The 135,654-nt window shown below is 53.1% G+C and overlaps 11 protein-coding genes, 2 non-coding genes and 1 pseudogene across 20 annotated transcripts; 7 read left to right on the plus strand and 7 right to left on the minus strand.

Moving 5' to 3' along the window:
• Positions 1-11,815: 11,815 nt before the first annotated feature.
• On the plus strand, positions 11,816-24,258 carry ZNF598 (zinc finger protein 598, E3 ubiquitin ligase). Of its 4 annotated transcripts, none has more exons than XM_045571442.1 (12): positions 11,817-12,561; positions 17,933-18,045; positions 18,792-18,921; positions 19,279-19,490; positions 19,597-19,814; positions 20,301-20,418; positions 20,988-21,163; positions 21,313-21,397; positions 21,506-22,281; positions 22,796-22,967; positions 23,073-23,223; positions 23,318-24,258. In XM_045571442.1, the coding sequence occupies exons 1-12, from the start codon at positions 12,343-12,345 to the stop codon at positions 23,669-23,671; spliced, it is 2,724 nt and encodes a 907-aa protein (XP_045427398.1). In that variant the 5' UTR covers positions 11,817-12,342; the 3' UTR covers positions 23,672-24,258. The 4 variants fall into 4 exon arrangements, with proteins under 4 accessions (XP_036265035.1, XP_045427398.1, XP_036265032.1 ...); XM_036409139.2 differs by having other exon boundaries at positions 11,819-12,561; positions 20,301-20,409; positions 20,988-21,175; XM_036409138.2 differs by having other exon boundaries at positions 11,823-12,561; positions 20,988-21,175.
• Positions 24,259-28,040: 3,782 nt separating this feature from the next.
• On the minus strand, positions 28,041-32,385 carry SYNGR3 (synaptogyrin 3). The gene is made up of 4 exons (XM_036409159.2): positions 32,020-32,385; positions 29,953-30,190; positions 29,563-29,705; positions 28,041-29,442 (listed from the first exon to the last, which is right to left on the minus strand). The coding sequence occupies exons 1-4, from the start codon at positions 32,116-32,118 to the stop codon at positions 29,233-29,235; spliced, it is 690 nt and encodes a 229-aa protein (XP_036265052.1). The 5' UTR covers positions 32,119-32,385; the 3' UTR covers positions 28,041-29,232.
• Positions 32,386-35,885: 3,500 nt separating this feature from the next.
• On the minus strand, positions 35,886-38,842 carry GFER (growth factor, augmenter of liver regeneration). The gene is made up of 3 exons (XM_036409161.2): positions 38,101-38,842; positions 37,522-37,718; positions 35,886-36,873 (listed from the first exon to the last, which is right to left on the minus strand). Exons 1-3 carry the CDS (start codon positions 38,362-38,364, stop codon positions 36,711-36,713), a joined length of 624 nt encoding a protein of 207 aa, XP_036265054.1. The 5' UTR covers positions 38,365-38,842; the 3' UTR covers positions 35,886-36,710.
• Positions 38,843-39,801: 959 nt separating this feature from the next.
• On the plus strand, positions 39,802-43,474 carry NOXO1 (NADPH oxidase organizer 1). Its single transcript, XM_036409147.2, has 8 exons — positions 39,802-41,178; positions 41,306-41,386; positions 41,550-41,622; positions 41,732-41,912; positions 42,051-42,232; positions 42,325-42,438; positions 42,702-42,819; positions 42,901-43,474. Exons 1-8 carry the CDS (start codon positions 41,113-41,115, stop codon positions 43,166-43,168), a joined length of 1,083 nt encoding a protein of 360 aa, XP_036265040.1. The 5' UTR covers positions 39,802-41,112; the 3' UTR covers positions 43,169-43,474.
• TBL3 (transducin beta like 3) lies at positions 43,417-49,811 on the minus strand. 2 transcript variants are annotated; one of them, XM_036409143.2, is made up of 22 exons: positions 49,680-49,811; positions 48,134-48,185; positions 47,954-48,049; positions 47,820-47,867; positions 47,570-47,711; positions 47,400-47,484; positions 47,150-47,317; positions 46,993-47,068; positions 46,814-46,907; positions 46,553-46,734; positions 46,325-46,466; positions 46,187-46,245; positions 45,998-46,101; positions 45,312-45,459; positions 45,002-45,232; positions 44,841-44,911; positions 44,600-44,756; positions 44,463-44,521; positions 44,098-44,201; positions 43,926-43,997; positions 43,682-43,840; positions 43,417-43,602 (listed from the first exon to the last, which is right to left on the minus strand). In XM_036409143.2, the coding sequence occupies exons 1-22, from the start codon at positions 49,718-49,720 to the stop codon at positions 43,493-43,495; spliced, it is 2,400 nt and encodes a 799-aa protein (XP_036265036.1). In that variant the 5' UTR covers positions 49,721-49,811; the 3' UTR covers positions 43,417-43,492. The 2 variants fall into 2 exon arrangements, with proteins under 2 accessions (XP_036265036.1, XP_036265038.1); XM_036409145.2 differs by lacking the exons at positions 43,417-43,602; positions 43,682-43,840; positions 44,463-44,521 and having other exon boundaries at positions 43,956-43,997.
• On the minus strand, positions 49,055-49,156 carry LOC118704055 (annotated as a pseudogene).
• Positions 49,812-50,483: 672 nt separating the features above from the next.
• Positions 50,484-53,356, minus strand: RNF151 (ring finger protein 151). Its single transcript, XM_036409158.2, has 3 exons — positions 52,906-53,356; positions 52,510-52,606; positions 50,484-51,159 (listed from the first exon to the last, which is right to left on the minus strand). Exons 1-3 carry the CDS (start codon positions 53,070-53,072, stop codon positions 50,677-50,679), a joined length of 747 nt encoding a protein of 248 aa, XP_036265051.2. The 5' UTR covers positions 53,073-53,356; the 3' UTR covers positions 50,484-50,676.
• A 1,392-nt stretch (positions 53,357-54,748) lies between these two features.
• On the minus strand, positions 54,749-54,872 carry LOC118704037. The gene has a single exon (XR_004983266.1). It is a non-coding gene; the product is annotated as a small nucleolar RNA ACA64 (small nucleolar RNA).
• A 439-nt stretch (positions 54,873-55,311) lies between these two features.
• Positions 55,312-57,206, plus strand: RPS2 (ribosomal protein S2). The gene is made up of 7 exons (XM_036409626.2): positions 55,312-55,519; positions 55,603-55,692; positions 55,942-56,049; positions 56,304-56,477; positions 56,554-56,713; positions 56,905-56,996; positions 57,085-57,206. The coding sequence occupies exons 1-7, from the start codon at positions 55,343-55,345 to the stop codon at positions 57,163-57,165; spliced, it is 882 nt and encodes a 293-aa protein (XP_036265519.1). The 5' UTR covers positions 55,312-55,342; the 3' UTR covers positions 57,166-57,206.
• Positions 56,105-56,237, plus strand: LOC118703994. The gene has a single exon (XR_004983232.1). It is a non-coding gene; the product is annotated as a small nucleolar RNA SNORA64/SNORA10 family (small nucleolar RNA).
• On the minus strand, positions 57,193-59,652 carry NDUFB10 (NADH:ubiquinone oxidoreductase subunit B10). The gene is made up of 4 exons (XM_036409627.2): positions 59,397-59,652; positions 57,952-58,090; positions 57,648-57,787; positions 57,193-57,399 (listed from the first exon to the last, which is right to left on the minus strand). Exons 1-4 carry the CDS (start codon positions 59,542-59,544, stop codon positions 57,296-57,298), a joined length of 531 nt encoding a protein of 176 aa, XP_036265520.1. The 5' UTR covers positions 59,545-59,652; the 3' UTR covers positions 57,193-57,295.
• Positions 59,653-62,068: 2,416 nt separating this feature from the next.
• On the plus strand, positions 62,069-70,683 carry RPL3L (ribosomal protein L3 like). 2 transcript variants are annotated; one of them, XM_036409624.2, is made up of 10 exons: positions 62,069-62,202; positions 62,692-62,884; positions 64,962-65,130; positions 66,297-66,432; positions 68,623-68,809; positions 68,901-69,061; positions 69,235-69,336; positions 69,792-69,887; positions 70,123-70,242; positions 70,543-70,683. In XM_036409624.2, exons 1-10 carry the CDS (start codon positions 62,200-62,202, stop codon positions 70,597-70,599), a joined length of 1,224 nt encoding a protein of 407 aa, XP_036265517.1. In that variant the 5' UTR covers positions 62,069-62,199; the 3' UTR covers positions 70,600-70,683. The 2 variants fall into 2 exon arrangements, with proteins under 2 accessions (XP_036265517.1, XP_045427402.1); XM_045571446.1 differs by lacking the exon at positions 69,792-69,887.
• Positions 70,684-71,005: 322 nt separating this feature from the next.
• On the plus strand, positions 71,006-76,092 carry MSRB1 (methionine sulfoxide reductase B1). Its single transcript, XM_036409628.2, has 4 exons — positions 71,006-71,160; positions 73,511-73,659; positions 74,000-74,114; positions 75,251-76,092. The coding sequence occupies exons 1-4, from the start codon at positions 71,106-71,108 to the stop codon at positions 75,280-75,282; spliced, it is 351 nt and encodes a 116-aa protein (XP_036265521.1). The 5' UTR covers positions 71,006-71,105; the 3' UTR covers positions 75,283-76,092.
• A 12,675-nt stretch (positions 76,093-88,767) lies between these two features.
• Positions 88,768-95,087, plus strand: HS3ST6 (heparan sulfate-glucosamine 3-sulfotransferase 6). 3 transcript variants are annotated; one of them, XM_036409625.2, is made up of 2 exons: positions 88,768-89,284; positions 94,340-95,087. In XM_036409625.2, exons 1-2 carry the CDS (start codon positions 88,884-88,886, stop codon positions 94,953-94,955), a joined length of 1,017 nt encoding a protein of 338 aa, XP_036265518.1. In that variant the 5' UTR covers positions 88,768-88,883; the 3' UTR covers positions 94,956-95,087. The 3 variants fall into 3 exon arrangements, with proteins under 3 accessions (XP_036265518.1, XP_045427403.1, XP_045427404.1); XM_045571447.1 differs by having other exon boundaries at positions 88,768-89,257; XM_045571448.1 differs by having other exon boundaries at positions 88,768-89,254.
• Positions 95,088-135,654: the final 40,567 nt, after the last annotated feature.

A 135,654-nucleotide genomic window follows, 5' to 3' on the forward strand; every position in this document is an offset into this window, starting at 1 on the left:
GAGCGTCGTCTGCGGACTGAAGGGTCCCAGGTTCGACTCTGGTTAAGGCCATGTACATTGGTTGTGGGCACATCCCCGGTGGGGGGTGTGCAGGAGGCAACTGGTCGGTGTTTCTCTCTCATCGGTGTTTCTAGCTCTCTATCTCTCTCCCTTCCTCTCTGTAAAAAATCAATAAAATATATTAATAATAAAACAAAAAAGATACTGGTCCAGTCCTACAGGTGTGGTTCAGTGGTTAGAGCATCGGCCCACTCACTGAAGTCTCAGTCAAGGGCACCTACCTGGGTTGTATGTTTGATCCCTGGCCCCAGTCGGGGTGCATGCAGGAGGCAACCAATCAGTATGTCTCTCACATCAATGTTTCTTTCTCTCTTCCTCCACCTCTCTAAAAATCAATGGAAAAAAATATCCCCAGGTGAGGATTAACAACAAAAAGATACTGGTCCAGCCCTAACCAGTTTGGCTCAGTGAACAGAGCGTAAGCCTGCGGACTGAAAGGTCCCAGGTTCGATTCCGGTCAAAGGCATGTACCTTGGTTGCGGGCACATCCCCAGTGGGGGGAGGAGGGGTGTGCAAGAGGCAGCTGATCAATCTTTCTAACTCTCTATCCTTCTCCCTTCCTCTCTGTAAAAAAATCAATAAAATAAATATATATTTTAAAAATAAATAAAACGTTGGATTTACATTATTGTATAACCCAATTATTCATCCCTTTGTCCTATGCTATTATTGCTCCTTCTCTCCATTTGTTGTTTCTATTACCCAGACTTTTCCATCCTTTGAAGATAGCAGGCAGCCACACTAGCTTAGCCAGTGCCTCCCCCGAGGCACTCTCACCCAGACAGGCCGAGGTCACCTGTGCAGAACTCCTGGGCTGCCCGAACCGCTATGCAACACATCAGCACCCACTCAGCCCCAGCGCTGCCTGATGGGGTGGAGGCACAACCTAACCCATCAAGCCCTTAGGAATTCTGACATAAAGGGTTTACCAGTAGTTACAGTTTCTTGCTTAATAATCCTCCCTGCTTCCAGCACCCGAAGTTGTACCCCTGGTCCTGGGACCACTGCCAGGTAGGGGAAAAAGCGGCAGTAATGTGGGCAAGAGCCTTAGTCACGCCAGCACCCCCATCCCTTTCCCAGCACATTCAGCCCCCCTCAGATTGTGAGCACACATTGCAGAAGCCACGTAAGCCAGCCCCTCATGTCTTTATTCCTGCCGTTTCCGATAACCAATGTTTGAACTGCCCACTTAAATTCTCTGTCAAACTCGTACTCTGCCGATTGTGGGACATTGCTGGCGGTAAAGTGTGTTCCTTGGTTCCAGGAAATGTAACCTGGTGGTACAAACAAGGACAGTACTTTCCGTTCCCATTTTTGAACAGTATTTTGTGCATTTGTATCTGCCATTGGGTAGGCAAAACCCAGTCTGGAGTTAAATGTCTACTCCTGTAAGGACCCAGTTATAGCCCCAAAGTGCTACTGGCATCGGTCCAAGGTCCCACTTCCCTGGGAACTCTTTCCCAGAGCCACTTCTTGCAGCCTGTCTCTTGTTGACAAAGTTCTTGTGCCTTGCAAGGTGCAAGAGAACTACGTCTAGATTCGGTCCCTCTCTGTATTGCTGCAGCCACCCCCATCCCCCCTCACCATCATGGGCCCAGGCACTACACCGGAGCACACCAGGGTCTACTTGGCGCCAATCACCTTCTGAACTTGGAAGATGGGCATCAACTTGTCCTATTGTAATGTACCCCTCAAGTTCCCACAGGGACTTCGGCATCCATTGCCCACACATCCATTGCCCTAACACCTGACCATCGGCCACTGCCCATGACTGAGTGAAAACCCAAAGGAAGGAGCTTTATATATATATATATATATATATATATATATATATATATATATATATATATATATATATATATAAAATTGATTTTTCACAGAGAGGAAGAGAGAGGAATAGAGAGTTAGAAACATCGATGAGGGAAAAACACACACACAAAAAAACACAAAAAAAATACACATTGATGAGAGAGAATCATCGATCAGCTGCCTCTTGCACACCCCCAACTGGGGATATGCCCGCAACCAAGGTACATGCCCTTGACCAGAATCGAACCTGGGACCTTTCAGTCCGCAGGCCGACGCTCTATCCCCTGAGCCAAACCGGTCCCAGCAGGAAGGAGCTTTTACTACTGTTCGATTCTTCTGTCACTCCTGGAAAAACAGCAAGCGATTCAGCCCATTGAACTGACCTGCTGTTACCTTCTTTGATCCGCGTTGTGCCTTCCAAACAGGATGCTGTCCGTTTACCTTGGAACTGGAGCCCACAGGCCAAGCAGCTCTTTGTTGGTCAGCCAGGTGCTATTTATAGGGCACCGTGCGGTGACAGCAGAGCGAGCAGCTCCTCACAGCTCCTGTCTGACGCTTCCTCCTCCCATCTCCTTGCTATCGCCAGGCAGCATGGTCTTGTATACATCACTTCCACTGTATTATCTTACTCTTCTGGGCCCTGCAATACCTATGAGAGCATTTTTCTGTCATCATCCAAGTCATGGTGGGAATTTCAGGTTTCAAGATCACATTATGTCCTTCTGGCATGAGTAGCTTCCGTTTATGTCTGATAGCAAGGTAGGGAGTGCTCCACAGATGAAAATTCTCTTGTCCAATGTCCCCGTAGTCATCGGTAGGAAGTGCTCATGAAGTGCTGCCAAGCCCCAGCCCACACCCACATGGGCTACCGCACAGGGCAGTGGGCCACCGTCTCTCCCCCCGTGTGGGCTCAGGCTCCCAGTCAGCATGCCCAAGTAATACAAGCCTGTTTTACAAGACGAGGCAGGGAAATGTTCCCCAGTCATATACCATGTCCATCCCCGTAACACAATCAGGTGAGGGACGCAGCTTCACGTAAAGCCTGCTCAACTGAACTGATCTGTTTTCACCTTCTTTGATCATAGTGGCCAGTTCTCCTACTAACTTTTATCTGAATTCCATCAATTCTCACATTTCTACCTGTAGGCCCTATTGGGACTTACTAACGGGTCTTGGTTTTACATTAGTAGGTAGGGGAAGTGTGCCCCAGCAGGACATAATATCCACTCCCATGAAACATTAAAGGAGAAACAACTTTAATATATTTAATATATATTTTTTATTTCAGAGAGGGCGAGAGAGAAACATCAGTTATGAGAGAGAATCACTGATCGGCTGCCTCAATGGGGATCGAGCCCACAACCTGGGCGTATGGCCTGATTGGGGAATTGAACCATGACCTCCTTGTTCATAGGTTGATGTACAACTTCTTTACATAAAGTCTATTTAAATATTTCAACTTTCAAAATCTACCAGTCATTAGATTTCCATGTTCTCTCAATCTCTTGTAGTCAGATTATTCACCAAAGGCTTTGGTGCCACAGTTCACGGGAATGCCATTACCAAGGAATACATACCCAGAAACTTCTCTTTTCCATTCCGACCATTTTACCCACTTTTGTGTAAAAGGCTTTCAGTCCCAGAGTTAGAGGCAAGGGGCCTGGGCCCTTTGGCCAATCCTTGACTTGCTTAACTGGCCTAACCACTGTCCTGGGCCAGCTGTTCGCACAAGCCTCTTAGCCTTCCAGGTTCTGCAGAGCCTTCCTTCCTGGGTGGAAGCTACAGGTGTGCTGGGACACCTAGCCACTCAGGAGTTACATCATCTACTCAAGACTGGCTGGCAGGGCAGGCTCTGGCAAAGCTGGGAGGCGCCCTCTGAGTAAGCCCATAGTTCCCCGACTGCCCACACCCCACATCCCTCCCAGACCCAGTCCATCTCTGCCCACCCATCACAGACTGACAGCATCCCCAAGTGGCTTTTTCTGATAGGGCACAAAGTAGGTGCCCACAGAGTACTCATGAGTCACAGAACCCACTTGGCTCCTTTGACATCAATGACTACTTTAAAAAATAGAAAATAGAAAATAAGCCGAAGCCAGTTTGGCTCAGTGGTAGAGCGTCGGTCTGTGGACTGAAGGGTCCCAGGTTCGATTCCGGTCAAGGGCATGTACCTGGGTTGCGGGCACATCCTCAGTAGGGGGTGTGCAAGAGGCAACTGGTCGATGTTTCTCTCTCATCGACGTTTCTAGCTCTCTATCTCTCTCCCTTCCTCTCTGTAAAAAATCAATAAAATATATTTTTTAAAAAAGAAAAAGTAGAAAAAAGAAGAATCCTATTCCCCAACAGCGCCGTTTCAGTCTCACTTCCAGGAAGGGAAAGTCAGAGTCCCTGGCAGATGTCACCAGCCCAAGCTTTCCATGAACAAACCAGGCAAATTTCACAACGCTGGAAGCAAACAGATCTCAAAGGGCAGCGAACCATGGGAGCCACGGCCAGCAGCTGGCATAGCGGGGAAGGAGGGGGAGCTCCCTGACGCCCTCTGACTCTTCCAGAGCTTCCCAATCAGGAGAGACTCAGAAACTCCCCCATTCATGCCAAACCAGTTTGGCTCAGCGGATAGAGCGTCGATCTGCAGACTGAAGGGTCCCAGGTTCGATTCCGGTCAAGGGCATGTACGTTGGTTGCGGGCACATCCCTGGTGTGGGGTGTGCAGGAGGCAGCTAGTCGATGATTCTCTCTCATTGATGTTTCTAGCTCTCTATCCCTCTCCCTTCCTCTCTGTAAAAAATCAATGAAATATAGTAAAAAAAACCAAAAACATAAAAACCTCCCCCCTTCACTAGAGAGCTGAATGAGCCCCCAGTGGGAACTGGCAAGAACTTCACCGAGTTCTCCATCTACCCAAGCACCCCGAGGAGACTTCAATGGGCCTGTCTTCCCCTCTGGTGGGCACCAACAGATGAAAAAAGCCAGTCTCAGTACAGCGCTGGGGTGAGGGTGGTGGCAGAAATACAGCTAGCCAGGTTTGCTTCTAAAACAGACTGCTCTTGCCTCTGGAGGTGCCCATTTGCCCTGTGCCCCCACTAGAACTGTAGCCGAAGAGGCAGTAGCTTGTCGAGAAGAGAAAGCTTCGCTTTGGTGAGGAAACACACTGATCATGACTAAAACATGAGAGATGGGAAGCTGAATGTGCCAAACCTGGAACGGTCCAGTAGGCAATTTCAGATGTCCAGGAGCAGAGTGAACAGGCTTTCCGGGTCCTACTGTGGACGGGTGGGAAAAGGCAGATGCTTTCCACAGCCTTATTAATATTTCCCCACCAATACTGATTCATAAATGCTACCACTTTGTCAACGGACCAATGGTTTAATGCATGGCAGTGGAAATTTTAGTCTCCATTAGAACCGAGTCCAAACGAGAGCTTTCTCCTTTTATTTTAAAAATATATTTTATTGATTTTTTTTTACAGAGAGTAAGAGAGAGGGATAGAGTTAGAAACATCAATGAAAAAGAAACATCGATCAGCTGCCTCTCCTACTGGGGATGTGCCCGCAACCAAGGTACATGCCCTTGACCGGAATCGAACCTGGGACCTTTCAGCCTGCAGGCCGCCGCTCTATCCACTGAGCCAAACCGGTTTCGGCATCCTTTTATCACACCAACAATTATTGGATTTCCAGTTTTGTTTTTCTTTTGCTAGAGCCACGTGTTGGGTGTCTCTAGCCCGTTTTCCTACGTCTCAGCTGTGGAAACAGCCCTTGGGACCATGACAGAAGTCTGACTAGTGCTGGTTCCCTTCAGGGCAACCTCCCTCCTGGGAGTGTCAGGAGGGGATGCACTTTGGCTTACAGAGGATCCAGTTCAGAGTGCCCTGGGCTCTTAAGAGGTAAAGCAGCAGGCTCAAGTACAACATCCCATGATTCCCAAACACAGGGCCACTTCTAGTTTTATTTGCACTGGCATCCAGCCTGCTGTGAAGTAGCCTGGGTTAAAATGTTGCCTTCCTGATTTCAAAAGAGGTTTGGCTTACCCAGTACAGGACTTACAAGTTTCTTTCTTTAAATATAAGCTGTCTGTAACCCATGAGCAATCAGCATCACCCAGAGGAGCCTGGAGGAGATCCTCGCCAGACTCAGGAGCTGATCCATCAGCGCCCGCGGTGGCACTGGAGGGAAGAGCGGCTGGATGGAAGTTCCTACGTGTAAGTTACGTAAGGTGGCTCAGTGAAAGATGCTGAGTGCAGTGAGAATCCAGGAGAGCCTCTACAGCGTGGGGTACAAAGATGGTTAAAGGGGATCCCACACTTTCCTCGGTGGTCTTAACCAGAAGGGTAGTAATGGTTCTAAGAGGGGTACTGTCCCTGAGCCACAGGGCCAATGGCTGACCAGTGTCCTAGGTGTCTATGGAAACTCCATGTGTCCGGATGAGTGCTGCAAGAGCGTTTCCTTCCTTAACATGCACAAAAAGTAAAAAGGGAACCTGATAATCTGGGTGCCCAAGAGCTGGTGGGTTCATTAAACTCTCCTTCAAAGATTTAAAGGCCATGTTGTCTTGTGCTTCCCATAAAATTGGGTCAGGACTGTCATTCTTTTTTTTCTTTTTTTAAAAAAAAAATATATATTTTATTGATTTTTTTACAGAGAGGAAGGGAAAGAGATAGAGTGTTAGAAACATCGATGAGAGAGAAACATCCATCAGCTGCCTCCTGCACACCTCCTACTGGGGAAGTGCCCACAGCCCAGGTACATGCCCTTGACCGGAATCGAACCTGGGACCTTGCAGTCCGCAGGCCGACGCTCTCTCCACTGAGCCAAACAGGTTAGGGCAGGACTGTCATTCTTTAGTAAAACATACAGAGGTTTTGTCCTAAGAGATTTGGGATCCAGGTTCAACTATAGCTGAGTAGCCCCAGAAAACCTTGCAACTGATGCTTAGTTTTGGGCGTTGGGAAACCTAGGACATCATGAAGCCTGTCTGGACTCAGGGTAGTCCTTGTTCTGATATCAGATGCCCCAAAATCTGAGTTTGGACAAACTGTAATTTTTACTTAGAGATGTTGTATCCCTCTAAGGCACATGTGTCAAACACAAGGCCCGCGGGCCAAATCCGTCCCGCCAGGCCTTGCAATGTGGCCCGCACCGCGCTGTCATCACTGCACTCCGCTGCGTTTCCATCACAATGACAGTTTATGACTGTTCAGTAAACCATTCGGCCCGCGATTTAGGCTGGATTTTAGATTTTGGCCCCTTCTCTGATTGAGTTCGACACCCCTACTCTAAGGCCAAAGTTCTAACAGGTGTATGCTGTCTTCCTGCGAGGCCTGGGAAGAAGAGCAAAGTAAATCATCCACTTCCTGCAATAAAGTAGAATCTTCAGGGAAAGTTACGTCATCCAAGGCAGCCTTCAGGATTTGTGAGAAATAGAGGGCTTTCGGTAAAACCGGAGGCATTACTGCCCAGGTAAATTGTTTTCCTTTCCAAGTGAAAGCAGAAAGGTATTGGCTAGCTTCATCAAGGGAATTTTTAAAATGTCTGCATAAATAAATTGCCATCAAGAATTGACGTCCACCCTAATTGGTTTGGCTCCGTGGGAGTGTCGGCCTGCAGACTGAGAGGTCCCAGGTTCGATTCCGGTCAAGGGCATATACCTTATTGCGGGCACATCCCCAGTAGGAGGTGTGCAGGAAGCAGCTGATAAATGTTTCTAACTCTCACTTTCTCTCTGTAAAAAATCAATAATATATATATATTTTTTAAAAGAATTGATGTCCACCCTAGCTGGTTTGGTTAACTGGTTAGAGCCGTGGTCGGCAAACTGCAGCTCTTGAGCCACATGTGGCTCTTCCACAAAATACCAAGGCCTGGACGGGTCTATTTTGAAGAAGTGGCATTAGAAGTTTAAGTTTAAAAAATTTGACTCTCAAAAGAAATTTCAATCGTCGTACTGTTGATGATATTTGGCTCTGCTGACTAATGAGTTTGCCGACACTGGGTTAGAGTGTCAGACTGAGGACTGAAGGGTGCTGGGGTTGCAAGCTCGGTCACCAGTTGAGGGGTGTGCAGGAAGCAGCTGATCAATGATTCTCTCACCACTGACATTTTGATCTCTCACCCTGAAATCAATAAAAATATATTAAAAAGAAAAGAGATGTTTCTATCTCTCTATCCCTCTTTCTTCCTCTCCCTAAAAAAAAAAAAAAAAAAAAAAAAAAAAATTTAAATAAGCAATAGGACGCTGAGGGATAACAATGTTATTTGCCCCTCAGAGGTCGTGAACAAAACACCAGCCTTGCCAAAACCGGTTTGGCTCATTGGTAGAGCGTCAGTCTGTGGACTGAAAGGTCCCCGGTTCGATTCTGGTCAAGGGCACACACCCTGGTGGGGGTGTGCAGAAGGCAGTTGGTTGATGTTTCTCTCTCATCAATGTTTCTAACTCTCTATCCCTCTCCCTTCCTCTCTCTAAAAAACAACAACAACAAAAAACACCAGTCTTGGATTTTTACAGGTAAAATGGGAGTGTTGATGGGATTAGTGTAAGGAAAAATGAGGCATAAGTGCTTTTTTAAAAAAACGTATTTTTATTAATTTCAGAGAGGAACTTTGGGGATTGAGCCCACAACCTGAGCATGTGCCCTGACCAGGAATTGAACCGTGACCTCCTAATTCATAGGTTGATGCTCAACCACTGAGCCACGCCTGCTGGGCAGAGGCCCTGAGTTTCATAACCTACCAGAGGACCAGTGCACAAATGTGTGCCCGGGTAGGGTGCCTAGGCCTGGCCGGAGAACAGGGCAGACAGGGGCTTTCCGGCTGCTGGCCAGGGCTTCCTTTGTCCTGCACCACCCAATGGTTGTCAGCACATCATAGCGAGCAACAGAACTCCCTCCAGTCTCCCGGTCAAACTCTCGAGGGAACACTTTGCATATTAGCTATATATATATATGTATGTATATATGTATGTGTATATATATGTGTGTGTGTATATATATGTGTGTGTGTGTGTGTGTATATATATGCACACACACACACACACACACACACACGCACACGAGGCTCGATATATGAAATTTGTGCAAGGGATTTGGCCTTAACAGCTCCGGCTTGATCCGGAAGGTCACCAGGCTGTCCAGTCTAATTAGCATATTATGCTTCTATCATAAATAGATTATAAATATTATAGATAATGGGCTTTATGCCTTGAGGGCTTCAATACTTAAGGGGTATTAATTTAGGAAGGGGGTTTGAGCAATCTATTTGAATCTTAATAGGTATGGATTCTGCCAATATCAATTGAAAATTTTACCCATAAAGAGGAGGGCAGCTAGTCCAACAGAGACAAATCATTAGGGTTCCTAGATTCAGGTACAGTATGGTCAGAACAAATAAAAGATGCTGAAGAGTCAATTAATTCATTTGATTAACTATTTTGAAGTCAAATTCTAGAATTATTTTCCCCTTTCAGGAGAAAGAAATTCTGGCAGGACACTTCCCTAGGCTAATAAATGAACAGAGACCTGGCCAGGTATCTCGGTTGGTTGGAGCATTGTCCTGATGCACTACCAGGTTGTGGTTTCAGTCCTGGGGAAGGGCACATGATCAAACAATGAATGTATAAATGGGAACAATAAGTTGATGTTTATCTCTTGGGGGGAGGTGGGGGGGAAACCCAAAGAAAAAACTACTTTAAAACACACAGAGGTACAAAGAAGGATTGTTAGTTTGATTCCTAGTCAGGCACATGCCAGGGCTGTGGGCTCAATCCCCAGAGAGAGAGTGTGTGTGTGTGTGTGTGTGCGTGTGTGCAGGGAGAGGCTGATCAATGTTTCCCTCTTGCATAAAAGTTTCTCTGTCTCTCTAAAAAGCAATTTTAAAAATCTTTAAAATAAAAAAGCGTGTGTATCTCTTAAAAGGCAGAAACAAAAGGAATAGATTCAGAAACCTATTGAAGTTAAAAATCCCACAATTAGAACTGTTTTATTACTCTGAAGCTGCTTTATAGCAGTGGGTTGGGCTTAGGACAACGATTCATGGCCAGTCTGGAGAGAAGTTTCTCCAGCCGACGGCCAGGGAGGACTGGGAAGAGACCCAGTAGTTCTCGGAGCCACATTACTGATGATAGGACTCTGGGAAGGCTGGAGGCACCCGAAGCGCCAAAATTTGCAACAATCTCTTTACAATGTCCCGGTCTGCTGGGACAGAAGAATCTAGCAGGCTTTTGTTTTAGTACAGGGGCCTTCATTTGCCGAAGCTGAGAATAAAAATTCTTAGCAGTCTTGCTCTGGCTGGTGTGGCTCGATTGGTTGGACATCATCCCCTGCACCCAAAAGGTTTCAGATTTGACTCCGGGTCAGGGCACACGCCTGGGTTTCGGGCCAATCTCACCCAATGCTGAGACTGGTCCTCATCGAGTAGCAAATGAACTAGCTGATTATAAACTGGAAACCCAGGCTGGTAGGTTTGATAACTGTCAAACTCTTCACCAGATGTTTGAGGGTCCTCAGTTGCTTTAGGAAATTCTCTCACTAAAGCTCATAATTCAGCTTTAGTCCAAGGAACATATGAAGCTTGAGGTCTATTAGGATCCTCAGAGGGCTGAACTTGAAATTCAGAGAAGAAAGGCACCAGAGGAACCCATCAGCTCTTGGACACCCCAATTCAGAGAAAAAAAGCAAAGAAGCTGATAGTGGAAGGCCAGGTGGCTTCCGAGGAGGAGATGGAGAAGAGCCTGAGGCAAAGGAGCTGGGGTGGGAATGGGGGTGGAGGGGGAAAGGACAAGAAAATGCTGGAGGTGAGGAAGCCATGTTCTCTCTCTTTGGAAGGTCAGTATCCTCGGTTAATTCTCAAACTTTATTGCACAATGAGGCAATTTCAAATTCTTGGTAACATTTGAAGTTTCAAAAAAACATTTCATTTACCTTTGCCAATGTTAGCGCTTGGATTGTCCAAACTTTTTTAAAAAAAGAAAAGTTTGAGAATCTCAAAGATTCCCCAAAATGGCCACTGATACTCTTATTTTAAAAACAAAACAACAACAACAACGTGTCTATTGATCTTTATTCTTTTGAAGAGAAAAACATAGAAGGGCTGCCTCTTGCACGCCCCCTACTGGCGACAAGCCCGCAATCCGGGCATATTCCCGGACCCGGAATCCAACCTCTGACCTCTGGGTGCACGGGTGATGCACAACCACAGAACCACAACAGCTGGGCGCCACTGATACTCTTCATTACTTTTGTACTTCGGTCAGACAAGCCCATGTAGTTAAATATGCACATAAAGAGTGACTGAGGGGGCAATGTTGAAAAATGTACACAGATAATAATTTAATTTTAAAAAAAAGTGACTGAAACTTTTAAACATAATAATTTCAGGCGGAGTGCCTTTAGGAAGGGCAGTCCAAAAATATTTAGATAACTGACACCCCATTTTCAGAGTTTTTTTTCTTTAGAGCAAGGGCTTAAAATTGTCTAAAACAGCTCAAGCAACTTGCAGCCAATCACAGCTCGATCACAGAGTCCGGGCCAAAGGCTTTTTAAAAAGCAAATTCTTTAGTGGAGACAGCCTGTTTCAGGAAGAAACAATCCAAGGCTGAATAACAAACAGCCCCTTATCAGCAGTCTGATTCCCCTTAGGGAGTTTGGCTAGAGTACCAAACTGAGCTCACGAACAAACGAGACCTTTAAGCAAAACAAAACACTCAAAACAGCTCCAGAGTAAAGCTCGAAAAGCTCCAGAACAAGAAGCAGAAGCACAGTTCCGAGAGAAGACTTACCCTTCCCGGCTCCTGAATGGAAAGGAGAATGAACTCAAGACAGCTCTATGGGCGCCAGCACCTGCTTGCCCCTCAGGCCGAGGCAATGGGGTCTCTTCTCTGGATTCCGAGAGCCCCCCCAAAAAAAGTCAACCAGGGATTTCATCGCCAAAAAGGGTTTATTCAGGAAAAAAGATGGCTTGCAACTCAAGAACTTACAGACTTGGTGAGCCACGTGCATTATTCGGCCAAAAGAGGATGGAGAAAGTGCTTTAGAAAAGGGCACCGGAAGTTAAGGGGCGGGGCTGACACGACCATAGAGCTCCGTTGTAACTAGAGAAACTCCCGTAGGCCGCCCCTGATATAGGGTGCGAGAGCGCCCTCTGCACGCCGCTTAATTCTGTCTAGGTTGAGGTCTCTATCACAAACTTTGACACTGGCAACCTTGTTGAATGGAGCCCCTGGTGGAGCCCCTGGAGAGGGCGGCGGAAAAAAGGGGTCCGGGGAGAGACGTGCGGGGACCTCCGAAAGGCTCGCTGGGGCCAGAGCAGCCGACGTCGGAAGTGCTACTCCAACCGGTGCTTCCCTGGGGCGGAAGTCGCTCCTGCACTTCCGCCGGACTGGGCCGTTGTTGGGCGGGGTGGTGACGTAGATCCGGAAGGGGCGGGCCCGCCAGGAGACTGGCGGCGCCGCGCCGGCCGGGAGGGGGCCGGAGCCCTTACCATGGCGGCGGGGGCAGACGCCGACAGTCGGCGCGCGGCCCTGGAGACGGCGACGGGGGCGCCCGAACGGGGCGGCGGGAGCTGCGTGCTGTGCTGCGGGGATCTGGAGGCCACGGCGCTGGGCCGCTGCGACCACCCGGTGTGCTACCGCTGCTCCACCAAGATGCGGGTGCTGTGCGAACAGCGATACTGTGCCGTGTGCCGCGAGGAGCTGCGCCAGGTGCGTCGCGGCCGCCGGACCGCGAGTTCGGGGCGCCGGGGCGGTCACGGGGCGCGGCCGGGCGGGGCGGCACAGGGCGGCGGGCATACGGCATCCGGAAGGAGACTTTCCTTCCTGGTGTCCACCCGCCGGCCTGATGGCGCCTGTTTCCAAAAGGGAGGCCTGACGGGCCACCCCGGGGCAGTGTCCTGACCGTGCGGCCTACTGTGGGTCGTCTGGGGCCGGGCGCCGATGCTGGCACAGATGGGTTGAAGAGGGAGTGGTCCCGTAACCCTCTATCCCCCGGGAATTCTTGTCGGGCCATAGAAATGAGTATGGTCAGAGTAAGAACTCCACCGGCTTGTCTTTTGAAGTTTATTTCTCAGGAGTCTCCATGCTGGTGGAGGAGACAGGGCAAGTGGGCACCTCCAGAGGCAATCTGTTTTGGAAACACAGGGTCAAACGTGGCTTTTCCAGCCCGGCTATGTTCCTGGCCCACCCCACCCCACCGTACTGAGACTTATTTTTCATCTATTGGTGCCCACCAGAGGGGAAGACAGAACTATTGAAGTCTCCTCAGAGTGCTTGGGTGGATGGAGAATTCTATGAAGTTTTCCTTCTTGCCAGTTCCCACTGGGGGCTCATTCAGCTCTCTAGTGAAGGGGGGGTTTCTGAGTCTGTCCTGATTGGGAAGCCCTGGAAGGGTCAGAGGGCGTCAGGGAGCTCTCCCTCCTTCCCCGCTATGCCAGCTGCTGGCTGGGAGCACCAAGCTGTGGCTCCCATGGTTCGCTGCCCTTTGAGATCTGTTTGCTTCCAGCGTTGTGAAATTTGCCTGGTTTGTTCATGGAAAGCTTGGGCTGGTGACATCTGCCAGGGACTCTGACTTTCCCTTCCTGGAAGTGAGACTGAAACGGGGGATAGGATTCTTCTTTTTTATTTTCTATTTTTTAAAGTAGTCATTGATGTCAAAGGAGCCAAGTGGGTTCTGTGACTCATGAGTACTCTGTGGGCACCTACTTTGTGCCCTATCAGAAAAAGCCACTTGGGGATGCTGTCAGTCTGTGATGGGTGGGCAGAGATGGACTGGGTCTGGGAGGGATGTGGGGTGTGGGCAGTCGGGGAACTATGGGCTTACTCAGAGGGCGCCTCCCAGCTTTGCCAGAGCCTGCCCTGCCAGCCAGTCTTGAGTAGATGATGTAACTCTTGAATGGCTAGGTGTCCCAGCACACCTGTAGCTTCCACCCAGCCAAGATGGTGCTGAGGAGACCGTGGTCATGAGCACTGCTGGTCTCATCAGAAGTGAGCTGATACCTATTCTACTGTACCCAACATCTGGTCTCTCACTCCTGTGGGACCCATGCCCTCCCCAAGCTCTTTGTGGCAAGGGCGTGGTGACATGAGCTGTCAGTAGGATCCAGCTGTGTGGTTTGGCATCAGATGACCCTGGCCGACCCTAGCCTTCTCAGGCCTGCTCCAAATTGCCCAGCAGCAGGAGGGTGTCCCAGGAAGTTTGGGGAGATGATGCTCCTCTCGATCCTGCTTCACTCCCTCTCTTTTCTTAAAATACTTTAAAAGTTGATTTTTTAAAATATTTTATTGATTTTCTTACAGAGAGGAAGGGAGAGAGATAGAGAGCTAGAAACATCGATGAGAGAGAAACATCGACCAGCCGCCTCTTGCACATCCCCCACCGGGGACGTGCCCGCAACCAATGTACATGCCCTTGACCGGAATCGAACCTGGGACCTTTCAGTCCACAGACCGATGCTCTACAGCTGAGCCAAACTGGTTTCGGCTAAAAGTTGATTTTTAGAGAGAGAGTAAAGGGGAGGGAGAGAAAGAGAAACATGGATCGGTTGACTCCTGTACGCACCCTGACCCGGGATTTAATGGTGACCCCTCGGTGCACCAAATGATGCTCAACCAACTGGCCACACTGGCCAAGGCACTCCCACTCTTGAATTTGCAACTTTGCCCTAACCCTTTCTGTTCCCGTGTTGAGCTCTACAGTGTTCTCTCAGTTCCTGTGTCCCATACCAATTTGGGAATCCCAGGGCCCCCTCCAGCCCAGGACCTGCCTCACCTCTGCCCTCCCTATGGGACTAAGTCTTTGAAAAACACCTGGGAGGAAAGTGTGCCAAGATGCTATGTGAAACAGGCCAGCTCTATGTGCTGGTGAATTCCTGCCCCTCCACAGAGTGCTTCCCTGTGCCGGCGGTGGGGGCAGGCGTGGGAAGGTCAGTGCAGCATAGTCCTGCAGCTGCTGGGCAGGCGAGGAGCCAGATCAGTCTAGATTGCTGGCAGGTGCCCAGGGTGAAGGCCGAGTGCATACAGGTTGTAACTGATGTCAAATCCCCCTGATGGCATCTTTCTCAAGGTAACTTCTTCCAAAAGATGATTCTTGCATTGCTCTCCGCCTTGCCCTGATCCCCGTGATGTCAAAGGGACTTGATGGGACTACTCTCAAAGTGGGATGGGTCTGAGCTAGGATAGACCACCTAATACAGCCCCACCCCCATTTCACAGGCAGGAAGGGGGTGGCCAAAGGCAGGTTCTGCCGACTCAGGTCATACTTCTCTGTTTTTGGTGCCTCGTCTGCACCACCTTGATCCTGGGCCTCGTTTAAGATTGTCTGTCATCATCTGGGCTCCTCTGGTGCCTGAACTCTAGGTGGGACAATTGCCAGGAGCCCATACTATATTGTCTCCCTTGCTCAAGGCCATCGTCACTGCCCACCCCTCTCCATCTGGCTTACTCCTGCTAGTGGTCACTGCTGGCAGCACCTCCCTCTCGTGCCTCACTCTTACTAAGTGCTTACTGCAGACTGGGAGTGGGAAGCAGCAAGGCCCAGTCTTACCCCTGTGGAGCGCTCCAGTGTGAGTTCTGTCACCCCCATCTCCCCCTTCCTCTCAGGGACCAGCCTGGCCATCCTGGGCCTAGCCAGGAGTGCAATTTCCTCCTTGGTCAATCACTTCGCCTAGCCAGGGGCTGCCCAAGATGGCCCATCCTCAGGTGTCCAGTCTGGTCTGGCCTTTGTCCTTGGACCCATGATCTCCTTCCATCAGGTGAACACCAGAGTGGATAGGTCTTGGGCCACATTTGTTGGACCCTGGTGAATTCCTGCCCAACCCTGGCCAGGCCACCCTGCCCTTGTCCTTGTCCAGCCATTCAGTCTCACCACTTGCCTCATCCTCTGCTGGGGACCAGGGATGTTAGCCATACCAGGCACACTGCCATCCTCTCGTCTGCGCATTGCTGGGCTCGGTCCCTGGTGCAGGCCTTGGGGGTGGGGAAGAGTCCAGTCTTACAGTTTGTCTGGGAGGGGTAATTAGCATTTCCCCGCTCCAAACCTGCCACCTTCGTCCTCATAAAACCCTAGCCATGCCCACAGTCACTTTCCTTTCCCAAGCCTTTTCCTGTGGTTCCAGTCTCTTCCTGAGCCAACCTAGCTAGTATCTCCCTTCTGGCCTGGCTCAAATGTTCCCAGCCTGGGCTGTCCCACCAGACTACTCAGGAGCCTGTTGGTTGGTCTTGAGACCTGCACCTCGCCTCTGACCATGGCAAAGGTGCCTGCAGCCCAAGGAGGCACCACCCACAGTAGATGGGAGCTGGCCGCTGAAATGAGGATGCTGGAGCAGGGAGGTGGTGTGATGGGGCGTCCCAACACTGGTTTTTCTGGGGAACGACGTCTTTCCTCTGCTAGCTCTGTTATGCTTGGGTATTCCTTGGCAGCCTCAAGGATTCTCTTGCAGGTTGCTTGCCTGGCCACCTTGCAGGCAGATGCTAGGGCTCCTAACTCGGCAGCCTGTGTTGCCTCAGCCTAGCTACGGCACCTCGTTTGGCGGATAGCTCCTCCAGCAGCATCCTGCCTGGCTCTCAGCCCTGGGCCTTCAGACACTGCGTCTGGGCTGGCAAGGTACCCTTAGGAGGACTCAGAAGGCAGGGCTGGGCATGGGCTTGCCATAGGAGAGCAAATCCCATGAGAAGACTCCAGCTTGAGGTCCAGGCCTGAGGATAAGCTGGGGAGAGGTGGAGGGTAGTGGTGGAGCCACAACTCCCCCCTGAGGACATGGAACTGAGATGAGGCTCCACTCCAGCTCAGCCAGTGGCAGAGGGCAGTGCCTGGCCTTGCCACACATGAGGGCCAGGGGAAGAAAGTCTGTGGGGCCCTGCTCAGAACCCCCCCCCCCCCAGAATGGGTGTGGCTGGGCCATAACACCTCCTTGAGCTCTTGTAGGGGCAGAGTAGGGGGAAGACTTGGGTGTCAGCCGCCTCCTCACACCCCTATTCTCCAGCGTGTCCTAGGAGGTGGAGGCTGAGCTCCTGGGCGCCTTACCCAAGGAACCAGTTTTAACTACCCTGCTGCTGGAGGACAGAGTGAGCACCCGCTCTCCCTAGCCAGTCCTGTACTTTCCCAGGTTCATGGCCATTCTGGTCCCAGACATCCTGGCTGAGCCTAAACATAGAGGGGTGACCTTGCCATGACCTTTCTTAGTGTGAAGATCGCTCCATCCCCAGTGTGTTGGTGAGGACTCGGAACTGAAGCCAGCAATCAGCTCCGGGCTGGGAGGACAGTGGTGGAGCAGGAAGGGGCATGGGGAGGAGACAGGCTGGCCCAAGGGAGGGAAGTAGGGGCCAGAGAGAAAGGGGGGCTGGAGGATAAAGGAGGCCTGACACTGGGACAGGGGTCTGTGAAGGGCAGAGCAGGCCCGCAGATTTTATCCAGGAGTGAGCATTGGGGGACCCCTGAGGAGCTGCTGAGCTGGCAGGTTCGTCTGAGCTTGTCCCTTTAGCTCACATGCCGTGGGGCAGGGAAGCCTCTGCTGTACAAGCCCCGAGCATTCCAGCTTGTCCCTTTGGCTCCTCCAGACAGCCCAGGTAACAAGTAGGAAGCTGGGCAAGAATAGCCTGGGCCATGGCTGCGTCCCATGGAGGAGCCCCTCCTCTCCTGTGGCATCGTAAAAGCATTGAGTGGACACAGGGTGGCCAGGCCTGACACACAGGCACCTGACCCATCCTGGCCTGGCAGCGTCGTTATTTCCTTACCTGCTTTTGGACTCTGTCTCTCCCCATGAAAACTGTCCTGTGCTCAACCCCTGCATGATTCAATCCTGTCACTACCCTGGGGGTCCCTGCCTGTGGGCAGCCTCTGTCTGTCCAGGTGTAGGCTTGGTCACGGATGAGTGGGGAGCCAGTTGCCTCCTGGTGGTGAGGCTGGGCATTTCGTTTCTGTCCCAGCAACCCCAAGTTCATGAACTGCAGGTGAGGAGAGGGGCCTGCCTCTGGCTTCCCAGGGGAGCCTTGAGTGCCCTTTCTTTCTTCTCAGCCTGATGGCACCCCCCAGTGGCTGTCCTCTGCCTTGCTCACTGGGCTCTCTCACTCTCAATTCCAGGTGGTCTTTGGGAAGAAGCTTCCTGCCTTTGCCACTATCCCCATCCACCAGCTACAGCACGAGAAGAAGTATGACATCTATTTTGCTGATGGGAAAGTGTATGCCTTGTACAGGTGAGAAAGGAAGCATCAATTCGGGCTTCTAGGGTCTGTGGCCAGCCTGCATCTGTGGGGCACTTTATGGCAGGCATGGGCACATGTCTGTCACCTCCTGTGTTCCCCAAAACCCTCAGCGGGGTGGGGGCACTTGGTGCAGCATGGATGTCAAGGGCCAGGTGGCTGGGTTCCTGTCCTCAGTTTCCTCTCTTGTAACTGGAGACACAACACCCCTCCTTAGGTGGATAGCAATGGGGGCGGGAGGTGCAATCAGGGAAAGTGCTCCTGGCATAGCACCCAGCGCCTGCTTTCTGGAGTCTTTCAAGGTGCACAAGAGCTCCTGCCAGTCAGGCTCTTGGCCCCTGACGGGAAAACCCACAAAGGGTTATCGTCACGGCGTAGTCTTAGTCCTGCAGGTGAGGGGCAGCCCCTAGCTTGGCTAGAACCTGGGCTTCTGACCCCAGCCCCTGTATGGGCTTATCTTGTGCCCCTGACACAGGGGTTATTCTGGATCATAGATCTAATCACATCTTGAGGCCTTGCTTGACTTGGGCCCTGGCAGGGAGCAGTTTCTGGCTCCATGCCAAGCACCATTTAACTCAGAGTCAGAGCCATGGAGGGCACCGGTGGGAGCGCCTGTTCTGGCTCCTGCTCCAGGGCATCTGCAGAGGCATGGAGCAAGGGGCTGTACGGAGGTGCCAGTGCTTGCTCCAGATGGCAACGCTAATTGTTCGTTGGGGGCGGTGGCTCTTGGTGTCTCCTAGGCAGCTGCTGCAGCATGAGTGCCCAGGGTGCCCTGAGCTGCCACCTTTCAGCCTCTTCGGGGACCTGGAGCAGCACATGAGGCGGCAGCATGAACTCTTCTGCTGCAAGCTGTGCCTCAAACACCTCAAGGTGCGCCTACCCTCACAGTCCCCTTCTGGGCGCTCGGACACAGGGAGCGCCCAGGCAGAGGTGGATGGTGGCCAGGCTCTGGAGGGGGTGGTATGGCAGGGTTTGCCAAACAGCTGTGAGAGGCTGGTTGCTGTCTCTGACTCTGGACAGGTCAGACCCTGGAGTCCCCAGCATCCTCCCAGTTCTCTTGCCTCACAGAGTGCTTCCTGTGAGCTCAGGCTGCACACAGCCCAGGCAGGGAGGGGCTCCCAGGGACTATGTAGGCCCACCAGTTAACGGGTAGAGCTGGCCCCTCTAATAGTGGGCCTAGGGGAGGGGCTGGGAGCCTGCACCCTGTACCCAGCCCGTTCCTTGCAGATCTTTACATATGAGCGCAAGTGGTACTCGCGCAAGGACCTGGCGCGGCACCGCATGCAGGGAGACCCCGACGACACGTCGCACCGTGGGCACCCGCTCTGCAAGTTCTGCGATGAGCGCTACCTAGACAACGACGAGCTGCTGAAGCACCTGCGTCGAGACCACTACTTCTGCCACTTCTGTGACGCGGATGGAGCCCAAGACTACTACAGGTGGGAGCGGGACAGCGCGGGCGGTCCCTAGGACACCCGGAGCAAGCTGGGCAGAGGCCACTGGTTGGGTGGTGGGCTGACAGGGCTCCTGCTGACACTCTGTCAGCGACTATGCTTATCTGCGTGAGCACTTCCGGGAGAAGCACTTCCTGTGTGAGGAGGGCCGCTGCAGTACTGAGCAGTTCACCCATGCGTTCCGCACCGAGATCGACCTCAAGGCCCACAAGACAGCCTGCCACAGCCGGAGCCGCGCTGAGGCCCGCCAGAACCGCCAGATAGACCTGCAGTTCAGCTACACACCGCGGCATTCTCGCCGCAACGAAGGTGAGCAGGGCTCCCAAGGGCTCCAGCCTGGTGTTCCCAAGGCAGGGTTTACATTTTCCTTCTCTGGAGGCCCCAGACCCAGGCCAGATTCAGCCTTTCATGTGTCAGTGGGGACAAGGGGTTCCTGTTGAGCCTGCTTCTCTGAGCACGCTATGACTGCAGGGAGCTCTTTTCCTGGCCATTTCCCCAGCATTTTGGGTCTGCTATCCTGGGGTCCCTGGGACTCTCCCCAGGTTGAAAGATTGTTGAGCACCTGCTGTGTGTGGGTCCCGTCCTGAGGCTGTGCAGCTGGCAGGCCCGGACCCTTCTGCAAGCCCACTTCTTGCTCTGACATGGTGCCCAGGCCATAGAAGCCTGGGGCTGATGTGGGAACCCTGAGGTGTCTGAGCTTGTCCCTTCAGCTCACATGCTGTGGGGCAGGGAAGCCTCTGCTGTGCAGCCCAGAGCACTAGCATCAGCCCGTGACAAGCTGTGTGCTGGCCACAGGAGCCGTCAGCGGCGAGGACTACGAGGAGGTGGACAGGTACAACCGCCAGGGCCGAGCAGGCCGGGCCAGTGGCCGTGGAGCCCAGCAGAGCCGCCGAGGAAGCTGGAGGTACAAGAGGTGGGAGGATTTGCATGCTGCCGACATTCTTCTGGCACTACTGCTGCGATGGCAGAGGCCCACAGCTGGGCTAGGAACAGGCACAAGAGTCAGAGGACTCTGGCCTTCTGGCACCTGGTGTCCTGGACATGGTAATAGGATCTGCTCATTTTCTTTAGCCAGACACCAGGACCTGCGGGTTGGGTGGGTGAGAGGTGCCTGTGTCACTTGGAGGTTCACTGCAGCTGTGCTGTGAAACACTAGTGCCGCAGGCACATGCTCAGGTGGGGGGCTGCCCTGGATGCCCTACAGGATCCAGGCCTCTGGGGACCCCAAATGCTATCTATCTCAGAGTACTGAGCCCAGGTTCTGCCTGTAGCCACAGCCTAAGGCTGATGGAAAAACTGCTGCTCCACAGCTCCCTCTTGTGGCCAGGGAGGGTGGACCTGCACTGACTGCTGGCCTTAGGCCTACATCCTGGCACCTCCTGGTGACCAGGTTTCCTAAGGACAAGGTCCCTCCCGAGCCCCTTGCCCTGCACATCCCTGTAGTCCAAGGCCTTGCCCAGCCTGAAGGCCTCCCCGTCTCAGGGAAGAAGAGGACCGAGAAGTGGCAGCTGCCATCCGGGCCTCGGTGGCCACGCAGCAGCAGCAGGAGATACACAGGAGCAAGGACCGGGAGGAGGGCAGCAGGCTCAAGGAGGAGGAGGCAGGGATGTGGGGAGCCGAAGAGCCCCGAGGGCCCCGGCGCCTGCTACGGACTCAGGGTGCGAGCCCAGGTGAGCTGGCCCTGCCTGCAGGCAGCTCTGCCTGTGCCTGGGAGCCACCTGGGAAGCTCCTTGGTCACCCCAGAGGGCCTGCTCTTGCCCCCTCAATATTGGTCAGCCCTGACATAGGGGCCTTTGGTGTTTTGTAGGCCCCAAGGAAGCCTCGACAAATGGTCCCGTAAGCCAAGAGGCCTTCGCAGCCAACAGCTCAGCAGCAGGGGCCACACATCTGAGGTACACATGCACATGAACTGGGGCAGTAGTGTGGATCTCATGGAGGGTGGGTACGGGGCAGTCCAGGGCCTGGCAGGCCGCTGACCTCTCTCCCCTTCCTGGGCTCAGCACCCTTCCGCCCTCCACTTCGAAGCTCAAGGATGAAGATTTCCCCAGTCTCTGCACCTCTTCTTCCTCCTGCTCCACGGCAACGGCCCTGGGCCCGGTGGGGCTGCCACTGGTGTACCCTGTTCCTACCAGGGGCAGGAGCACCTTCCAGGAGGACGACTTCCCTGCCCTGGTGTCCTCCACCTCCAAACCCAGCACAGCCCCCACCAGCCTCATCTCTGCCTGGAATAGCAGTGGCAGCAAGAAGGTGGTGCAAACCGCCTCAGGGGCCCAGGCTGCTGGTGGGGGCAGTCAGCCCCCCAGAAAGGCTGGGAAGGGGGGTAAGGGCAACAAAAAGGGTGGGCCGCCCCCCCCAGAGGAGGAGGAAGAGGAGGATAGCCGCACTGGCCTCACCACCCAGGAGCTGCGAAGCGTGCCCACCACAGTTGCCGTGTCCTCCCTGCTAGCACGGGCCTCCACCCAGACCTTCACCAAAGTTGGCAAGAAGAAGAAGGTGGGCTCTGAGAAGCTGGGTGCCACATCACCCCCGTCACTGCCCTCTGAAAAAGATGGGCCCCCTGGGGCTGAGCAAGCCCCCTCGGTCCCCATGGGCAGAGCTGAGGGGCCGGTCGCTGTCATCGTCAATGGACACACAGAGGGGCCAGCCCCCGCTTGGAGTGTCACCAAGGAACCCCCGGGGCTCCCCCGGCCCCTGGCGCCCCTCCCCTCCCCCACGCCCCAGGAAGACTTTCCGGCGCTTGGTGGTCCCTGCCTGCCTAGGAAGCCCCCTCCCCCCGGTAGGTGCACCTGGCTCAGCCCTGCTTCTGAACATCTGGGAGGGGATTGGGTTAGTAGAATTAGACTGGAGCTCCCTGCCCACGCCCCCCCGCAGTCGGAGGTCCCCCCAGTCCGAGGTTATATTGTACAGCCAGACACGGGGCAGAGGTTTTCGGCTGTCTCGGAAACAGGGTAACTGGATGCAGGTGCTCCATCTGTGATGAGCATGATCTTGGACCACCACTTAACCAGTCTGTGTCCCTTTTTTCTGTGTAAAATTGAGCAATCCTAGCATCCTCTCAAGATGGGCAAATGAGCTAACTTAGGCCAGCATTTGCTGCAAGGCAGCGCAGTATGTGTGCTGACTCTGGGTATCATCAGGCTCTGAGCCTGCTCTTCAGGGGAAGTGTGGTCTGTGGATGGGATCCTGGCCTGGGTGAGCTGGGAAGCCTGTGGGATGTGAGGAACAAGGCCTGGCAGTTCCCGGCCAGTGAGGGTCACTCATTACCTGGGTCTTGGTGTGCACCCCCACAGGCTTCAGCACTGTGGTGCTCCTGAAGAGCACTCCACCCCCACCTCCACCAGGTCTGGTGCCCCAAGTCAGCAAGCCACCCCCTGGCTTCTCTGGCCTGCCCAGCCCTCACCCAGCCTGCATGCCCAGCACTACTACCACCACCACCACCACCACTACCACCACCACAAAAGCGTAAGTGTGGCAGGCTGCCTGGCCTCCTGCCCTTAGGGGCCAGGGGAGAGTGCCCTCACTTTGAGTAACCCCAAAGACTGAAGCCTCCCATCTCCTGACCCCCAGACCCAGGCTGACACCAGCACCCCAGGCCTACCTTGTCCCCGAGAACTTCCGGGAGAGGAACCTTCAGCTCATCCAGTCCATCAAGGACTTTCTGCAGAGTGATGAAGCCCGCTTTAGCGAGTTCAAAAGTCACTCAGGAGAATTTAGAAAGGTCAGGCTGGTGGAGGGAGGCAGCGGGGGGTGGGAGTACAGCCTGCCACCTGGGGCCTGGGCCAGGGGTGACTGGGTCTGGCTCTCGGTGGCAGGGCGTGATCTCCGCAGCCCAGTATTATAAGAGCTGCCGGGACCTGCTTGGGGAGAACTTCAAGAAGATCTTCAATGAGTTGCTGGTGCTCCTGCCCGACACAGCCAAGCAGCAGGAGCTGCTGTCTGCACACACGGACTTTCGAGGCCAGGAGAGACTGCCTGGCACCAAGGCCAAGAAGAATAAGAAGAATGCATGGCAAACCAGCACCCAGCAGGCAGACCTGGACTGCTGTGTGTGCCCCACCTGCCAGCAGGTACTCGCAAATGGTGACTTCCGCAGCCACCAGGCTCTGCACACTGCCCGGGATGACGACTTCCCCTCCCTGCAAGCTGTTGCCAGGACCCTCACATAGCTCCCGCTATGTGGGCAGAAGCGGCCACGACCATGAGCCTCCGGTGTCCCTGCTCTTCCTCCTGGCTGACAGATAGCCAGGAAAGGCCCTGTTGAGGCCACTTACTCAGGCCTTAGGTTGGCCGGCCCACCAGGTTCACAAGGACAGCCCACTTTGTATCAGCACAGTTAGGCAGGTTTCCTGCTCGGAACTGGGCAGATACCCCTGCCTCAGTGGTGGGCCAATCTTGGTTTGTATCATGATTTTGGAAGGTGCTAGGGAAAGAAGGGGCCGGGATGCCGGGGCTTGCCATGTTGTCGGAGGCTGTGGCCACAGTGGCCCAATCGAGGACCTGAGCCTGAGGGCTGCAGCACCTTGGCCCCCAAGCCTGAAGCCGTGGGCCCCCTGGTGCAGGAGTAAGATGCTGAGTGTGTTGTGTAAACAGTTGGCTGTTTCATGATTCAAGAGTGTTCAGGATTAAAAGCAGACACGAAATTGTGCTACTTGAAGTTAAATCTTTCTACAAGAAGCTGAATCTGGGATCTCAAATTGCTTCTGATCTTTTATAAAACAGTTTTATCTTTAAATAAATTTATTTTGCAATAATGGACATAGCTGGCATTCTGAGCTTCTCTGCCTTCTGAGGTCACTCAGTAGTGACGGGAACTCTGAGTCTTTATGTGTTACAGCTCAGGTGGTCGGCCAATAGAAGGTCCGTGGGGAGAGTGGGCAGCTGGGCTTTCCTTACAGGAAGCAGAAGCCAACCAAGAGACGGCAATCCTGGAGGCTTAGTGCTGCCCAGGCCTTCCAGGAATAGACAGCTACTGCTTGACAACTACACTTTTTGTACCTAGTAAACCTATACTTCCAGAGAGGCACACAGACAAGGTTTACATGCATGCAAAGATTGGGGGGGGGGGGGTGACAGACAGGGTGAAAGAGCTACTAAAGGTGAACTTTAGGAACAATTTAGAAACGGGGAGGGGCACAACAAATTCTGAGTAATTTGTGAAATTTGGATTTCACATACTGAAAGCTCCCTTTTCTGTCCCAAACACATAGGAAAAAGTTCTAAACATGGCTGCATGACCACTGCCTGCCTGAAGCTGAGGATGGGAGGCACTGCTTGTCCACCCAGGGCTGGGACGGGAAATGTTTCTAGGTGATGGCCATGCATCAGAGGCCACCACTTCCCACCACACACAAGTCTCTCATAGTGCCCTTGTTGCAGACCTGAGTATAACCAACACCACAGAAGAGCAATGTGGAAATTGGAATATGTTAACAATATTGAAAATACCTACTTATTTACTAGTAAAATACATTTTTTAAAATATATTTTTATTGATTTATTTACAGAGAGGAAGGGAGAGGGATAGAGAGCTAGAAATGTCGATGAGAGAGAAACATCGACCAGCTGCCTCTTGCACACCCCCTACTGGGGATGTGCCCGCAACCAATGTACATGCCCTTGACCGGAATCGAACCTGGGACCTTTCAGTCCACAGACCGACACTCTACCACTGAGCCAAACCGGTTTCGGCATAAAATACATTTTTATTAATTTCAGAGAGGTGAGAGAGAGATGAGAGTAACATCAACCAACGGTGGGAGAGAATCATTGATTGGCCGCCTCCTGCAAGCCCCCTACTGAGGATTGAGCCTGCAACCTGGGCATGTGCCCTTGACTGGAATCGAACCCAGGACCCTTCGGTCTGCAGGCTAATGCTCTATCCATTGAGCCAAACCAGCTAGGGCAAAAATACCTATTCTTAAGCAAAACCCATAATGATACTAAGTGACATGTTAATTCTGGCCATGTGAAAAGCACTACTTTGGGCTCTTTACAAGTATTAACATGTACACTGAGTGGCCAGATTATTAGGGCCACCTGACATTTGTAGGCACATTAGCCGCACACTGCATTGTATGGGATATGGAAGCTGAAAGCCTGTTTGAACACCTTTGCTGTCTGCAGTTACCAAGATAAAACATCTCCAATTCACACAGGAACACAAGGATTGGACAGTCGAGCATTGGGAAAAAGTCATGTGGTCCGATGAATCACGTTTCCAGTTGCATCATGCAGATGGCAGAGTGAGAATTTTGCAGAAACAGCATGAAAGCATGTATCCCATATGCATGAGTACAACCCTTCAAGCTGGTGGGGGCAGTGTTATGGTTTGGTGCATGTTTTCCTGGCATGATTTGGGCCCTTTAATTCGTATGGAACAATGTCTGGATAGCACAACATACCTAAGTATCCTTGCTGATCAAGTTCATCCTATCACATTGATGGCGTATCTATCCCAATGGAGATGTCTTCTTCCAACAAGACAATGTGCTCTTATTGTGCAGGAGTGGTTTCAAGAACATGAGGGAGACTTTACCTTGCTTAGGTGGTCCCCACAATCACCAGATCTCAATCCAATTGAGCATTTGTGGGACGAAGTTAAAAACCATCAGGCAGCCGAAACCGGTTTGGATCAGTGGATAGAGCGTCGGCTTGTGGACTGAAGGGTCCCAGGTTCGATTTTGGTCAAGGGCATGTACCTTGGTTGCAGGCATATCCCTCATAGGGGGTGTGCGGGAGGCAGAGGATCAGATGTCTCTCATCGATGTTTCTAACTCTCTATCCCTCTCTCTTCCTCTCTGTAAAAAATCAATAAAATATATTAAAACAAAACAACAACAACAAAAAACCATCAGGCAGCTGGTTCCACAACCATCAAATCTCACAGAACTGGACAGTGCTATTCATCAGGCACGGTGTCAGATTCCTCACATCACCTTTCAACATCTCGTGGAGTCAATGCCAAGAAGAATGGTTGTAGCATTGAAGGCAAAAGGTGGCCCAACGAAGAACTGATGGGGGTGGTCATAATAATCTGGCCACTCAGTGTATCTACACATATAATCATCCCACCCTATGTTATAGGAACTATTACCCTTTTACCGAGGAGAATCCAAGGCACAAATTAGGAGACTAGTCCAAGATGACCAAGCTTGAATGTGGCAAAGCCAGCGTTCCAGCTCCAGAGATGGATCTTAACTGCTTCACTTAACCAGGAGGTTGCTAACCAATAAGAAATCTTAGAAATGAAAAACTGACATAAAAAGAGGTTCAAAAGTGAACAAGACTGCCTAACTAGTGTGGCTTGGTGGTTGAGCAACAACCTATGGACCAGGAGGTCATGATTCAATTCCCAGTCAGGGCACAAGCCCAGGTTGTAGGCTTGATCCCCAGTAGGGGATGTGCAGGAGGCAGCAGATCAATGATTCTCTCTTACTGTGGTGTTTCTATCTCCCTTTCCCTTCCTCTCTGAAATTATATATATATATATATATATATATATATATATATATATATATATATATATATATATATAAAATTTTTTTAAGTAAATAAGACAAAGCTGGGGAAACCTCCAAAGGACAATTGGCCATGCAATGTGGCTCTGGAAGCTGCATGATACACCTGATGGGTCCCAGAGGCAGAAGGTGATGAGAAAGGGCCATTGGAGAATCATGACTTTTTCCCCATGCATTGAAGAAATATAAAAATTACAGACAAGCACTAAGGATAATGTTTTCAAGCTACGTCTTAAAAAATGTTTAAAGACACAACTTAGAAAAAATTTACTAAAGTAACACATAACCTACAAAGGAATGCAAATTGTACTGTTATCACTGCTTTCAGTAGCATAAGATCCTAAAAATTACTAGAGAAATACCTTTACAGTTCTAAGGACAACATTTATATAAAACTATCAAGAACATGGGGCTGGCCAGTATGGCCCAATGGTTGAGCGTTGACTCAAGCACCAAGAGGTCCCCAGTTCGATTCCTGGTCAGGACACATGCCTGAGTTTTGGGCTTGGTCCTTGGAAGGGGGTGTGCAGGAGGCAGACAATGGATGTTTTTCTCATCTGTTTCTATCACTCTCCCTCTTTCTCTAAAAACAATAAAAACATATTGTAAAATAAAACATGAAAGATTTAAAGTTGACATCCATCCACTGATGAAAGATATTCTAAAGATATACTACTACAAGAAATATTTAGTACTACTGCTAGTATCATCACCTAACCTAATAGAGTAATATGCAAATTAGCCATCACTCTGCTACACAAGCCATGCCCACAAGCCTATCAAAGTGAATATGCAAATTAGCCCAACAAAGATTATGGTTAATTTGCATACACAGAGGGAGGAGTGAAGACTGAAGACAGCATAGAAGGAAGAGGGAGGGAAAGTGGAAAGTAAGGCAGCAGCAGCTGCTGGAGGGAAAGCACTGTCAGTGTGTGCAGGGTGGCACGCGGTGGCAGCAGAGCTCAGCCTCTGCTACCAGGAGGGGCAGGGACAGGAATGAGCCCAAGAGTGTCTATGGCACAGTAAACTCATTTAGTTTTTATTGTAAAGAAGTTGCAGTTGGAACATGGGACACTGAAAATACACAATCACGGATTGTTCTTTCAGAGGAGGGAGGGGGAGATCCATATATACAAAAAATTGTAAACATGTTCACTTAAATATCCACACATAATTGATCTATGCTACAATGTACAGGGCTGCCATTCAACTGCAACTCCAGAGGCATCTGTCTGTAAGAATGAAATGTGGCAACCACATGTGGCATAATGTGAAAAGCCAGCTTCGAGCAATGCACGAGTAGTCAGCTATGCAGAGGGACCCCACCCTTAAACGGGGCCTTACAATGGGGTGCAGGGCAGGGAGTGGAAGGACGGGTTCAGGAAGCCAAGGGAAAGGAGTTCGCATGGAATGGCTGTCTCCGGGCACCATGGAGCCTCTGTCCTCGAAAGAGGCTTGTCTTGCCAGGCACACAGGTGTCCCTCGCCGCCCTGACTGAAGGGCTGGGAGGGGGTTGGTGCCCAGCCTATAGCCATCTTGTGCCTTCCCTGGCCAGAATCACCCACATCCGGGCAGAGGCCTGGGCCAAGGCGTGGAGGGGCTGGGTTGAGCAGCAGGGACCACAGAGAGGGGCTGCTTGTGGGAAACTATCAGTTGAAACTTGAAAACTTGACCACAATCACAACATGGAGAGGACCAGGCTACGCTCATGAGCAGGTGAGAGGAGATGGAAGGAGGCTCCAGACAGAGCACATGGCCCCACAGGGTGAACCAACATGACAGGAACAAGGACTGTCACTACCCACGGGGACACAGGACGGGGAGCAGTGGCCATGCTCCCCGGGTCATGGCATGGGGGTGGGGGCAGTGCTCCTGCCCCCAGTCTGGGACAGGCTCTGCACCTGGCAATGGAGGGCAGCCGGCTCCCTGATGCCAGAGTGGACCGGTGAGCCCTGGGCTGGCTGCCTCCTGAGGGGAGTGGCCCCCTGCCCAGGCTGACCCACTGGAGGCTAGAGATTGAAGGTACTGGAGGAACTTGAGGCTACAGCCCAGGCACCCTGGGGGCTACCCTCTCTTGGCCCCAGACAGCCCACAGTGGCCACCCCTCCATCCCCGGAGTTGGGCCAGGAGGACCTGAGGGAGGTCCCAGGAGGCCTTGGGCCTTGCATCGGCGGGGCAGCCTTCCAGCCCTGCTCCGGGCTTGCCAGCCACTAGTAGGCGGGCACCTGGTACCCTTTGGGGCTGGTGTCCAGGGTCTCGGTGAAGGGCGGGCTCTGGTAGGTCTCGGTGCCCTCCACACCGCTGCCCACTGGGTAGCCGGGGTAGTCCTGGCCCGCCCCGGTGCCCAGCTGTTCGGTGGCAAAGAGCGACATGTCCGTGCCCAGGCGGAACCGCTGCAGGGCCTTCACGGTGAGCGCCACCTGAGGAGGAGCCCGAAGTCAGCTGGGGCGGGGCGGACACCGGCCTGACACCGGCCTGGCCCCCGTCTGCCTGGCCGGCCGGACCCTCCCCGCCCGCCCACCCGCCCGCCCGGCACTCACCCAGCTGAGGATGGAGAAGAAGCTGAAGGCGATGGCGGCCCGCGCCGCGTCTCCCGCCTGCGCGGCGGCCGGCCCGGGCGGCGTGCGCTGCCACTGGTTGGTGAGGAAGCAGAAGCCCACGAACCACAAGAAGGACCAGAGCCCTGCGGGCGGCAGGAGGCGGGAGGGTTAGGGGAGCAGCTCTGAGGGACCCCACCGAACCGCTCCGGGAGCGGGCGTCAGGACGCACGGGAGCCCCGCCGGCCCTGCTCCTTTCCCATCCGCCCCGCCCCTTCCGGAGGCCCCGCCCCGCAGCCCTCGGAGGCCCCGCCCCGCCCTCGGAGGCCCCGCCCCGCAGCCCTCCGGAGGCCCCGCCCCGCCCCGCAGCCCTCGGGAGGCCGGCACGCCCACCTGAGAAGCCCAGGTCCAGCAGCACGGCGCGGCGCCGGTCCCGCACGCTGCTGATCTGCTGGAAGCGCAGGTCGAGCAGCAGGAAGGCGGCGCAGGCCAGGAAGGCGCCCAGGCCCAGCGTGACGCCGAAGCGGCAGGCGCCTGCGTTCCCGTTGAAGACGCAGCGCAGCTCGGGGCCCTCGTCGGAGTTCACGTAGCCCTCGTTGACGATGGGCCCGAAGACGGCGATGGAGAACACCTGCGGGGCGGAGGTGCTCAGGCCTGGGGCCGGGGGCGGGGGGAGAAGCCCGAGCGGCCACGCTCTGGGGTCCGTCCCGGCGTTCCCTGGCTGCACAGGGTGAGTCTCCGGGTGCAGGTCTTCTATCCTTCCCTTCCCTTCTATCCGATCGCCCCAGGTAGTCAGTGATCATGGACCACAGGTACCGTTTAGCCAGCATCTCTCCTATGCTTAAACTGCAGCTCTATGTGTGTTCGCTCACATATTCCTCCCAAGAAACCACGAAGGTGCCCTTCATTGTTCTTATGCCCTTTACAGACGAGGAAATTGGGGCTCCCCCAGGTGAAGTGGTTTGTCTGAGGCCGCATTGCTGGTAAGAGCAGGGGCTGATATTCAGCTGGTCCTCTGTTCTGCGTGGGGGCGTAGTGCCTCCTCACCCTCAGGCCCACTCCGGAGTGTGGTAACGGGAGCCTCCGGAGTGTGTGATTCTAGGCTTGAGCCGATGTAGGTGTGGAGGTAGGTGTGGAGGAGCCAGGAGAGAGAGGCCGGGTGTAGGGGGCACAACAGAGGGACAGCTGCAAAGCATGGAACTTGCCTGCCCTCGGCATTCAGAAGCTGTGCGGCCTGTTTCTTAGCATGTAGCACATGTAATGAACAGGCCCAGCTAATGGGGAGTTGGGGACAGAGAAATAATGTCCATCCGGCATTCTACACTAGGTGGGCACTCAAGTGATGATGACCCCACATGGCTATACGTGTTTGGGCTTAAAAGGCGAGAGGATTGACCTCTGGGGTTCAGTCCAACATCAGCACCCTGCCCCCCACTTCCCTCCCACGTCGGCTGGGAGGCCGGTAGGAGGTGGAACACAGTCATTTTATTTTAAAATCCTAGACCATGATTATTTTAAGCCAGATGCTGCTCTTTTAGCTCTGAGCAAGCCTGTTTCTAAAAAAAAAAAAAAAAAAAAAAAAAAAAAAAAAAAAAAAAAAAAAAAAAAAGATATCCAGATTCAATTTCATTTCTCTCCTTTCCCAGCCTAGTTCCTAGAGATATAGTCAGGAGGGAAACTGAGGTGCAGGATTTAGACCCACCCCTGGAGTGGTGCACAAGTCGAACCAGAGCTGGGACCTGAAGGTAGGGTTCCTATGTCCTGGTCTGGCCAGAGTCAGTCCCTGAGGAAGCTGGCAACCCCCTGCCCTACACCGGGCACTGCCCTCCTCAAGACCAGCAGACCTCGGCCCCTCCCCTCCATCTCTCCTACCTGGAGGAGGAGGAGGAGGAGCAGGCCACCAAGCAAGCCTAGGGATGCCCTGATAAGCTGGACTGCCCCTAAAATCTGCCCCTCCCTCACCACCCATCAACCATCCCGAAGTACAGCCCCATCTGGTTGCCCCACCCAGAGGATCCCTGATCACCCCCCCCCCCGAAACTCACAGTGGCAACTGGGGGGCCTGGGGAGGGCCAGCTCCCTTCAAAGGGGCCTGGAGGATGTGAGTGCAGAAGAAGGGGAGGCTGTGCCAGATTCTCTCAGCTCCCACAGCCCCCTCCTTGGGCTGAGGCTGAATCCCGTCCCCACCCCTGTGCCTGCTTCTAGGTCATGAGACAAGAAAAACGGAGCGAGGGCTTAGGAAGCGGACTGTGTGACCTCAGGGGGAATTGGGGATGGGGGCAGCGGGAAGTGACCTCTCAAGGTCCCAGGCTGTCGTCGCCAGACCCTCCCCGCCCCAGGTGGGCACGCCCGACACGGTGATGTCACCCCAACCTGCGGCCCGCAAGGGAGGGGGCGGCGAGGAAGAGGATGGGGGCGAGGGCCCCGGTGGGATCGGGTACCGGGATGGTGGCCACTTACCCAGGACACGACCCGCAGCAGGGTCTGGGGCCGCTTCGCGAAGCTCACGGGGTCCAGGGCGGCCCCCGCACGGCCCGCGCCAAACGAAGCTCCTTCCATGGCTGGCCCCCGCGGGGCGCGCACCCCGGGGCCCCTCTACCAGCCTGTTGGGCTGGGGCCCTGCCCAGGATCACCCGCCCGGGGCTGCTGCGATCGCCGCTGAAGCTGCCACCGCCGCCTCTGCCGCCTTCCTCCCTCCGGGAGCGCGCACTGGCCGCGGCGGGCACGCGCGGGGCGGGGCCGAGCCCGCACCCCCTCCCTGGTCCACGCACCAGGCTGGAGCCCTCTGGTCCCTCCCGTCCGCTGTCCCTCCACCCCCACCCCTCAGCTTCACGACCCGGGTCCAAGATGGACTCACCAGATCACCATCCGGGGGCAGTGCAAGGAGCTGGGCCTGCACCAGCCCTCACAAAGGCTCCGCCTTTGCTGTTGCCTGGCAGATGGACAGAGGGGACCTGACCCCGCGCCTCTCCTCTGAGCAGGGCCCTCTCATAAATGTGTAACTGAGGCCAGATGGCTCTAGTGTCTTTCCCTCTAGGGAACTAGGAACAGGGCTCCCTGGTTTGGGTCCCCTGCAAACCAAAGATTGATCACTGGGTCCTTTACCCGCCATGACCTCTCCCCCCGCCCTCCACACACACTGCACCCTAGCTTCTCCTTCAGAGGGTCCTAACCACCTGATATAGAGAATGGTCTCTACTACCAGGGACACCTGTCCAGGTGGGCAAAGCCCATAGGCCAGTATAAGTGGGAGTTGGGGTCCTGACCAGTATGGCTCAGTGGATAAAGCATCCTGTGGACTGAAGGGATCCAGGTTTGATTCCGGTCAAGGGCACGTACCTTGGTTGCAGGCACATCCCCAGTAGGGGGTGTGCAGGAGGCAGCGGATTGGATATTTCTCTCTTGTCGATGTTTCTAACCCTCTATCCCTCTCCCTTCCTCTCTGTAAAAAAGTCAATAAAGTATATTTAAAAACAAGAAAAAACAGCCGAAACCGGTTTGGCTCAGTGGTAAAAAATCAATAAAATAGCCGAAACCGGTTTGGCTCAATGGATAGAGCGTCGGCTTGGGGAATGAAAGGTCCCGGGTTCGATTCCGGTCAAGGGCATGTACCTTGGTTGCGGGCATATCCCCAGTAGGGGGTGTGCAAGAGGCAGCTGATCAATGACTCTCTCTCATCGATGTTTCTAACTCTCTATCTCTCTCCCTTCCTCTCTGTACAAAATCAATAAAATATATTTAAATATATATATTTAAAAAATCAATAAAATATATTTAAAAAAAGATTTTTAAAAACAATTGCAGCCCAAACTGATTTGGCTCAGTGGATAGAGCATTGGTCTGCAGACTCAAGGGTCCCATGTTCGATTCCGGTCAAGGGCATGTACATTAGTTACGGGTACATCCCTGGTGGGGGGTGTGCAGGAGGCAGCTGGTCAGTGTTTCTAGCTCTCTATCCCTCTCCTTTCCTCTCTGTAAAAAATCAATAAAATGTATTAAAAAGAAAACAATTGCAGTTTATTTTTAAAAAATAGTAAGTGGGTGTTGGGGTATCTCTGCTCCTTTCCTGTGGGTGGCCAGGTGTCATTCCAAAGTTGTTTTGAGCCTTCCACACTCCTGAGTTTCCTGGACTGACTTGTGACCGACAATTTAGTTTGGAGCCAAGGAGTAGGGAGAAACAGAGAGAAAGGAGTCTGGCCCAGTACCACTGCTGGGTCTTTTCCATAGCCGCCCAGGCTCCCAGTTAATGCCCCTTCTTTCAGGTTCCTTCCAGCCCAGCCCAGCCTGACCCAGCCCAGCCCAGCCCGAGCCCGGATGACTCCTGTTTCTATCTAGGGCAGTGGTCGCCAACTGGTGGTCCGTGAGGTCTGAAAGGTTGGTGACCGCTGATTTAGGGCAATGATAAGACAAGTGTGCATTTGTTGAGCACTTACAGTGCCAAGTACTTCATCATGGCCTGTGGGGAAGGAGCTGTCATCACCCCCATTTCTCAGGTGGTTAATAGGCAGACTGGCCGAGTTCTGGGTCATATAAAGGGAAGAACTGGGACTCGAATCCAGGTCTCTGTCATGGCATCTAAGTGTTCAGAGGGTGGTGCCTGGCCCAGCCTCCTGGAAACCCATGCCAGGGCAGGTGTGCCCAGTACTGCCCACCAGTCTCTGTCAAGTGCATTCAACTGCACCCAGTCCCACTTCTCACCTGACAGCTACTGTTTTGGTCTCTTACATCATCCACTTGCCCCTTAATCATTTGCATCAACACCCAAACATGCTGCACTTTCTTCTATATTAAAAAACATCAACTCTTGCCGGGACCGGTTTGGCTCAATGGATAGAGCGTCGGCTTGGGGACTGAAGGGTCCCGGGTTCGATTCCGGTCAAGGGCATGGCATGTACCTTGGTTGTGGGCACATCCCCAGTAGGGGGTGTGCAAGAGGCAGCTGATCGATGACTCTCTCTCATCGATGTTTCTAACTCTCTCTCTCCCTTCCTCTCTGTACAAAATCAATAAAATATATTTAAAAAAAAAATCAACTCTTGACCCCATTGCCGCTCCAGCTGTCCCCATGTCACTGCTCCCTTTACAGGGTCAATTCAGACACTGAAGTCCCCAACCTCCTAGCAAGGCTTCTAATGAATGTGATCTTCTCCTCATTCCTCTTACTTTTCAGGCCCTTCCTCGTAACCCTTTCAGGTTTCCTCCTCTTGTCCAACCTGTGATCCTCGGAGGCCCCAGAGCATATCGTGGCTCCTCTCTCTGCTATTGGACTGTGCCGATAGCTCCAGCCAGAACCTTCTCTTGGACTGGAGTCCCACTTGTCTTCCTTCACCTGGTTGCCAAGGAAAGGTCTGTGGCAAAGTCTGAGTTTTATTAGGGGGTGAAACTTCAGGGAAGCGAGTTAGGGAATAAGGGAAATGAAGCGAGAGCAAATACAGGTGGTATGTTCTTGAACTGACCACAATAGCTCACAGGCTACTCAGGAAAGACCAGAGATATGCTGGGGACAGTCCATCAAGGGGAGGAAGAGCAACTTCTCTGCTGACTAGTCCCCGCCCATTTCTTCGTGTCACCTGGGTAGCATGTTGTGGAAGCCAGTGCCCCTGGGAGAACAGGTCAGTGAAAGTGGTGAGAAGCTAAAGCACAGGGGACAGAGGAGATCAGAGCTGTGACATTCTTGCTGGGAGCCAAGACTTGGGAGCAGGTATGGCTGAGCAGATCACAAAGGCTCAAAAGCTGGGTCCAGGTCACCCCAACCCGCTCCTCTCACAGCCTTCATCTCAGATACAAAGGGCAACTCCTTCCTCCCAGCTTCTTGTGCCAGAACCCCCGTCACCTTTGGCTTTTCCTCTTCTGTACCCTCAGAATCTATCCGGCACCCTCTGCCATCCACCCTGCGCCAGCTTCCCCTTCAGCTGATACATGGGTGCCGCTCCCCCTGCTTCCACCCATGCCTGCTGCATCCCAGCTCAGAGGAAACTTTCAAAAGTCCCAACTCACTATTTCTCAGCTCCAAATCCTCCACAGAAGCTGGGAGTTAAAACCATGACCTTGCTGGGGCCTTGAGGACTTCATGCTGACTCCCCTTCACCTCTTTAACACACACCTCCCCCACCACCACCCCCCTCCCCCAGCCCCAGGAATCCAGCCTCCCCGCTGTTCCTGGAATATCCTGGCCCATTCTTCTCCTGGGACCTCTCTTTCTAAGGAGCCAGAATATGGACAGGAGGAAGCAGCTGACCAGAGGAGGGCAGGCCTGTCCATTACTGGAAATCCAGCAAACACACTGAAGGCAGGTTCTCAAGTCACTTCTTCAGCATTTTATTTTAGTCTCGAGATCCGAGGGAGCCGACCCACGAAGCCTCTGAGGAGCCCGGCACTGCGATGGAAGGCCGTGCTGAACAGAAAGGAGCTGCGGTGTCGGTGACCCTCAGAGAGGAGCCATGCCTGCACCTGCCCTCCCTGTAGGGACTGAGCAGGGTGGGAAGCTCCGCCTCGGGCCTCTTTCCTGAAGGGCAAAGAGCACACAGCCTCAGAGGCCACCTACAGTCACTGCGGCTGTGTCTAGCCACAGCGGGGAGACAATGGCCTGGTCTCAAGGATTTTGTGAGACAGAGGAGCCCAGCCAAGACTATCTCCTTCCTGTGTGGGGAAGTGGGCACCAGGGTGTGAGATGGGCAGGCGGCCACATCCTGAGAAAAGCAACAGCCTAGCCTGGCCTTGTCACTCAGTCACTGAACATCAACCATGAACGAAGAGGTCACCATTTGATTCCTGGCCAGGGCACGTGCCTGGCTGCAGGCTCAATCCCCAGTAGGGGGCGTGCAGGAGGCACCTGATCAGTGTTTTGATGTTTCTCTTTCTCCCCCTCTAAAAATCAATAAAAACACGTATTGTAAGAAAGGGGAAGGGGCAGCCTAGGCTGTTACTCCTTCACCTGCAGCTCCACAGGGGCTCAGCTGAGGAGGCCATCAGGGTGCCATCAGCAGGCACCCTGAGGAGGAAAGGGCCCCATGGGAAGTGGCTGGGGAACACCCAACTGCAACACAACAGGCTCTTGCTCTGCACACACTGAAGAGTGCTAGGTGCACTTTAATGACTTCCCCGACCCTCTCTCTAGCCAGGCAGCCCCATGGGCTCTCGCTGGCCGCCCTCTAGTCGCAGGAGCCATCCTTCCAACCGTCACGCCAGCGCTCATCCACTTTAGAGCAGTCGAAGTCCGGCTTGCCTAGCTTGCGGTTCACCTCGTTGTGCAGGCGGCACAGCCACTGGGTGAAAGACGCCCGTGTGCGCGTGTCTGGCTGGTTCCTATATATCCTGTGGGGGGGAAGCACATGGAATATGACAGGCAGTGGTCAATTCAGAGACGGGATGCTGCTGTAAGCTACACCCGGGTGTAGCTCATGTCCTAAGAGACAGTAATTCCCAGAACAGGGCTGAGCGGGAGTGTCCAGGCTTGGTGGAAGCCTAGGCCAGCTCAAAACCTCACTTGGGAGCTGGATAAACCCTCACAAGAGCCCAGGGCAAGGCATTAACAGATCAGGCAACTTTCCAGCCTCATAACAATCAGGAAGCCTCACCATGGCCCCAGGCAATGTGGAAAGGGTGGGGCCTGCACAATGGCGTAATTAAAGTTAGAAACTGGTCTTGGCACCCAGGGCCCTGGTGCCTAAGCTCAGCAGATCTGTTCTAACGGCCCAGGCTTCAACCTTCAACCGGCAAGGGCTGCCTTGCCCCCACATCCAGCCAAGAAACGCCTATGGGTGCCAAACGGCCCCAGGCTGCTTGCCCTTTGAGTAGAAAGATGGCTGATGATCCAAGCCCCTGTTGTGGTCCCTGCTCTTGGCAACTCTGCCATTTCTGCACCTATTTCTGAGGCTCTCCTTTATGACATCCGTCAAGCGCCCCGGGCCCAGGCTCCAGGTGGGATGTGCTGCTGCTTGCAGGCGGTACAGAATAACTCACCTCTTCCTTATGTCTTCTGCGCACTCCTCACATGGGTAAAATTTGGAAAACAAGTGTATGAGTTGGGCCATGTCTTGCTGTTGTTCTGGGGTGGGCAGGTCGGGGTAGTAGGCAGCCAGGGTGTGGAGGACGGCCCAGCTGTGGCGGCCCAGTTCCTCACGATCCTGAGGACAATCTTCCCTAAATTTGCTGCCCCGCTGCGGAAGGAGGCGGAGGGTCAGTTCAGTCTCCCGTTCCAGAAGCCTGTGAAGCTCCCCTTTTTTCCTCCCCGGCCGGAGGCCCAGACGCCAAACGTTAGTCCCTGGGGCAGGTCGGGCCCTTGTGAGGCCGGGCCTGCCTTGGGGGCAAGGTTCAGGAACAACCAACCCTGGGGGCAGTGGTGTCGGGAGGCCCGGGGCGTCGGGAGGCCTGCCCCGCGAGCCTGAGAACGCGCGGTGTGTGTGTTGCGGGGGAAGAAGGGGGCCGGGGCGAGAGGAGAAATCTTGTGCGGGCCGGGGCTAGGGGTGAGCAGGGCTTGCAAGCCTCGGAGAGGCGGCCCCCGCCTCCCCCCTCTCGCCCCCCCCCTCTCCGCATCTGCACCTTCTGCTGCGTCCGCATCCACGACTTGAAGTCCACGCAGGCCCGGCAGTGCCGTCTCCGGGAACCGTCCTCGGCGGCCTGAGGTTCGGGGGTCGGTGCCAGGGCTGGAGATGGGGCCGGGGCGGCGGCGGAGTCTCTCCGTCCCGCGCCCCGGCCGCGCGCATCCGTCACCAGGTCCTCCATGGCTTCGGAGCGCGCGCCGCCGGGCAGGAAGGAGAAGAGGTTCCCGACCCCGAAGCGCCCCCGCTCGCTGGGCGCCGCCATGTTGCCCGCGCAGTGCCTGCCGGGCCAGCCGGGCCTCCAGAAGGGCCTCCCAGTCGGCCTTCAGACCGCGTGCGCGCAGCCACCGAGCGCGGCCACGGGAGCCGGCGCGCTCGCCGCGGGCTCGGAGCGGAGGCCGGGCTGAGCGGCGCGGGGTCTGGGTCCGCGCGGAGGCGGAGCCCGGAGGGGGCGGGGCTGGAGCCGGGCCGCTCCCGGAAGGAGGCAGAGCCTGAGGCTGATGCTCGGGTCAAGGACCCGCCGGATTTTCCGGCCCCAGGTCCGAGGCGGGGGCAGAGGCCCGGGTGCTGCCCACGCCCCTGGGCCTTGTCCCGCGGCCCGAGCCCCGCTGGCGAAGTCCTCGGCCAGGCGCCCGCCTCCTCCAGGAGAAGAGCAGCGTGTGGTGGAAGGTGGACTCGGACGGCGGCCGAGGCGAAATCCGTGTTTCGACCCTCAACGGCACCATGGCTCCCTCCGACCGTCCCGCGTGCCCGGAGCCAGCACTGAGACTTCCACCCGGGGGACGCCCGCAGCCCGCTTCGCGGCGCTAGGGCAACGTGGGCGGGGCCTGAGCGCAGAGGGCGGGGCGCCCTAGGGGAGGTCCCGGGGGCGGGGCGGGGCCTGTGCCTGCAAAGGAGGCAGCGCCTCTGAGCTTCTGCGCGAACCCGCCTGCGGGAAGTAATTAAACCCAGGAAGCTGTGCCTCCGGGAACTCTGCTTCTGTCCCTAATCAGTCTTCCCGCAAATAAGTGTGTAATTGCCTCATCTGTTCCAGACACTATTCCCGGCGCTGGGCAGGGCGGGTATCAACATCCAACACTGACATCCTAGTCCTGGGGTCAAGATGGGGTGGGGTGGGAGCCCTAAGAGGGCGTGGCAAATTCAGGCGTCCTTCTAGAGAAGGCGACCCTTATGCCGAGGCCTAAAGGATATGGAATCAGCTGAAGGGGGCAGTCATGGACGAGGCTGGAGGTTCGGGTCCAGGACCCGCCAGATTCTCGGAAGTCTCAGCATAGGCTGAAAGGCAGTGGGACAGGACCTGGGGAGAAATCCAGAGGTGGGCTGCTATGGGAACTGGGAATTTATTCTGAGAACTGTGGGAACCTACTGGACAGTTTTGGGTAGGGCTACCTCTACCTGATTCCATTTCTGTTTTGCAAAGATTCCTCTGGAGCACATGTGTCAAACACAAGGCCCGCGGGCCAAATCCGCCCCGTCAGGCCTTGCAATGTGGCCCTCACCGCGCTGTCATCACTGCACTCCGCTGCGTTTCCATCACAATGACAGTTTATGACTGTTCAGTAAACCATTCGGCCCGCGATTTAGGCTGGATTTTAGATTTTGGCCCCTTCTCTGATTGAGTTCGACACCCCTACTCTGGAGTCAACTTCATGGGAGCAAGTAAGGAACGTGGGCATTAGGGGTGTGTGTGTGTGGGGGGGGGGGTTGTAGTTGCCCAGGTGAGAGATAAGGGTGGGGGCTATGGAGAGGGGAAGAGTGGAAAGGATCCAGGGTTGTGGGGAGTGTAGAAGCAGGGGGTTATCAGTGGGTTACTGAGGGGCCTCGGCAGCCTTCTAGGTTCCTGGCTGCTAGTAAATTGGCTCTTCCCTAGCTTCTATCCTTTGTCTTCCAGGGGAGCAGGGTCTGTTCCTACCTGGACTCTGCCAGGCCAAATGCCCTCAGCTTAGCCCCCCCTGAGATTGGGGAGAGTGAGACAGTTGGGCTAAAGGCCTATACCAACAGGTGTTCACTGTCCAGGCCAAGACCAGTGAAGGTTTGAAAGCTTCAGAGCGAGCCGCTGGAGGGACACACAAAAGCCCTTTGTCCAGGCCAGGTGGTTTCCTGGAGGGATGCCCAGACACTGACTCCTCCCTGAAGGGCTTGAGATGGGGTCCCAACACAGAGCTGGCAGCCTCAGTAGCAGGAGGAACACTGTGCACCAAGGTTAGATGGGGCTCCAGAAACCTCCCCTGTGAGAAAGAGCAGCCCGGAATTGTGGGCACCTGCTCTGGAGACTTAGGGTCTTCTCACCATCCAGTGGGGGAATGGTCACTCCTGATCTCAGAGTCTGTGTTTGCAGTAACTTGTAATAAATTATAATAAATTTAGAGGCAACTCTCAAAACAATCCTAGTCAGCCCCCCTCCCCCCAGTGCCAGGGACTGTAGAGGGACCACCACAGGGAGGGAACCTCTGGGGTGAGCCTGTGAGACCCGCCCCTCCCCAACACGTACAGAAATACTAACATTATTCACTTAACACAAATTTCCTCCTTGGTGTCTCGGGGACATTGAGAAATCTTCCCTCCAGTGTGAGGGCGGATTAAGTCGTTCCCAATGACAACTGTACTAACTGTCCAGGCAAGTTCAAAGGCAGTGCAGTGGGGCACACCTTGGCAGGAGGCTCTCACCAACCCCAGCATTATGCAGGACTGGGAGAGCAGGGAGGGGGGTCCAGGCCCAGCGGCACTTTGATGGGCTCTTACTTCTCCACCTGCCATGGCAGCAGTCCCAGCCCCTCCACCACCTCTGTGCCCCCCCTCCTGCTCCCCAGATCTTCAGCTGGAGGCCAATGAGGAAGCTAAGGACGACAGGGGGAGGGCAGTGCTGCAAAGACCTGGCAGGTCTGAGGCATCAGGGGAATTCCAACCCATCTTCCGGGTACTTCACCTCGTCCCTGTGTGGTTGGGGAGCAGCAGGTGATTACCAACCACTTCTGACTCCAGAAGCCTACGATCTAGACCCGAGACCACAGCTATGGTGGGCCCTAGGCACCCAGTGTCAGTCCGGGCAACAGCTCTGGTGCAAATAGAGGAGCTCCAAGTAAGTGCTGGTCCCTGTGGACTTTAGGAAGAATAGGTAGGGAAGGAAGGGGGAGGGAGGGAGGGGGGGGAGGGAGGAAGTTCAGGGCCCAGTCCCTCCCAGGTGCCCCAGCCTTTCCTCCAAACAGATGTTCGCCTTCTCTGTGTGCTGGTCGGATGACAGCAACACCTTGGTGCGGAGAAGCTGGGAGGAATTCAAGAGGCTCCATGTGAGTGAACCTGGGACTTCCTCTAAAGGAGCTTCAGCCCCACCATGCCTGCCCTCGCACTGTGCGGGCTTCTAGCCCCTGCGATCCCAGGAGATCCCTCCCCCCTCCCACGGTTACCCAGTGGGCCCTCAAACACCAACATGCCAGTTCTCTCCCTTAGAAGATCCTCAAGAAGACCTTCCCGGTGGAGGCAGGCCTGCTGCGGAGATCCGACCGAGTTCTCCCCAAACTTCCCGGTCAGGCACCAGGGATTCTGGGAGGAGTAAGGGGAGGGGCAGGAGCAGCAACCTGGTGAGGGGAGCCCTGGGGTGGGGTCCCATGATCTGTCCCCTGTGGTCCCCACAGACGCATCTACATCGCTGCTGGCGCGTGGAGGGCGCACAGGCCGCGGGCTGGTGCGCCTGCGGCTGCTGGAGACCTATGCTCGGGCGCTGCTGGAGGCAGAGCGAGTGTCCAGGGGGCCGGCGCTCATCACCTTCTTTGAGCCGCAGCTCCAGGACCTGGAGCCTTCACTACCGCCCGGCAGGTGCCTGACCCACCCCCAACTCCCACGGGAAGCATTTGGTGGTGGGGGCCGAATGACGGAGAAAGGGCCTAGGCAGCACAAGGCTGGGTAAGGTGGCAGCCCATCCCCACACCTCTCTCCTGTGACCGCCCTTTCCAGCCTGGTGATCCTGCCCGTCCAGGAAGAGCCCCCACCCCGCCCCGAGGGCAGTCTTGCCATAGGCAGTCTGGAGGCTCTGAGCCTGCACTGTCTGCAGCCCTTCAGCACCCAGGATACACGGGGCCAACCCTTCCATGCGCAGGCCCGGGAGGCCCTAGACGTGCTGCTGCGACACCCCTCAGGTGGGCTGGGCAGGAGTCTGGGGGCTTGACCTGCTGCAGCCAGGATCCCAGTGTGCCTGGGGATCTGAACCCCGGCCCACCTTTGTGTACAGGCTGGTGGCTGGTGGCTAATGAAGACCAGCAGACGGCATGGTTTCCTGCTCCCTACCTGGAGGAGGTGGCCCTGGGCCAGGGACAAGATGGGAGACAGCCCTTCCGGAATAGCGGTAATGAGACCAATCCCCACCCAATGCCCCTCCCCCCGCCTCCCCCACTGCTGGGCAGGGTGCAGCAAGGCTGGGGGACAGAGAGCACCCGACCCAAGGGTGAGAGCAGTGGAAGGACTAGGCAGTGGCAGCAGTCTCCTAGTATGTACTTGGGCCCATAGAGGGTTTTAGAATGGTCCTGGCACTAGCAGAGACGCAGTGAGAGATCGATGAGGGGACAGAGATGGAAGCCCTGTGCTAACCACCGAAAAACCCACTCCCAGGCTCCCAGTTCTGTGCTTCCCAAGCCTATGAAGGCAGCCAGGCCGACGAGCTGTCAGTGCCTGCGGGGGCAAGAGTGCGCGTGCTGGAAACATCCGACCGAGGCTGGTGGCTGTGCAGGTGGGGCTCTGGTGGGGGAGGGGGCAGTCTATGGGGTTGGGAGGGCAGGGCCAGGTGCTAACCAAACTGCCCTCCTTGCAGGTTCGGGGGCCGCACAGGGCTTCTCCCCTCTGTGTTACTGCAGCCAGATGGGCTCGGCATGCTCCTGAACGGACCAGAGTTCCATTCTGGGGCAGAGCGGGGAGAGAACAGGGCGGGGGAAGCCCAAAGCTCCCCCAAGTCCCCCCAGGTCACGACACTTCCTCCTACCGTGCCAGCCCGCCCCCTGCTGAGCGCCATTCAGAATCGCTGCTGCACCATCACCCGTAGGGCACTGGGGAGGGACCCACGGAGTCAGGGACATCCTTGAGGGTGTGTGAACCGCATGGAGAGAGTGTGTGTACCCCACCCCCCCAGGGCAGGGGGAGGTGCATTTGAGGGTGGGACTTGTGGCCGGCAGGGCCAGGAAGCTATACTCTCCCGTTTCCTCTGAGTGAAGTGTCCATGCTGAGGGGCTGGGCCTGTTGGATTGCACAGGCCAAGGCACAGGGATGATGCTTGGCCAAGGCTGTAGCCTGGGACCTGGGGTGAGACAAAAGCCTAACAGACACAGGGAACTGGGATAAAACCTTCTGGTGTTTTAACAAAAAACAACAATAAAAAACAAACAAACAAACAAACAACCTTGTGGCATTCAGAGGGCGGAGGGGGCGGCGGGGAGGGTGGGCAGCTTCATGTTGTGCCACAGGAAGTCCAGGAAGGTGGCTGCCTGCAGGGTCCGGCTGAGCCGCTGGAAGTGCCGCTCTGGGGACGACAGAGGACGTCAGGGGGTCCAGGGCCTGGCCAGGCTGCTCCCGCCGCCACCCTGGGCTGTGGCCATTACCTGTGTAGGGCAGCAGGGCCTCGAGCGAGGCCTGCACGCCTTCGTACGTCAGCAGCTCCTCCGGGGCCTCGTGCTGCAGGAGCACGCCCAGCACGGCCTGGGCTTCGTGGCAATGCCGCGAGTTGGTGTTCCACGTGACGCAGAAGCGCAGCAAGGCCTCTGCAGGTGAGGGGATGGTCAGACCTGCCTGCTGGCCACCCCATCATACCAGTCATTGTCCAGCCTCTACCCTCCTGCCCCAGACCTTTCTGGTCTCGCCGAAGTCGGAGCACGGTGGCTTCCAGTTTCTCCAAGGCCTCAGGGTCCCTCCGGATGGCTGCAGGAGGGAAGATAAGCCGCAGGGAAGGAGGACAGACCTGAGAGGACCCTCGTCCCCCCTCCACGGCCGCCTGTCAGGCCCCTGAGGTAGCACTGACCCTGGATAACAGTCAGCACGGTATGGGGCCGGTCCAGGGAGATGGCCAGGCCCAGTGCCCGCAGGTACCGCTTCTCCTGGAGCAGGTTGTCCAGTTCTTGCTGCCTGGCGGGGGAAGGGAGGAGAGGGCCACATGGCTGGGGCTGGAGCTGAAGGCAGAGCCATGAGGGAGCTGGCTTAGGAGTCAGCAGACCTGGCCTGAGCACTCACTGATGGTGACCTGTGTCAGCACTCCAAACCTCAGTTTCCCCCTGCTATAAAGCATTGTTCTTGATGCTAATATACCCTACCCCGAGGGAGAGGCTGATATTGATGCATGGTAGGTGGCACTCACAAGGAGGCTCGGTCGGAACCCTCCAGACTTACTTGACCACCTGCTCCTCCCGCTTGGCCAGCTCCTCTGCCTGCTCCATCTCGGTAACATCCTAGGGTCAGACTGGGGTCAGAGTGGAACCTCATGCTGCCCTGCCCACTCTTCGCCCACTGCACCAATGCCCACACACCTTCCAGAGGATGACACAGGAGTCACTGGCGCCGGTAAGAGCACGGTCGTCCAGCTGGCTGCAGTGCAGCCCCCAGACCTTGTCCTGGTGGGCATCCAGCGTCCTCACACACTCATTGTTCTTGATGGTCCAGAGCTTCACGAGCCCATCAGAGCCGCTGGGTTTGGGATTGGAGGGGGCTCAGCGCTGGGACCTGTCTCCCAGCTCACCACCACCCCTGCCCTGTCCCCAGCCCAGTCACCTGGACAGCAGCTGTGTACCCCGGCTCACAAAGGCCACCTTCAACACAGACGCATCATGCCCCTCAAAAGTCTGCAGGGTTGAGACAGGGAGGGTATGAGACGGCATCCGGGAGGGACTAGGACTGGGGTGGGGGACGGGCCTGGGGTGGGGGGCGCTTACCTTAAGGCAGCTGAAGTCCTGCAATGCCCAGAGCTTGACAGTGCCATCAGCCGAGGCAGTGGCCAGCACCTGATCCATAGGTGAGAACTGGACACACCAGAGGCCACGCCGGTGGCCTGAGAAGACACCCAGCAGCTGGCACTGTGGCAGGGCCCAGAGCTTGGCTGTGCGGTCCTGTGAGCCTGTGGCCAGCAGCTTGTCATTGGGAGCGACAGCTACACTGTTGATGTCCTAGTGATGGCAACAGGTGGCAGCTCAGATACCCCTGCCCCGGTGAGGGCCTGCCCCAGTGCCACCCCCGTGTGCTCACCTTGTCGTGGCAGCGTTGTGTCGCCTGGGCCTGTAGGAGAACAGGGTCACTGTCCGGGGCTGTGCTCTTGGACAGCAGGACTTTGGGGATGGGCCACAGCTTCACAGTGCAGTCCTGGCTGCCCGTCACCAAGAAGCTCTCCTTCAGCCTAAAGCCCAGTGGGGGCGCAGGGAAAGACGCCCGATGAGCCTTGGCCAGCCCAGTCTGCCCGTGCACCACAGCTCAGGCCTGCAGGACCGTGGTCCAGATCAGAGGGCCATTCCAGAAGGCAGATGGCCTGAGGTACCCAGACACTTCTCCGGGACCACTTGTCTGCACTGCAAGCCCACGCCGCCTGCCCTCGGTGCCGCCACCCCAGGTGACTTTGTCCCAACAATGGGACCCCAGGCCTACATACAAGGAGCGCCTTCTCAACCTGCACTTGTTCAGTGTCGTCCTCTCTGCCCCAACATCCTGCCCCTTTCATCCACCCAGCTCCAAGGCACTTCCTAGGAACCCCCACCCAACAATGGCACTTGGGGTGCTCCTGGCCCATTCGTTCGTTACTCTAATCCCTAGGTTAAAGCTTCAAAGAGCAAGGTCAAAGGCACCACCTTCTCCTCTCCGTGTCCCTGAGCTGGGACTCCATCAGCAGGGCCTAGGTTTCCACGTCTGTGACACTCTGGCTCCCAGCCCCGGCCCACTACCTAGAGCAGCAGACGGTGCCCACGCTGTGTGTGTGCCCAGAGCCCTGAGCCACACAGGTCACTTCGCCAGCCTTGTTCATCCTCCAGATGCGAATGCTCTGGTCCTGCGGTCGGGAGGGGTGAGGACAGAGGCTGGGCCCGACTTTCCCACTGGGGACCTATGCCTCCACACCTCTTGGGGTATCTCACCTTGGCACAGCTGGCAAAGAGCCACCCCTTCCGAAACACATCCAGGGCAAGGACAATATCTGAAAGAAAAGTGGAAGGAGAACGGTCGGAGATGAGTTAAGGGAAGGGGTCCCAGGAGCGCTGGCCTGGCGCCCTCACCTGTGTGGCCATGGAGAATCTGGCAGGCTGACGTCTGTAGCTCAAATACTTTCAGGCAGGGGCTGTTGGAGGCCACGACAATGTGGGAGTCGTCAGGCCCAAGGAACCGCACATCCAACACCTCCTCGCTGTAGCCGGCAAACTGCAGGTGGAGGGACACGAGCCAGGGCTCACGTGAGAAGAGGGTCTACTTCCCCAGACCCAGGGCTGACCAGGGGCAGTGCTCACTTGTTTCTGCGGCTTCAGAGAACGTGCTTCGTAGAGCAGCAGGTTGTGGTCGGCAGTGACGGTGAGGAGCAGGCCAGCAGCTCGGACCAGGGTGCAGTGGGTGAGCTCCCGCCCAGGGCCTGACAACTGCTGCTGTGTGTGCACACACTGCCCAGAGGCCGCCTCCCACACGCGCAGCACACCTACGCAGGGAGAGAGGCTGCTGGGACTCAGGTCCACGGGCCACGCCCAGTCCCTGCTCCCTGCCCTGGCCCCACGCACCTTGGTTGCCAGCTGTCAGGAAGTGCAGGCCCGTGGACTTCACACCCAGCTCGGGTGCCAGCTCCTCCGGCAATAGCACTGCGGCCTCTACACTCTAAGGAGGAGCAGGTCTCAGGTGGCAGCCCCACTCCCTACCCAACCCAACCCACTCACTGGCCCTGACCCCCCAGGTGCCCCACCTCAAACACAGGGATGGTCCTCAGGGCCTGGTGGCTCCGCAGGTCCCAGACAATGCAGATCTTGTCCCGGCCCGAGCTGGGGAAACAGCCACCTCAGTTCCCGAGTCTCCGCCATGGCCCTCCCTGCCTGCTGAGACCTGGGCAGCTGGTTACTGACCTGAGCATGGTGTGGCCATCAGCACTAAAGCTAAGTGAGGTGACAGCACTGTAGTGGGCAGTCAGGACAGCCAGGCACGACTGGTCCTGTAGCGACCACACGCGGATGGCGGCATCTGTGGCTGAGAAGAGCAGCAGGCGTGTGGGGTCCGGGTGGAAGGCCACCAAACTGCAGACAGGGAGGGGCGGCAGGTGAGCTGTGCTATCCCACCATGATGCCCCACTCACCCAGGCTCTGCTGCCCTACTCACTGCACGACACCTGGCGAGCCCCGGAAGTGGTGTGTCCCATAGTGCCGCACAATGTCCCAGACACGCACAGCCCCGTCACAGCCGCCTGTGGAAACATGTTTGAGGTGAGGGGGCTGGTGTGCCCAAAGCCCCGTGCCCGCCAGCCGGCCCGTCCACCTGCTGGGCCCTACCTGTGGCCAGCAGGGTGGAGGTGGGATCGAAGGCCATGGTGGCCACAGGGGCTGTGTGTATCGCTTTCCACAGGCGGACGACACTGCCCTCTCGCCAGGCCCAGTGAGCCAGCAGCAGTGCCCGACTGGCTGTCACTAGCACCTAGGAGAGGATGTAGTTTACCTAGGGGGTCGGGGGTAGAGGACCCATCCTCATAGGCTGTTTGATTGGGAAATACTGGAGCCCACCTTCCACCCCTGCCCCAGATACCTCATCATCAGGGCTGAGATCAAAGGCAGTAATGTCCTCCTGGTCCTCCTGGGGGAAGAGTGGGCGCACAGAAAGCTATGAGAATAGGCTGCTTTTCCACACCAGTCCCTAACCCTGGCTCTCCCTGCCCTCACCTGCTCCAGGCTCTGCAGGATGGCCCCTGAGGCTACATCCAGGATGTTGACTTTGGTACCACAGACGCAGAAGAGGTACTTCCCAGTCTGGTCCAGCTGGTGACAGAGAGGGTCTCAGCCAAGGTAACACAGTAATCCCTGCCTGCCCCCCACTCTGCCCTGCCCCCCACGAGCTGGTACCTGCACCTTCCCGCCCTTGTAGAAAGGCTCGATCTTGCGCTCGACAGCATAGCTGGAGGGTGGACAGAGAAAGAGAGGGAATCACTTACTCCTTGGTCTCCAGTGCCAAGCCCTGTGCTGGGTGCTCTCCCAGAGGTCAACCCAATAGGTCCTTGTGACTGAGCCTCTGGACAGCAGTAGGGATGGAGTACCGGTGGTGATGAGGTGGGTGTTGGTATCCCCTTGTTACAGATTACTTGAGACCCAGACCTGGGTTGGTGATCCACAGAGGGTCCCACTACAAATACTATCCAAACAGTCCATTTTCCCCAGATTCCCCAGTGCACATCAGGCCAGGCCTTGGGGGCCCCCTGCTGGCCATGGGAAGCCAGGCCTGAGTACTGGCCCATGGCAACACACTCAACACCATCCCCGAGGTCCAGCCTGAACCCTTCCCAAATCCTCCCTCCCCAGCCTGGCCGGCATCTCAGTCCCCAAGCAGTCCTAGTCCATCCTGCTCGGCTGCCTCCATGCTGGTCCAGGTCTCACTGCACTGTCCCCTCTAGAGAGAGGCTCCAGCATCTTCACCAGCCGTCGCCCGCCCTCCCCAACTCTCTCAAACCCTCTGCCAAAAAGATCAATTAGAACATAACTCTGTCTTAAAATCCACTCCTCTCCTTACATGTTTCCAAGATCCTGCCCAAAGGGGACACTGCTAACATTTCCTGTTTTGAACAGGCTGTTCCCTGTGGGGGGCCTGGACCTCTCTCGCCAGTTTTCAATGGCGCCTTCCACTGGGGTAAGCCGTATTGCCAACATGAAACAAGGCCTGCAACTCCCGGGGCCAGGAGACCATCCACTCGGGCTTCTTTTGCTAGTGCTTGTCACAGCCACTGAAGAAAATGATTCGCAAAGCACACTTATGCCATCAAACTGCGCTGCAAAGGGCAGGGCTGAGTCTGTCCCTTTCCGGACACTGAGCATATATTAAACTGATAAGAACAGATACTATACTTGATCTTAGCCAAAAGACCGAGAAGCGATGGGCACTGAGCATTTAGATGTTCACCAGAGACTTGGGGAAAAAACACAGGATTCAGGGCTTCCTAGGCCACTGCTATCCGCCCGTCTCCTGACCTGTCTGCCTGTTCCCCGGAGAAGAGGGACAGCAGGTGAAAGCTCCCAGCAGCCTGACCCAAAGGTGGTGGTTCTCCGCTCCCCGAGGGTGTCAGAGGTCCCGCTCCCATCCAGAACCGGCCTCCATTTGTGCTCAGCCCGCCCCTTCCTCCTCGAAGATTTCTCGTCCCCCACTCCCCAACTGGCTTCTAATTTAATAGCCTGGCCGGGCCCCGGGCCCCAGGCCCCCTTCCGAGAGCAGCCATTGCTGGCTCTCTCGCCTCATAACATCACTACAGCCTCCACGACCCCGCAGACCAATCTGTACACAGTCCTCATCTCCTCCCCAAACCCGAACGGACACCTGGCCCGCGGCGGGCGCCTTCGCTCCTCCGGCTGCGAACCCGGTCCCCTCCCCAGCGGCGCCCACAGCCTCGGGGTCCCCGCTCACTTGGCCTTGAAGCGGCTCAGTCCGGCCGTAGCCTCCTCCATGTCGCCGCCGCTGCAGCCGCACCAAAGCCGCCGCCGCCGCGTGAGGGAGACCCGAGCGCCCGCTACGAACTGCCGGCGCGCCTCACTCACGTCACCGCGCTGTCACTGTGACGTCACACGACCGCGCCAATGGCTGTGGCTGCAGCGGCAGGAAGCGGAAGTTGGCAGGATTGTACCCCGGCTAGGGTCAGTGGGATGGTACCGACTGAGTTCACTAGGTAGCAAGCATTTTAATTTTAATTTAATTTTTAATTTTTTATTGAAGTAACTGGAGTGACATTGGGTAGTAAAATTTTGTTAGATAATAAAATTATATAGATTTCTTCTATAATACGTCATCTTTAGATCTGGCCTTGACACTAATCACCTGAGATACACAGCCAGGGCAGGAAGTGCAATTGTAAATGGGGTTGTGGAGGAGGCTTATGGAGATGACCCCTGAGCAGAACCCTAAAGGAGGTGAAGCAGGGAGCTCTGTGGTTATCTAGAACAGTGCTTCAGGCTAAGGAACAGCCATTGCACAGGGCTGGCGTTAGGAGGAGCCACAGAAGCCCATGTAGCTTTAGGGAGTGAGTAGCGAGGAGAATTATAAGGGTAAGGAGATCAGAGATAATGAGGATTCACTGTGAGTCAGTGATGAGTTGGCTTTTACTCAGGAATTTGAGTGTTTGTATTACTGGCTATGAAGCTGGTAAGCAAGTTGTTAGGAAGTAACTGTGAAGAACCTTTGAGACATTAATTTGAGTGGAAAGTAGTCAGGCAAAGGAGAGTGAGGTAAAGCAGCCTGTGTTAAAATCCAGCGGTGGGAAAGGACTTGGGAGAGGTGGAGGGAGAGAGGCCAGAAAGTGTCCCTGCAGGGTGAAGGGAGTAGTGCCTGCAGAGGTGGAGGGCTGGCTGCCAGCACAGAAAAGGCGGGAGCAAGCCAGTTCAGGGCTCGTGTTTATTTATCCTTCAATTTATAAGGTACTTTGGTCCTGGACCCCCAACACCTCAGCCCCAATGCTGCCTTGTGGGGTGGCCTCGACATCCTCTTGCTGGGCACCGAGGAGCAGTGCGTCGTTCTCCAGGAAGTTTCCAAGTTGGGCCAGCTGCCTGCAGATGAGGCTGGTGGTGTGGTGCACCTTGCGCACGTGCTGGAGCAGGCACAGCACCAGGGTCTGGCTGCCCCCCCGGCGCTGCCCCCAGGCTTCGTGTAGCTCATGGGGGCAGTTGTGGGGCCCATGCTCCGCTGGGTCCAGGGTGGTCCTGCAGCCCCCGGTGCAGTGCTGCTGGGCACCATGCTGGCACTGCTGCAGGTGCTCTGCCAAGGCCCCACGTGCTATTGGCACCGTGCAGCCCGCGTTGGGGCAGGCCATTAGCTCGAAAGGGCATGAGTTCTGGTGCCCTTTGCGATGGGCCAGGGGGCACGTCACCAAACAGCCAGCTTCAGCGTTCTTGCACTAAGGGTGGGGAGAGCAAGGTGAGCCAAAGCAGGCATTGCCAGCCTTTGAGCTGCCCACCCCAAATCATTGCCCACCCATGACACTCATTCCACTGACTAGGAACCAGTGAACTAACTGGGAACCTCCCATGCTCTTAGGCACCAATGATGTGAAAAGAGGGAAAGTTGGACAGATGCTTGGAGGTGGGAAGAATCTAGATCTCTGAGAGGAGGGGGATGAGTTGCACGCAACAATTGTATGTGTGCATGTATGGCAAGTTTTTATTTTATTTTTATTATATTTTTATTGATTTCAGAGAGGGAGAGGGAGAGACAGGAACATCAATGATGAGAATCACTGACTGGATGCTTTCTGCACACCCCACTGGAGATCGAGCCTGTAACCCAGCCATGTGCCCTGACCAGGAATCGGACCATGACCTCTTGGTTCATAGGTCAAGGCTCAACCACTGAGCCATGCAGGCTGGGCTATTTTTAAATCTGTTTTTGCATCTACAAAATTAGGAGGCTGGGCAATGGTATATGTATAGAGATGATAATTTAATAAAAAAAATAAAAATTAAGCTGCCTTAACTGGTTTGGCTCAGTGGATAGAGCATAGGCCTGTGGACTCACGGGTCCCAGGTTCAATTCCAATCAAGGGCTTGTACCTTGGTTGTGGGCATATCCCCAGTAGGGGGTGTGCAAGAGGCAGCTGATTGATGTTTCTCTCTCATTGATGTTTCTAGCTCTCTCCCCCTGTCCCTTCCTCTCTCTAAAAAAAAAAAAAAAAAAATCAATAAAATATATATATTTTTTTAAAAATGAGGAGGCTGGAGAGTTAATAGCTGACAAAAAGATAATTATCCTCTAAAAATTTTCTGATCCCCATTTTGCATTTGAGCCCTGGCTGGTGCTTCCCAGTGGTTAGAGCATTGGTCCACACACCAAAGGGTCCTGGGTTCAATTCCCAATCAAGGGCACATTCCTGGGTTGTAGGTTCGACTCATGGCCCTAGTCAGGGTGCATGTCAGAAGCAACCAATTGTGTGTGTCTTTCTTCCCTCTCCCCTCCCTCCCTCCCTCTAAAAAATCAATGGGAAAAAATATCCTCTGGTGAGGATTAACAACCAAAAAAACCCATTTCCATCTGGGGCCCCAGGAGCTGAGTAGTTATGTAACCTGCCCAAAGTCACAATGCAAGTACATGGAGCTCAGCCAGGGCGGATGATCCCAAGTCTGCAGTCTGTGTTGATGGAGCAGAAACCCTCAGTTCTCTGAGGGTGAGAGTCTCCCAGCTCCCTCTCCTTGCTCTGCCCCATCCCCCAAGGGATACAAGGAGATTGGTGGCAGTGGGTGCTTTGAACTACCTTCACTTCCAGGTGGCCAATGGTCTTTCGGAGCTTATTCACATGGACCATCTTTTTCCGTTTCACCTCTTTCCTGCAGCATGGACAGGTCTTTTGTCTAGGAGGTATGAGTTGGGTGAGTTTTGGGATTGGGAAGGGAGCAAGGGGCAGCATGTTGGTCCCTTCTCTCTAGCTGGAAGAGGCATGAGAGGGCTTTCTAGGGACCTCTCAACTCTGAGGTCTGGTCAGGGGCTGCAGGCAGCTAACACAAGGTGAGGGAACCCACAAATTTCAGTCTCAGGTTTAGCAGCTGGATCTTATGGCCATGGCTTTGCAGACCTTCCCCTCAATCCTGGGCTACAGAAATAGCCCTCAACCCTACCCTCGCCTCCCAGCCTCTTGGGAACCCAGTCGCACCTGGCTAGCCACCGGAGAATGCACTTCTTGCAGAAGATGTGGCTGCATGGCAACCTCATTGGCCTCTTGAGAACTCCGTGGCAGACAGAGCACACAAAGCTGCTGTTGGGAGGGCTGGTGAAGAGGTTGAGATCATACCCGCCACTCTGAAAAGGCCAGGCCAGCATCAGGGGCTGGCTGGGACCAGAATCTGGTCACCCATTCCATATGCCAAGAGGGAGACCCCAACAAAAGCTTTGGGTAGGGAGGTGGGCCACAGGAGAGCCAGCACTCACTTTGAGGGGGCAGCTGTGGGAGGGTCAAGACCTTTGAATACTAATCCCCAGCTTTAGAACTGGTCTTTGCCTGGATTTACTCTTGGCCAGAGTGCTCTGAAAGCTTCCCTTATTCCATTTGGGAGCGTGTAAGCCATTGTCCACCCTTTCTCAACGTGAGAATTTGAGAATCGGATTTAGGCTAAGGTGACCAGACATCCCGATTTTTAACAATTTGTCCCGTGTCCCACTGTGTTTTAAAGTCCTGATTTTTGGAAAGAAAAATTGGGACTTTTTAAAAACGCTGTGGGATGTGGGACAAATTGTTAAGAATCGGGACTGTCCTGCCAAAAGCAGGACATCTGGTCACCTTAATTTAGGCACAAATATAAGGGCCAGAGGCAAGAGGGTTTTGGGCTCACCATGGTATGTGTCTAGACGGCAGCTTCTGACCCGAGGCTGAGGGTCCTCCATTTCACAGGGGGAGCTGGCCGACATCACAGTGACATTGTCCCAAAGCAGGCCAGTCACAATCCTGGTCCCAGGCCCACTGGGACTCCGCACCACCTGGCTCTTAACTGCCCTCTCAAAGGGCAGAGACCTGGGGTAGGTCCCTGTAGCCCCTGCCTTGGTAGTGGCTGACAGCTGATCCCCAAGCAGCACCAGGCCAGGAATCAAACTCCTAGGGATAGTACCCCCAAGACTGAGACTTCAGCAGGAACAAAGGAATGGCTCCCCTTTTCCTCCTAAAATAGTGCTGCCCCGGTGGCTAGATCTCCAAGAACTAAGGGGCTTCAGGATCTAAGACCCATGGTGCTCTAAGATACAGACCAGGGAAATGAGGACCAAACTGCTATTCAACCTCCAGTACAGGAAGAGAGCTAGCCTGTGGGAAAATCTCTGAGTAGGTAGGCTTGGACCATCTGGGCAGGCCTTTGAGAAAAGCATAGGGAAGTCAATCCCAACCTGAGAGATCAGCATGTTCCAACATGTAAAGCACAGAACAGAAAAGAGTATTTCCATACCACTGAGTGGTTCCCACATCAAATCCTAAAGACCCTAACCCTGTCCTGCGCGAAGTTACGAAGGAGCCACTGTTAGAACTGTGAATCTTACACTCCTTGCTAATGGCTAGCAGGCCCAGCTTGACTCCTATCAAGCTCAAGGTACTTTATTTGCTCTAGTGTGGGACCCTAGGAGTCACCCACCAATCTTGGAGATGCTAAGTTCTATCCCTGTGTGGCATCCGAAGTAGATTAGGGCTGGCTAGGAGCTTAAGAGGTGTTCTACACAGGTCTCTCCTTCACAGCACACACTGATCTTACGGTCAACCGATATATTTTCCAGGTTACAGGCAGGGAACCCAAAACACGCATATACACACGAAGTTAGAACAACAATTTATTAAAAAACTAAGACAAGACAAATTAAGTAAACAAAAAAGAGGACAGCGAAGTCCCTCTACCGCCACGATCCTGGCGGCGTCGGCCTCAGGCTTGGGGCATCCGGGAGACCTGCGGGCAGAAAACAGGGTGAGGATCTGACATCGGATCACGCGATCCGCAACACCGAGGGCCCCGAACCGCGGCGCGTGTCGGGGCCTGGGTTTCACCTCCCCACATCGAGTGGACAGTGAGCTGAGGCCCCCGGTGGCTCTGGGCGCCGAATCTCACCCACGGTCACGGCCAAGGCCGCAGGTGATTTTCAACCAACGCCGATCGCCCGACCACCCACCCAGCGACACATGCAACACAGAAGCAGACGCGCGGACCTACCTGCAGTCTGCGGCGGCGCGCGCGGCGGCGCGGCAATTTATAGCGATTCCGGGGACCCGGAGACGCGCAGGCGCACGCAGAGCTGGCGAGGCCCCGAGGAGCCAATCACAAGATGTCTTATAGGCCCGTGGAACACTCGCGAGAGGGATGGTGCAGTCTAGTTCTCGCGGTACTTGGCGCCATATAAAATCTCCCTGCCTGCAATCTTTGTTCTTCTTTTCCGATAAAACACGTGAGTGTTCATTCCTGTCGGTTTGGGCTGGGGCCTCGGCGGCGGCGATCGGCGGACACCGGGCTGGACCTGGGGTGGTGTGACCGCGTTTTGGGCGGGAGGAAGCCCTAGTCCAGGCGACCGCGAATGCCAGGGCCTTGACTTTTTTTTTTTTTTTTTTTTTGTCCATTTAGCAAATGGCGGATGACGCCGGTGCTGCGGGAGGGCCCGGAGGCCCCGGGGGCCCCGGAATAGGAAATCGCGGCGGCTTCCGTGGAGGATTTGGCAGCGGCCTCCGGGGCCGGGGTCGCGGCCGGGGTCGGGGCAGGGGCCGAGGCCGCGGAGCTCGTGGAGGCAAGGCCGAGGACAAGGAGGTAGGTCCGGGCAATGCGCGCCAGACGGCCATGTGGGCGGCTCCGGGCGTTCTGTCTTCCTCACCGGCGCCCTTTCCCTCCAGTGGATCCCTGTCACCAAGCTGGGCCGCCTGGTCAAGGACATGAAGATCAAATCCCTAGAGGAGATCTACCTATTCTCCTTGCCCATCAAGGTAACGCATGGGTTCTTTTCTTCCTTGGATATTAGGTAGGTGCAGCCTTGGGCAGTCTCATTTCATTGAGGGATGACATATATTGAGGGCCCCCAGGGCTTAGTCTGTCTCTGACGTTGGGTTATCAATCTGTAAAGGAAAAACTGGTAACTCAGAATACCAGTTCTACAAGGAAGTCAGGTCTCCCACTGACTATGTTCAGGGATGGTATTCATTTTAATCATTTTTCACAAATCTCGTTTCTCGCAGGAATCTGAGATCATTGACTTTTTCTTGGGGGCATCCCTCAAGGATGAGGTGTTGAAGATCATGCCTGTGCAAAAGCAGACCCGTGCTGGCCAGAGGACCCGGTTCAAGGTACCCCCACCCACCTCGTGTTTTCCTGGCTGTCTCTGCCCAGGGGCTTCGTGAGACTCTCCCAGCTCTGCACTGTTACACTTGACTTCACACGTGTGACTTTCGTAATGGGGAGAGAGAGAAAGGACCCCCTCAGGACCTCAGTTGGCCTCACAGTGGCCAGCCTTTCCCTGAGGGGCGCAACAAGCCTTGGGTAGCGGTTACTGATTTTGTGCAGGACAGTGGGACCGCCAGCCACTTCCGTCTCTTCACAGGCATTTGTCGCCATTGGGGACTACAATGGACATGTTGGTCTGGGTGTTAAGTGCTCAAAGGAAGTAGCCACTGCCATCCGCGGAGCCATCATCCTGGCCAAGCTCTCTATTGTGCCCGTGCGGCGAGGCTACTGGGGAAACAAGATCGGCAAGCCCCACACGGTTCCTTGCAAGGTAGGCTGGGTGGTGGTGACTGATGGGGTCTTCGGCCGCAGAGTCCGGCCCTGCCTTCTGACTCCCACCCTTTCAGGTGACTGGCCGCTGTGGCTCTGTGCTGGTGCGCCTCATCCCTGCCCCCAGGGGTACTGGCATTGTCTCGGCCCCTGTGCCCAAGAAGTTGCTGATGATGGCTGGTATTGATGACTGCTACACCTCGGCCAGGGGCTGCACTGCCACCCTCGGCAACTTCGGTAGGTGGCCTTCACAAGGGCATGGCTCCTGAGCACTGCTTAATCACAATATGGGTGGTTGGTGGCCTATTTTCAGAGAGAGGAAAACCCTAAAAGCAAAGTAACCTCTCTTACTAGGAGCAGGACAGCTTCTGCCTACATCTGAAGTCTTGTGTTTTTGGTAAATGCACCAACCCTTTTCCCTTTTTTAGCCAAGGCCACCTTTGATGCCATCTCTAAGACCTACAGCTATCTCACCCCGGATCTCTGGAAGGAGACGGTGTTCACCAAGTCTCCCTATCAGGTACTGCCTGCCCCCACTACTTTGTTAACCAGTACAAATGCAGCGTGTCTGGCTCTACAGCAAAAGCCTTGTCTGTCTGTCTTTCTAGGAATTCACTGACCATCTTGTGAAGACTCACACCAGAGTTTCTGTGCAGAGGACCCAGGCTCCAGCTGTGGCCACCACATAATTTTATACAAGAAAAATAAAGTGATGATTTAAGCCTGCTAATAGTTGCCTTTTATTAGGCTCATCAATGAGTCAAGGTTGAGGGCTGAAGGTGATTTTATTCAGCAAGAAATATTCATGTGGGAGGGGACTCAGTGAGCAGCAGCAGCTCTGGCAGCTTTTCTCTCTTCAAGCATCCTCTGCTTCTGTTTTGCCAGGCACTTCCTGGCTGAGTAATGGGCTCCCAAGTCATGATCTGGGAAGAGATGGGGAAGAGTCATTGGGCCACTTCTGCCATAATGTGTCAAGTAAAGTCAAGCATCCAAGACCGTTATTAGGCAGAAAGGGGACCTGGGGCACAGAGATAAATCCCTCTTACACCTGCAAGGCTTTGGGAAACCATGGCAAGTGCACTGAAAACTGATTATTCCAGTGCCGACAGCTGTAAGGAATAGAGGGTTGGCTAGCAAGCAGGAGGGTCAGGCTGAGATGAGGCTCACTCACATCGGTCCTGGTAGGCCTTGGCCACCTGTTCGAACTGCTGCACCTCCTTAGCACAGTTCTGCTTGTAGCTCTCGCCTTCCCTCTGCTGACAGGCCTTCATCCTTTCCTGGATAATGTTAACAATTTCTTGGTCAACTTTGCTGAAAGAAAAAGGAACAAGAAAGGTGGCTTACAAAGAATCATTTCTCTGCACCCTGGGAGAGAATGAAAGCATGGGCTGGACCGAGCATTCGGTCCTCACCCCCTCCACCCTCAAGGTCTTGGGCATGATGTGATATGGCTCCTGTGTAAGGGCAGGACATACTAGTCTCTTCTCCACTGCATTTCTGCTTCGAACATGCACAGGACATCCCTTTCCTTGCACTCGGTGATGTCCGGCACCCGGCGGAACTCGCGGTGGTAGTAGTAGAACTTGTTTTTTGCATGCTGCTGCTCTATAAACTCTGCAAAGAGAAGCACCCAGACTCAGGTTCCATTGGTTTAGATTAGAGGTGTCGAACTCAATCAGAGAAGGGGCCAAAATCTAAAATCCAGCCTAAATCGCGGGCCGAATGGTTTACTGAACAGTCATAAACTGTCATTGTGATGGAAACGCAGCGGAGTGCAGTGATGACATCGCAGTGCGGGCCACATTGCAAGGCCTGGCGGGACAGATTTGGCCCGTGGGCCTTGTGTTTGACACGTGGTTTAGATGGACTCTAACAAGTCATAGGAGGGGCAGATTTCCCTCATTCTCAACTTTTACAAAGACTGGCAAGTGGACTGACTCCATTGTAGGCTGGGAACTAGGTTTTATGGGAGCTCCCTGTTACTGTCCCCGCCCTGTGGTGCCGCACCCCCTCTACCCCAACAACCTTATGGGGCAGGTTCTTATTTACAGATGGGACTGAGACAGAAGGCAGCCCCCACCCGGCCTGCCAGCCAACCCCCATCACAAATTCCAGTGTGTGGACAGACTCAGCCACCAGCAGGGGTTCTAGTCCCAGTTCTGCCGCCACTCACCTAGCCTAAACTTCCCCATAGGGAAGTGAACAAGTTGGACAGGGAAGAAATAGCAACACAAAGGGAGTCTGGTTTGCGGACTTTATCCTCCCTAACCAAAGAGCACACCATGCTCACCAAATGTTTTGTTCAATGAATGAAGCTGGCTGGTTAAACTCATAAGGATGGATTTCCTGGCACTAGTGACTGAGGGCAGAACGTATTCTTGCTGCCTCCCACCCCCACCTCCACCCCCTCGGGGATGGCTGAACCACAAACTGGGCAACAAATGTTTTAAACTTGACATGGAGCAATTTGGGCACACACGGAGGACAGGTTGAGAGGAACTCGGCCATCACCTGGCCACCCAATTATGTTGCACCCATGCTTTCATTAGCAAAGAGTCCCTTCATTTCAAAACCCGTTTGCTGGCACCTACTGCACACAGCGCCGCAGAATGGAAGCGTGCAGGGAGCCGGGTCTGACAAGCCCCAGGACACACATGACTGCGACAGGCCAACAACCCCTAATATTTGGGCAAAAGGATTGCATGGAGAGACCCCCAAGCGGCGGGACCGGCGAGCACTGAGGGGTTTGGAACGGGGCGTCCCCGGGGCAAGGCCTGGGGGTGCAGTTGGGGGGTCTAAGTAGGCGATGAAGCCCGAAGACCTACGGGTGGGCGCCCCGGGTTGCAGCGGGGTGTCCAGGTTCGTTCCGCAGTCAGTCCCAGGGAACTCGGGGAGCAGGGGGACCGGGGGGAGCCCGTACCTCTCACGAGGGTCACAGGCCGGTCCACGAGGAGGTCGAAGGCCTTTAAGAAATAGGTGACGGGGTTGGGCAGCGAGGTTTGCGGCGAGGGCGCCGGCGTGCGGCGCGGGGGCTCGGGGTACACGTCCTTGTCCCAGCTGTCCGGCATGGCGGCGGTCCGGCGGGATCAGTCCCGGGCGCGCTGTCCCTGCCTCCGCCCCGGCAGCGCCGCCGAGTCCGCCCGCAGCAAAGGACGCCCGAGGGCGGCTGCGCCTGCGCAGGGCGGGCGGTGCGCGCGGGGCACCATGGGACTTGTTCTCGCCCCGCCCACGTTTGAGCTCAGCTTGCCTCGCAGTGTGGGCGCCCCCTCGTGGGACTGAAGCGCCAATGCAATATGGCGCCCTCCGGGGGTTTCCATGAAGTATCCCTGCTTACATTCTAAAAATAAAAGAGTGGATGGCTCAGTGGATAGAACGCTGGCCTGCGGACTGAAGAGTTCTAGGTTCGATTCCGGTCAAAGGCATGTACTTTGGTTGTGGGCACATTCCCAGTAGTGGGTGTGCAGGAGGCAGCTGATTGATGTTCCTCTCTCATCGATGCTTCTAACTCTCTATCCTTCTCCCTTCCTCTCTATTAAAAACGAAAACAAAAAACAAAACAAAACCACTAGCCTGTTTAGCTCACAGCGTAGACCTGCAGACTGAGAGTCCAGGGTTCGATTCCGATAAAGGGCACATGCAAGGGCACATGCCCGGGTTTCGGGCTCCATCCCCAGTAGGCGGGGTGCAGGAGGCAGCTAATCAATGATTTTCTCTCATCATTAATGTTTCTCCCAATCCTCCCTTCCTCTCTCTCTCTAAAACGCAATAAAAATATTTAAAAAGAAATAAATAATAAAAGGGGACTGAATAAGTAAACTATTAAGGCCTGTGCCAAGTGTAGTGAGGAACAAGAGGAACACAGCTGGGCACTCCTGAAGAACTCGGGGCAGTAGAGCAAACAACCAACCACTCGTAAACAACATCAACTCTTCCAAGATGCCTCTTGGATTGCTCATGTCCTACAGCCTTCTCTGGGGGGGCCTTTTTGGGGGGCCTCCCTGAGGCAGAGCAGAAGACAGGGCTTGCCCCTGAAAGCCCCCCCCTTTTATAAGGAGAAGTGGTTCTTATTTTGGGCACAGGGTGCTCTGGTCCTACTCAGATGGTTTCATCCTGGTCCTGAGCACTCTGCTGACCAGGGCCCTGCTGGCTGCCCTCTGAGATCGCCACACCCGGCATGGCCCCTGGCCAGCACTAGGGCAGGTGCTGATCATTTCCTGGCAAAGGTTGGGCCCAGAGACACAGAGCCATCAACTCTATGGACACACAAAATCTGGAATCACAGAAATGCCACCTCTTCAAATCATGAACTCTTGGAAACACACACTGTCAGACCCAAAGAATCACAACATTGGCCTGCAACATCGGACGGAACAAGGGAACCCAATGGAGGCAGTGCTGAGCCGCTGCCTTCGCCATGATGACGTGATAGCGCTGAGGTGAGGACCTTCTGCTGCTGCCTGGGAGCAGAGGGACTTAAAGACCATGCAGCAGAAGCAGAAAAAGGTAAACGAGAGGGAGGGACCCAAGTAGCTTTGTGGCTGTGTCCAACCCTCCTGCCCTTGGCCTGTGTGCCTGGAGCCAGTCCCACCCCATCTCTGACAGCACTCCACACCAAGGGCATTCCTTCTGCTCTGAGTCTGCAGCAGTTTCTTCTACGCTTCATTCCCTCAGTGGAAGGGGTTACCCCTTCCCTGTGATTTTATTCCCTTGGGGCTCAGCTCAAAGTATTAAAAGTAGTTTTGTGCCCTATCTGGTTTATCTCAGAGGTTAGAGTGTTGGCCCACCGATTAAAGGGTCACAGGTTCAATTCCAGTCAAGGTTGCAGGTTCCTGTTCTTGGCCCCAGTGGGTGTGGGAAGCAACCCATCCATGTGTCTCTCTCACATCAATGTTTCTCTCTCTGTCTCTCCTCTTCCCTTCCACTCTCTCTAAAAAATCAATGGGAAAAATATCCTCTGGTGAGGATTAACAACAACAAAAGTAGCACTGTAAGTAGAAAACAACAAAAATAAGGAGTTGTGATCTTTTTGTAGCACAGGATCTTAGCATTAAGTGATGCAAAATCCCAGACCCTCAGAAACATCATAGGCCAATAAAACTCTGGTTCTGCAGCTACAGGACTTTATAACCATAGAATCTTTGTATCAAAAATAAGAGCTTTCAATGCCCATTTCATTAGAAACTTCAGCCCATAAAAGTATCTTAATGTTCTTGGATTATAGTCAAGGGATCCTGATATTGAACCAGAGTCAATCCTCCCCATCTCCCTGCAGCTCTGGCTCCTCACAGTACTCAGCTCACAGTACTCAGGACAGGATGCCCCAATGCCGGCAGCCTGAACTCAGACCCTCATCTCCAGCAGCTGCCCGGGAGAGGCCCCCCGGGGGACTTCCTTCTGCCTCCCACCAGGCCAAGTTGTTCCTGGGAGCAAGTCTCACAAGAAGGAAAGCAAAGTGGGCGTGACCCGTCGCCAGGGCCTTTGAGGAAAGGAGTCCAGCCTTGGCTCCAAGTGTCCCCATGCCCATTTGATGTCCTCCCCATTGCTCCGCCCAGGCCAAGCCTGCTCCTGGCACTGGAGCCCATGCCTGCCACGGGAGCTGACCAAGCTCTCCTGCCAGGGGCTAAATCTGGGATCTGGCTGTTGTGCGTCCTGGCCCTGCCATTCGACCTCGGGCACCTGACAGGGAGGCCCCTTTCTCTCCTGACCTGCGGGGACCAGCGGCCATGGTCAGTAGGCTCGGGGTGGGGGCTGGAGCTGGACCAAGCCAGCTTCCTGGGCAGGGGCCGGTGGGCGTTAGGAGCTCCCCCAGCAGGGGTAGTTGTTGGGCCTGTGAAGGAGGAGGGGATTGGAGAGGACCGCAGGGGCCAGAACTTGGACTGCCAGGCCTAGAGCAGGCAGGAAGATGGATGGATGGCAGCGGCCCCCTGTCTCTGTAACCCTCGCCCCAATCTGGGCCTACCTCTCCTGGACCCAGCCGGGCTGAGCCCACTGAGGCAGAAAACATGTGGGTGAGGAGGACTTGCTGCTAACTCCATTCATACGACACTGCCCCTGGGCCAGCCTCCCCATCCTTTACCACAGGCAGATGGAGGCACCGAAGACCCCCGAGCATCAAGTCAATCTGGGGTCTCTAGCTTCTCTCTCGGGGTTGGGACCAGCCAACCATTTTCACCCGGGTGACCCCAGCTCTGACCTCTGTCTGCTCTTGTCCTCAGTCCCACCGGAAGTTCTCTGCCCCTCGCCATGGACACCTGGGCTTCCTGCCCCACAAGAGGAGCCGCCGGCACCGGGGCAAGGTGAAGACGTGGCCTCGGGATGACCCCAGCAAGCCCGTGCACCTCACAGCTTTCCTGGGTTACAAGGCCGGCATGACACACACCCTGCGGGAGGTGCACCGGCCAGGGCTCAGTGAGTGGCCGCAGCAGGGTCCCAGGGTGGGGGGATTCCGACAGAGTCCCTCTGACGGCCAGGAGATCGGGAGAAACTTCCAAATGCTAGAGATCAGGGTTGGACTCCAGGAAGGGCAAGGCCCTGCCTGTGGGAATGGCAGCCCCTTGAGGTGGGTTCTGTCATTGCCCCCGGTTCACAGATGAAGAAATGGGGTGGTTGTAAGACGTGCCAGTGGCCCCATTAGTACAATAGATGGAGGAGCTAGGAGTCAAAGGCAAGCACCCGATTGTATTTATTGTTTTGGGGTCATTATAATTCACACGTGGTTGTAAGAAACAAGACAGAGAGATTCTGTGTGCCCCTCACCTCATCTCCGCCAATGGGAAACTGTATGTCACAGCAGGATGCTTGCTGACCCATGTTTCCCCAGCTGTGTTTGGGTGTGCACATGTGTATTTAGTTCTATACAGCTCTGTCATGTGTACGTGTGTACCCACCACCTCGGAATATTCCATCCCAGTGCCCTTTTATAGCCCTGGTCTCCCTGGTGCCCTTTTATAGCCACAGCTACCCCTCCCCCAACCTTTTGGCATCCACTCACCTGTTTTTCATCTCCATATATATATATATATATATATATATATATATATATATATATATATTAGTTCTTTTATCTTTATTTAAAATTATTGATTGGAAGAGAGAAGGAAAAAAACTGATGTGAGAAAGAAACTTTGATCAGTTGCCTCCCACACATGCCCCACTGGGATCGAACCCACAACCTGGGTGTATGCTCTGATCAAGAATTGCACCTGCCATCTTCTGGCGTACAGGACAGTGCTCAACCAACTGAGCCACATCAGCCAGGGTTCTCCTAAATCCATGGTCGGCAAACAGTGGCTCACGGGCCACATTTGGCTCTTTGGCCCCTTGAGCGTGGCTCTTCCACAAGTTACCACAGCCTGGAAATTCTATTTTGAAGAAGTGGCATTAGAAGAAGTTTAAATTTAAAAAATTTGACTCTCATAAGAAATTTCAATCATTGTTCTGTTCATATTTGGCTCTGTTGACTAATGAGTTTGCCGACCACTGAATGTATGTGTGTGTATACATATGTATTTTATTTAAAAAAAAATATATATATATTATTGATTTCTTTACAGAAAGGAAGGGAGAGGGATAGAGAGTTAGAAGCATTGGCGAGAGAGAAACATCGATCAGCTGCCTACTGGGGATTTGCCCACAACCAGGGTACATGCCCTTGAGTGGAATCGAACCTGGGACCTTTCAGTCCGCAGGCCGACGCTCTATCCACTGAGCCAAACTGGTTTCGGCCAACATATGTATTTTAAATAAAAATACTTTTATTGATTTCAGAGAGAGAAGGGAGAAGGACAGAGAAAAACTTGATGTGAGAAATATTGATTGACTACCTTCTGCATGGACCATACTAGGGATTTAGACCATAACCTGGGCATATGCCCTGACTGGGAATTAAACCGGCCACCTTTTGGTGTATGGGATGATGTGCTCAACCAACTGAGCCACATCGGCCAGGGCTCCCAATATATCTTTTAAACAAATAACTTCTTTTACTTTGTAATAGCCTCAGTAATAACATCTATAAAGTCATGGGTTCTGACAAGTTACAGGTTTTTTCCCTAGAACTCATCAACATACATTTGTAACTATAAAATAAAAAATAATCATTTGTGTCCCACTAAAGGAGGCCTAACCCCACCCTCTGGGGGATGCTGTCTTGGCTGTTGCTCTCCTAGCCAACTTCCAGATGGTCTTGTGGGGAAACTGAGGCAGGAGGAGGTCCAGCCTTGCCTGAGATCTCAGAGGCAGAGCTCGCATGGACCACCTGTGGGGCCCTGACCAGCAGCTGCTCCATGCCAAGGCAGAGAGGGAGAGAAGGGAGGGAGCAGGCAGGCTGAGGGCTCTGGTTGGGAGGGTCTCTGTACCAGCAGCCCTGGGCTTGGTGCTCCGTCCTCCCTCAGGCAGGAGGGCTGCAGTTGGTTCCTCCCCTCTGTCTCCCTCCCCCGCGGGCTCTGGAAGCTCTCCTCCATGCCTGCGTCTGGGTCTCATCCAGAAATCTCCAAGCGGGAGGAGGTGGAGGCCGTGACGATTGTGGAGACGCCGCCTCTGGTGGTGGTGGGCGTCGTGGGCTACGTGGCCACCCCGCGCGGCCTGCGGAGCTTCAAGACCATCTTTGCAGAGCACCTCAGCGACGAGTGTCGCCGGCGCTTCTACAAGGACTGGTGAGGGCCCCCGGGCGGCCCTGTGGGCTGGAGGGGAGGGCGCGGGGGCCCTTGGCTCCCCATCCCGGTGTCGGAATGATGGGGGTGGGCAGAAGTGTCAACGTATGTGAAAGGCAGGAAAGTGTGTGTGTGTGTGTGTGTGTGTGTGTGTGTGTGTGTGAAAGGTGCCTTCAATTCAGTAAAAGATGGGTATTAGGAGTCTCGAGAGGAAATTGGGAGAAAGGAAAAAAAGGAAGCAAGTGTTCTAATCCTCAGGGTTAAGTAAGGGACTAATTGGATGAAATGTCAGAGAGGGCTCCGAGCTTCCTATCAGCCAGGGTGAAAAGGGAAACAGCCAGCTGACAACCTCTTCTGGTCAGAAAGAAAGGCCTTCTCAGGCCTCAGTCTTCCTTGGTATAAGTCTCCCCCTCCTCCACACCTGAGGCCCCTCACAGGCACACTCCTCCTCATGTAGGCACAGCCCAGCCCTGGCCCTCTGTGGGCCTGGAGTCAGAGCAGGCCCTGTGACCATAGAGCCTAAGAGGCCACTCCCAGGTCAGCCCCTCAACCCCACCCTCACCTTTAGGCATGTCACAGACACCATCCAATGGAAACGGAGTGTCCCTGCATCTTGGGGCTGCTGTGAGGATTGGATGGACAAGGTGGGTCAAGGTTTCAGGAGAGAAAGGGCTTGGCAAATGCCAACTGGTCTTGTTTTCTCTATTTTTATTGTTTTCAACTTGTGCCTCATCCAGGGACTTTGACCTCTGTGAGCTTGGCCTCTTCATCTGTAGAATAGGGATTACGGTGCCTGTCGACCAGAGTTCCAGGGAGGGTTAGGAACAGTGTGCAGTACAGCTGTTTGCTTCTGAAGCGAGCTCAGCAGCCATCTCGGAGTGGGCGGGTGGCCAGCGTGCCCCTTTCCCAAACTCCTGCACATCTGGCACTCACCCACAGGCCCTAGGAGGCAGGGAGAAGGCCTCGCTTACAGAGGAGGACATTGAGGCCCAGAGAGGGCGGGACTGTCTGTGCTTATAGGTGGTGACTGGAGCCAGCCCGGGGCCTCCGCCAGCAGGGAAAGGCGGAAGGCAGGGGACATTTGCTGGTCTAAGACCCATGCTTGGAGGGTGGCAGGTGGGTGGGGCCCAGGGAACCACCCAGTTGAGCACCCTCTGTGCACGGCTCAGGCACAAGAGCAAGAAGAAGGCCTTCACCAAAGCCTGCAAGAGGTGGCGTGATGCTGATGGCAAAAAACAGCTCCAGAAGGACTTTGCCGCCATGAAGAAGTACTGCAAGGTCATCCGGGTCATCGTCCACACCCAGGTCAGCCCCTCAGCCTCAGCCCACACCCGGCCAGCCAGGTCACTGCGGGGCTCCCCCTCCCCCTCCCCCACCCCAGCTCAGGAGCCCTGGCAAATGTCAGCCTAAAAATACCGCGAGTCCTGGGCTCAGGACCAACGGGTTGGCTGTCTGCAGTCCAGGGATGAAATGCTGGGGGCCAGTGCGCTCTGAGGCTATGGGCATTGCCCATGCCCGGTGCTCAACCAAGGCCCTGAGATGCCCCAAAGGGCTTGGGCCTCCTGCCAAATGCCTGGGTAGAAGGCCAGCTGCCTCCCTGTGGGTCCTGCTATAAGCATGTGTGTGTGTGTGTGTGTGTGTGCATGTGCATCCACATTTGCACATGGCGTCTGGCTTGATGTGGGCTGACAGGTTACCCTCTGGCTTAATCTGGAACATTCCTTGGTGCCTAATCCTCAGGGAAGGCTTTCACAGGCCCTGAGCAGGGGTACTCCCTCCTTCTCCCCCACCCCTGCCCAGTTACTTGCACCCTTGCAGTTCCTAGTTACCTGTGTCATTGGTTAACGTCCATCTCCCTTGAGCTCCTTGGGGGTAGGGGCTGCGCTGCCTGGTCAGCGCTGTGTCTCCAGAACCTGCCAGGAGCCTCGTAGGCAGTAGGTGTTCCAACAGTACTCGCTGCTGAGCTCTCTGCTGCGACCCAACCGTGTTCCTGTTTCCCCCCTGTGCGTTCCCACCTGCCTTCGGCCTGTGCCTCACAGAGCAGCAGCCAGAGACGTTTACAGATACGAATTAGATTGCATCAGACCCCACACTTGGGATAAAACACCCTACAAGACGTTGTTCATGTCTCTTTGCTCCCCATGGTCTAGCCCCGTGGTCGGCAAATTGCGGCTCACGAGCCACATGCAGCTCTTTGGCCCCTTGAGGGTGGCTCTTCCACAAAATACCACGGCCTGGGCGAGTCTGTTGAAGAAGTGGTGTTAGAAGAAGTTTAAGTTTAAAAAAATGTGGCTCTCCAAAGAAATTTCAATCGTTGTGCTGTTGGTATGTGGCTCTGTGGACTAACGAGGTTGCCCACTGCTCTAGACGCACTGGTTTCGTGCTGTCCTCCCAGTTTCTCAGGATCTTCCCTGTCTCAGGGCCATGGCTTACATGGTTCTCTCCATCCCAGAAGCCTCAGATGTTCACCTACTGGCTGCTTCTTCTTTTTCTTTCTTTCTTTCTTTTTTTTTTTAATATACTTTATTCATTTTTCACAGAGAGGAAGAGAGAGGGACAGAGAGTTAGAAACATCGATGAGAGAGAAACATCGACCAGCTGCCTCCTGCACACCCCCCACTGGGGATGGGCCCGCAACCAAGGTACATGCCCTTGACTGGAATGGAACCTGGGACCTTTCAGTCCGCAGGCTGACGCTCTATCCACTGAGCCAAACCGGTTTCGGCTAGTGGCTCCTTCTTATTACTGGCGTCACCTCCTCAGAGAAGCCCTCCGGGACCACCCTACGTGCAATGACTATTCCCTTCCCCCTTAAAAGTCCCCCAGAACACGGAGCCCTCTCCAAGACCCTTGGCTTCTGTTTCCCAGCTAGAAGGGGGCTCTGTGAGGACCAGGACCCTGGCCACATCCTGTGCTGCACCCCGGTGCCCAGCACAGGACATGACATGTAGCCAGATCGGGCACGGGAATGTCTACTGAAGGAATGCAGGCATGCCACCCTGCTAGAGGTCACAGCAGTCGTGCGGTGTCTGTAAATGCGATTTTGACCCTATGGTGGTAAGGTGACCAGATGTCCCGCTTTTGGCGGGACAGTCCCAATTTTTAACAATTTGTCCCACGTCCCGTGGTGTTTAAAACGCCACGGGACGCAGCACAAATTGTTTTTTGTTTTTTGTTTTTAATTTATATTTTATTGATCTTTTACAGAGAGGAAGGGAGAGGGACAGAGAATTAGAAACATTGGTGAGAGAGACATCGATCAGCTGCCTTCAGCACACCCCCTACTGGGGATGTGCCCACAACCAAGGTACATGCCCTTGACCAGACTCGTACCTGGGAACTTTCAGTCCGCAGGCCGACACTCTATCCACTGGGCCAAACCGGCTTCGGCAAATCCCGATTTTTAACAATTTGTCCCAAACGCCACGGGACAAATTGTTAAAAATCATCTGGTCACCTTCCCCTTTGGGGACTCCCTGGCACACTGTCTCCCAGATGAAGCTGCTGCCCTTCCGGCAGAAGAAGGCCCACATCATGGAGATCCAGCTGAACGGCGGCACGGTGGCCGAGAAGGTGGCCTGGGCCCAGGCCCGGCTGGAGAAGCAGGTGCCGGTGCACAGCGTGTTCAGCCAGAGCGAGGTCATCGACGTCATCGCCGTCACCAAGGGCCGGGGCATCAAAGGTGGGGCCGAGGGGGGAGGGACGGCAGCTCCCGGGAGGCTGCCTGGAGGCGGGGCCGCCTGGCCTCAGCCACCAGCCCCTCCCGCCCGCAGGGGTCACGAGCCGCTGGCACACCAAGAAGCTGCCTCGGAAGACCCACAAGGGGCTGCGGAAAGTGGCCTGCATCGGCGCCTGGCACCCCGCCCGCGTGGGCTGCTCCATCGCCCGGGCCGGGCAGAAGGGCTACCACCATCGCACGGAGCTCAACAAGAAGGTGTGTCCCGAGTCCTGGGCGGGGGGCGCCGTGGCCAGACCGGCAGGCGGGGTCCGCGACCCAGACACTGCCCGTCCCCCAGGCTCTGCGAGGCACCGCATCTGATGGGTGTGGACACAGTGCTGGCCCCAGAGGCCACCTGCTGCCCTCCATGTGCCCTGTCCTCCTGGCAGATCTACCGCATCGGCCGGGGCTTCCACAAAGAGGACGGGAAGGTGGTCAAGAATAACGCGTCCACCAGCTACGACTTGACGGACAAGTCCATCACGCCGCTGGTGAGGTTGGGCAGCCAGTTTGGCTGAGGGGGCCTGGTGAGCACGTGGTGGGGGTAGGTGTGTGTGGGAGAGCTGTGATGCCCCAAGAGCCCAGGCCCCACCAAACCCCTTCCTTCCCGCACCCTCGGAGCTCCCTCTGCAGGTAGCTTACACTTCAGCTGCTGCCAGGGGGGCAGCGGGCAGCAGCTCTGACTGTGGCCTTGGGGAGTCCACCCTTCCGAGCCTCAGTTTCCCCCTGAGTAAAACTGTGGAATGATGTGCTGTGGGAGAAGACCCAGGGTGTGGCTCAGAGGCTGCTTTGATCAGGGATAGAGGGTCATTCTTGGCGAGGGGCCAGCTCTGGCTCCTCCCAATGACAGCTGAGCAGGGAGTTTGGAAGATTCTGGAAGGCTCCTGGAGGGGGTGGGGCCAGCTGCCCCCTAACTCAAACTGGATCCCAACCCACCTCCCCACAGGGCGGCTTCCCTCACTATGGGGAAGTCAACAACGACTTCGTCATGCTGAAGGGGTGCATCGCGGGAACCAAGAAGCGGGTCATCACCCTGAGGAAGGTCAGGCAGGCAGTCGGCCGGCATCGGGGGACGGGCGGAGCAGGAGCCCAGGGGGTTTGCGAGGGGTGGGTGGTGGCCTGCCCTGTCCTCCAGCCTGTTCAGAAGAGGGGCAGTGGACGGGGACAGCAAAAAGGAAGGGGTTCTGCCAGGAGACGGGTGGGTGGATGGGGGGGAGGGGTTCCGGGAGGGGGTGGGAACCTCCGTTTTGAGGCTCTCCTTTCCCACGGGTTCCCAGTCCCTCCTGGTGCACCACAGTCGCCGGGCCCTGGAGAATATTGAACTCAAGTTCATAGACACCACCTCCAAGTTTGGACATGGCCGCTTCCAGACAGCCCAAGAGAAAAGGGTCTTCATGGTGAGCCCCCCTCCCTCCCATCTCCCTCCTCTGGGGCTCAGACCTCACATTCCCCCTGCTCCAGAGGGGGGAAGCTGGAGCAGATTGGGGTGGCAGGATGCCCCTGCACTCACCCATAGGAGGGGGCTTTTAGGAGTCTAGCCCTGGGCACTAATTCTTGCTGGGAAAGAAGGTAGGGGAGGGACTACCATGGGAGGGGCCGTCAGGGACGACTCTGGGTGACTCAGGCAGCTGGCCAGGGGCTGTATTCTGAGCCAGACCCCTGTGATAAACGCTTCTCCCCTCCCCACCCTCCCCCAGGGTCCCCAAAAGAAGCATCTTGATAAAGAAAAGCTGGAGACCTCGGGAGACTTGTAGCCGTCTTGGGATGGACGGAGCCTGAAAGAAGCGCGCGAGATCCCGCCTGTCCCCCTTGTCTAATAAAGGCTGGAGGCACCTCTTCCCGCGGCGTCCGAATTGAGTGTTGAGTGTTGACGGCCTGTGGCACGGGGCTCAGCGCCAGGGCAGAGAGGGCACACCCCAAACCCAGCGCAGCTCGGCGGCGCCCTCTGGCGCTGGCCCGCGGGAACGCGGCACAGGAGCGGCCTTCGGGGCTCCTCGATGGGCGGGGCCCACTGGGAAGGCTGGAGGGGGCGGGGTCTCGGAAGGGGGCGGGCCTCCTGGAGGAGGAACCCAGAACTCTGATATGATTGGTTCCCGGGAAGGGGCGGACCCTCCAGAGGCGGGCCTCGCGGCATCCCTGAACGTGATTGGTCTCCCGGAGGGGGCGGGGCCTCGGGCGTGGGGCTGGGTGCAGGCTGGCTGCCGGTGGCCTCAGACCCTAGTGAAGCGAGCGGCGTCCGTGCAGCGGTCGGGTCGGCGCCATGTCGTTCTGCAGCTTCTACGGGGGCGAGGTTTTCCAGAATCACTTTGATCCGGGTACAGCCTGTGGCCTCCGGGGAGAGCAGCGGGGCGGGGCGCGCGTCTGCCCTCGGGTGGGGATGGAGCCCTGGAGTCCCGGGAGTGGGGCGGCGCGGGGGGACCGCGCGGGGAGGAGCGCGTGCAGATAACTGGGATCACGGAGGAGGGAGGAATCTGGGGGGCTCGGAGAGTAGGGGTGCCTGAGGGGAGGAGGACATTAGGGGGTTCACTCTCCTCGAGGAGGAAAGCCTTTGAATGTGAACGTGACCGTGTGCGGGGGGAATCAGTGGGGTCAGGGTACATGGGGTGCGGGGCTCCGGGTCAGGATCTGGACTTCGGAGGGACGCGGTGGAAGAGGGTCTTGTCCAGGGGCCGTGGCTTCTCCCTCTCTCTGAGGATACCCCCACCCTGTCCCCGACCCCGTTTCCTGGGACCCGCGAGCTGAGCCAGAAGCACAGAACGTCCCCGTTCGATCGGATCCGAATGTGCTGGCCTTGGTGCCTCCCCCACCTGCCCGGGGCCCGGGTTGGGTGACCAGGAGTGGCCAGGGCCGTGAAGTTTGACTGGACAGCCTGGGCGGGGTGCGGGGAGTGGGTCTGGGAGGGGTTTGGGGCATGGCCAGCTCTCAGCACTGGCTCCAGGCTCTGAGAAGCCCTGCTGAGTCCCCTTCTGGGCGGTGCTGCTTGGTAATGGACTAATTTGGTAAAAACGTGCCATAGGCAAGACTAGGGCAGCGATTTACTTGGGATGGAATCTGGTGGGTATCAGCTGTCCAGAGGACTAGGCTCTGACACTGAGCACCTAAGGATATCTGATACCCTCTGGCCAAAGCCATTCCCTGAAACCCTCAGGCTGTTCTGCCACACCAGTGACTGCAGCTGCTCCCGGTTCCTCTTTGCTTCCTCCTGCAGCTACTGGTAAAGGCTGAGTAGTTCAGGGACTCCGGGGAGACTGTCCCTGGGCCAGGAAGTGGGTAAGGGATACCTGCTCCCTGTTCTGTAAGTCAATTTCTCCTTCCCTCGCCCCCCCCCCCCCCCCCTTCAAAGTGCTCTCTGATGAGAGGTTAAAACCTGTTCTCCCCGACCCCCTGTCTGGCCTGGATGCCTCTTCTCTGGAGCCATTCTCTTCGGACAGGGAGAGCCAGCGTGGCTGTGGCTGGGAGTCTAGCTCAAGGCTCCGCTGAGCGACAGGACAGCCATTGGGAAGGGAAGGGGCTGGGTGGTGGTGCTGGCCAGGCCATAGCCTCCCTGTGTGGGCCTGTGAAGGGTGAGCGTGCTGTGTCCTCATCAGACTTCCGGGGCTTCTTCCTGGTTGCACACCCTCCAGCTGAGTGGTTTGCATCGTGGGGCTTCAGGTTCCTCGTTGTACAATGGATAGGTCTCAAGGGCTGTTGAGAGGAGTCGATGAAATAAGAGTGAAAAATGACTCTCTTGGTCTCTGGGACTTATTAAGAACCACTAAATGTGCTCTAGCTGGGTTGGCTCAGTGGATAGAGCGTTGCCTGCAGACTGAAAGGTCCCAGGTTCAATTCCTGTCAAGGGCACATACCTGGGTTGCGGGTTCGATCCCCAGTAGAAGGTGTGAAGGAGGCAGCCTCTCAATGATTCTCTCTCATCGCTGAATTTTTTTCCCCAAAAAATTAAAAAAATATATATTTTATTGATTTTGTACAGAGAAGAAGGGAGAGAGATAGAGAGTTAGAAACATCGATGAGAGAGAGTCATCGATCAGCTGCCTCTTGCACACCCCCTACTGGGGATATGCCCGCAACCAAAGTACATGCCCTTGACCGGAATCGAACCCGGGACCTTTCAGTCTGCAGGCCGACGCATCATCGCTGATGTTTTTATCTCTCTCTCCCTTCCTCTCTGAAATCAATAAAAAACACAAACTAGCCGAGGCCGGTTTGGCTCAGTGGTAGAGCGTCGGTCTGCGAACTGAAAGGTCCCAGGTTCGATTCCGGTCAAGGGCATGTACCTTGGTTGCGGGCGCATCTCCAGTGGGGGGTGTGCAAGAGGCAGCTGATGGATGTTTCTCTCTCATCGATGTTTCCAGCTCTCTATCCCTCTCTCTTCCTCTCTGTGAAAAATCAATAAAATATATTTATAATAAAAAAACAAAAAAACAAACAAACAAAAACCCCCCACAAACTAACAAACAATCTACCTACTTAAAAAAAAACAAAAACACCAACTAAGTGTGAACTCAGTGTGTGACTTCCCCAATTCCCAGGTGGGGGTGCGGGGAGGGTGTGCACTCACTCTGCGCCTGCGGAGGGTGCTACGTTTTACCGGGTCAGGGATCGGGGAGCTCACCCCAAAGAGGCTGGAGGCAGCGTCTTTGCTTCTGCCTCTCCTCCGGCCTCCAGGTGTCTACGTGTGCGCCAAGTGTGGCTACGAGCTCTTCTCCAGCCGCTCAAAGTTCGCGCACTCATCCCCGTGGCCAGCCTTCACGGAGACCATCCATGCTGACAGTGTGGCCAAGCGCCCAGAGCACAACCGGCCCGAAGCCCTAAAGGTGGGTGGTAGCAGGACGGGTGGGAAGCGGGGTGTTGGCCGCCCCTCCCTTCCTCTGCTCCCCCTGCTCTCTAGGGGCTCAGAGCCTGTCCTGTCTATCCCAGGCCTCCCGCCTCAGCCAGGGAAGCTGCCAAACTATGAGACAGCCTGGGGTCTTGGTGGGAACAGGGAAATAGGACGACTTGCTGTGCAGGCTCCAGGATGGAGGTCAACCCCTCCCGCCATCAGTTACCTTGGGAAATGGGCGTGGGGAGGACATCGCCCGCTGGTGGCAGGTGGGGCCGTTGCTGTGGCTGTTTTGTGGCCGGAAGCTCACGTGGCTGTTTTTGCGCTCCTCCCAGGTCTCCTGTGGCAAGTGTGGCAACGGATTGGGCCACGAGTTCCTGAACGATGGCCCCAAGAAGGGGCAGTCGCGCTTCTGAATATTCAGCAGCTCACTGAAGTTCGTCCCTCACGGTGGGTTTGCCATCAGGCAGCTGGGCACAGGCCCGGCATACGTTTTCGAGGCTCTTGGCGAGGGGCATACTCTTCTCATCCGCTGACAGTGACGGCATGGGGGTTAACAAAGCAGCTGCAGGGCTCCCCACGGCCACCCCAAAAGGCAGCTGCAGGACAGGGTCAGGAGCAGACGTCCTGCCTCCTGTGCCTGGTTAATCACATGCATCCACAGAAGGGACACCTGAGGGTGAACGAGGCGAAGGACTTTCTCCTGAGACCTGGCTCTTCCCCCTGACTAGAGAGGGAGGCGGGGCTGGGCGGAGGCTGAGGGTCAAGGCTGTGCACTGGGGCCTGGCACGTAGTAATAGCTCATCCAGGCGCTCCTGTCGGCAGTATTATTATTACCCGTAGTTTGTTTTGGGGAGTTGTATTTCATTTTCCTGCATTTTGTCTGAGCTCAGCCTCCTCTTGGGCCTTTGCTCTCCAGGTCACACAAATGCTCACAAGTCACCTCATGTCTGTGTGCATACCCAGCCCCCCTCTGGACTCCTCCCAAAACCCTGTAGCTCAAATCCCAGTATCTTACTTGCCACCTGTGAGACTGTGGCCAGTCCCTAGTCTGTTTCATCCTCTGTAAAATGGCGCTGCTGACAGCACCTGCTTGCTGCAGCATTGAGGTTACATTAGGGTGTCTGAAGGGGCTGGTGCATGAAAAGGTGGGGAGATGCTTTTGTCCTTGTAATAATTTACCCTCTGTCTGCATGCAGGAAGAACAGGCTCTAGGTTGTGATGGGGCACACAGACTCCCCTAAGCTGTGTCTGGATCCTCTTAGCTCCCCTGGCTTGCAGGCTGGAGTGGAGGGTGTTAGTGTAGCGCAGTGTTTCCCAAACTTCTGACATATGTGTACCCCTTCTATAATTTTCGTAACGCTGAGTACCCCTTGTACTCATGAGAACATAGAATTAGGCGCAGCTAAGCACGGTGCAGTGCATATCCCCACCAAACTCCGGTGCAACGCGTACCCCCCCCAGACTCTTCCCGTACCCCTGGGGGTATGCGTGCCACACTTTGGGAAACACTGGTGTAGGGAATAGTATCTGAAACATAATTGAGCAAGGATTGTTTTTTCTCCCCCCTCCTTCCTTTCTTTCAGACAAAGAAACTTCTGCCTCCCAGGGGAAGTAGGTGGGCAGCCCTCAACCACCTGATGGCCACTGCAAAGTGACCACCCTCTGGCCACCCTTTCTTGGAATTGAAACCTTGGATATTCAAACAGGGAAGGGGGTGGCTGAAACATCAGGAGGCTCCCAAGGCCTTGACTCCGCACTGGTTCTCCTTTGGAAAAGTACTGGCTTGCCACCTCTGGCCCATATCCTGCTGCCAGAATGGGCCTGCAGGGCCCAGTGTCAGCTCATCTTGGCCTCAGGGAGTGGGCTCTAGGCTTGGCTCATCTGTGAATGACACTGCACCCCTCCTTTACTTCTTCTCAGCCCACTGCCCCCTTCCTGCCTGTGGGACCCAAACCTGAGATGGACTCTGGCCCTCACCAAAGCTGGTGCCCATCTCCTGACAAAGGCCGCCCCGGCCAGCTGCTCCAGCCTCAGTCACTGCATGATTCACTCTGGTTAAACCCTTCCAGGCAGCCAGAGTGTTGAAGATCTGTGACCTGGGGTGGGAGTGGGATGAGGGGACAGGCCTTTGATCTCTCAGGTACAAGAGGAGAAATTCTGAACCGCGTTTCACAATCTGTGTGGCTGCTGCTTGCCTCACTGGGGCTGAGGAAAGCATCTATTGCTCCATCACCTTGACTGCCCAAAGTTGGGGTTCATGGGGCTCACGGCCGACAGTCCACACATTCCCAGGGCACAGCGGCCACGCTTCATTGCACATGCGCTGAAGTTCTTGCCATCTGGGAGGGCGGGTGATGCTGAAACCCTCCTTCCCATCTTGAATTCTCTGTGGAACAATTAGGGAATGAATAAACAAATGAAGCCCGGGCCTGCTGTGTTTATTAAAAACATCAGAGGCGCCAGGGTACAAGGTCAGGCTTTGCACAATTTTTTTCATTTGTTCCACAAATATTTATTGAGCATCTGCTTCATGCCAGGTTCTTGCCGTGGTGCTGAGGATGCAGGCGGGTGCAAGACAAAGGGGCCCTCAAGGTCTTATGGCATAGTTGAGGATACACTAGATTCGTGTCAGATGACGAAAAGGAATGAGCAGCTACAGCAGAGTAATGACGCCAGGATGTGTGGAGGGGTGATTAGAGGACTGTGCGTTGCCTCCAGTGGTCAGGGAGGGGGGTCATCTCAACGCAACAGTGACAGACGAGAAAAGCAAGGAGAGCTTCCAGGCAGAGGAGGCACAGCGTGTGCTAAGGCACTGAGATGGCAGTGAACGTGGCACATCCCAGGCCTTGTAGGGGGAGGTGCAAAATGTGACCTATGAGGAGGTGTGCTATACCGGTGGTCGGCAAACTGTGGCTCTCAAGCCACATGCGGCTCTTCGGCCCCTTGAGTGTGGCTCTTCCGCAACACACCATGTCCGGGCACGCATGAACAGTGCGATTGAAACTTTGTGGCCCATGCGCAGAAGTCGGCTTTCGGCTCAAAATAAATTTCAATTGTTGTACTGTTGATATTTGGCTCTGTTGACTAATGAGTTTGCCGACCACTGTGCTATACTCCAAAAGAACTACACGATTTTTGCAATTTATATTGACAAGACTGGCAAAAGTGGGAATAAATATTAAGGGGAGGGATAATGGATGAGGCTGAATTTATTGATAGGGGCTCACTGAGCAGAGATTCTAAATTTAATGTTGAGGTTAGAAAGGGTTTGATAGTTTGTTTAGTTGGCTGACATGGACCCAAAAGTGGCCCACACTAAATGGAGTGGAAATGCCAGACCTGCCTTAGTCCACTCCAGAGAGAGGAATCCAAAGGCTGAGGTGAGTGGAATGTCATTTAAGACCCGCCCTGGGAGTGCCCAGACGACACCCCTGTCACCACCTTCGCCAGGGAAGCGCCGGCATCCCAGAAGGGCTCTGTGGTCACTGGTCTCTGCCGGAACTGCTGCCACGGAACAGGGAAACCTAAAGGCAGTGGGGACATTGGACCCTGAGATGTCAAGGTCCAAAGTGGAGGCACTTTTAATGGCCAAAATCAAGGTGGGCGTGGTTATCCTAATAGAGTCAAAGCAACAATCAGAGTCAACTCTTATTGATTTATGGCACTGGCTCGTTGGTCATGCTGTCCCTAGGAGATAATAGATGGGAAGCCTACTGAATTCTTACTTGATCTGTGTAAGCAGAAGAATTCTAGGTCAAGAGAACAAAAGTCTAACTTGAATCATAAAAACAGTCATGACCGCTCAATCCCCAGACTTCGGTTTACAGACCCGGAACTCCCAGACGGAAGGGGAGATCAGGACCCCTTATGGAAGAACTCTGCCAAAATGTATTCATTCAGTTTTCTTCCAGCAGAAATTTCCTAAAGGGACCTAGACCTGCAGCCTTTTATCAGAGAGCCTGTGTGGGAAAAAGGAAATGATCAGACACTTTGGGCATTCTGGACACTGGCTCTAAACTGATACCATCCAGTCCTGGCTGGGTAACTCAGTGGGTTAGAGCATCATCCCAATATGCCAAGGTTGTGGGTTCGATTTCCAGTCAGGGGACATACAAGAATCAGCCAATGAATGCGTAAATATGTGGAACAAGTCTCTCTCTCTCTCTCTCTCTCTCTCTCTCTCTCTCTCTCTCTCTCTTTCATATCAATAAATAAAACAGTAAGCGGATACCATCCAGGAAACACAATATTGTGCCAGAGAGAGGAGGGGCTGGTGGAGGTCAGGTGGCCAATGAAATTTTAGCTCAGATTCATTTCACAGTGGGTCCAGTGGGTCCCCACACCCATCCTGCGGTTATTTCCCCAGATATATATTTTATTGATTTCAGAGAGGAAGGGAGGAGAAAGAACAATGAGATTGAGGTAGAATCATTGGTGCCTCCTGCACGCCCCCTACTGGGGATAGGGCCTGAAACCCGGGCATGTGCCCTTGACCAGAATTGAGCCCTGGACCTTTCAGTCTGCAGGCTGATGCTCTATCCACTGAGCCAAACAGGCCAGGACTATTCCCCCAGTTCTTAATGCATAATTGGAATAGACACAGTCCAGCTGGGAGCACTCCCACTGGGGGAAGAGGGAGAAGCCACACCACCCCCTCCCTGCAGGTCTGATGGCCAGTACCTCCTCCTCCCCGCCTCCTTGGTAAGCCTGCTCAATCTTTAAAGATTGGACGCTTCTCTCCCTCAACCTTCAGTCACAGGCCAGAAAACCAGCGCTGGGGCGAGATCTGGTGGCCTCAGCTCCCTGGGCAGCCTCTGGCAGAACACTTCACTGTACTCTGCCTTCAGAACCCAGCCTGTCTCCTTTCTTTTCTTTTCTTTCTTATTATAGTATTTATTACACTACTTAATTCAGTAAACATATTAAAGTAGCCTTCAATTTATTTTTATATTATTTTACATGTTTTTACCTGCAGTGTGTATCTGAATTGACCTTGGTAACAGATGTAATGCTAAGGACCAATAAACTGTCACTGAACAAGCAAGGCCTCCCTTTGTGCCTGGCCCTTAGACCCAGCCCAGGGTGTCCTGGGTGGGACTGAGGAAATGGCTTGCAGCCTGGGGCTGGGTACTTTCCCCTCTGCTTCCCCCAGAAGCCTCTTTGCTGCCCCCCAACCCTTCCCCAGGCCTCAGAGTGGCCTTCAGAATAAAATTCTATGTGGAGAAAGCACCCTGGCTTGGGTGTGGGCACTCCCGGGGTCCCAGAGAAAAGCTATCCCACGCTTACAGGTCCCTGTGAGTCATCGCATCCACAGGGGCCCCCACCCTCATCTCCAACAGCTGAGCAGGGCTGTGGCTTCTGTGGAGTCTAGCCAGCCTGTCTCCTTGGTGGAGGCAGGAAAGCCATGGGGGGGCTGCCAGGAGTGGTGGATTCTGAGGTCCCCTTGCATGGGAGCCCAACGGAGAGCCATGGCCAGGGTCTGGCTGCCAGAGGCCTGGTGAGGGATGGGTTTCTCATGTGGAATCATAAATTATCCCCCAACCCAGGAGATAAGGACACACATGTAATACTTTAATCAATAAAGAAATTAAAAAAAAATTATCCCTCAGCACTTCCTCCTGTCGGTTACACCATAACCTCTGGCCTGTAGCCCCCGTCCTCCTTGAGGGCCCAGCCCCTTCCACTTTAATGCACCCTCCTTGCCAGAGCTGCCCTCAGGCACAGCCTGGTGCGCTAAGGGCTGCTTTCAGGGGCAGCTGGCTCCTGGTGTTGTATTATTAGTCAATAGCAGCCGCCAGGCCAGGCCGGGCCAGGCCGGTCAGTGCACACCAGGCAAGGGGTGGGTGGAAGAAAGAAGAAATCGTCCGAGTCTCACTCATCGGCTCAGAGAAGCACTCAATAAATGCTTGCATAATGGATGAGCTAATGGACGATGCTTGGGACTTCTGCTCACCTATGGCTTTTGTTTCTTCTGAGGGACAAGTGCCAGGAAGAGCCGTGACCCTGACTGGGGGTGTGGCAAGCCCCTGATCATCTTACACCTGAGGGTAGGGCAGACAAATGAAGAGTGCGCCTGGAGGAGTCGCCAAGACAGACGGGGGCCGCCATACCCCCAGCCCCATAAGAGGCTCTGGTGGGGGTCCAGCGCCATGACTTCCATCCAGGTCCTCTGCTTCTCAAGGTCACAGAGGCTGTGAGCAAGACTGACCGGCAGGGGGCGCGCTCGCCCCGCCCCGCTGCAGTTTTCCGAGGTCGCGGGGTAGGGGGGGCGGAGGGGGTGTGGCGACAACAGGTTCGACCACAGGAGCGGATCCCAGCTCCTAGCCCCAACCCCTCGGCCACGGCTCCCAACCTGCCAGCGCGCCGGTGCCCGAGACACACCGAAGCCTCCTGGCGTCCGAGGGTGTGGGGCCGGGGTGCGGGGCCTCAGCTGGGGGTTTCCCGAAAGGGTCGGGTGCAGGGAAGGCGCTCGAGGCACAGAGTGGCCCCTCCTGAGCAGCTGGAGTGGGACCGAGCTGGGGGAGTGGGGGAGGAACGGGCGGCGGGAACAGGATGAGGGACGCGTGTGGAGGCAGGACGCTCCGGGCTGCAGCCCATTCTCCAGGGCAGCTGGGTGGGACTCACCTGCGCTGACACCCAGGCCGCCTCTCCCTGCGGCCCTCCCATGCCCTCAGATTGCACCTGCTGTCACCCTGGCCCACGGGGAGCTCCAGGCTCTGGGCTTCCACCTCCCACACATCTTTGCCCTCTTTTCTCCCCACGATAATGACAGCTCCTAGCTGGCCTCCCCCAACCAGGGTCCCCCAACCAGGGTGATCTTTGCAAAACAGTCATCAGACCAGGTAACTTCCCTCAGGGGTCCCCACAGGCTCTGCTGGCTCGGCCCACAGCCACCACCTCTCCAGCTTGATTCTCCACCCCACAAATGACAGCAGCCTTATTTCTAACTATTGTATAATATGTTGCTTTTATGACCCACATCCCCTGCCCCCAGTCCTTTGGACCAGACAGACTCGATTCTAGAAACATGCCCCTGTGTTTCTGCCTCCTAGTGTTTGCCATTCCTTCTCCCCCACCCCCGCCCCATGTGCCAGAATCCTCCCAGAAGCTTTTCTTTCTTTCCTTCTTCTTTCTTTCTTTCTTTCTTTCTTTCTTTCTTTCTTTCTTTCTTTCTAAAAATATTTTATTGATTTTTTACAGGGAGAAAGGGAGAGAGACAGAGAGTTAGAAACATCAACGAGTCATTGATCAGTTGCCTCTTGCATGCCCCCCACTGGGGATGTGCTCGCAACCAAGGTACATGCCCTTGACCGGAATTGAACCTGGGACTTTTAGTCTGCAGGCCAACGCTGTATCCACTGAGCCAAACTGGTTTCGGCTAGAAGCCTTTCTTGGTGGCTCTACCCCAGTGGCTCTCTCTGTCCCCTACACTGAGCCGTGCCCTGGGCACATCTCCCATAGGTGTGCACAGACTGAGCTCCTGCAGGTTTCACCCTACCCCCGGGCAATAGCTCCTCAGTGCCAGCGACTAGGACAAGTTCATCTCACTTACTTTCCCAAATGCCGAGCCCTCAGGAGGCTGCACAGAGTAGCATCAGATGAATGTAAGTACGTCACGCTGTACTGCCTTCGGCCACTCCCTCTGTATCCCATCTACATGAGTGTGTCCCCAGTCTGAGAAATGAAGGGACCCCAGGATCACCCATCACCCTACCCAGGCCCTGGGCACTAGGACTTTGCTTAAGGGCGCGTAGGGGCAGGAAGCATGGGGAAGACAGTGGGTGGTGTCCTGTGCAGACAGGAGCAGGGGCTGCTGGGAGGGGGTGTCCCCTGCAGGTAAGCACCCTCCATCTCAGCCTCTCGCCCACGGCTTCTGGTGCCTGTCTCCAGGCGTGATTTGTTCCTTGTGAAAGTGACGATTACCCACGATTCAGCCCCTGGCTTCATGTCTTATCAGGTTTTATCTCCAAGCAGGACATTTACAAGCTACTTTTGGCTTCAAAGAGCTTGGCAGCAGCGTTGCCCGAGAGGAGAGACAGAGCAGAGAGGAGAGCGGGTCCAGTGGGTCTGCCCCTGAAGTGCGGGGTGCATGATACCCTGGGATTCCTCCTCCACCTCCGACTCCAGTGGCTTTTCGCTCCCTTAGTCCCAAAGTGTGGTTCTTTGCTGGGCCCCCATCTCTGAGCCCAGGTGTCTTTGTGTGTGTCTGGATGTAGGGAGGTGGGCCAGGGAAGCTAGACTGAGAGGGAGGATGTAGGGGACACAGGCGGGGTAATGTTCTCTGAGGAGGGAGTGGAGGTTAGTTTTAAAGGTACTGATGTCAGGGCAGGAAGTTTCAGCGTAGGGAGCACCGTTGGGAAGGGACAAGGAGTTTGAGGCTCTTGCCCCAAGATGATGGGTCCTGAGCCCTGGGTTCTGGGTCTTCCTGGGCACTGAGCTACACCTGTCTGTGTGTCTATCTGGCCAGCTGTGGGGTGGGGTGCTTCCCTGGAACTGAAGGGGGATGGAGAGTAGCCCTCCTAGGTGTCTTGTCTGCTGCCAGGCTAGCCTCGCTCCTGGAAGTAGGTCACTGGTGTATGGGCAGATTCAAACTTAGGGCTTTCCACATTGGGGGGGACAGTGGTTGGTGCCTGGTGGCAGGTCTCTGAAACTTCGTTTTCTTTTTTTTCTTTAAAAAAATAAAAAAAAAAAAAAAATATATATATATATATATATATATATATATATAAATATAATTAAATAAATTAAATAAATTAAATAAATATATATTTAAATATATATATTTTATTGATTTTGTACAGAGAGGAAGGGAGAGAGATAGAGAGTTAGAATCATCGATGAGAGAGAGTCATCGATCAGCTGCCTCTTGCACACCCCCTACTGGGGATATGCCCGCAACTAAGGTACATGCCCTTGACCGGAATCGAACCCGGGACCTTCCAGTCCCCAAGCCAACGCTCTATCCATTGAGCCAAACCGGTCCCGGCTGAAACTCAGTTTTTTTTCCTTTAAAAAAAAAAAAAAATATATATATATATATATAGGCTGGCTGGCCACTTGGAGACCAGGCAGAACGAATTATGAGATACCCCGCCTCCCAGGGGGGCGCAGCTTCAAGGGCACCCCTCTTGGTGCCGGGGCCCCTGAAACACGTCCACTGCCTCCTTCTCATGAAGAGCTCAGGGCTGGACACTCAGAGAGGCGTGTTACTTTTGTTTTATAGAGTAGGAAAGTGAGGTCAGAGACTGGATACCTGCCAAGGTCACCTGCTTGGGTCAGGGGTGGGAGGCAGAGCTGGACATAAGTTCCAAAGCCTTTGCTCTCAGCACTGTGCTGCGGGGTTGTCTCCAGCCCCAGGGATGGCTCCTGACCCCCACCGCGTTCCCTCCCAGGGAGAACTAGGAACTGGGGGCTTGGGTGGGTGAGGTAGGTGGGTTAGACATCTCTTAGGGACCCCTCCCCGGGAGGAAACCACATCCTCTATACGCTCAGGCAAATCTGGCATCCAAACTGGAAAAACCCCACATAAATCAAGGACAGCTGGGCCAGCCCTTGGCTGCAGCCCCCTCCCTTTGGAATTCCAGCAGCCTCTGGGAGTAGGTCTGGGGGTGAGGGTGTGGTTCTAAAGGAGGAAGTTCCTGGAAGCCCCTCAAGTGTGAAATCTCCCCCAGCTGCCTCCCAGGGAGGTGGTTATTAATTACTTTCTAGAGGGATGCAGCTTCTTGAACATCCAGCCCTGCTGCCCCTGGGTACTCTGTCTGGGGGTTCCCATCTTGGGGACAGGCTGGTAAAAAGGTAGAGAGGGGCATGGGAAAGGAGTATACACATAGACTATCTTAGTCTTGCTCTCTCTCTCTCTTAAACACAGACACACACAGACACATAGCCACACACACGCACACACACACACACACACACACACACACACACACACACAGTCGCTCAGCAAATCCATGAGCACTCATCATGGTAGGTGTGGAGAAAGGTTCAAGACTGACCCTGTCCCTGTCCTTGTAGAGGTCATGGGTGGGTGGAGGGGTGGAGGAGACAGACGGGGATCAAAATCACCTACAAAGAAGTAATCACAGCCTGTGAAGGGGATGCATAGCTGGGCAGCCGGGTCACGACTTTGTGGGGTTAGGTTGGGCCTTCCTCGCACCAGGACCTTGCCCCCAGGATTCCCTCCCTAGACTTGCTCTCTCTGTCCCCCTGTGCTCTTGGCCTCTTTGTCATCTCCCCCAGGGATGGTGGTTACTTGGTCCAGTGGCCTGAGCAGCTCAGCTCTCCTTCCTTCCAAACTTTCCCTCCTCTTGGCCAACGGGCCACCACATGGAACCTGACTATGTGCACCTCTGATGGCTGGCCTAAGGAGGATGGACAGATGGGCCTCTTCCTGGCCATCCTGTGCGGGCAGAGGGTCCAGATGAAGGGAGAGGAGAACTGAGCTTTGGCCATCTTGGACCTTCACAGCCGAGGGCCCCTGGGGAGATCCTATTGGGCAGAAGGGACTTGAGAACATGTTTCCTGCCCCGGTCAGACAGGGCAGGATGTGGGTGACCTTCTTAGGGTCTTTTTGGGGGCCCCAAAGTCACTTTCACCACGTGACTCAGAAAGGGGAATCCATTGTTCCTAGGTCACCCAGGAGGGAGCCAGAGGGGAGCCAGGGCTGGGCCCGATGTCGAGGGAGAGCAGAGGCAGAGTGGAGGAGCCACGCAGACGTCCTGGGAAGGCGGAGGCAGCAGTCCTGTGCGTGAGGAACACGAGGAGGCAGTTTCTCAGCTGTAACCTCAAAAAGACTCTGTGAGAGGCTAAACATAGCTACCGTCTGACCCAGCAACTCCACGCCTGGCTATGTACCCAAGAAAAATGAAACGTAAGTTCATGCAAGGACTTGTAAATGAATGTTCACAGCAGCATTATTCACAATAACCAAAAAGTGGAAACATCCCAAGTGTCGTCACCTGAGGAATACAGGAATACCTCAACAGACTGTGGTTCATCCATCCATAGGGTGGAATGTCAGCCCTAAAAAGGAACGAAGCCCTGGCACATGCTGCTATAGGGATGGACCTCAAAACACCACGCTATTCGAAAGAGGCAGACACAAAAGGCCACATGATGTAGGTTCCACGGATAAGCAATGTGGAGAGCAGGCAAACACATACGAACAGAAAGTAGATTAGTGGTTGCTCGGGGCCGGGGAGGGGAGAAAGGGAAGTGACTGCTAATGGGTATGAAACGTCTTTTTGGAGTTATGAATATGTTCTAAAATGGATCGTGCTGATGGTTGCACAATATCGCGAATATACTAAAAACCTCCGAATTCTGCTCGTTAAGTGGTTGAACTGCATGGTGTGGGAATTGCATTTCAATGAAGCCTGTGACTTCAGAGTCCAGACTGAGGTCTCCTAGAAGGAACCAGAGGCCAGGAGCTAGGAGCCTGAGGCCAAGTGCTAGGAGGCGGGGCTAGGAAGGCTGGATGCCAGGGGCTGCTCCCCCTCACGCCAGGATGGGCCTGGGACTCTATCCCCAGTTCTACCCGCTCTTCTGCTGCTGGGCCTTTCCCCACGACAACTGGATCCGGTCCTCCTGCTCCTCACTGGATCTTCACCGCTCCAGGAAACCGCCCTTGACCTCTCTGTTCGGATGTACCGCTCCCGGCCTCTCCTGTTTGGACATGTTTTCTGTGCTTTTCATAGCTTACAGCAAACGCCTGCACCTGCAGACTTTAAGAGACCTCCCCAGCCCGCGCGGGCACTTCCCTTTGCCTGACGGAGTTGCGTGCCCACCAGATATCCTATTATCTTCCAGGGCGTCCTGTTGTCCAGGCAGCCCCCTGCCCCCAGCTGCTGGTGCAACCTGACCCAGCCCCTGTATATTATACAAGACAACATAGACACTCCCTCGGCTATGGCACCGACATACTGGTCTCAGCCCGCTGTGAGAAAATGTAATCATTTCTTAAACGCTCACAGCATCTCTTGGCCTGGCTGCTGTTGGCACAGACCTAACACTCTCCATTCACATCCTTCCACCAGCGGCCATTACTGAGTGCCTGTTGTGTGCGGGCTCTGCTAGGTGCTGGGGCAGCACTGGCGAACTAACGTTCCTGGGTGTCACCACATTTGCACGCCCCCCCCTCCCTCACCTGAGAGACATGGTGGGTGGAGGGAGGGGATTAGTTGCCAGAGTCTCCAAGCCAAGACTCTTGTTCCTGGATGTCATCCCCTTGCCCCCAGGGCATCCAGTGTCCTGTTCTTGGCAAATTCCTTCTGGAATAGTTTCCAGCAGGTGTGTGTGTGTGTGTGTGTGTGTGTGTGTGTGTGTGTATGTCAGGGGGTGGCTAAGGAAAAGACATTCTCAGCAAGGGAAACAGTGTGAGCAAAGGCTAGAAGGTAGAAATGACAATGGCTGGTTTGAGGCAGGGAGACGGAGGGGCCACCAGGTTTAATGCTGGAATTTGAAGCCCTGAGTGGTGGCTGCTGGGACTGTGGGTGGATGCTTGGGCTGTGGTGAGTGCTGGGGCCGTGGGTGGGTGCTGGGGCTGTGGGTGGGTGCTGGGGCTGTGGGCGGGTGCTGGGGCCGTGGGCGGGTGCTGGGGCCGTGGGTGGGTGCTGGGGCCGTGGGCGGGTGCTGGGGCCGTGGGCGGGTGCTGGGGCCGTGGGCGGGTGCTGGGGCCGTGGGCGGGTGCTGGGGCTGTGGGCGGGTGCTGGGGCTGTGGGCGGGTGCTGGGGCCGTGGGTGGGTGCTGGGGCTGTGGGTAGGTGCTGGGGCTGTGGGCGGGTGCTGGGGCTGTGGGTGGGTGCTGGGGCCGTGGGTGGGTGCTGGGGCCGTGGGTGGGTGCTGGGGCCGTGGGTGGGTGCTGGGGCCGTGGGTGGGTGCTGGGGCCGTGAGTGGGTGCTGGGGCTGTGGGTAGGTGCTGGGGCCGTGGGTGGGTGCTGGGGCTGTGGGCAGGTGCTGGGGCCATGGGCAGGTGCTGGGGCTGTGGGCAGGTGCTGGGGCTGTGGGTGGGTGCTGGGAACTGTGGGTGGGTGCTGTGGGCACTGGAGTGAGACCGCACCGGGAGAGCTCTGGGAAGAACCTCCCCGTCTAGAACAAATCCGTTTTATGTACTTTGACCCTGCGTGTGCCAGCATGCACCCAGACACTACTGTGCCAACACCCCGCCTACGCGGCCCCTGGCTAAGTCTTGCCCTGGCAAGCAGGTGCAGGCCTGGCATCTGGGACCTGGGCTGGGGCCCCAGTCAATGGTCTTCACCCCATTGGCTCTGCATAGCCCGCTCTGGACAGGGCTGCTCTGTGGGAGCTCTGGACATATTTGTGGGTCATGGAGGCTCCCCTGGCCCTCGGAGGTGCCCCAGGCAGCTGGGACTTGCTCAGTTGTCACTAAAGAGCAAATCTGACAGAGACCTCTGGGTATCGGCTGGAGAGGCTGGCTGACCATGTAGCCAGGAAGGCTGGGCTGGGACAGGAGTGGAGAGAGGACACGGGTCCATGTCCATCTCTACCCTCAGAGCCCGGCTCTCCTCCCAGCCTTCCTCCTCTTGTGCTGCCCTGTGGCTCAGTGAACTTAGGGGACATAACACCCGTGCACAGTGTCCCGCGCACAGGTCCCATCACTGTGAGTCACCCCGGAACCTCACTGCCCCTCGGAGGGAGCTCCTAGGGCAGCGCCTGGGCTCATCCTCCTCGTTCCCCTGGCACCGGTCTCCTGAGGCTTCAGATCTCCAACAGGAGCCACGCCAGCATCCGAGCCAGCACCCCCAGGGGACACCAGGTGGACCAGGCCACAGAGACGCACGATGTGATACTATAGAAGGAGCAGGAGACGGACGCCGGAATTTCACTGGGCCCTTGGGCAAGACGCCTGTCCTCACTGAACCTGTCCTCCCCGCTCTAAAATGGTGATCATAGCCCAGCAGGTTTGACTCAGTGGATAGAGCGTCGCCTGTGGACTGAAAGGTCCTGGGTTTGTTCCCAGTCAGGGCACATGTCTGGCTTGCAGGCTCGATCCCCAGAGTGGAGCATGCAGGAGGCAGCCGATTAATGATTCTCTCTCATTATTTTTTTTAAAACAATACTATATATATATTTTATTGATTTCAGAGAGGAAGGGAGAGGGAGGGAAACATCACTGATGAGAGAGAATAATGGACCGGCCACCTCCTGCACGCCCCACACTGAGGATAGAGCCAAAGTCCCAGGCATGTGCCCATGACCGGGATCAACCCAGGACCCTTCAGCCCGCAGGTCGACGCTCTACCCACTGAACCAAACTGGCTAGGGCTCTCTCTCATTATTGATGTTTCTATCCCACTCTCTCTCTCCCCCTTCCTCTCTGAAATCAATAAAAACAAAACATTTAAACATAAAATAAAATGGTAATCATACCTGGCTAGCCCTCTCCAGCCACCAGGACTGTGAATCTGATGAATGGCAAGCCGACTGGCAGTGAGGGGTGCCCTCTTTCTTTCTTTCTTTAAAAAAAAATATTTTATTGATTTTTTACAGAGACGAAGGGAGAAGGATAGAGAGTTAGAAACATCGATGAGAGAGAAACATCCATCAGCTGCCTCCTGCACACCCTATACTGGGTTTGTGCCCGCAACCAAGGCACATGCCCTTGACGTGAACGGAACCTGGGACCCTTCAGTCCACAGGCTGACGCTCTATCCACTGAGCCAAACCGGTCAGGGCAGAGGGCATGCCCCATGTCTGCTGCAGGGCCCCACTCCTCTGCGCACTAGGGCCCAGGTGTGCGCTCCTTGGCCCACTTGCTCAGCTCACGCACCTGCCGTGCCAACCAGGTATCGGCCTTCTAAGTCTTAAAATCTAAGACCTAGTGCTGGGCCCGCGGGGCAGCCCTGTCACTGCCCTGCGTCCCACCCGCCGCTGCCCCATCCGAGGGCAGGGGTGAAGGTCTGTGGCCGAGATCTGGAGCCCCGCGTCTCCCAGCGGACGCGTCCAGGTTTCCACGCCGACGCCTGCGGGTGCCCGTGTGGACCGGGCGGGACAGTGGCCCGGGAGGGGCGGGGCCTCTGTCGGGGTGGGGCCTCCCGCCCCCGCCCCTCCCCGCCCTGGCCCTTCCCCGCGCGGCTCCTGGACGGCGGAGCGGCCGGTCGCGGAGCAGAAACCCGGCGGCGCCGCGGGCGGACCACGCGGACCGGGATGCGCGCCCCCCTGCAGCCCCCGCTCCCGGGCCTGGGCGGCCGGTCGGATGGCAGGTAGCGGCGGCCCGGGCGGCGGGGCCGGCGGCAGCCAGGGCGCGGGAGCCGGGCCAGGGGCTGCGCTGCGGGCGCCCCGGGCGCCGCTGCTGCTCGCCGCGCTGGTGCTGGGAGCCTACTGCCTGTGCGCCCTGCCGGGCCGCTGCCCGCGCGCCCCCCGCGCCCCCGCGCCCGCCGCGCCTCCCCGCGCCGCCCGCGGGCCGGGGGCGCCCGTCCTGCCGGTGGCCAGCGGCCCGGGCCGCCGGCGCTTCCCGCAGGCGCTCATCGTGGGCGTGAAGAAGGGCGGCACGCGCGCGCTCCTGGAGTTCCTGCGCCTGCACCCCGACATCCGCGCGCTCGGCTCCGAGCCCCACTTCTTCGACAGGTGGTACGAGCGCGGCCTCGCCTGGTACCGGTGAGCGCGGGTCCTCTGGTCCCACCGGCTTCCCTGGCCGGTGCCTCCCGGGGAACACGGGGTGCGCCCCAGGGGTACCCCCAGGGTGGAGGCAGGGAGAGGTCCCCGGCGTCGCAGGGTGTAATCAGCATGGGGTGGTGGTGCGGGGAGCGGGCGAGGCTTGGCCACTGGCCTGGAGCGCCAAGAAACTTAGAAAACTCTGGAGAAAGGAAGCCTTGGTTGGGGCTGCTGTGTGGTCTCAGCAGGACTGGGGGGAGGGAGGGAGGTCCCAGCCGAGAAGTAGCTTCAGGCTAGCGGGGTTTGAGCAGCGTTAGAAATGATTCAGGCTCAGTCGCCCTCCCCTGCAGGCCAGTTACCCTTAGAAGGGGCGGTATCCCAGGAAGTGTCTGCCTCCCACACTCCTGGTCCTGGGAAGAGGAATCTCGGGCGTCCTGAGGGTCTGGAGGAAGTCTGGGCAGTAGGAGGAAGGATGTGCCTTGGAGTCAGTGCCCAAGGGTGGGAATTAGGACCCTAGTTTCACGTCATGGCGCCCTGTAGCTTTCCTGCCTTCCCCAGGTGAACAGCCCCTCCGGGCTGAGGTTGGCACTGCCTGCGGCCTCCTCAGTCGCACACAAGTCTGCCACCTGCCGGTCCCTTCCTATGGGGGAAATGGGAGCTTGCAGGTGGGGAATGAGTCTCCCCACTCCCCAAGCTCTCGCCTTAGCCCCAGCTTGGGACCAGCTTCCATGGGACAGAGAGGACCCTGCCCCAGGGCACCTGGTGAGTTAGTGGGGAGTTGGGGGTAGCAGCACCCACACTCTCCAGGCATACTAGTTTCTCCGTATCCAGATTCCTCACCTCCACCCCCATTTGCTTTCTTTGCCTTTTGCCTTCAAAACCACTCACGGGTTTGGATGGGCCCCAGTGAAGACAGGGGTTCTAGCTCCTGAGCTCTCAAGGGTTGCTGCTCTCAGGGGGACCTCAGGAAGCTGAGTGGTGGTGGGAGGGTGGTGAGTCCATCCTTGAACCCAACTGCTGAATTCTGGCGTCAGAGCTCAGAGAGACCGCTACCCACTCTGACAGTCCACTGGCACCAAAGCATCTCTGATACCTACTGCTGTAGAGAGGACGGGGAAGAGGAGGTGGGGGGGGGGGGAGTGGAAGGGGTGCGACAGTGAAGGACAAACCTCAGAGTCCACACTGATCCCAACAACTTGGACACAAGAAGCTGGGGGAGACACTGAGCTGGGTTAATGGGGGGCCACGGGGGGTGGGGGGCTAGACTGGGTTTAGCCCTAAAAGGTTTTTCTCAAAGAGTTAGGAAGCCCGGGGCCCCTTCCAGGCTCCCGGGTGCACGCTCCAGCCCCGAGGGACAGGTCTGGGGAGGATGGGGGCCCGGCAGGCAGCAGGCACGAGATCCAGCCTGGAGGGCAGATCCTCGGCTCTGGGGTTTCTCAGAAGCCAGGGGATTCAGGAGCCAGTCTAGCTCTGGTAGAGAAGGGACTTTCTTTTTATTTTCAGAGCCACTTCCACCTGGAGGGGGAGGCGGGTGCAGAGGGTCAGTCCTGGTGGCCTTGACCCTTTAATCCGGAGCTGAACCTATGGGCTGGCTAGAGCTGACCCCTCATTGGCTGGTGCGGGAGCTGAGCTTCTGGAGTGCCCTCAGAGGGGTCCGTCTCCCTGAACTTATCCCATGAGGACTGGGTGGTGTCCCTTCCTGAATTCTCAGGACACAGGATCGAGTGTGGTGCAGAGTACCTAGCCATGTGGCCATGTGCTCACAGGTGTCCTTGCCTCTGGCCCTTTTTTCCTTTCAACCTACTCGGAGAGTGCGGTGAACCTCTGGAACTGTGACCCCACTCCCCCAGCTTCAAAGAGAGTGCCCAGCCCCTGGGCTTGGCCTGGTGGTGTTTGCTCTCAGGACCCGGGCTGAGCCTCCCGGAGTGCAGAGCCTGTTTTGGGTGGAGGGTGAGGGTGGTGAGTCAAGGAGGAGCGGCCAGCACCCCCAGCTGAGTTTCTGGGACACCATCCCCGTGGGCTGTGACTGACCTCACTCCAGGCAGTGACCCTGGCCCTTCCCACCGCCTTGGCAGGTGGTTCTGGGCTGCCCGGAGTTAATCTTGGCCAAACTTTCCCCTCTAACTGGGCCTCAGTTAGCCCACTCCTCAGACTCCTGAGGGTCCTCCGTTTTGGGGGTTGTGACCTCCAAGTACTCCCACACTCAGTCAGCATTTTCTCATCTATTCACTCACTCACGGAGCATCTTCTGTGTGGCAGACAAGCACCCCAGGTCTCCTCAGGAGGGCTGTCTCGTCTGGGGGCAGGTGGGGCTATACTTTAACCGTGTTTGGGAAAAGCGAGAGGAGATAGGAGGGGTGCAGGAGGGGAAACCCCCTTGGCTCCTGGGGCTAATGAGGGGTGGGGTTCTGAGTATGGGGGGGAGGGACCTGGGCTTCTGTGGGGCTTTTCCTCCCTGTGTCATCCCAGGAGAAGCTCCTGGGGCTGGGGACCAGTGCCCCACCCCCAGCCCCTATGGATCCACACAGGAACCCTAAGTAGCTTTCGCTCAGAAGCAGGCCTGGCTGGCTGGGGCCCAGGAGAGATGTGGGACCTAAGGGTGGATGAGACCAAGGAGGGAGAGTAGTCGGGGCTGGATGGAAGCCACAGGGAAATGCAGACCAGATGAATGGGGAGGGCCCGGGAACAGCTTGTCAGATGTTTGCCCGTGGAGGTCAGGATCCCGTTCTTCTCATCCCCTCCCCTGTCTGCACCCCCCACCCCAAACCTCCATCCCACCCTCCTCCATGTCCTGGCCAGGACAGGCCTGTGAGGGCGGGTGAGGATGAGTAATTGGTCCCGAAGATCTCAGATCTCAAAGCTGGTTTGTAGCAGGAGTGGGCCTGGAAAATCTGCAGGCCATCCCCGTTCCCATCTCCCTCCCACAGGGTTCCGGAAGCACCCCCCTCTGCTCCTCTGACGTCCCTGGTGTCCTTCCTTCCCTCAGGCAGGAGTGTGGGGTGGTGGTAGGGAGGGGGGGAGCGGGGCTGTGTTCCAGTTTGGGTGGGGGAAGAGGAGGTGCTTCTGGGGTCCCTTGGTGTCTGGGGGAAGAAAGGGACGGGGAGGGGGTGTCCAAGATGGGAGGGGCGGGCCCAGGAGTAACAGGGCTGGCTCCTTCCCTGAGGAGAGCAATGAAGGGAGGGCAATGGCTTCGGATCCCCCTGGCAGTCCGTCTGCCCCAGCCCAGGCTGGGTCTCAGCAGTGAGGTTCAGTCTCCCCGTCTGCTAATCCCCTCTTGAGGAAAAGGGAATCCCCTGAGCCGGCTGCCCCAGGCTGCAGCCCCGGCCTCAGTGCTTGCTAACACCCGAGGTCTCACTGAACTTATCCCAGGAGGGCTGGGTGCCTGTACTCCCAGGGCACAAGGCAGGGCATGGGGGCAGGGCCTCTGGGGGCAGAAGCCACGCTGACACTGCCGCTTCCAGCTGCTGCAGCCCAGGGGTGGGAGGATGTGGTCAGTGTCCACCCCACCCCGAGCTTTCCACTCCCTCCCTGAGCGCCAGGGTGCCCGCCTGTCCAATGGGGCAGTGAGTGGGCTGGAGGGAAATTCCAGCTTCCTTTGTCACCATGATGGGGAAACAGAATTGTCGCCCCTCCCTGTCCCGTGACTTCTGTAGACCAGCTCTGCCCGGGGCCTTGTTTTGGGGACGAGGGGAGCTCTCAGAGCCTGAAGACCATCAACCCACTCACCTCCCCAGAGCCCGTGGGTGGTGTCAGGGAGCCACTGGTACGGCTGGGATTCACCCCACGCACCCTCTAAGCCAAGCACCCAGCACGTGGGTTTGCACACGTGTGTTCATCCAGCTTGAGTTTCGTTGGGGCTAAGGAGGAAGAGGAAACCTGGGGTCTCGCAGGCTGAGTGCAGGCTGGATGAAAGCGGAACTTGCCCTGGGCCAGACCAGGAGGCTGCCAGTGGGGTGGGGGAGCCCCCTCAGAGGACTGGAGGCAGGGTAGGTAGGGCCTTGGGCAGAGGCTGCCCCTCTGACGGCACAGGTCCCGCAGGTTCTGCCTCCATTGACCTAGTTTCCAGTCCTCTCTCAGGGCCTCCCTGGAGCTGTTTGCTCAGCTGGCCCTGCCACACCCTGCCCGCCCTCCCTGCGTACCTGGCTGGCGGGCAAGGCGTGACCTGGGGAAACTGCTCAGGGTACCCGGCCTGCACAGGGGTGTGTGTGTGTGTGTGTGTGTGTGTGTGTGTGTGTGTGTGTGCGCGCGCGCGCGCGCGCGTGGGAGGGGCTTCCCCACGTTTGGGGCAGCCAGGGGGCTGTCCTCAGCCAACTCTCCCGGAACCTTGGTCAGTGCCCCACTCCCCTCGGCAGAAGGAGAGGAATCGTCAGGAATGCTGCAGCCACGGCCTTGCACCTGGGGTCTGAGCCAGGTCTGCGAGGCCCTGGCTGCTGAGCTCTTGCGATGGGCCCTCAGGCCACCTTACTTCCTGTTCCCCAGTGGGCTGGGGTCTGCTGGCGGCTTCCAGCATGTGAATTGGGCCCAGGTCAGTGAGAATTAGGGCTGTAACCAGAGGGGCAGGGGCAATGCCAGGGGCCATGCCGGGGGTGGGGGTGGGGAATGGAAAGAACAGCTGTTCTTTGCTGGGACACTCGTCCAGACTTAATGGCCTAACTTAGGGGACAACTCCAGCCATTTAACGGAAGTGTGACCTGGGTAACTACAGTGCAGGGAGGGGCCTCTGAGCTGGGGAGGTGGGCAGAGCCCTGTGGATGGCAAGTCTGGGCCCCTGGCCCTACTGGTGCTTGGTCAGGGGTGAGAGGCACAGCAGTGTCAGGGTTGGGGCCATCTAGCTAGAGTGGGCAGCCTGCCAGGACAGTCCCCCCCTGTTGGCCTGTGCTGGGGCGGCTGCTCTCAGCCCACCTCCCAGGCTGCCCATCTGGCACTTTAGGTGGGCGGGCCTGGGGGCGCGGGAAGTGACTCTCGGGTCCCTGGGGCTGGCCTATCACGGGAGGGCTTGAGGGCACCAGCGCCCTCTCACGCCCACCTCTCACCCCCCCCCCCCCCCCCCCCCCGCAGGAGCCTGATGCCACGCACCCTGGACGGGCAGATCACCATAGAGAAGACCCCCAGCTACTTCGTGACGCTGGAGGCCCCGCCCCGCATCCACAGCATGTCCCCGGACACGAAGCTGATCGTGGTGGTCCGGGACCCCGTGACGCGGGCCATCTCCGACTACGCCCAGACGCTCTCCAAGACCCCGGGCCTGCCCAGCTTCCGCACCCTGGCCTTCCGCCACGGCCTGGGCCCTGTGGACACGGCCTGGAGCGCCGTGCGCATCGGCCTCTATGCCCAGCACCTGGACAACTGGTTGCGCTACTTCCCGCTGTCCCGCTTCCTGTTCGTCAGCGGCGAGCGCCTGGTCAGCGACCCCGCCGGGGAAGTGGGCCGAGTGCAGGACTTCCTGGGCCTCAGAAGGGTCGTCACGGACAAGCACTTCTACTTCAACGCCACCAAGGGCTTCCCCTGCCTCAAGAAGGCCCAGGGGAGCGGCCGCCCCCGCTGCCTGGGCAAGTCCAAGGGCCGGCCCCACCCCCGGGTGCCCGAGGCCGTGGTCCAGCGCCTGCGGGACTTCTACCAGCCCTTCAACAGGAAGTTCTACCAGATGATCGGCCAGGACTTCGGCTGGGACTGAGCGGCCAGGCCGGCCCACGCCCTGGCTGGCGACACGCAGCGACCTTAATTTATGCCTGTCACCCGGCCGGCGCAGGCTGGGTGCACATGCTGGGCAGAGAGAACTATTTAAGAAATAAAGTTTGGATCTGTGTTCTTCCGTGTGACCTTGAGGGCTGGAGGGTGGGGGCAGGAGGTGCCGCTGCCCAGGGACATGGTAATCACCCCCGCGAGCTAGCAGGCATCATGAGAGCGCCAGAAGGGGTCTAAGCTCGATGCTTACTGGCACGCACCCCTTGAGGTATGCTGGGCCACACGTCACAGGTGAGCAGTTGTGAGATTTAGTTGCTGTGCAGGGACACACAGCATAGCTTTGGGGACTCTGAAGGCCACCCTAGAGCTAGCTCCCTTCTCAGCCCTGAGTCACCCACCACGCTGGGCTGTCCCGTGTTCCTGATGAGGAAACTGAGGCCCCAGGTGACCCATTGGAGAGGTGGGGCAGGAGTGAAGCTGGGTCTGCCCAACTCTTTGGGCTGCACCCATGACGTTGGCTAATTAGGCCTCCTACAGCGGACGTTCCCTCCGGGAGACCTTGTGGGGCTGCTGCACAGTGAGTGTGAGGTGACTCCTGTGTGCGGGGGATGTGTGTCTCACAGCCTCCTGTCAGGTCCTCACACAGCCCTGCACTGCCCACCACAGGCAAGTCACAGGTCCCATTCACCAGACCCTGCCCATACCACAGGCCCCAGGCCCTCATTGTCCCAGTTCTGTTGTGTTTACCCGCTTCCGGGAGGGTGGGGATGGGCAGGAATAAAGGCTCATCTGCAGCCCAGCTGCCGGCTCAGCTCCTAACCTAGTCAGGCCGGACTGAGGCCGGCCGGGGGTGCGTGTCTACCTCTCTACTTCAGGAATGCTGGGCCCCTCAGTAATGACCACTAACTGCTCCTGTCCGCAGTGCTGTCTGCCAGGCAGCCACCAGTTCACTGATAACCCCCAGGACTCTTTAGGCCCAGGCTGCCCGGGCCCTTGTAGGATCTGGCAGTGGCCTCTGCATCCCAGGCCTTGGGTCCATATCATATCCTTTTTTTAAAATAAGCAACTTTATCTGTTTTTTTTTTTGTTTTTTTTAAAAATATATTTTTATTGATTTTACACAGAGAGGAATTGAGAGGGACAGAGAGTTAGAAACGTCGATGAGAGAGAAACATCGACCAGCTGCCTCTTGCACACCCCCCACTGGGGATGTGCCCGCAACCAAGGCACATGCCCTTGACCGGAATCGAACCCGGGACCTTTCAGTCCGCAGGCCGACGCTCTATCCTCTGAGCCAAACCGGTCCCGGCTTTATCTGTTTTTTTTTAAAAAATTTTTATTTAATATCTTTGTTGTTGTTGTTAATCCTTATCTGAGGATATTTTTTTTTTTTAATTGATTTTTAGAGAGAGCGGAAGGGAAAGGGAGAGACAGAGAGAGAAACATCGATGTGAGAGAGAGACATCAATTGGTTGCCTCCCACCCAAGCCCTGACCAGGGCCAGTGATTGAGCCTGCAACCGAGGTACATGTTCTTGATGGGAACTGAACCTGGGACCCTTCCGTCCACAGGTCAGTGCTCTATCCGCCGAGCCAAACTGGCTAGGGCCATACCATATCCTTGACTCTGAAGTGGCCTCTCCACCCGGGGCTACTTGCACCACGCCCTGTCCTGGGCCCCAGGGTCAGCATGAGGGAGGATTTTGAGGGGAGTAGCAGCTTGTCAGTCACCACTGTCCTCTCTGGCTAGTGGCCCCACAATCACCATGGCCACTGCCTTTGCCACATGGCCCACCACGGCGTGGACTTGAGTTCAGTTGGTGTAGGTGTATGAGAAGAGCCTCAGCAGAAGGTGGGGAGGGAAATGGGGACATCCGTCTCCAGCAGCCAGGAGACCTGTCCCTGCCCTCCTAGTTCTGGACCCTGAGGACACTCCAGTCTGGAGCTGCCTTGAGGTGCCCGTACTGTCTTCTAGGCCAACCATGCAGAGCAAGCCAGGAGCAGGCGGGGGGCTGGTCCCCAGTCACCTAGGAGGAACTGTGGCAGAGATGGGGGCAGATGGGGGTGAGATGTACACACAGCCTCCGCCCCATCTTGGGCCAGTTTACAGTAATGAGGGTGCTGTGTTTGGAATCCCTGCTGGGTGGCCAGCACATGTGCCTGACCGCTCTGTCCCCATTCCCTATGCCGGGGCCTCACTTATGGATGGCATGGCAGCCGTGGTTGGCGGGGGCCGGAGGGAAAGCAGGGCAGCCCTGGCCCTGCACCAGTTCCCAGCCTGATCCATGCATCTTTCTTTTCCCTGGACACGCCCTTGTCCAAATGCCTGACGTCTCATGCCTGGATGGCTTCATGGGTCCCTCTCTGTTTTCCTGGCACCTACAGTGAGCAGTCTGCGTGCATGGTGATCAGAGGGGTGCCTCAGAGCAAGCCAGATCCCACTATTTTAAAGCACTCCAACCTTCTCCCCCAGCCCTGCTGCTTCTAGAATGAAGACCAGGTTCCTGATTGCAGCTATCGAGCCCGCTGAAGTGTAACCTCCCGCCCCAACACCTGTGTGCTGTTCTCACCGCACCCCTCAGCTTCCGCCCGTCAGGAGGTGCACACGGGCGGCTGAGTTCTCTGGGCTTATTTCCTCCCTGCACTTCGAGTCCCTTTCCTGAGCCTGCCGATGCAAACCGCCTTTCCCTTCCCGAAGCTTCCTGGGTGCAGAGCTGTGGAACTCCTAGTTGGTTTGGCTCTGGGGCCCAGGCCGGGCTCGGAAGGCAGACTCTGGAAGCCAAGGGTAAACTGGTTTGTTCTGCTCACCCCCTCCCCGCCCCCCTCAGTGGAAACTGGGCCTAACCGCCAGTTCCAGGGCCTGGACCTTGGAACATACTGAGGGCAGATGTGGTGGGTCCCCCCAGCTGTGTGTGGGGGCGGGGCTCTGTGGGAGAGTCATCAGCCTTTAATTAAAGTGCCTAAATTGCTTCCCCAGCTGCTTAGTGGGTTTTCCACGTTGGAAAGTACCAGAACGGGTGAGAAGTGCTGATCCAATCGCCCTCTTCCTGTTCTGCCCGGTGGAGGAGAAGGGCCAGGGACCGCTTCTCCAGCCTTCCTACCCCAGCCTGACTGGAATGGAGCAGGTGGGGTGGGAGTCCTCACAGCCCTGGGCGTCCAGGAAGGGGCTTGGGGGAACCTGGGAGGGCGCTTCCTCTAGCTTGGGGGCCCTCGCCCACCCCAGACCTTCAGTTGTGGTTGGTACAGGCTGGGGTCCATGGGCCAGGCAGGTGTATTGGGATGAGCACAGTGTTCTCCACCGTGGGCTGTGTACCCTGCAGGCTGGAACCCCCTCAGACCTCTGCCCTAGGGTCCTGGTAACAAGCTGGAGAGAGGCATCAGGACCCAGATCCCACCCGAATGGCCTCAAAGTACTTTCCTAGCACGAGTCTTCAGAGAGTGCCCGCAGTTCGTCCTCTCCTTATCATGTGCACGTGACTACCTATCCTCCTTCAAGGTGGCCCCTCTGCCCAGGGCTGGGCCATCCTCCTCATGGTCCCATTTGGGACCTGTCCCCCAGCCAGTTCCAACGGCCCTTCCAAGCTTTATGGTTCCATTCGGGGGATGGGGGGGAGGCACATCAGAGAGAGAAGGTTCTGGGAGGTATTTATTAGTTCTCCATGCGCATGAAGGGTTCATCAGGGACTCACAAGCCGCAACGTAATAGGACGAGATTACAGGGAGGAGCAGTTCGGGGTGTAACAGTGAGAGGAAACGGCACATGGAGTCCACGCCTCTGCTGGGAGCTGCACTGTTCCTCGCCCCAGGTGACATCAGAGGCGGGTCCTTTTGGTCCTTTTGGGGGGAGGGGAGACGTCCTGCCCCAGCCTCCGTTCCTCACACACCCGCACCTCTCAGTCCTCAGCTGTGCAGATCTCTGGGCTCAGTTCTCCAGGACTCCGTCCAGGCCAGAGCCTAACTGCCTGGCTCCCCTGGCTCCTCTTCACGGGACTGGGCCTCAGCTCCCCTCCCTGAACCTAGAAGCCATCTCTGGGTGATTGCAGAACTCCCCTTCTTATTTCCAGTCTCTCAGTGACACTGTCTTATGCCGTCCGAGGGTTTGAAAACCACTGTTTTGCTGTGGAGGTTTTGCCTCATTTTTTCACTTGTTGCAGGAAAATGGGTAAATCCAGTCCCTGTGGCTCTATCTTGGCCTGAAGTGGAGAGTTTAACGTCACAGAGAAAGAAATGAAAGGCAGGACAGGCTTAGGACTGGCCGGTCTGAATCATTCCAGTGACGGTGGGGTTCAGGGGCTGTCCCTGGTTGTCTGGTACCAGCCCCGGGTGATTCAGGGCAGGGCGATACTGGGGTGGGGTGTGAGGGTAGGTGCAGGGGGTGGTGTGGAGAACAGGCTCCAGGAGATATAAACAAACATGTCTGGCCAGTAGTTCGCTCTGTGATTAATGGCTCTCCCGCAGACAAATGAAGAATCTAACAGAGCAAGAACACCGGCCTCAGGTCCTTCTGTGGTAGGAGCTGTTCCTTTTGGAACCTCGGCCCCCTGCCAAGCTGTGAACCACAGCCTCCGCCCTGGGGGTTTGCCTCAGCCATGAACGGTGCTCTGGAACATTCTGGGTCCCAGGCTGCTGGGGCCCTGGGCTGGGCATCTGTCCATGGCACTGGGCCCAACGGCCAGGTGCAGCAGCCCTTCCATGGCCCACGGGCTTGGGGAGACTGATGGCAGGGGCTTGCCCTGCCCTGATGCCCCCCCCACCCTGCACCCCCTCAAAGACTCTCTGACCTGCGCCCAGGACAGGGGTGGTGAGTCCCAGGGTCTGGGGGACGAGCAGGGGGCACAGTTTGGGCTAGGCAAGCTGGCCTGGAAGGAAGAGGTTTGATCAAAGCCCCAGGGGGGGTAGTGGGTGGGCATGAGGAGGCTCATGATGGCTCCTGGAGGCTGGTGAGTCTGCTGGGGTCCAGAAGCAGGGCCCACACTGTGGACAAGGTTGCCAGGGCTGCATCTCTAGGCAGGCTGAGGGCGGAGCCTCATCAGGAATGCCCCGAAGGCCTGGTTGGCTGGGGGACTGTCTGTGATGACCATCACGATGGTCCGATGGATGATGAACATCATAAAGAGGCCACTGGAGCCAAGGAGACCCTCCAAGTGAGTATGCACAGCAGCTCCAGGCCATGGCCCTGCACCTGCCCCTGCCGCCCCCAGACCTTCAGCCCCGCCTTTCAGGAACATGAGATTGCTCCAATGAGACCCCCAGCCAGGCCACTGCCCAGACTTCAGGGCCTCAGACAAGAGGCCAAGGACCCTTCTCTGGCTCAGAGCCAAATCCCCAGCTTTGAGGCCAAGGAATTCCTTTCATTCTGTTTAATCTGAGCCACATTGCCTGCGCTTTTTCCTGGAAGAGCCGTACAAAAAGTCAGTCAACCAAGACAGTTAATGCAAAACCGTTGCCAGGAGGATTTCATACACAAGGATTCTGATTAAGGGGAAAACGAGAGCTGCGTTGGGCATTAGAGAACAATCGGAGATCTTGTTCTCCCGGTCTCTCTGCTCCAGCCCTCCCGACGGCCACAAGCGCTGGGGGTCACGCTGGCCCGGCCTGGCAGCTGCCCGCAGGTCAGATCCTATCGCTCCCTTCCTCTCTCACAAGGAAGGACAGGATATCTGATGGAAAGCCAATGCCGAGACAAACCTTTGACTGCCTCAGGGAAAGCCTGTCTCCTACACGTGAGGATGGAAGATCGAGGGGCTGTACAGCAGAGGAACTCCTCTGCCACCCACACCGATTTAAAAAAAAATATATATTTTATTGACTTTTAACAGAGAGAAAGGGAGAGAGATAGAGAGCTAGAAACGTCGATGAGAGAGAAACATCGACCAGCTGCCTCTTGCACACCCCCTACCGGGGATGTGCCCGCAACCAAGGTATATGCCCTTGACCAGAATCGAACCTGGGACCTTTCAGTCCGCAGACCAACGCTCTACCACTGAGCCAAACTGGCTTCGGCCCGATTTTGTTTTTTGGAGAATCATCTGGAAACTGTCTGACCACTGGTCTCACGGTCTGGACTCAGGCTGTGGAGTGCAGGGAGCCTCCTCATGCAGGTGGTGTGTGCAGGGGGTCTAAGCTTGTGGGGGTACAAAGTGGGGAGATGCACACAGCTAGGAAGAACATAGCTGGAGCCAAAACCAGTTTGGCTCAGTGGATAGAGTGTCGGTCTGCAGACTGAAGGGTCCCAGGTTCAATTCCGGTCAAGGGCATGTACCTTGGTTGCGGGCACATCCCCAGTAGGGGGTGTGCAGGAGGCAGCTGATCGGTATTTCACTCTCATCAATGTTTCTAACTCTCTATCTCTCTCCCTTCCTCTCTGTAAAAAATAATAAAATATATTTTAAAAAAATCTTTAAAAAAATTAAGTACTGTACTTAGAGCAGTGCTGGCCTCGGGCTAATGCTCCATCAATGTTATTTTATTTATCAGGAAGCTATGTTATTATGCCCACTCAATAGGAGAGTAAATCGGGGCTGAGAAGAGCCCCGTGCTACCATGAACTGGCAAACACACACCCAGGTCTGTGCGCCCATGGCTCGGACCCTCAACACCTGTGCTGTGGTGTGAAGTTGTTCAGTGGATGCCAGCTGAGAGCAGAGGGAGGAACCAGTTCCTCAGGGTAGGTCCTTGGGTGGACGGGTTTGATAAACTGAATTGTGAGATGGCTGTCAAGATTTCCAGACCTTGGTGTAATGTCCTGTAAAACCCCCTCTTCCTGAGTGTGAACTTGATGGATGTCACTCCTGTGACTCAGTTGTTAACCAGTTAACTTTGAGGTTGCCGGAAGGGAGAGGATCCTGGGTGGGCCTGATCTAACCAGGTGTGCTCTTCAACGGCGGTCTATAATAGTTTAAGGGTCCAGGGGTGATGAAATGGTGTGGAACTCAGTAGAAATGTTGGTGGCACAATATCGTGAATGTACTAAAGCACTGAACTATTTATTGTAAAATGGCTAATTTTGTTATGTGAATTTCACCTTAATAAAACAAATAAAAAAGGGAGTGTCTTAGCATGAACTGATATGACAAATACCGTAGACTGGGTGACTTTATTTTTTACTTATTTTTGAAATAATGTACAGTGCAAAGTTTGTACTTTGCCATGCTATTTCTACTTCTTCTTTTTAAATATGTTTTTATTGATTTCAGAGAGGAATGGAGAGGGATATAGAGAGAGAAACATCAGTGATGAAAGAGAACCATTGATTGGCTGCCTTCTGCACAACCGTCCCCTCCTGTAGGGGATCGAGCCCACAACCCTGGCATGTGCCCTTGCCTGGAATCGAACCTGGGACCCTTCAGTCTGCAGACCGACGCTCTATCCACTGAGCCACACCAGCTACGGCAGACTGGGTGAATGTAACAACAAACATTTGTTTTTCACAGTTCTGGAGGCTGAAAGTCCAAGATGAAGGTGCTGACAGATCTGGTGTCTGGTGGGCCTGCTTCCTGGCTTGCAGACAGCTGTTTTCTCATTGCGTCCTCACATGGGTGGGGAGCAGAGACAGGAAGCCAGCTCTTCTGTTTCTTCTTTTTTGTTTTTCTTTCTAAAATATATTTTATTGATTTTTTTTAACAGAGAGGAAGGCAGAGGGATAGAGAGTTAGAAACACCGATGAGAGAGAAACATCCATCAGCTGCCTCCTGCACACTCCCTACTAGGGATGTGCCCACAACCGAGGTACATTTCCTTGACCGGAATCGAACCTGGGACCCTTTAGTCCACAGGCTGAAGCTCTACCCACTGAGCCAAACCAGTTAATGCTAGTATCTCCTCTTATAGGGGCACTGAACCCATTCATGAGGATCCACCCTGATGACCTATAACCTCCCAAAGGCCCCGCCTCCTAGTGCCATCACTGTGGGTGGTGGTGGTGGTGGTGGTATTTCAACACATGGATTTGCAGGGGACACAGCTTTCAGTCCATAACAGGGAGTCTACAAGGCAGAGGTAGAAGTCAAAGAGACTCCCCTTGCTGGCCTGGAAGAAGGGCCTGTGGAGGCCCCGCGGAAGAAACCAGTGTCTGACTCTCAGAGCTGAGAGTGGCCCTGACCAATGGCTAGAAAGATAACCGGGACCTCAGTCTGAACAAATGCGAGGAAATGAATGCTGCCAACAACTCGTGAGCTTGGGAGGGGCCCCTGGACCTCAGAGGATGTGAGACCCTGAGCTACGCTGTGCTCCACTCCTGACTCACAGAAACTGTGAGGAGGTAAATGAGTGCCGGTTTAAGCTGCTAAATTGGTGGTCATTTGTTACGCAGCACAGAAAATTAATACCATGGAGGGGAGAGCCAGGAAGAGTTCTGGAAGAGAGGAAGGAGCAGGGCTCAGAGAAGGTTCATGCCATCCTCACTTTCTAGACAGTGCGATCAAGAGGAGAACCCAGAAGTTCCAAGATGGTGATTGGGTTTCTGCCAGGGGTTTCCACCCGTGGGCTCATGTGGGTGGGCAGCTCTCCCAGTCACCTACCCCACCACTCCTCCTTCGTTGCACCGGGAAGGCTGGCGCCACTCTGGGTGAGACCTTGTGGTGCAGTCTGGTTTTCATTAAGTATCATAAGCTCAGAATTAATTTTTGCCAGAAGCAAATGTTTGGTCTCTGTCCTGTTGTAAACACAAATGCTCTAAGACACGGGTCCTTGGGCCACGGGGGAGGTGTGCATGGTCCTTCAGAAGCCCCTTGTCCACATGGCAGAGTCTCTGTTTGGCAGGACAGGGTGGAGCTGGGGAGGGAAGCCAAACCTGGTGACAACACCCTCAGCTCCTTCCTGGGGCCACATCAAGTCAGAGCCGGCAGGTCGCTGTGGTGAGAATGGTCTGTGTCCCCGTCCAGGCACCAGTCAGGGGGGGCTGTGTGAGGGCACATGCGGTCACCAGGAACTTTTCTGGGAGCGTTTCTCGTTCTGGGACATGCTTGGTGCTCTTCAGCAGAACTTACTGAGCTCCTCCCCTCTGTGAGGGACCCCCAGCCCTGTCTGTGAACACACGAAAAGCCAGGCTGGAACTCCGACCTGCCCCTGGAGGCTCCCGCTGCAGCAGACGGGAGGGGAGGCCACCGCAGCGTACCTTCCGAAGGGATTCCCCAAACTTACATCCACCCAGAGCCTGTGACTGACCTGGTTTGGAAACAGGGTCTTTGCAGACACAGCGAGTTATGGACTTTGAGGTGAGAACCTCCCGGATCAGGGGGGGACCCTAAATCCAATGACGGGTGTCTTTCTGAGAAGAAGCGAGGACACAGACACGCAGAGGAGAGGCCATGTCATGATGGAGGCAGAGATTGAAGTGATGCCAACAAATGCCAAGGATTGCTGGCAACACCGGAAGCTGGAAGAGGCAGGTTTCAGAGCTGAGCCTGTGTCACCGTGATTTCATGCTTCTGGTCTCCAGAACTGTGAGAGAATAAAGTCACTCGGTTTGTGGGCCTTTGCCCCAGCAGCTCCAGGAAGGTAACACGGGTTGGAGCAAAAGAATTGTGCCTCCCCTCCCCTGGGCAGCTCCTGGAAGCCGGCCAGCATCGGGTGGAGGCTGCCTACCCTGTGGGACAGGCAGAGCCGCAGTCACCGCGAGTGTTCTGAACGCTCGCCTCTCCCTTCCTCCCTGAAATCAATGTAAATATATACCTATACAAAAAGAGGGAAGAAAGGCTGATGGCCAGTTGGCCACCCAGTTGTTATAAGAAGCCCCCTCTCGGTGGACTCCATGGGCAAAACCCTCAGAGCGGCTTCCCTGGGCTGAGAGAGAACGAGAGGAGAAGTCACCTCATAAAAAGCAGCCAGTCTTGCCAGGGACCGGGCGCGTGCCTTTAAAATGCAGCCCAGAGTCCCTCGGCATTAACTCCGTTTCCCCGGGTTCTCTCTCCAGCGCACCTCCTTTTCCTGGAGGAAGGGCGAAGGGCACAGCTGACCTCATTTTCTATGATGGAGGCAAGCGTCCTGCTGGTGTCAGGGAGATTGGGTATCTGTGGGGGGAGGCAGACACGTCCACAAGCTGCGCCGAGACGTTGTGTCCGCCTCACGGGCGGCTGAGGCCTCCTTTGTGAAGCGGGTGTGCTCTCAGGGCCCCTGGCCACTGGCTTCTGCTTAGACTCGGGACTTAGCTCCAGCCCTGCCAGCTGAGGGGGCTCCTGGAGAAAGCCAACTGACAGAGCAGGGCAAGGCTGGCGCTCCCTCTGAGCCCGGGCCCGGGCCCGCGGCATCTCGGCAGCTCTGTGCAGCGAGGCTCAGGGGTTTCCCAAGTGGGTTGGGCTTTGGCTCCTGCACAACCAGCCTTGCTTCCCTGGTCAGCGGGGGGCCTGTGGTAGGCTCAATAACGGCCCCCGAAGATGTGTCCTAATCACCAAACCTGTGAAGATGTACCTTACAGGGCAAAGGGAGCTTTGCAGGGGGGATTCAGGTAAGAAGATGGGGAGATTGAGATGGGGAGAGGAGGAGATTATCCTGGGTCATCCAATGCCTTATGAGAGGGGAGGCAGGAGAGTCAGGGTCAGAGGAGCTGGCAGGATGGAAGCAAAGACCTGAAAGATGCAAAGTGGGGGCCAGGAGCCAAGGAATGGGGCCCCTGTAGGAAGCAGACGCGGTGTTTTCCTGGCAGAGGGAACAGCGTGTGCGAAGGTCTTGAGCTAAGACAGCGCTGGGGCTCTTAGAACCCCAGTCCTCGAAATCTCAGGATCCCTTCTACACTTTTAAGAATGCTTGAAGACTTCAAAGAGCTTTTGTTCATGTGAATTAAACCCAGGGCCAGCTACATAATTTTCAGGGCCTAGTGCTAAATGAAATTCATGACATCTTTCTCAAAAAGCAGGGAAAAAGTGCTGGTAAAGGTACTAAAATAGGAACATTTCCCCTTTTCCTCCTTTTCCTCTCTCTCTCTCTCTCTCTCTCTCTCTCTCTCTCTCTCTCTCTGTTTCTCTCTCTCTCTCTCTCTCTGTCTCCCCACGTTTCTCTTTTTTTCTCTTGATTTGTTATGGTGGTTTTATTTGCTGTTCAATGTTATTCTAAGTAAAGAGAAATTAAAACATTAGGATGAATTTTACCATCCATCTTTATATTATGCAATATAAAGGGATAAGGGATAAGAAAGAGAGAGAAACATCAATGATGGGATAGAACCAATGATTGATTGCCTCCTGCAAGCCTTTCACTGGAGATCGAGCCCTCAACCCGGGCATGTGCCCTTGACTGGAATCAAACCCATGACCCTCCAGTCCCCAGGCTGACATTCTATTTTGAGCCAAGCCGGCTAGGGCAATGGTTCCAAAATATAATATATTTTATTGATTTTTTTACAGAGAGGAAGGGAGAGGGATAGAGAGTTAGAAACATAGATGAGAGAGAAACATTGATCAGCTGCCTCCTGCACACTCCCTACTGGGGATGTGCCTGCAACCAAGGTACATGCCCTTGAGTGGAATCCAACCTGGGACCCTTGAGTCCGCAGGCTGACGCTCTATCCACTGAGCCAAACTGGTTAGGGCTCAAATGTACTTTTTGTTTTTTATTGATTTCAGAGAGGAAGGGAGAGGGAGAGAGAGATAGAAACATCAATGATGAGAGAGAATCATTGATCGGCTGCCTCCTGCACATCCCCTACTGGGGATTGAGCCCGCAACCCAGGCATGTGCCCTTGACTGGGATCAAACCTATGACCCTTCAGCCCCCAGGCTGACATTCTATTCTGAGCCAAGCCGCCTATGGCAATGGTTCCAAGTATTGCTGATCAACCAGTAACACGGTGTCAGCACAGACTGCCTCAGCCTCAGTGCTGTTGACATCTGGGGCCAGACAATTCTTTGCTGTGGGTACTGTCCTGTGTATTGTAGTGAGCTGAGCAACATCCCCGGCCTCTCCTCACTACATGTCAGCAGCATTCCCAAGTCATGGCAACCAACATTGTCTCCAGACAGCCTCCCAGCGGGCAGGGGGTGCCTGCCACTCCCGTTGAGAACGGCAGAGTCGGATGAATTTAGGAACACGGAGGCCTATGGTAATCATCTGTTGGCGAGGGAGGGAAGCCTGCCCTGGGCTCAGTGCGGTGGCAGAGCACCTGGCGCTGGAGAGAGGAGATCACCGGCAGCTTATTAGTCACATGTATTCACAGCCAGGAAGGAGGATGCTGGCAGGTCGGGCAGGGTCACAGAGGGTTGGACTTGGGAAAGCAGGGACCCAGCAGGGGTTGTGGGCTGCAGGCTTTGTAGTGAGAAGAGGGTGAGGTGCCCCCTGGTTCCCAGGAGAGGCTATGGTATACAGTGCCTGTTTGAATAACCTGTGGATTGGCAGGGAGGGAAGCCAACCAGCAGAGCTGAGAACCTTTTGATAAGGAGGGCGGGCGGGGGCAGGGGGCAGGACTGGTATCACCACTGGGTCGATGCATGAACCCTGGCTGCGTGCAGCTGGTCCCCTTCAGCTGTCCGGACGTGGCGCTCAGGGGGGACCACGTCTCTTCTCCACTCACCCCTGAATAAGCAATTGTCGTCCTTTCCTAAATTGTATTCACCTGTGCAGATATTTGTGGTCATCCCAGCCCGCTCTCTGGTCCCTTCTAACTGCCGTGGCTGCTACTTATGCCAAGCTGCACTTGGAGGAGACTATGTGTCTCACAAACACTGCTGTCCCACCCCTTTCTCTCCCTGGGGACACGCACCACGTGTTTTCACCTACACAACATGCACACCCAGATCCCACTTGAAAAGTGACTAAAGCTCTGGCCGGTGTGGCTCAGTTGGTTGGGCATTGTCCTGTGCTTCAAAAGGTTGCCGGTTGGATTCCGGTCAGGGCACATGCCCAGGTTGCAGGCTCCATCCTCAGTGGGGGACATGTAGGAGGCAGCCGATCAATGTTCTGGTCTCACATCGATGTTTCTCTCTTTCTCTCCCTCTCCCTCTAAAAATCTACAAAAATTTTTTTTAAAAAAAAGTTGGTTAAGAACACTATCACTGTGCCATCATGGCAATATCATAATTGGAAGCTACAATGCACAGTCAGTTATGAGAACATTTGCATTTGCCAGCCAAGAGTTTGCAGATAAATGTCCAGGATGCAGCGCCGTCTGATTCAGTTCTCTCTGTCATAATGCTTACCTGCTTCTGGGGCTCAGACCCAAGAAAAATGGCAAAGCAAACCCTTCTGGGATTCCCCAAGTTCCTCGTAGGTCTGACGGTACTTAACCCTTCCTCCCCTAGAAGTTCATCAGCAATGAAACATAATTCAACGGAGAGAAAGCATTTTATCCGCTGCCTGCAGGTGCCAGCGCTGGGGTCTGTCCCCGTAGCTTCCGTTCTGGGCTGCAGGCGGCTCATCCATTGTGCCTTGGATGGCCGGGCAGAAAATCAATGGTTTTGCTCTGCTGACAAAAATGCTCCTGACAACTCGAATGCAGGAGACCGTTAAAATACCACTGACACAATTATTTACCGTGAAGATGTAGTTACTGATTTAATAGCTGTGGAACAAATGCAGGAAGACCAATGACAGCTGGAGGTAGCCGGTTTTCTCCAGGGGTAGCTCCCGTGGAGTGTGGAGAGAGAGTTGAACTTTTGCTTTTACATGTGAAAAACTTTTTATTCTGAATGATGTTAGGCTTACAGAAGAGTTGCTGAGATAGTTCGGGTGGCCACAGTGTAATGACCAAAGCCAGACAAACCTCCAGCGGCACCGTGCTAATGACTCACACAGACCTCGTTTGCTTTAATGTCCTTTGCTGTCCTAGGGCCCCACCTTGCATTTAGTTATCATGTCTCCTTACTCTCCAGTCTGTGACAGTTTGTCAGTCTCTCCTTTTCTTTTATGACCTGGAACTACCCCACCCCAATTCTCACCCGAGGATGTGTTTTCATTGACTTTATTTTATTTTTTTTAATATATTTTATTGATTTTTCACAGAGAGGAAGAGAGAGATAGAGAGCTAGAAACGTCGATGAGAGAGAATCATCGACCAGCTGCCTCTTGCACACCTCCTACCAGCGATGTGCCCGCAACCAAGGTACATGCCCTTGACCGGAATCGAACCTGGGACCTTTCAGTCCGCAGACCGACTACCACTGAGCCAAACCGGTTTCGGCTGTTTTCATTGATTTTAAAGAAAGAGGAAGGGATAGGGAGAGAGAGAGAGAAAGAGAGAGAGAAATATTGATGTGAGAGGAATATTGATTAGTTGCCTCCTATACACACCCCCAACCAGGGATCGAACCTGCAATCTCGATATGTGCCCTGACCAGGAACTGAACCGGAAACCTTTCAGAGCATGGGATGATGCTCCAACCATCTGAGCAACCTGGCCTGGGTGACCTTGAACCTCTTGAAGAACATATGTTTCTGGGTTTTGTAGAATGTTCTTCAAATTGGATTTGCCTGATACATCCTTTTGCGGATTAAATTTATTGGGGTGACTAACATTGGTTAGTAACAGTATATAGGTTTCAGGTGTACCACTTTATGATTAGATTGAGGGTTTAGATTTTGGGGGAGAATCCCAGAGAGGAGAGGTGCCCTTCAGCACCTCATATCATGGGTTCAAGCTGTTGGTATGTCTCATTCCTGGCGATGCTAATCTTTATCATCTGGTTAGGTGGTGTCCACTTCTTAAAGTCACTATTTCCCCCTTCATTTTATTATTATTATTATTATTGTTTGTTGGTATAACAGCTTTACTAGTTCAAATCAGACATTCCATGTTCTAGCCCATCACGATGACATAACATTTAGCTCTTCTTCGTAGCTGGTAAATTCGCTTTATTCCATTCCAGTGATTCCTGAGACAATGTCATGGGTTCCAACCCATGGTGGTCACATGTTCTGTTTGAAACTTGCTATAAATTACTTCAAGGTCCTGCTTTCTTTTCAACATACTAACCCAGGATGTTCTAATAGTCATCATACTTGTTGCTCTTATTGCTGCTGGGCTAGAAAAAGCTCTCTGACGGCCTAGTTGTCAACCATGCCTCATGACAAAACCTTTCTTTAGAACTTGGACTACTAACTGATACAGAGTCGTCTGAGTTGTTGAAGCACAATGTTTAAATAAAGCACAATGTTTAAATAAAGCACATTTTTATTCAAATACACTTTCTTTTTAAAAAAATATTTTTATTGATTTTTTTTTTTTTTACAGAGAGGAAGAGAGAGGGATAGAGAGTTAGAAACATCAATGAGAGAGAAACATGGATCAGCTGCCTCTTGCATGACCCTTACTGGGGATGTGCCCGCAACCAAGGTACATGCCCTTGACTGGAATGGAACCCGGGACCCTTCAGTCCGCAGGCCGATGCTCTATCCACTGAGCCAAACTGGTTTCGGCCAAATACACTGTCTTTCAATTAAGCATATGATCCTGGCCTGGCTTAATGTCCTGTTCCTGGACTTTTCCATCTAAGCCTCTGTTGTGCAGTCTGGTGATGACTCTCCATCTCCTAAGGACATTTGCTCATTGGACTCTCCAGCTTTGCATCCTGCCACCAGCCATCACACTGGATGGCTTCATCAACTTTGTTAGACTGGGCCAACCAGAACAAATGGCCCCCAGCGGGAGGTAGCTGTCCCACTTTCCCACTCCCCCTTCAGACATTTTTTTTAAAGATATATTTTATTGATTTTTTAAAAATCAATCTTTATTGTTCATATTATTACAAAGGTTCCTCATTTCTTCCCCCCTCCGAGGAAGGGAGAGAGATAGAGAGCTATAAATGTCAATGAGAGAGAAACATCGACCAGCTGCCTCTTGCACACCCCCTACCGGGGATGTGCCCGCAACCAATGTACATGCCCCTGAACAGAATTGAACCTGGGACCTTTCAGTCTGCAGACCCACGCTCTACCACTGAGCCAAATTGGTTTCAACCCCTTCAGACATTTTATCCAGGGAGGGGTCTTCCCCCTCATGAGGGCTCTCAATCACACCCCTGCTTTCACAGGAACTCTGTGACCCATTGTGCCGCACCTGCTGAGGTTCGCTTTGTGTCCCTTTTGTTCTCACTTTCCCCCAAGCCCCCGAGGGCTGGGATTGTGCTGGATTATAACACAGGGGGGTTAGGTCTTCCGTTAAGTGTAGTGGACAAAGGAGTTAGGGCTGCGAAGAAGCCCAATATTCACTGGGCACCACTGAATATGGAAAATACAGATTTCCATTTCTGATCTTACCCCAGGAACAGAGAACGGATTATAGGCAGAATTCTGGTACCAGAACCTTGGGTAAGGCTGCTGAGCCACGCCATGCTTCTCATAAAAGGGTCTGGGGTTATGACTTCAGAATGTGTGTTTTCTTCTGAAGGGTTCAACTTCTGGGCTGTTCACCGTCTGCGACAGGGAGGGCCTATGGCGGCACGCTGACCTCCTCGTGGCCTGATCTCTGCAACCTGGAGCGTCTAAGGTCTATTTTCCCCTTTATAATTAATACACATTTGGAGGGAGCTACTTCAGTCTGATGCACATATGCTGTCTCTCCTTAAGTTTTCACCCACTCATTTTAGCGTTCATTGGTGCATCGAGCATTTTGTTTGAATCCCAGTTCTCTGAGCAGCCTTGACCCCTGCTCTGCTGGAGACGGAGGAGGGAAGCTGCAGGCAGCAGGAGGGTCTTCCCTGCAAACTTTGAAGGACAGCCTTACGGCTATTTCGGGATGAGAACACTTGCATGCCATTAGAGCAAATTGCAAACTCTCTTCCAGAGGGCTCCCAGGTGAGGCGCCGGCCTGTGTTTTGAATGAGCTGTCGTTGCTGGGTGCGGGTGGGGAGCAGCTTGTTCCCCTTTCCCCAAAGGGCTGCCAGAGCCCAAAGATGGCTTTGGGGTCCATCCAGACAAGTCGGCTGAGGGAGAGACAGGAGGCCAGGTGGGCTCCAAGCCAGAATCTACACACAGAGTCTGAGCCCTGTTTGTCCCGGCCGGGGCCAAACCAGTTTCGGCGGGAGCCAAAGTTTTTAAACTTAAACTTCTTCTAACGCCACTTCTTCAAAATAGACTCGCTCAGGCTGTGGTATTTTGTGGAAGAGCCACACTCAAGGGGCCCAAGAGCCCCATGTGGCTGTGGGCCTCGGTTTGCCGACCACTGAATTCTATGGGATTAATTCTGGTTCTGTCGGACTGACAGTCTCATGAAGACTTCCGCTTCTCAACTAAGAGAGTTCTGGAAGTCCTGACTCAGACCACTACCGCCATCTGAACGCTGTCGAGCGGTCTCAGCATGCTCTCCAGAGCTCATTCTGTGACACGCCCAGAGTGGAACATCTCTGTCCCATCCAGGATACGAGGCTTGCGGAAGCCACGAGCTCTGGCCTGTTGCTTACAGCAAGGCAGCCACAGAGGAAAATGAACACTGTCTGTAGACACCGAGACTTAGTGGCTCTGGTTAATTTATTATTATTATTATTATTTTGGTTAATTATTGATAATTTTTTCATCTGAAAGGTTTGATGAGAGTTCACAATCAGAATAATGCAATTGCTGATAAAATCTGGTTGTTTCTTAGGCATGCAGGACAGGATAATAAAACCATTAAAAAATTTAGACAAAATGTCTCTAAGGCTAATGGTTAAGCCTATTTCCAAAGAAGTTACTGAATATTAGGTCTGATTTATAAAAAGTAAATGGACATACTTTTTATTTCTTTTCCTTTTTTCCTTTTTACCTCTTCCAGCCCATTCCCGTCCCTCACCCCCAGGTCCTCACCTCCCCATTGTCTGTGTCCACAGGATATGCATATGTGCAAGTGGACATAATTTTTAGAGTGGGGAAAAAATCTCAGGGTAGAACATCTCATAATCTTGAGACATAGTATTTTTAATCAACATCAAGTAAGTCTGGAGTAAGACATCTGTATTCTTATCAAACTTTATGGGAGCCCCAATGTGCGTTACCCACTGGAATCTCTGGCTTCGAATGTTACACTCAAATAAAGAAGTTAGATTGGGAACAAGTGAACATTCTAAATAGTAACTGAAATGGTGATTGATAGCTTGATTCCCTTGTTGACAAAGATAGGCAAAGTGCAGCCAGGATGCCAAAAAACAGATGCAGCATGGCAGACGTATTTTGTAAGAGTTCTCATCAGTATTTTCACTGATGTTAGCAACTCTTATGGAAAGCAAAGGAACCCTGGCTGGGTAGCTAGGTTGGTTAGAGCATCATCCTGATGCACCAAGGTTGCAGGTTTGATCTTGGGTCTCCTCTATCTCTCCTATTCTTTCTCTCTGGAAAAAAAAAAAAAAAAAAAAAAAAGAAAGAAAGAAAAGAAAGAAAGCAAAATCACTAATAAGGACCCAGGTGAGACTCCCACAGCACCCATTTCTGAAATACTTATGTTAAGAGCATTTGTCTCTGCAAACTTAACCCTGGTGGGCTGAGGGTTTCTTTCATGGCAACACAAGAAACAAACCTATTCCTAGCCCCTGTTTTTATAAGGTGGAAGAACAAAGCTTTGTGACTTTTAAGGGGCTGCACTGGGAAATCATAAAGATGGTTTTATGTGAAAAATATATTTTGAGATGTTCTGAGAGCTTGAGGGTTTTTTTTTTCTTTCTTTCTTTCTTTCTACATTTGGCAACCAATTTTGGGAAAGCAAAAATCAAAGAGTTGTCAGCGGAGATTTAGACATTTGCTTAAGATAGGATCTGGAATTTTACCAATTTAATCCTTGGTTACCTATTTAATCAAAGTGAAAATAAACATTTTAATAATAAACATAGGTGCAATGAAATCTTAGCTCTTTTTTAGGCAAAGTACCTTTGGGTTTTGGTTTACCCTTAAACACTCAATAAAGTTGACACAGAGTTAAGACTTTATTCTGGCAAGACCCAGAATCTCTGCTACCAGGCAAAGCTAAAGAATAATCTTCAAGCCCCGCTGGTGTGGCTCAGTGTTTGAGCGTTGACCTATGAACCAGGAGGTCACAGTTCAATTCCCAGTCAGGGCACATGCCTGGGTTGCAGGCTCGATCCCCAGTAGGGAGCATACAGGAGACAGCCAATCAGTGATTTTCTCTCATCATTGATGTTTCTATGTCTCTCTCCCTCACCCTTCCTCTCTGAAATCAATAAAAAAATTAAAAAAAAGAATAATCTTCAAGTTACAGGAAGAGACACCAATCAGTAAACTAAGATGCAAACCCAGTCGGGTTGAACAAACTTGGGTAAAATTTTATCATGTTTCACAGCTTCTTTCCAAACCCCATTATAAACCAAGGCAAATACAATTCACTTTCCACATTCTGTCATTTATTTTGCTCTTTCATATGCTGGGACAAACGGGCTCTTTATTTTAGGATAACAATTCTCTCTCAGGAAGATCCCCCAGGTTAAAATGGATTTCATGATAACACTGAGACATTGTTTGTGTTAACATGCACCTCCATCCATGCTATCTTTAAATTAATCAAAACATATTTAGGAATGCCATTTGAGCCAATCATGTTCTTTCTAGCATTTTTTTCCCCCAACCCAGTGTCTTGCATTGCATTTAATTGTCTCATCTCTTTAATGTCCTATAATCTGGAACAGTTCTCCAGCTTTTCTTGTCCTTTAATGATGTTGACATGTTCATAGACTGTAAAAAGAAATTGAATGTTTTTCATTTGGGAGTTCCTGATATTTCCTTATGATTATCCTAAGGAATCTGCAGCTGGAATTCCACATTAAGTGATGTTGCCGCCTTCAGGGGGATCACAGTTCCAGCTGCCCCTCGCTGGCATGTGAGCTGTGATCACACTCGTCAAGATGTCATCTGAGAGAAAAGCTCTACAGTTACTCTTCCCCCTCGCATCCAATAAGCAGTCTTTGAGAAGACTCGTTCAGCTATCATGTTCAGCGTGGAAATTGCTCTACCCCCCAGATTTGCCAGCCATCAATGCCCATTCCAATCTTTACTACCATGGTTGTAAGATGACGGTTTCCAGGTCAGCATCCCTCCGCACATTCCGGTTGGCAGTTGGCATTATACTGAAAGCAAGGGCCCTGCTTTCGCCCCCATTTCCTTGTGTGTGTGTGTGTGTGTGTGTGTGTGTGTGTGTGTGTGTATTTTTGGTGTGGACTCATCGTTTTAAAAAATAAATTCATTACAATTTCCTCATTATCTTGGTCCGATTGTTCAGGTGCAATCAGAGGAAGCCCCATAAGGCTGGCTGGTGGGTCCTTTAACCATTTCCCATCGCTTTTAAAAATACATCTTTACTTTCTTTTTCTTTTCCCCCCAATATATTTTATTGATTTTTTACAGAGAGAAAGAGAGAGGGATAGAAAGCTAGAAACATCGATGAGAGAGAAACACTGATCAGCTGCCTCTTGCACACCCCCTACTGGGGATGTGCCTGCAACCAAGGTACATGTCCTTGACCAGAATCGAACCTGGGACCTTTCAGTCCCCAGGCTGATGCTCTATCCACTTAGCCAAACCGGTTTCAGCAAAATACATCCTTACTTTCTGCACATATGACTGAGGTGTTTCATCCTGGCCTTTCTTGCCCCAGTCCTGGAATCAGTCATTTTTCTGAGGAGCCTGGTTTCTGGTAGTAAGGGATGGTGTTAGAGGACAAGACCTGGGTGCTGGCTGTGCTCATTTATCTGGAGTGTCTTGTTTTGAGACTCTTCCAGAGAACAGACCAGAAAATAAAGACTCATCTCTGTACACACAAACATACATGTCCTATCCATGCAGGTATACATGGATATAGTGAGACAGTTTTAGAGATCATGTGCCCATACTGATGGCTCCACCTCCAATTCACCCTCCAATCCATATTTATATTTTCCTTCTCTAGTTTTTTGCTCCGCCATGAGACTCTGCCCCATCCAAGGTGTGCACAGAGGCTTTTGCACCACCAACACCTTTGCTCATCTGATCAATCCTATAATAGATCTAAGATAGCTTCAGCCCTCCCCGGTTTGCCTCAGTAGATAGAGCGCTGGCCTGCCAATTGAAGGGTCCCGGGCTCAATTCCAGTCAAGGCACATGCCAGAGTTTTGTGGTTGATCCCTAGTAGGGGCGTGCAAGAGGCAGCCAATCAGTGATTCTCTCTCATCATTGATGTTTCTATCTCTCTCTTCCTCTCCCTTTCTCTCTGAAATCAATAAAAATATATATTTTTAAAATAGCTTCAGAATTGCTTCACTACAAACAACAAAACTAGCAAATAGGTCAGATTTGTTTGTGTTTTTTCCTGCTGTACTGACCTCCTCCTTCCTTCCCACTAAGACTGAGTTCCTAAATGCCTGGGGTACTTCTCCATCTCTTCTGTGGGCGTAATGATATCCATTTGTACCACACTTGTGTTCATTTCTTTCTGTTTTCTTCAGTTTTAGGGTTTTTAATCTTCCCACTCTTGTTAATTTGCTTTTATTTTTTGAATATGTAAAAAATGCTTCACAATTTTGAAACTATATAAACAGGCTCACTTTAAGAAGTGCCACCCCTTCTCATATTCCTTTTATCCCATTTCTCCTCATTGCTTGTAGGTAACCAACTTCATCATTGCCTGGTTTGTCCCTTTATGTTTCTCTTTGTAAAGATAAGCTCGCTTAGCCCTGGCAGGGTGGTTCCGTTAGTTGGAGCATCATACTGACGCCCTGGTGTTACCGGTTCAATCCCTGGCCGGGGCACGTGTGGGAGTCAACCAGTGAGTGCATGGATGGGTAGAACAACAGATCAATGTTTCTCTCTCTCACCTTTCAGCTCCCCCCCCCTCTAAAACAAACAAACAAACAAACAAACAAACAATAAAAGAAAAACTCCCTTACACACAGATACATATTCTTCTTTGTTCTTCTTTAGGCAAATGGTAGCAAACTCCATGTACTCTTTTGTATTTTGCTTTTATCACTCAATCATATATCTTGGAAATGACTCCATATCTTTTTCTAGAGAGCTTCTTTGTTATTCTTTGCGGCTGTAGCCTACTGCATTGTGGAATTAAATCGTAGTCAGTTCAACCAATCTCTTAAAATTGGTCAGTAATCAATAAAAATTTTGCTTGCCCCTTCTGTGCCTTCTAAAATATTGTGACAAAATACACATAAAATCATGCCCGGCTGGTGTGGCTCGGTGGTTGAGCATCAACCTATGAACCAAGAGGTCACGTTTTAATGCCTGGTTAGGGCTGGATCCCCTATGGGGGCATGCAAGAAGAAGTTGATCAATGCTTGTCTCTCATCATTGATGTTTCTATCTCTCTTTCCTTCTCTGAAATCAATAAAAAAATACAAAATACATGTAAATCAAATGCCAAAGTAGTGCCAATCACTTTGACATCCTTCTCCGTGTTGATGTCAGCCAAGACAACCCCATCTTTTAGCTACTGACATTCTGGCAAGATGTACATGTGACCTCTTTGCACATGGCAATAATCTAGGTAATTTACCTTCATGACAATTTCCTCTGGGATACAAGTGTACAAGAGAATAAGTAGGTATTCTTAGGTGAATTATCCAAGGTATCTATGAGAAGTAACATTATTTCCAGGCTAGTGTTATATTTTCTCCAGTGACAAGGAATTTGGTGGCACACTGCTAGGTCATTTAAAAGGATTTGGAGGGTGGGACTTGATAGGTGGTACAAGTGAGAAAATGATTTATTCCTCTTTAGGTGGCCTGAGTAAGAGGTAAATGAGGAGGGACATTGAGGAAACATCAATTGTACTAAATTAACATCTGCTTACTACCACAAAGTTTTAAAGATTCTTCAGCCAAGTCTAATTCTATTCAGGCGCGTTCATTTTGCTAACGATTCCGTGATGATTTTTAAACATTAGCCTATTCAGTGACCAATCAATACCATTAAACTTTCACCTGCTGAGAACCCTTCATAGCTGGAGCTCTGCATTTAGATGCTGAGTATGTGGTCTTGGAAGAGACCAAGACTCCCACCAACTGGCTGTCCAATTGGCAGAGGTCGGGGTAGTCTGGTGTGGCACCAGCCCTGGAGCTGGGGAGGGGGTGATGCTGCCATCATGAGCTGCCCACCTCACACTTGCTATCTTTGATGCCCCTCCTCTCCAAAATATCCCATCTTCCCCGGTGACCATCCTCTCCCCTACTCTGACTTCAGCAGTGGGATATGTTAGGAGTCTTAGGTCTGGCCAATTATAATATTGTCTTTCTCTGGCTATTGTATTAAGTTCAAGAACAGCAGAAAACCAAGTCTTGAAGGTTCATCCTTGTTGTAGCATGTATCAGAGCTCCATTTTTTTTTTATTTTTTATTTTTTTTTTTACCGAATAATCTTCTGTGGAGAACTTTTCCAACAGGTTTAGAGAGACAATCACCTGCTATTAAAACTTCATAAATATCAGACATAACACACATCTGTGACCTAGTTCTTAAGAAAGTAGGTCTCACCCATAGAAATTCCGGTTTGATTGGTCTGGGGTGTGGTCTGGAAAAACTCCCAGGTGATTGTAATTTGCAGCTAAGGTAGAGAACCGCTGCCCGGGGGGCTGCTCCTTCGTCTGCTCCTCCTGGGAGGGCAGAGAGCTGGCAGGCAGGGAAGGCTTCCCGGAGGAGGAGTGAGGAGGAGCAGCAAGCGCTCCAAGCAAAAGGGCTCAAAGGAAGCAGAGGACAAGCAGCAGCACTGAGGGCAGGAAGGGACAAGCTGAAGCTCCTGGGTATCATAGTAGGATCTTCTGAATAAAAAGTGAGAGAAAACAGTCCAAAAGGGCTTATGTGCAAAGGGAGTTTACCAGTGTCAGCCCACTGGGGCCTGTGAATCAGAATCTTCACGCTAACAAGACCTGTGTGATTCGTCTGCACATCAAAGTTCAAGAAGCATGGCTTCAGAAGGTCAGAAACGAAAACTGGAATTTAACAAGACAGAACCTTCTGGCTTACCATAGTTTTCCTCTCTCTTCCTCTCCATTCTTAACACAAATCTTTATTGAGAGCCTATCACCAGAAGTTTTTCTACGAGCTGGAAGAATTATGTCTGCAGGTCTTGTCTCCCTGATGGTCAAGTCTTTGCATACAAGTTCCAGGAATGTCCCTTTATTGGCTCTGAGTTAGGAGCAGGCACACGGCATGATCACAAGTGGACCTGTGGGGTCTGGGCTGACACCCTGGATTTTCTCAGCTCCATCCTTCAATAGGAAAGCTGTTTTGCTGAAACCAGTTTGGCACAATGGATAGAGCGTCGGTCTTCAGACTGAAGGGTCCCAGGTTCGATTCCGGTCAGGGGCATGTACATTGATTGCAGGCGCATCCCCAGTGGGGGGTGTGCAGGAGGCAGCTGGTTGATGTTTCTCTCTCATTGATGTTTCTGGTTTTTTATCTCTCTCTCTTCCTCTCTGTAAAAAAAGCAATAAAATTTATTAAAAAAAAAAAAAAAAAAAAGGAACGCTGTTTTACCAATTTTTGTGTCTCAGCATCATGCGTGGTAGGAGTGTCTAAATCCTAGAAGGGGCTGGGCTAAACGTATCAAAAGAAAATCAATTCCTAGTTGATCATTCAGAATTGCTTATTTCCATATCCAGTTCTTGTAATGGCCTCTGAGCCTATTTCCTCCAAGATAAGGTGTGATGAGTCCTGGCCGGTGTTGCAAACTGGTTAGAGCGCCAGCCCACGCATCGAAGGGTCTCAGGTTTGATTCCCGTCAAGGCCACCTACCTGGGTTGCAGGTTCCCTGGCCCTGGTTGGGGCACATGCAGAGGCAACCAATCCACGTGTCTCTCTCACATCGATGTTTCTCCTTTTCCCCCCTCCCTCTCTCACTTTCATTCTCTTTAGAAATATCTTTCTCATGTATCCTAAAGGTGGAGTCAATTCTTGTAGTTCTGCTCTATTAAATTACCACAAACACCGAGTGAACACCAAACCGTCCCTCCTGGAAACACACAGGGGTATGGTCTCAACATTCTGTCAACCGATCAATACGTAATCTTGTCCCGTGAGTGCTACTGTTTAAGGACACCTTGCTCAGGGGTCTGCAACCTTTAAGACATAAAGAGCCACTTGGACCCGTTTCTGAAGGAAAGAAAAAACCTGGGAGCCGCAAAACCATTGCAACATTTAAAACAAATACAACGCTGCATATATTGTTTCTTACCTTCATGCTATATACCGGATCGTGCAGTTAGCTGTCAATCTGAAGAAAAAAAGGACTTTTTCACTTACCAATGTAAAATATATTTTTGCAAATTAATAGCTAATTAAAATATTTAATTTACCTGGTTAATGGGATTTTTGCTCCTGAACCTCAGTGCACAGTGTCAGCACATCAGGGCTGTAAGACGTTACCTTCACCTTCACATGGGCTTGCAAGTTGTCGGGGCCGCGGTAAAGCTTCAAGAGAGCCGCATACAGCTCTGGAGCTGCAGGTTGCCGACACCTGGTCTATATTGTTGACTAACAGCTCCTGGTGACCAGCACTATCTATCACTCCTGCCTGATGAAGCCGGCACAACGCCAGCACTGCCGGGAGGCCCATCGGAGCCTTGGCTCATTAGGAACCCTGGACAGCACTTCTGCACGTGAGCGCCATTTTATTTTATTTTATTTTATTTTATTTTATTTTATTTTATTTTATTTTATTTTATTTATTTTATTTTATTTTACAAATTGCCCCTTTATTAAAAGAAAAATACAGTGTCCTTATTCACACACATATCTATGTTGAGTTACTGACAAAATGACATAAAATATGATTTAAAATAATAATTCATCATCATCATCATCACCTTGACAAGATATTGGCCTGGAATAATTGTCTCTATCAGTGAGAAAGTTCTTACAATTGTAAAATGCTGCCAGTTTTTTGTGGTTTGTTCTGTTTGCTTTGGGAATTGGTGTTTGCTTTCAGAACAGTGTTTCTTGCTCATTGAATACAATGGAAACTGGCAATAAGTATCAAAATGAAAACTAAAAACTCAAAAACTGAATTTTAACATTTATTTCTATTTTTAATATAACAAAAGATCAAATTGTCCCAATACTATCACCATCACTTTTTCTCTAGAATGTCAAAGGACTAACCCCATTGTGGGATTTATTTATTTATTTAATTTTTAAAAATCAATCTTTATTGTTCATATTGTTACAAAGGTTCCTCATTTCTTCCCCCCTCCACCAGGTTCCCACCCCACCCGCCGCCCCCTCCCCATCCCTCATTGTCCTCATCCATAGGTGCACAGTTTATGTTCAGTCTCTTCCTCCCTCCCTTTCCTCGATAGTAAATCCCTTTTCAGATAGTAAATCAGTTACTTAGCATTTTTTCATATCAATAATACCTCCACATGCCCAATGATACACTTCACACAAAAGACATTTCCAAATAGGTCAACCAGCCTCATCCAGGCCCCACCCAAGGCACTCACAGATCAACACCCCAGCACTATACTAACTCAACACATCCAGATCTAAGCCTTCATCACTTGATTCAGCAGACCCTCAAGTTCCCGCAAAAGTTTCCAGCCATGTCTGAGAGGCAGCCGTGGGGCAGGGGCAGGCGAGGAGCGAGCTGTTTCGGGCCTGGCTGCTCCGGGCCTGGCCTCTGTTGCTCTGGTCCGTTCCACAACCAGCTGCTTCGGGTCTGGCCACTGCTGCTCCCGACCTGGTTGCTCCGGGCTTGGCTGCTGCTGCTTCGGGCCTGGCCGCACCCAACCCGGCTGCTCCGGGCCTGGCTGCTCCGGGCCTGGCCGCTCCCAGCCTGGAAGCTGCTGATCCAGGCCTGGCCGCTCCTAGCCTGGCAGCTGCTTGAGCGCCATTTTAAACTGTGAAATCGGCAATCAGAAATACAAGAAGAGATAAAAGGTGGCATTAAACAGACTTCAGAAAGCACGCTTATTTTCAATGTGAGAGTTGAAACAAGAAAGCAGAATATCATCGTACTCAACCTCAGCTGGATAGGCTCACATTTCTCACTGTTTCGTGCATGCCAATGAGTGACCATGAGAATGTCGAATAGTGCCCTGGCCCAGTGGCTCAGTGGTTGGACTTTGTCCCATACACCAAAAAGTTCCAGGTTTGATTTCGGTCAAGGCACATACCTAGGTTGGGGTTTGCGCACGGCTGGGGCATGTGTGGGGGGGCAACCAATCGATGTTTCTCTCCCTCTGTTTCTCACCCTTCCTCCCTCTAAAAATCAATTTTAAACACATATCCTGGGGTGTTGAATACTGGGGTTACAAATAAATTTTAACAAGTAGGCAAATTCACAAATACGGAGTCTGAGAATAATGAGAACTGACTATCCATTCTTGGAGAAAAAAAGTGTTTTACTGTTTTAATTTTGGAAGATTGATTTTTCTTCTTTTTTATTTTAAACGAATAATTCTAGAAAAGAAATGTCAGCATATTAGGAATTAAGCCAGAATAAGCACCATTTTTCTCCATGGCTGCTTCCTGACCAGAAATAAGGAATTCAGCTCAGTGCACCACCCCCACTGGGTGGACAGTCCCCTCCCACCCCATCAACAGCCCTTCAAGATCAGGACAATGCTGGCTGGCCGGTGAAAGGCTCCAAAAAGCGGGTGACACATGAATGAATTTATGAATGAGCACAGATAACCTGTCCGCAAGGGTGTCAGTTTTCCTCCTAATGGAAGAACTCCCACAAAAGAATTTTTTAAAAGTCAAGGGGGAAAAAAATCCTCCATAGTCACTCGCCTCCAGGACTGTGCCCCTAGACTAGAATGGAGTGCATTGAGTTTCAAGAGCCTTTTCTCTGAAACCCAATGTCGGAGGGAGCGGAAGGTCTATTATTGTAAAATCTGATAAAAGAGTCTAATATTCAAAATGGCATGGTTATGCACACAGCCTCAAAAGGAGGCACATCCAGATGCTCCCGAGATACACTGGGATTATTTTGTCATCCGGAGGAGATGCTAATGTTTTTGAAGAGTGATGGTATAAGACGGCTGAAGATTGTGTGTCATTTGAATGCTTATTTATAATCACTCCCAGTCTTGATCATTCCCCACTCAAAAGGGTCAGCATCCAGACCATGAATCAATGCCAATGCTTCACCAGGCACTCGCCAAATGCAGGACTCAGGTGGGAATTCTGCCGATTACATCCCTCCATGCAGCCAGGAGAGCTGGGACTGTCCGAGCAGGACCAAACAGGACGTGTGGCTTTCCACCCTGGGATGCACTGGTGGTGAGGAACAAAAGCCCTTGAGCTTTTCTTCAGGAATTCAGCTCAATCAACTTGCCATTAAGGAGGGAGAGAGAAAGAGAGAGAGAGAAAGAGAGAGAGAGAGAGAGAGAGAGAGAGAGAGAGAGAGAGAGAGAGAGAGAGTTTATAATTCAGTAAGACAGAGCAGGATTTCTTTCTAACAAAAACATGCAAAATCAGGGTTATTAAAAACTGTCCACAACAGATGTTATTAATACCATTGAAGAAGTTAAACTCACAAAAGATTCCAAAATAATAGAGCCAGTGAGAAAAATGTAGTCTTTAAGGGCAGACCATCAATATGTCCATCGTACCTGTCTCCCTGGGTATGAATAAGCAGGTCTAAGATTCATTCTGGCGGTAGAAGTTATTTGAGGATATGGTGTGTGTGTGTGTGTGTGATCTTTTTCAGGAGTCTATATCTTTCCTTGTTCTTCTCGTTCTGATCTCTTTATCCACATCTGTTCTACGGTCCCTGGAAAGGGGCCTGGGGTGCTGGATCCATAAGAGAGGGTGTACATTTACAAATTACAACCTGAGCAGTTGATATAAATTATATACAAACTGTGTGCCACTGCACATGAGTATCTCTAGTTTGTATACATACAGACTGGGAATTTCAGATCTGAAACCTGTCCAGGCAGCTCTGATTTCGACAGACAACTGTGACGGAAGCTGTCTCATACAGAAGCTGTGTGCTCTGCAGTAATGTCAGGGCTGACCAGGTGTGGGAGCACTCACTCCTGGAACCCGCACGTACTTCTGAATGCTGCTCACAGCGCCCTGTGTCAGAGCAAGTTCCTCCGTTATCTTTTGCTCACTGTACGAACTTTTGGGAACTCAGGTCCTGTTCCTGCCCTCCTATGCCAATTGCTGGGTCTGAGCCCCGTTTTCAGGGGCTGGACCTTCTTGGACACCAGGTGGTGGATGGAGAAGCCACGAGAAGTTGTAGGTGTGTAAGGGAATCTTTATTGTAGGCGCTAGTAGCCAAGTAGCCATTGCTAACAAGGAGCCTTTGGACAAAACAGTTTTTCAAAGCAAAGTTCCACCTAGCAGGTAGCCGCACACGGGCTGGGTAACAATACATCTTTCCTACAAAGCAGTGGCCTCCCACGTGGGAGCTAGTTATACAGAAGGCATCCTTAGAGCCACGGCCTCACCAAGCAGTGAGGGTCCTTTCTCTTGACCTTGGGCAGCAGCTCTGACTGAGTCCTGGCACCACCGAGGTCCTTCACTTACGATGGGGTCATGTCCTGATAAACTCATCATACATTGAGAATATAAGCTGAAAATGCATTTAATACACCTAATCTCCCAGACATCATAACTTAGCCTAGGATACCTTAAATGTGCTCAGAACACTTACATTAGCCTACAGTGGGAAAAATCATCTAACACAGCCTATCCTATATAATAAAAGGATAATATGCAAAGTAACCATCGCTCCACCACAAAGATGGCAGCGCCCATAGCCACAAGATGGCCGCAACCAGTCCTCTCCGCCCTGCCGGAGTCCCCCAGTCCGGGGGTGAGGGTGGGTGGGGGGAGGGCGGCTGCTGAGAGCAGGCAGCATGAGTGGCCTGGCAGAATGCTTGCTTCGTTGCTGTGGCAGCGAGGCAAGTGTTCTGCGCCCGGCAGCAGAAGGGCCTCTGGCCCACGGAGAGCCTTTGGGCAGCAGGTGGGGAGCGGCCAGGCCCTGCAGAAAGCTACTGGCGCATGGATTCACATGCAGGGCTACTAGTGCAGATATGAAAGGCTAAGTGACCATCTGACTGTCCCACCATCTGGTAGTTATTATACACACTGACCACCAGGGGGCAGACACTCAATGCAGGAGCTGCAGAGCTGCAGTGACTTGGCAGTGGCGATTTTCAGGTGACACAACCCTGAACCAGAGAAGACAGAGCCCGATTCCTCTTGGGGCCGTGCGATTCCACCTTCAGCCGTGGGTTATGCTGCTGCTGGGGCACTGTGGCCTGAATCTGGTTTACTGCCCACTTGTGCTTGTACCCTGTATGACAGCAACTTTGCAGAGTGCCCTCTTGCACTCTGGGACTTCTCAGGGGATGTCAGAGAACCGGTTTTGGCCTTATCCCTGCAGGCCAGGCCAAGAGACCCCACCTGTAGGAGGGACCCTGCTCACTCCACAGACGCCCTTCGAGCCACAGCGCTGCCACAGGTGCAGCCAGCTGGGACCCCGGGAAGTTGGCTCCAGGGCTTGTCTGGCCCATCTCGCCCAGTCCTGCTCCACGGGCCAACTTCTAATTAATTTCCTTTCAATGTGCATGAGTCTGTGCACTGGAGCACTAGTTTTGTAATAAAGTGTGAAATATTTCATGTAATTTATTGAATAATGTATTGAAAGTGAAAAACAGAATGGTTGTACAGGTACTCACTAAAAATGTGCATGATTGAAAACACACTGCACCTGAAGGATAATAAAAGTATTTATTAACAACTACTGAGAACGGATTACTGTTACTGGGCAACATGTTTGCAGGAGCTAGCTCATTTACCCTTCATAAGAATGCCATAAAGAAGGCTCACTTTTATCTTCTTTTTAAAAAACAATACATTTTTATTTACTTCAGAGAGGAAGGGAGAGGGAGAGATAGAACCATCAATGATGAGAGAGAATCATTGATTGGCTGCCTCCTGCACACCCCCACTGGGGATCAAGCCCTGAACCCAGCCATGTGCCCTGACCAGGAATTGAATCACGAGCTCCTGGTTCATAGGTTAATGCTCAACCAATGAGCAACACTGGCTGGACTATTTCCTTTTTATAGTTGTTCAAACTAAGACACAGAAAGGTTAAGCAACTTACCCAAGGGCACACAGCCATCCTATCTTCCAACTCAGCTAGAATGACCAGTCTACACGAAAACCTGATGAATACAGGCTTAAGACTTCCATTGTCTCCCATGCCCCTTATGCAAATAAAATCAAGTTCAAATTCTTAAAATAAAAATCACTTTGGTTTGAGAAATTATTGGGGTCCAATGGAGGGACATGACCTACAATTGTCAGAGCACTGAATTAGTAAATTATTAGTAATTTTCTTTATTAAGTATGCACTTGTATTCTTTTTTAAAAATTGTTGACACTGTTGCAGATGTCCCCGTATTTCCCACCTCCACCCAACCCCTCCTTTCCACCTTCTGCACTTAGATTCTTAAGAAGCTTTCTAACACCTCAATAATTCACACACCTACAAATCCTACACCAGAAAGTCAGCAGAGAAGATAGCAATAATGCTCTAGTAGGGGTGTCGAACTCAATCAGAGAAGGGGCCAAAATCTAAAATCCAGCCTAAATCGCGGGCCGAATGGTTTACTGAACAGTCATAAACTGTCATTGTGATGGAAACGCAGCGGAGTGCAGTGATGACAGCGCGGTGCGGGCCACATTGCAAGGCCTGGCGGGACGGATTTGGCCCTCGGGCCTTGTGTTTGACACATGTGCATCTAAAGTGTCAACATAAAAATTTAGATTAAATGTTGTCAAGTTATCTCACATTTGTTTCCTGGCAAATGTGGGTTTTTTTTCTTACTATTTAAACATTATTATTACTCATTCAATGTTCTCTTCTTACCCTTCCCAACAAATGCAGCCATTGGATGAAGAATAATTAATACCTTTGGAGTGTCCTATTTTTATTGCCACTACTCTGACCAAATAAAATAAAATGACAGGTCTTCTCATTTCACCTTATGCGTTCTTCTCATTTGAAGTACAAATAAATAGTATATTATCTCTCCAGTAGTAACAGCACATGGCCTAAATACAACTGTATATTTTGTACCAGCAATGTGATTCTGATCAACCTTTAAGGTTAAGATTTTACTTGGCAAACTCTCTTAAAGAAATTAAAAAAAATTTTTTTTGAAAGAGGCAAAATAAATAAGTGAATAAAATTCTTGCTGATCGTGCAACTAATATGGATGAAAGCAAGGTGAGCTCTCAGAGGAAAATGGTGGTAAACTTGAACAAATTACTGTGGGAATTATTAGAGGCCACTGGGAGCACCTCCCTCTTGCCTCACCCCCACCCTCACCCCCACCCCTGCATTTGTATTATCAACAAGTTTTGAATTGATTATCTTGGGGAACATTAACCATAGTAACATGTTCTGGACAAGGGTATTAGTAAAAATCTCTTTATTAATTAAAAAAGGAAAAAAATTTATATTCTTGGCCAGGCGCCTTAAATCATTTTCTATTTGCAAATGTTTGTAGCTGCATGAGGCGTACTCAGGTCCTTACATGAAGTGGCTGAAGAGAAACAAGTGTGAGCTTGCAGTAAACGTTTAAGAGAGTGGCTGCTGCGGGGGTTGGGCCACGCTAGGCTGGAAGATCTACGCTACTTTGTGGAGAGAATCTGCTGGCACCCCCCTTCCCTCCCACCTGGCCATTGTTTACATGCAGGGTGGGGAACCCTTTTTCCACCAAGAGCCATCTGGATATTTATGACATTATTCGAGTGCCATGCAAAATTATCAACTTAAAAATGAGCCTGCTATATTCGGTCAGCCATTTAATTAACTCACCCCGAGTGCCTTGGCAGAGCCAGACCAAATGATTCCTCTGGCCTTACAGTCTTCAGGCCAGACTGTCCCCACCCCTGGTTACAGGGCCTTTCTGAGCATCCTCAGGCCTCTCACTGAGGCTAGCGATGAGTAGGAGCTGGTGGGCAGGGTGATTGAGATCCTGTGTAAGGCGCGATTAACTCCTGAGGCTGTATCTTTATTATGGTGGCTGCCCTGTGGACGATGGGGTGTTGAGAAGCATCCCTGTCCTCTCTCAACAGGTGCCCAGAGCATCCATAACCCAGCTGTGACAACCAACAGTCTTTACCCATTCACTGTGCTAACTTGGTCAGCTGGAAGAGCGTGCAGGCCACCTTTGAGGGTGGATGTCAGATTTAGCAAATGAAACTCTTTTTATAGTAAAAATATGTCCCAAATATTACACGGACCATACTGGCCCTCCTGTATTTTATCTGGCAACGCGAACGGCTACAATAGCTGTTGGGGAAAGGTTGAGACTTGGGGAGAAACAGGACAGTAAAATTAGCCCTCATATGGAGCCAAAGAAGCCATTGATTTAGAAACAATCCAAGGATCAGAGGTAATTTCCAGAAGGTAGTTTAGTTCTGATCAGGCTCTGAGCTCCCGTATGCAGACTGAATGCAATGAAATGAATGTGAAGGAAGTGAATGTGACATAAGACGTGGTTCCCTTTTTCAGGAGTTCGGGAAGATAATCAATTTTAGCATTTTATAAAAACATTATTACTAATATATGTTCTTATATTTTTACACTTTTCATTAACTTGTGCACAGAAGTGAAGTGGCTTCAGTGATTTTTATTCTTGGAGTTCAGACTTTTAAAATCACAGTTACTGAAAAATAGTTTTGATTCTCTGATCATTGATGTTTCTATCTCCCTCTCCCTCTTCCTCTCCCTTCATCTCTGAAATCAATAAAAATATTTCTTAAAAAAAATAAATAATAATTTTAGCTGAAACCAGTTTGGCTCAGTGGATAGAGCATCGGCCTGTGGACTGAAGGGTCCCAGGTTTGATTCCGATCAAGGGCATGTACATTGGTTGCTGGCACATCCCCGGTGGGGGGTGTGCAAGAGGCAGCTGATTGATGAGTCTCTCTCATCGATGTTTCTAACTCTCTATCCCTCTCTCTTCTTCTCTGTAAAAAAATCAATAAAATATATTAAAAAATAATTTTATAAAGAAAAAAGAAAGAAAGTGGATTGGTCACTCTGCACTCCAGCTCTTTGGATTGAATTCCTTGGTGCTCCAGCCTTCCTCTCCAACAGCATGCCCCTCCCCCCCTCCGGCTCCCTGCAGGCTAGCCCTCTTGGCCTTTCCTCGGTCCCTTGAACATCTGCTGAGTAATGGAAGGAAGAGAAAATATTACTTTAATTTTATAGATTAACGGAAGCTCAGAGAGGTTAGACCATGCCCTTCAAATCACTCATCTGGAGGATATTGAGGAGGGATTGAAACGCAGGTCATCACAGGCAGAAATGGTTGATGGACACCCCGCCCCTGCCCCATGTCACTCTCCCCTTCTTTGATTACAGAAGCTTGAGTTGTAGCTGGTTACTCTGCCTCCTGCTTCCCTAAACCCCGGGCAATGAGACGCAGATTAAAGTTCTGCGGGAAGTCTGCAAAGGAAGGAGGCATCCCTTCTCCCCCACCTGTACCTCCCCGTTACCTGGGACCCCAACAGCACAGCTTATATCGTGAGATGGGGCCACACTCGAGGGGTGGCAGAGCAGTGAGCTGGGAAAAGTCTGAATTTGTACGTGAGAAGGCAGCAAACTCCTATCTTTTTAAAGCCTCTGTTATTTTTTTATTATTACTTTGCAGTCAAGGTCAACTTCATGTGTGTGAACTTGTGGCCTAGGGTTCTCCACTTGGAAAGTTCCCACATTTGCTTTGCTTACTGCTGTGGCCAATTTGAAACTCTTTTTTAAAAATACAATATATTTTATTGATTTTTTTACAGAGAGGAAGGGAGAGGGATAAAGAGTTAAAAACATCAATGAGAGAGAAACATCGACCAGCTGCCTTCTTCACACTCCCTACTGGGGATGTGCTCGCAACTAAGGTACATGTCCTTGACCGGAATTAAACCTGGGACCCTTGAGTTCGCAGGCCGAAGCTTTATCCACTGAGCCAAACCGGTCAGGACCAACTTGAAACTCTTAATAATATTGGAACAAGGGGCTCTGTGTTTTTATTTTGAATTGGGCCCTCAAAATTATGTAGCTGGTTCTGTTTGCAGCTGAATTCTAAATGCTATAGGTAACTCTGAAGCCCATACTTTGTCTACCTCCTGGTCAGCTATTTTCTGAGTTATCCAGTTCTAAGACCAACCCCTTGTGTCTGAAATGTAGAGGATTTCAATGGCCTTTCAGTGTCCTTTGGCCTTTTAGTTAGAAGGACCCCAAATTTCCTTTGAATGTGTGGGTTTAGGAGGTAGGTCCCAGCTGCAGCTTCAAGGCTGGGCACCTGAAGGTGGCCCAAGACAATCAAGGCTTCTCATTCCCTGGCCATCCGGATTACTCCCAGCGACCCACTCCCAGCCAGTGACAGTCAGATCCAGAACTTTTGTGTCACCTGTAGGGGAAAGGAACTTCAATAGGATGAGGAGAAGCTAAGACTTAAGGACACTCCCTGTTCAAGCCCCTGAGTTGAGCTTTGCCTCAGCCACCCTCACACTTTCTAGTTACCCAGGAACATTTATCACCACCATCACCATCTTTTTCTTTAAAGCCAGTTGAGTTGTATTTTCTGTTACTTGCAATGGCATAAGCCCTAATTAATTCATAAAATTTTCTCAAACACAGAGAATCCTTTACAATAATATCTTAATGAGCATTAAGATTCACAGGACTGTCATCTTTGCATGATTCTGATGTTTTGTTTCGTTTTCTCAGCCCCTTGAACACAGTAGAGCATATTTGGGGAAATGACCCAGATGCCTCCTAGGGCCTGGCCAGCTAAGAGTCCTCTTCATGCCTCCATATCACAGTCATAAAGAATCTGTTTAGCTATAGTGCACTTTTAGGTCTTTAAGAAGTATATCATGGGTACACTAAAAAAGAGAAATGCAACAAACAGCATACAATTTTCTATACATTTTATTAAACAGCTATTTTTTGCTATCATTGGGAGAAATAGAAAAGCTAAAAATATAATTTTCTAAAAAATGTTTAACCTCAAGTTGTCTAATTCATAGAGCTAGCATGATTCAGTCATTTTTGTATGTGTAATAAAATTGACCATTTTAACCATTTTTAGTGAATATTTCAGTGACATTATACATTCACAGTGTTTCTAAGGATCACCACTATCTATTTCCAGAACCTTTTTGGCATCCTAAACAGAATTTAATCTATTATGCTCCAATATTTTAAAATTACAACAAAGAACACTGGTACCAAGATGAATTTTCACCCAGTTGGGAAACTTCTAATCTTAATAAATTATCTCCTAAAATGCTACAATAGCAAACATTATTCATGCTAGAACTCTGAAAGCATTCACAATAAGTAGGCAAAGGATTTTCAGATATGGATGGCTTAAGGTGAGTCCTAGAATCTGAATCTATTACCTCTAGTTTCTTACTCCTTACAACATATTGTCTTGCCCAATGGGTTACCAAATTAAAAATTGTATTAAAACTTATAAATGCAAGGTATACCCTATATCAATATTGCTCACCATAAAATAAATATTTAAAAGTGAATCTGTATGGAATCACTGTTGTAAATTTTAACATCTTTTCTCTATATTTATAGTCCAAAGAACATTATTTTTTCAAAATGTTCTCAAGTTCCCCCCACTTACAAATCTAAAGAGACTAATGGAATAAATCTATCTCCTGGCAAATATTAATGAAAAGATAGGACATGAAAAGTCTTCTTTTCTATTAATCCATGGCTTGATCAGTGACTGGTATTGTGTTAAATAGTGACCACAAAACAGTCTGTTAGTTTCCAGGCATGCCATTTTTCAACAGTGCGCTGTAATTATAATGGACTTTATTGACATAATAAATAAATACGAGAGCACAGGTGGTATCCATTTCAAGATGTTTAATTGAAGAAATGAAAGATCTTGTAATATGGAGTTGACACGGAAAATTTGTCAAGCCACAATAAAATTTTTCAATACCTATGACCTTGGGGTCATTAAATGACCAGTCAAGAGGAAAAAATGTTTGTGATGTAGAAGTGACTACATGGACTTATTTTATTCTTAGTTATAATGCCAAAGGTGAGAGGGAATAGCTCTCCACCGCCACCTAGTCTAAAGCTGATTGGGGAAATCTGTACAAATACTGTCTAAAATCCTAAGCTATCATTAAATAATAAACCATGGCCTACATTTATTTTTAAGAGTACTGAAAAAAAAAAGTGAAGGCTCCTTTTGGAATTTTACTATGCAGCCATATCAGCATGTATAAACACTAAAACATGAAGAAGAAAAAAAATCAGTGATTCCCCCCCAAAAAAAACAGTAATTGAGGCTATGTTACAGATAATTCTCATACAATTAAGATATAAATATAAAAATAATATTTAATTTAGGGCAAAGCATAAATAGTTGTGCAAATTCCAAGGATCTTTTAAAAACTAAGCTGATAGCCCTGACCATTTTGGCTCAGTGGATAGAACATCGGCCTGTGGACTTAAGGGTCCCAGGTTTGATTCTGATCAAAGGCATATACCTTGGTTGTGGGCACATCCTCAGTGGGTGGTATGCAGGAGGCAGCTGATCAATGTTTCTAACACTCTGTCCGTCTCCCTTCCTCTCTGTAAAAAAAAAAAAAAAAAAAAAAAAAATCAATAAAATCAATAAAATATATTTTAAAACAATAAAAACTAAGCTGATATGGCTGGCCCTGGCTGGTGTTGTTCAGTAGTTAGAACATTGGTCTGCTCACCGAAGGGTACTCAGGTTAGGTATATAAAAGACTTGGGGAAAAAGGCATGCTTTAGAGAAATGGTGAAAAAGAGGGCTAAAATTTTATTTATTTATTTATTTATTTATTTATTTACTTACTTACTAGGGCCCCAGTGCACAAATTCGTGCACCTTGAAAGGAACTGTGGGCTGCGAGGCTGTGGTGGGCACAGAGGCAGGTCTCAGTCCATCCATCCATGTCCCTGCACCATCCCTCCCACCTTGGCCTCCTGTCTGCTGGGACCCCTGTTCCTGCCGCCACCACTCACATCCACTGCCACTGATGGTGGGGAGTGATTGAGGCCAGCGCCAATAGTGGGTATGACTGGCGCTGGTGGTGTCAGCAGGTGTGAGCAGCTGCTGGCCTTGATCGACCCTCAGGGGCAAGTCCTGTGAGGTGATTTGGGCTGGTGCTGGGCACCAGCAGCAGGTGAAAGTGGTGGCAGCAGCAGGTGTAAGTGCCAGGCAGGACTACCCCTTACCTGTTCCAACGTTTCACCCACCAAGTTCTGCTGTGCCCCCTGGTGGTCAGCGCCCGTCATAGTGACCAGTTATTTAGTTGTTCCGCTGCAGTCTATTTGCAATTAGCCTTTTATTATATAGGATTTTACTTTTTTCCCATACTCTTTAAAAAAAATCCTCCTCCCCGCCTGCCCTAACTGGTTTGGCTCAGTGGATAGAGCATCGGCCTGTGGACTCAAAGGTCCCAGGTTCGATTCCAGTCAAGGGCATGTACCTTGGTTGCAGGCACATCCTCAGTGGGGAATGTGCGGGAGGCAGCTGATCGATGATTCTCTCTCATTGATGTTTCTAACTCTCTATCCCTCTCCCTTCCTCTCTGTAAAAAATCAATAAAATATATTTTTTTAAAAAATCCTCCCCAAGAATATGTTTTGTCATTGGTTCTGGAAAGAGAAAGGGAGAGGGAGAGAAACATCAATGTGAGAGAGAAACATTGATTGGATGCCTCACGCACCCACCCTGATCAAGAATCAAACCTGCAACCTGGATATGTGCCTTGACCAGGAATCAAACCTGTGACCCTTTGGTGCATGGGTGATGCTCTAACCACTGAACCACATTGGCCAGGGTGAGGTTTAGACTTTTAAATTTAGTACAAATTCTAGAAAATAGCGACTGCCAAACAAACAAAAAAATAAATGTTACTTTAACCCAAGGGTTTGTAAACTATGGCTCAGAGCCCAAATCTGGCCCACTGACTATTTTATAAATAAAATTTTATTGGGACACAGCCATGTTCATTTGTGAAAGCATTGTCTGTGGGTGCTTTCTGCACTGTAAGGTAGTTCTGAGTCATTTCAACAGAGACCAAATGGCCCGCAAAGCCTTTCACTAGTATATATGAGCCCTTCCAGAAAAATCAATGGGCCCTGATGACAAGCAGAATTGAAGGTTCCAGACCAAGGAATGCTGTGATGGAAGCTCTGAGAAGCTTACTCTGGGCAGTAGGGGGAAGGACGAGCAGGGAGAGGTAGGCACCTCCGCAGCATGCCCCCGCAGTTGGCCGGTATAATGCCACCAGGACCTAAATGAAGTTGGTCGCAGTAGAAGTGGGGAGACGAGGGCGAATGCAAGAGAAAGTCTAGAAAAATAGAACCCGACCCCTGATTAGAGAAAAGCGGAGCAGAGGAGGATTCAGGGCCGCCTTCGAGGGTCTGGGCTTGGGTGACCAGGTGTCTGTGTATGTCTGAACCGGAAGAAGAGGAGCTGGCCTCAGTGAGCTTCGGAATTCAGTTTTAGGTACAATGGCCTTCCATATGCCTGGACTCCGTAGTGGTAGGAATTCCCGTGGGTGACAGGCAAAGAGGAGCTGGAACCTGAGAGGTCAGTGCTATGGCTAATTGCAATGTCGCTGGTAAAGATGTGTTGCAATATTTTAGAAAGTTTTTTTTTAAATTATATAAGTCTAATATAAATTGTGATGAAACATGGCCATGACAGCCCTCCAAAGAAATGGCCCTTCCTAATGTGTTTTTAAAAATATATATTTTATTGATTTTTTTACAGAGAGGAAGGGAGAGGGACAGAAAGCCAGAAACATCAATGAGAGAGAAACATCCATCAGCTGTCTCCCGTACATCCCCCACTGGGGATGTGCCCACAACCAAGGTACATGCCCTTGACTGGAATCGAGCCTGGGACCCTTCAGTCCGCAGGCTGACACTCTATCCACTGAGCCAAACCAGTCAGGGCATCCCTTCCTAATGTTTGTGTTATAGTTCTCCTCTCAGTTGCTTTGCTTGTGGAGCAAATTAATTCTTTTTTTTTAAATTTAATTTAATTTATTTTTTATTTTTTGCTTAAGATACCCAGACTTGAGAAGGGATCTGTTCTTTCCACAACTCCCCAAGTCCTGAGTCAGCAGTTTGCATGGATTCCCTCCAGAATTTTCCAGAATGTTTCTGGACAATCAGACCTTAGGTGGATCCAGAGTTCCCACTGCTTTTATTTTTTTCATGAACTCTCTCCTTTCCAATACTTCAAACTTTCCTTAATCCAGCTCCCCCACATGTCCTTTTTATCTCTTTATTTCCTCTCATTTGCTCTAAGACATGCCACTTCAAAACACCACCAAAGCTCTTAAATTGCGTTGATTAGCATATAAACCCGAACTCCACATCTAGTTCTTGCAGCCCCACTCACAGCTTACCTCACTCCTCTTCTCCAGACGTATCGATACATTTGCAAAGTCTCACACAAATATCTTTAAATGTTAGCATGCCTACAATCTGTTTAAACGTTGGCTGGTTCCTCATAGGTGGAGGAGTAGGGAGCGAGACTAATCATTGATCTATCAGTATTTCAGCTCCTGCTAGGGATATTGTAAACACAGGAGCAGCTTTAGAAACGTTATTTTGTTGTTAAATAAAAAGTGGGCTTGTAATTCATTAAAAATAATTGTCAGTTTTTCCTACGGATTAGTATGTGTGAAGTTCATTACTGTATATTTTCCCTGTCACCCCCTTTGTGACATGCTCCTGGTCTGACAGTCTGCCTGCCCCAGGGAGCTGACAGGTTCGCCTCAGACAGTTCTTTAGCCAGACG

The sequence above is a fragment of the Pipistrellus kuhlii genome, unplaced genomic scaffold (assembly GCF_014108245.1).
Source record: "Pipistrellus kuhlii isolate mPipKuh1 unplaced genomic scaffold, mPipKuh1.p scaffold_m20_p_4, whole genome shotgun sequence".
Lineage (NCBI taxonomy): Eukaryota > Metazoa > Chordata > Mammalia > Chiroptera > Vespertilionidae > Pipistrellus > Pipistrellus kuhlii.

Coding starts and splice junctions, on each gene's coding strand:
- ZNF598 (XM_036409138.2), top strand. CDS start 12,343: ATGGCGGCGGGGGCAGACGCCGACAGTCGGCGCGCGGCCCTGGAGACG. Junction 18,922..19,278: donor TGTGCCTCAAACACCTCAAG/GTGCGCCTACCC, acceptor CGTTCCTTGCAG/ATCTTTACATATGAGCGCAA. Junction 22,282..22,795: donor TAGGAAGCCCCCTCCCCCCG/GTAGGTGCACCT, acceptor GCACCCCCACAG/GCTTCAGCACTGTGGTGCTC.
- SYNGR3 (XM_036409159.2), bottom strand. CDS start 32,118: ATGGAAGGAGCTTCGTTTGGCGCGGGCCGTGCGGGGGCCGCCCTGGAC. Junction 30,191..32,019: donor TGCTGCGGGTCGTGTCCTGG/GTAAGTGGCCAC, acceptor TCCGCCCCGCAG/GTGTTCTCCATCGCCGTCTT. Junction 29,443..29,562: donor TCTTCTCCATCCTCAGCTGG/GTGAGTGCCGGG, acceptor GCTCCTCCTCAG/GTGGCGCTCACCGTGAAGGC.
- GFER (XM_036409161.2), bottom strand. CDS start 38,364: ATGGCGGCGCCCAGCGAGCGGGGGCGCTTCGGGGTCGGGAACCTCTTC. Junction 37,719..38,100: donor GGATGCGGACGCAGCAGAAG/GTGCAGATGCGG, acceptor CTCCTTCCGCAG/CGGGGCAGCAAATTTAGGGA. Junction 36,874..37,521: donor GCAGAAGACATAAGGAAGAG/GTGAGTTATTCT, acceptor TCCCCCCCACAG/GATATATAGGAACCAGCCAG.
- NOXO1 (XM_036409147.2), top strand. CDS start 41,113: ATGGTGGGCCCTAGGCACCCAGTGTCAGTCCGGGCAACAGCTCTGGTG. Junction 41,623..41,731: donor AGTTCTCCCCAAACTTCCCG/GTCAGGCACCAG, acceptor TGGTCCCCACAG/ACGCATCTACATCGCTGCTG. Junction 42,820..42,900: donor CGAGGCTGGTGGCTGTGCAG/GTGGGGCTCTGG, acceptor CCCTCCTTGCAG/GTTCGGGGGCCGCACAGGGC.
- TBL3 (XM_036409143.2), bottom strand. CDS start 49,720: ATGGAGGAGGCTACGGCCGGACTGAGCCGCTTCAAGGCCAA. Junction 47,868..47,953: donor TCCTGCAGAGCCTGGAGCAG/GTGAGGGCAGGG, acceptor CTCTTCCCCCAG/GAGGACCAGGAGGACATTAC. Junction 46,102..46,186: donor TCTTTGCCAGCTGTGCCAAG/GTGAGATACCCC, acceptor TCCCGACCGCAG/GACCAGAGCATTCGCATCTG.
- RNF151 (XM_036409158.2), bottom strand. CDS start 53,072: ATGCTGGCCTGGCCTTTTCAGAGTGGCGGGTATGATCTCAACCTCTTC. Junction 52,607..52,905: donor ATTCTCCGGTGGCTAGCCAG/GTGCGACTGGGT, acceptor CATACCTCCTAG/ACAAAAGACCTGTCCATGCT. Junction 51,160..52,509: donor TTGGCCACCTGGAAGTGAAG/GTAGTTCAAAGC, acceptor CCCCACCCTTAG/TGCAAGAACGCTGAAGCTGG.
- RPS2 (XM_036409626.2), top strand. CDS start 55,343: ATGGCGGATGACGCCGGTGCTGCGGGAGGGCCCGGAGGCCCCGGGGGC. Junction 55,520..55,602: donor GCAAGGCCGAGGACAAGGAG/GTAGGTCCGGGC, acceptor CTTTCCCTCCAG/TGGATCCCTGTCACCAAGCT. Junction 55,693..55,941: donor TATTCTCCTTGCCCATCAAG/GTAACGCATGGG, acceptor CGTTTCTCGCAG/GAATCTGAGATCATTGACTT.
- NDUFB10 (XM_036409627.2), bottom strand. CDS start 59,544: ATGCCGGACAGCTGGGACAAGGACGTGTACCCCGAGCCCCCGCGCCGC. Junction 58,091..59,396: donor GCCTGTGACCCTCGTGAGAG/GTACGGGCTCCC, acceptor TTCTCTTTGCAG/AGTTTATAGAGCAGCAGCAT. Junction 57,788..57,951: donor ATGCAGTGGAGAAGAGACTA/GTATGTCCTGCC, acceptor TTTTTCTTTCAG/CAAAGTTGACCAAGAAATTG.
- RPL3L (XM_036409624.2), top strand. Junction 66,433..68,622: donor GGGTCATCGTCCACACCCAG/GTCAGCCCCTCA, acceptor ACTGTCTCCCAG/ATGAAGCTGCTGCCCTTCCG. Junction 69,888..70,122: donor GGGTCATCACCCTGAGGAAG/GTCAGGCAGGCA, acceptor ACGGGTTCCCAG/TCCCTCCTGGTGCACCACAG.
- HS3ST6 (XM_036409625.2), top strand. CDS start 88,884: ATGGCAGGTAGCGGCGGCCCGGGCGGCGGGGCCGGCGGCAGCCAGGGC. Junction 89,285..94,339: donor CGCGGCCTCGCCTGGTACCG/GTGAGCGCGGGT, acceptor CCCCCCCCGCAG/GAGCCTGATGCCACGCACCC.